This window comes from Saccopteryx bilineata, chromosome 5 (genome assembly GCF_036850765.1).
Source record: "Saccopteryx bilineata isolate mSacBil1 chromosome 5, mSacBil1_pri_phased_curated, whole genome shotgun sequence".
Classification (NCBI taxonomy): Eukaryota; Metazoa; Chordata; class Mammalia; order Chiroptera; family Emballonuridae; genus Saccopteryx; species Saccopteryx bilineata.
In genome coordinates this window covers 182,462,128-182,606,306 of record NC_089494.1, presented here as the reverse complement: position 1 = coordinate 182,606,306, position 144,179 = coordinate 182,462,128, and the positions used below count along the sequence as shown (strand labels likewise).

Below are 144,179 nucleotides of genomic sequence, written 5' to 3'. Positions count from 1 at the left end.
CTGCTGAATCAGGATGTGTTTGTGAGCATGTGGGGGACACCCACTGAGGATGCCTGAACACCTCAAGAAAGTAACATCTCAAAAGGAGACTGAAGTGATCCCATGAGTGGATGAGTACTGGTTTATTCCTCTTAATGTGACCTTATTTTTTTTTATCCACAAGGTAGTGGAAGCTGCACAAATAGATATACAAAATAATTTAGAGATCAAAAGCCATCATTAGAATTATTGGGAATATTTGAACTGGCATCATAATAATTTAGAGACAAATAGAAAGTGCAACATTTTGTAGTCATGGGCCACCACGTTGTACAAGGTCTTATTTAAGACTAAATAACCCAGACTTTGGGAAATGTGCCGATTTGGACTCTCGTCATTGCCTCATAAAGGTCATGGAGCCAAACCATGTCTGCATGAGTCAGTGTGGGATTTTATCCCCAAAGGGAAAAGATATATTTATATTCTGAGAGGAATAGTTGCCTTATTTACCCTTCCTTTAACAGCAATAATGAACAATTTAAGCCTCAGCATACCTGTCTGCCCACAGCCCTGCTAAGAGGTTCTTCCCTATAGGCCTCTCTAGAGTTTTACTTCTTCAAGGAGTCCTCTTATATAAAACAACCCTGTCATCTTAACCACACTTGATATAAAAAAGGCAGTCATCTGATCCAAGCAAAGCCAATAACCTATTTAGTCAATAAGCTATGAGTTACTCTACCGTGAAACTGTCAGATGGGAATAATTATAAGTAATTAGTCTGATGAATGTCATCTTTCTTTGGGAGTTAACTGGTAGTAAAGGCAAAAACCAAAAGGCAAAGATGGAGCAAAGGTAATTAGTAGAAGTCTATAAGCAGAAGGAAGAGCAAGGCGAAGCTAACACGAACTAAGATAAGCTTCTCTTTATGGTGACAGAAAGAAGAGGGCCAGTTTTATTGGTAGCATCTGACACAGAGCAGGACAATCAGATAAGAGAATAAATGAGTCTCCATTGTGAAGTACATAATGTTGGAGAGCATACAACAGAGCTCATTGGAAGCTACATAGTCACTAGCACTGCTGGACATCATGGAAGACCTTCCAGTTCTAAGCCATGTTCTGTCTCCTTGGGTCCTAATAGCTTGAGTATGTCTTTATTCCTGTAACTTAGTAGATCCTAGCTGCTACCTCTGTCACACCATAGCAATAAATTTTATCAGTTTAAAAAATTAATACCAATTTAAATATGCAGAAAAATATATTTGTTTATAAGGCATACCTAATGAAGTTAATTAAATGAGAATGACAATCAGAAACCAGAGTTTAAGAAAGATAAACTAGATCTGGCTGATGGTGGACAGAGTGTTGGCCTGAGATGATGAGGTCCCAGGTTTGAAACCCTGAGCTTGCTGGCTTGAGCATGGGCTCATCCAGGTAGAGCCCACGCTCACCAGCCTGAGCGCGCTGTCGCCAACTTGAGTGTAGGATCATCCACATGATCCCATGGTCACTGGCTTGAGCCTAAAGGTCACTGGCTTGAATCCAAGGTCTCTGGCTTGAGCAATGGGTCACTAGATGGGCTTGAGCCCCCTGGTCAAGGCACATATGAGAAAGCAATCAGTGCACAACTAAAGTGATAAAACTACAAGTTGATGTTTCTCATCTCTCTCTTTCTCTCTTCTCACACTCACACAAAAGAGTAAGCTAGTAAATACAGGGTGTGGCAAAATAGTTTTACAGTTGTTCATATGGAAAATAATACAATAATTAATAATAATAATATATGAATAAACTGTGTTCTATATACTCAAACTGTAGACTTACTTGCCCCACCCTGTATTCTAACTCCAAGGATCTATAATTACTATGAGTACTGACCATAAAATTTGAAGCTGAGCTTTCAAGTATTTAAGGCAAAAAGTAAATGAAATGTATGTGAATTATTTATCTCCCTTTATTTTTTCCTTTCCTTTCCTCTCATAGGCGGCCAGGTCTGTGCTTTCTTCAAGATGAAGTGTGTAGTAAGGCTGGGTCCTGAGATTGCTTGGAAAACTTTCTGGCTTTCATTTCAAAATGCTAATAAACCCAGTACAGGAGAGAAATTACAGGTAGAGACAAAATGACTTGGAGAAAGTTGAAGTAAAAGATTTTGCTCAGTTTAGAAAAAAAATTTACAGGCTTATTGGAGGCCAAACAACTTGGGAACCTGGATTGTACTTTCAGGAAATATTGTAAGGGAGGAAGCAAGATTGACTCTGGGAAGGAACTGCTGAAGGTTTCATAAGATCCAAGCCATGGGATTCTCAGCCTTGGTGAAAATATCCATGCTGAAAATCTGGTGCAGAAATAGTTGAGAACTGCTGGACCTGAACAGATGAGGCAAACAGAGCACGTTCAGGGCTGTGAAAAGATAATCAATGACCCAGGGGGCTTTTCTCCCACCTGCTTGATACCTTGTGCTGCAAGATTCTAGTGCCATCAACAACCCTGGGTAAATGGGAATCAAGCTCCAAGAATAAACCAAGTTACGTTTCTTCATACCTGTTGGATGATAGTAATGGGGCTCAGAATCCGAGAGTATCTTGATGTACAACAGTTTTTGTACATCTGTGTCTGTAACTAATAGTCACAGCCACCATACTCGCATTATCAGCAAAGAAAAAAGTACCAACATCACTTCTAAGTTTTAAATTAATCCCAGTGGTGTGATGACAGAGTCATTCAAGTCACAAGCAAAAATGACATGCTATGGAATCTAAGTAATGGGATTTTAAGGTATGGAAGACAAGAATCTATCTTACAGTTAGATCCTCTTCCTCACTGGAATGACTCTAGAAGGTCATGGCATTGTGTTTTCATGTGGTCATGGATCCCCACTGCTATTCTATACCATTCTGGGGACTCAGCAAATCTTTGTATCTGCTATTCCTACTATTCCATTCTCTCTATTGTCTTCCTTAGCTCTTGTCATTCATGGTTTATGACTACTCTTGGTTTTCATTGTTTCAGGGCCTCTGACCATTGCCTTTTCTCTAGGCATTTTGTTGGTTTTCTTTTTGTTTTTGAATTCTACCACCACAATAAACTGCTGACTATATGTTACACATTCAGCCTTTGCAATGTGAACTTTTGTAAATGAGAATATTGGTCCATTCATTCAGTTATGGCCACCTGTGCTGGGCAGAGTTCTCACACTTGAGTCTTGTCTGCTACAGCCAGGGCTATAGGTTCTTGAACCTTTCTGAGTCTACTTCACAAGAAATTGTGATAGGGATGGGCTCTGAGAATAATAAAAATAGCTAACATTTATGGAGGGCTAACTGTGGGCTAGACATTGTTCCAAATGCTTCACAGTTAATTTGTTCAAATCTCTGAATAAAATTCCCTTTTTACAGATGAGGTAACTAAGTTGGTTAGAATTGAGCAGTATTTCCAAGGTCACACATCCAGGAAGCAACAGAACCAGGATTCTAGCTGGGCAGTTTGGCTTTTAACCACTGTCTTGCCAATTCAATAGAATCTAAAGAAACCTACATTGGAGTTGCTGTGCATAGCAGAGGTGCTAGACTACCAAAGATTCAAATTCAGTGTTACAGTGAAGAATTGTTATTGGGAAGCAGCTGCCCAGCCAAGGACTATATTTTCTACTTCTTTTATCTAAGTAAGAGCATATGACTGGTTCTAGCCAATGTGAATTGAAGTGATGTATTTCATATTCATGTCAAGAGGTAAGGATCCAGTGTACCTTCCTCATGCTCTATTCCTTATCCACAGGAAACCTTGGAATTCATGTATTTATGATGGTAGTGCCATGTGAAGGGAGTGCCTGGTTTCTTCACTGACCAGCTATAGAAAAATTATCTAGGAGAGCTGGCCAATCAGAAGCACTTATCAGAAGCACTCTTTGGCATATAAAATTTTGAGGTTGTTTGTTATGGAAGTTAGCCTGTTTTGTCAAATATACCATGTAAGCACCTGTTTCTTGAAAACAACTTGTAAATTTGTTGATAAATATGTGGTTGAGATGTTCTAACCCTATAAATGTTTTGGACACTTATATTAAGTGAGATGACCTAAACAACTTTGACAACGGCTCTGGGAAGAAAATGTAAGTCTTTATTGATCTTTACTCAAGATCAGTACATTACAGTAGTAATTGACTCTTCTATTCTGCATGTGTCGCCTTATATGCAAATATTATTGTATGCTGAGGCATCTTTTTCTGAACCTCCTAGAATTACCATACAAATAGTCAAGATCATCCATTGGGAAATACTGTGAACTGCTTTCACATTTCCTGGATATAGATCCTAACAGTTCTAGAATATATTTTCCAGTGTTATGGGCTATAATATATCCTCCCAAATTCATATGGGGAAGTCCTAACTCCTATTATTTCCAAATGTAACTATATTTGGAGATAGGGTCTTTAAAGAGGTGATTAGGGTAGCATGAGATCATGTGGTATATGAGCCCTAATCCAATATGACCAATGTTTTTATAAGAGGTTAGAACACAAACATCACAGACCAAGAGTTTTGACCATATGTGGCCACAGCAAGAAGGTAGCGATCTGCCAACCAAGGAAAATGGCCTTAGATGAAACCAAAACTGCTGACACCTTGATCTGATACTTCTGGCTTCCCAAGTGAGAGGAAATAATTTTTGGCTATTTAACCCACCCAGTCTGTGGTATTTTGTAATGGCAGCCCAAGCAAATGAATATACCCCCCTGAATGACAAAGAAATCAACATTCTGCTTCCTCAAATCTCCTAAATCATCATAGGTATAATCTTTCAAAACAGAGGCAGGATTCTTTACATCTAAGACAATCCCTGTTGTGAACACAAATATTTTTTGTTTTACTAATTCCATGGGCAAGAGCTCTCTGCATCCTGTGAAATCCCTGTATATTAAAAGCTATTCCTTTCTTTTTATATATATATTTTAAATTTATTTTTACTGATTTTGGAGAGGGAAGGAAAGAGAGAAACATTGATTTGTTGTTCCACTTATTTAGGTGTTTACTGGTTGATTCTTGTATGTGCCCTGACTGGGGATCGAATCTGCAACCCTGCTATATCGGAATGATACTCTACCAACTGCGCTACCTGGCCAGGGCCTGTTTCTTTATTTTCTGAGTTGGCGCAGATAATTCAACTTTACAATTAAGTCAGGAATATCCCACTAAACTGCCGATTGAGTTTCAGTCTTGAATATCACTAACAGTGTTAATTAGAAAGATTCTTCTGATAACCTCACAAACTCATGAAATGCTATTTATTTATTTATTATCTCTATTTATTTATTTTCTTTTTCCAAGTGAAAGGAGGGAAGATAAACAGACTCCCACATGTGCCCTGACCAGGATCCACCCGGCAACCCCCGTCTGGGGTCGATGCTCTGCCTATCTGGGGCCATACTCACAACTGAGGTATTTTTAACACCTGAGATGGAGGCTCCATGGAGCCATCCCCAGCGTCCTGGGCCAATGTGCTTGAATCAACCAAGCCATAGCTGCCAGAGGAGAAGAGAGAGAGAGAGAGAGAGAAGAGGGAAGACGAAGAGTGGAAAAGTAGATGATGGTTTCTCCTGTGTGCCCTGACTGGGAATTGAACCCAGGACATCCACACACTAGGCCGACACTCTATCACTGAACCAACCGGCCAGGGCCGGCCAGGGCCTGAAATGCTTTCTTCCTAAGTGAAACAGTGGAGAGATATCTTATTACAGTAAATATTTTCCTTCAATATTCAAAGAAATATTGGGACTATCGGGAGTATAACATGGCTTTGTTGAAGTCCTCTATTTTTGTTTATTTTGAGAGAGGATTGAAGCCTTATAAAACAGGTTCACAAATATCAGAGTTTTCAGAGGGCCCTCCAAAAGTGTTTTATGGTCATGACCTAATCAGTTTTTATAAATTACAGAATCAAGTACTTATAGATAATACTAATGATTTAAATAAGATGAAACAACATGCAGAATTGGAAGCTTATCCTATTCATCTTTGTAAAGAATAACAGAATACATGGAGAAAGCAGTAATGAATATAAAGTTACCTAAGATTCCTCAGAAGTGCATTACTAATATTCTTGTTGTAAAACTATCAAGAAAAAAACTTGCCTAAATGCACTGTGTTTGAGAAGAAATACGGTTTAACTGTAAGATAAGGAAAGAGAACTGAATTGTATTATCAGTTGCATTATTCGTTTTGATGCTGATGAGACTAGAAAAGTGAAATAGGTTATACAATCCCAGGTTACACATTGACACATTTTGAATTATCAAGAGATACTAAACTAAGCATCACACAGTCATGCTTTCTGGTCATTCTCACAACAGCAGCTGTACTCACAGCTGGATGAAGTTGCGTTCCCACAAAGATATTTGGACCTTGGTAGCATGTCTGACCTCTCCCTTCAGCCTTGTCTGCTACTCCCTGCAGATCTCACCTCCTGCACTGCTTTCGGACATGCTCAGAGCAGAGCTGAAGTTCACTCCTGCCATAAATCAAGGTTCATGAATGAATAGTATAAAATTCCTAATCTATATGCCACATGGTTCTTTTGAGAGACAGAAAGCTATGAAAATTGAGTAACTAAAAGGACTGACAAAAAGAAAAGGATCATTTTGCTAAGAAAGGAAGCAACAGAAATCAGTCAACTTATTTCATGTGAGTGAGGGTACCAGCAAGCAGTGTGAAAGGGCAGCTAGCTGTAGAGGGCCTCCTGAGAAGTGTGTCTAAGAAAAGAAGCTGATACCTTATAAAACAAACAGGTGCTTGTCTTTCATTTCCAGACTGGTCTGGTGCAGTTGAGTTGTTTCTCCTGCCATCTACTTGGAAGGCATAACAAACCATTCCGTGCAATATGAGCCCAAACTGAAAGATACGAAAGAATTGTACTTTCCCTTGCTTCTCTCATAGGCCTTTCTCTTTGCTAAAAGGGTTGCGGTGAACATAAGCAGAATATAAGAGACTATTTCCTTTCATATAAAAGTTATGAAAGGAATCGGGAGTAATCAAGTCTCCATCTTTTAGATCCTGTTAGCCCATAGATGATGCATTACTTTCAAAGTTCAAATAAGAACCCACTTTGGTGTTAATGTAGATGTCAAACATTCCCCAATGTATGGGTATTATCTAACCCTTTTACTCAAAGATTTCATTTCTTTTAAATTTATCACAAGCACTTATTACAGAAAACCAGAATGGTGCTTTTTTTATTCCCCATCTCCAGACCCATTTAAAAAAATCACTCTCAATTCCATTTGTGTGTAATCAATTTTAGAGCAGTCTTGTAATACATTGTAGAATATGGCAGCAGAAATAAATTCAAGCAACTCTTCAGTGTTTTTTACTGTTTCAAAGGGTTAGTAGATGATGCCACTTGCCATTTTAATTTGTCAGACGATATTGAGGGAAACCAGACTGTAGCGTGGAACACATATTTCAAATTAAACTTTGTAGTGCTTGGTTGATATTTTTCTGAGGCATTGCATTTTTGAGTTGTATGAACAAGAAATTGGAGTCAATTAATTCAGAGGCTGAACTGAAAATGAAATGTGTGTTTTCTATGAAAAGTAGAGAAGACAGTCCCAGGAGTTTGTTAGGCTTGTGAGTTCAGAACTCTTAGATACTGTTTTTTAGAAACACATGTTGAAAAATACCCACCTTTATCATTGAACTAAAGTCCAGAACTTGTAAGGAATTCAAAAGAAATAGATAATTTGAAACAAATAATGTGGATTTCATATTATTATACATAACATATGTGAGTTAAAGAAATAATGCTTCTGGCCCTGGCCAGTTGGCTCAGTGGTAGAGCGTCTGCCTGGCGTGCAGAAGTCCTGGGTTTGATTCCCGGCCAGAGCACACAGGAGAAGCACCCATCTGCTTCTCCACCCCTCCCCCTCTCCTTCCTCTCTGTCTCTCTCTTCCCCTCCCGCAGCAACTAAGGCTCCATTGGAGCAAAGATGGCCCGGGCGCTGGGGATGGCTCTGTGGCCTCTGCCTCAGGTGCTAGAGTGGCTCTGGTCGCAACCTAGCGACGCCCAGGATGGGCAGAGCATTGCCCCCTGGTGGGCAGAGCTTTGCCCCTGGTGGGCGTGCCGGGTGGATCCAGGTCGGGTGCATGCGGGAGTCTGTCTGTCTCCCCGTTTCCAGCTTCAGAAAAATACAAAAAAAAAAAAAAGAAAGAAAGAAATAATGCTTCTTCATTTTTAAATCGCTTTCCCCCTTCATTTTAAGAAAGCGCACCTTCACTAGAGGTACTAGAAAATATAGAAAAGTATTTAGGAAAAAAATTTATTTGTCATTGTCCCACCATCCAAAGATAAGTATTATCCATATTTGAGTATGTTTCTTCTATACTTTTTAAAATGTTTTGTTTTAAGTTTGCTTTTATAAAATTTTTAAAATTTTGCCCTTTAGAATTAACAGTAAATGAGTAGCAGCATTTCTCTATGTTAATATATAACTTTACAATTTTAAAGAGTTGTACAATTAAATGTTTGCTCCATAGTTTATTTATCTAGTCTCAAATAATTAAATACTTAGGTTTATTTTAACTTTCGTAAAGTATACTGTGAATATGTTTATCCATAGAAAATATTCTTAATTTTAAATTATTATTCAAGCTTTCTTCTCAGAAAGGATATCATATGAAAAGACATTTTCTTCAGAAAACGACACCAACATCAGATACCCTGAGAAATCTGTAAGAGTGCTTTGTTTTTATGGCTCTCTGGCCAACATTGAATATTATCACAATGTTAAATATGCCAGAATGATCATATACATTTATTTTCTTTTCTACTCAATGCTTCATTAAAGAGACAGTAGAGAATACAAGATATAGTCAAACTCACAAGATCAAAGAAAATGGGAATGAAAAAAATGAGGATTAGCCCAGAGGCAGCTGTGACTCCAGAAGCTAACCAGGAGAATAGAGTGAAAATATGCAGACTTTTTGCTGAGCATTGAGGCAGTCAGATATATACAACTTCCTGGCTTACTTTCCAGAATAACAAGATCAGGAGAACAAACAACTTGGAAAAGAGAAAGAATAGAAAAAATATTTTTTTTTAAATAATTTTATTTTTTTAATGGGGTGACATCAATAAATCAGGATACATATATTCAAAAATAACAAGTCCAGGGTATCTTGTCGTTCAATCATGTTGCATACCCATCACCCAAAGTCAGATTGTCCTCCGTCACCCTCTATCTTGTTCTCTCTGTGCCCCTCCCCCTCCCCCTTTCCCTCTCCCATTCTCCCCTCCCCCCCCCCGTAACCACCACACTCTTATCAATGTCTCTTAGTTTCACTTTTATGTCCCACCTACGTATGGAATAATGCAGTTCCTGGTTTTTTCTGATTTACTTATTTCGCTTCGTATCATGTTATCAAGATCCCACCATTTTGCTGTAAATGTTCCGATGTCATCATTTCTTATGGCTGAGTAGTATTCCATAGTGTATATGTGCCACATCTTCTTTATCCAGTCATCTATTGACGGGCTTTTTGGTTGTTTCCATGTCCTGGCCACTGTGAACAATGCTGCAATAAACATGGGGCTGCATGTGTCTTTACGTATCAATGTTTCTGAGTTTTGGGGGTATATACCCAGTAGAGGGATTGCTGGGTCATAAGGTAGTTCTATTTGCAGTTTTTTGAGGAACCACCATACTTTCTTCCATAATGGTTGTACTACTTTACATTCCCACCAACAGTGTATAAGGGTTCCTTTTTCTCCACAGCCTCTCCAACATTTGCTATTACCTGTCTTGCTAATAATAGCTAATCGAACAGATGTGAGGTGGTATCTCATTGCCGTTTTGATTTGCATTTCTCTAATAGCTAAAGAAGATGAGCATCTTTTCATATATCTGTTGGCCATTTGTATTTCCTCCTGGGAGAAGTGTCTGTTCATATCCTCTTCCCATTTTTTTATGGGATTGTTTGTTTGTTTGTTGTTGAGTTTTATGAGTTCTTTGTAAATTTTGGATATTAGGCCCTTATCTGAGCTGTTGTTTGAAAATATCATTTCCCATTTAGTTGGCTTTCTGTTTATTTTGTTATCAGTTTCTCTTGCTGAGCAAAAACTTCTTAGTCTGATGTAGTCCCATTCATTAATTTTTGCCTTCACTTCTCTTGCCATTGGAGTCAAATTCATAAAATGCTCTTTAAAACCCAGGTCCATGAGTTGAGTACCTATGTCTTCTTCTATGTACTTAATTGTTTCAGGTCTTATGTTTAGATCTTTGATCCATTTTGAGTTAATTTTTGTACAGGGGGAGAGACTGTAGTCCAGTTTCATTCTTTTGCATGTGGCTTTCCAGTTTTCCCAGCACCATTTATTGAAGAGGTTTTCTTTTCTCCATTGTGTGTTGTTGGCCCCTTTATCAAAAATTATTTGACTATATATATGTGGTTTTATTTCTGGACTTTCTATTCTGTTCCATTGGTCTGAGTGTCTATTAGAAAAAATATTTTTAAAACAGCGTAAGAATCATATGAGACATGGAAAAGAAATTGGACATATGTTTAATTGGAGTTTATTTTTAACATATGTAGAATGAGAGATATTGACTAAAAATTAAAAAAAAAAATCCCACAAGAGGCATCAAGCCATAGAGCCAATAAGCCCTATAAGCAAGATAAATACAAAGAAAATCATGTCTAGGCACATCACAGAAAAACGACTGAAAACCAAAGACAAAAAAAGAAAAAAAGATGTCCTGAATCATTCAGAGGGGTAAAATCACTTTCAAAGGGACAGCAAGAAGACTATCATCTGGCTTCTAAATGGAAACCCTAAAACCCAAGAGACACTGGAATGACAACTTTAAAGTCCTTTTCAGTATTATCTCCATGCACCAATCTTTATACCTATTTTTTCTTTTCTTTTTTTGTTTCAGTGACTTTTAGAAAGTGAGATATAATTAATATACCACAAAACTCATCATTTCAAAGAATACAATTCAGTGGTTTTTAGTATATTTACAAGGTTGTATAACCATTGCTATTAGGTCTAGAACACATGTGTCACCTCTGTCATTACCTATTCTTTCCTCCCTGTGGCCTTTGGAAACCACTAATTTAATTCCTATTCTATGGATTTGCTTATTATGGACATTTCATATAAATGGAATCATATACCATGTGACCTTTTGTGTTAGGCTTCTTTTCACTTAACTACCCATCTTGTAGAATGTATTAGTACTTCATTCCTTTTTATGGATGAATAGCATTCTATTATGTAAATATAACACAAAAATGTACTCATCAACTGATAGATATTGTTTCCAGTTTGGGCGGGGTTTTTTTTTTGAAAATAAATGTATGGGATTATTTCTGGACTCTCAATTCTATTCCCTTGATATTTATGTCAGTATACAAGCCAGTATCACACAGTTCTTTATTTTCTTGAAAGCACTTATATCTCCCTGACATTTATTTATTAGATTCTTGTTGGAACGTTCAAGAATACAAACTATATGTTGTTTGCTGTTCTCTGATATGTCCTGAGAGTCTAGAGTAGTGCTTGGGAAATGGTAGGTGCTCAGTGGTACATAGTGTGGTTACATTTGGACTTATTCTTCTGTTTTTAATCATTTCTAACTGTAGAATTCTAGAAAATCTTTCAGAGGTTTTATAAATATCTCATTTTATTTCTCTCAGCTATTCTTTGGCTAATTTATAACCTTTAATATTTCACTTTTGCTGTTTGATTTATCATTTAAAATTTTTCCCCCAAATTGTTACCTAATTTTCCTAAGGTTATTTATTCAATCATTCTTTCCTCTTTGTAATACTTTTGTCATACATCATATGTGAGTAAATTCACATATAGTGGAGGGGGACAAAGAGTAACTAACTGAGTCAGGGATGAAGTAAAAATCAAGCTCAGACATCCCCATTTTCCCCACATCCATCATGACTCTGTTTCCTAGACTGTTTTGTCCCATGGGACTGTATTGTTATTATTAAATTTCTTCCCATTGATTTGAGAGACAGTGAGACAGAAGAAGGGAGGGGGTAGAGAGAGAGAGAGAAGCATCAGCTTGTTGTTCCACTTAGTTGTTCCATTTCTAGTTGTGTACTCACTGATTGCTTCTCCTACATGCACTGACTGGGGATGGAACCAGCAACCCCTGTGCTCTAGGACAATGCTTTATTCATTGGGTGACCCTGCCAGGCAGGACTGTATTATTATACTGATACCATATATTGTTTTATATATAGTATAACTAGGCTTCTCTTTTAATTTATTTTTTTCTGGTGGCTGCCTGTTTTTAAAAAATAAAATTCAAAAAAATTAAATAAAATTCAAAATCATTTCAATTACAATTAGCAAGACAAATTACAACATATCTCATTGGTATTTTAATTGTAATTATAACTAACCTATATATTAACTTAGGACAAACTGACTTTTTTTTTAAGTGACAGGAGGGTAAATAGAGAGACAGACTCCTGTATATGCCCTGACGAGGATTCACCTAGCAACCCCACTCTGGGGCTGATGTTCGAATCAACCAAACTATCCTCAATGCCTGAGGCTGAGTGTCAAACCAATTGAGTGACTGGCTGCAAGAAGGGAAGAAGGAGAGAAGGGGGTAAGGGAGGGGAAAAGAAGCAGATGGTCACTTCTCCTGTGTACCCTGACAGGGGATCAAACCTGGAATGTCTGCACGCCAGGTTGACACTCTATCCACTAAGCCAACTAGCCAGGGCCTAAACTGACTTTTTAAAAAAGTCTGTCTTTATATAAATATGTATGTCTTTCCATTTAAATCTCTTATTAAGATTTTAAAAAATTTTTTCTCTTTATACAACACAGTTATAAACAAGCTTCTTGTTGGTATTTTTAAAATTGGCATTATAAAAAATATTTTTTGTTATATTTTCTAGTTTTTTACATCTAGTAGATATCACTGCTAAAGTATGAAAAATCATCTTCTGAAAAGCACTAAGAGATATTTATCAACTAATATTTAGTGTGCAAATTTTTAATATGACTTTAAACGCAAGAGCATATTTTGACTACTTTAAAAGTCTATGTATTTAAGTGTAAGGCGGTGTGTGAGTCCTTCCCCACCCTGATGATCCACGTATACATTGGTGAATCAGACTGACAGAAATTTTGTTATTCATCCTCATAATTTAATCAAAGCATATATCATATTAAAATGTACTTTGTGCTTTATAATTTCATAAGAACAAAATGTTACTGCTTAGAATTGTAAACAGCTTGTTATACAATCTGGTTACTTAAAAAATGTTGAAGTATATTATAGAAAAGCCACTCTGTGGCAACACAGTAAAAGAAATGACTTCTCGATAGATTTTAGCAAAGCATCCTAATTCTATTGCATTTCTTGAATAAAAAATATTATTGGAAATACAACTTACCATATCCATTGTCTCGTGAACATGGTTATTATATATAAGTACAGGGGTATGTTTTATGTTCATGGCTGAAATGTGCATTTGTGTTAGCTCGTCATTCTGTCATTTTGTTACGTTGGTACATATACACATGAAAACATACACACCTATGTACATTGTTCATATTAACTATAAAAACCACTTTCTAGTAGAGGTTAAATATGTACATGCTAAAATAAAAGCATTTGAATCAAGTTCAGCCTACTGCCTGAAAGTAGGTCAGGCAATTTTCACAATACCTGTAGGTCAAGTACTAGCTCAGCTTATAACTTAAAAAAAATTTAAGTTTATTTTGTTTTGCATTAGAAAAATAAACAAGTATACATAAAATATTATTTTATAACTACCTTACGTGAAATGAGGCTACATTTCTTGAAACAATCTCAAACTTCTAAAAAAGTTGTAGGTATGTAAAAAATTATTTTTTCTTAAACCATTTGAGAGTAAATTGCCTACCTAATGGCCCCTCACTCCCTAGTACAGTATTTTACAGTGTATTTCGTAAAACCAGGGTATTCTCATACATAACCAGATACAGTGGTACCTTGAGATACGAGCACACCAACATATGAATTTTTTTTGGTTATTTTTCCAAAGCTGGAAATGGAGAGACAGTCAGACAGACTCCCGCATGCACCCGACCAGATCCACCTGGCATGCCCACCAGGGGGCAATGCTCTGCCCATCTGGGGCATTGCTCTGTAGCAACCAGAGCCATTCTAGCGCCTGAGGCAGAGGCCATGGAGCCATCCTCAGTGCCCGGGCCAACTTTGCTCCAATGGAGCCATGGCTGCGGGAGGGGAAGAGAGAGACAGAGAGGAAGGAGAGGGGGAGGGGTGGAGAAGCAGATTGGGCGCTTCTCCTGTGTGCCCTGGCTGGGAATCAAACTCAGCACTCCTGCACGCCAGGCCGATGCTCTACCACTGAACTAACCTGCCAGGGCCAACTAACCAGCCAGGGCCGAATTTTTTAAGATACGAGCTGCGACTCGGTCTATATTTTTGTTCAAGATCCAAGTGAAATTCCAAGATAGGAGTTGTGATTCGGGAAGCTGACACTAGTTGGCACGTTGGTGCATGGGTCCAGTATCAGCAACACAACACCAGCTTCTCGTTCTTTCTCATGTGTTACCCACAGAATCAAGTCGAATCTCGTGCGCTGTACTTGTTTTACTAACTTTTTTTGTGTGCTATCATGGGGCCGAAGAAAGTGAGTATAAAGGACACTCGTGCAAAGAAGAGAATGATGTCAATAGAAGTAAAGCAAGAAATAATAGAAAAACATGAGCGTGGTGTATAAGTGAACTGGCAAGGCTGTATGACTGCAATACATCTACAATTTGTACCATCCTTAAACAATAGGATGCCATCAAAAGTGCAAATCCAGTGAAAGGAACTACAATTCTGTCCCAATTAAGGACAAATATCCATGAAGAAATGGAGAAACTTCTGCTGGTGTGGGTGAAAGAGAAAGAGCTGGCAGGAGATACAGTGACAGAGACTGTAATATGTGAAAAGGTGCGTATTATTTACAGCGACTTGAAGAAGAAAGAACCATCAACCTCAAAAGAGGCAGCAGAAAATACGTTTAAGGCAAGTCACGGCTGGTTTGAAAATTTCAAGAGGAGATCTGGCATCCACTCGGTGGTGAGGCATGGTGAAGCTGTGAGTGCTGACATTAAGGCAGCTGAGGAGTACATTGCATGTTTTGCTGCACTTATCTCAAAGGAAGGCTACATCCCCCAAAAAGTGTTCAACTGTGATGAAACAGAATTGTTTTGGAAAAAAATGCCCCGAAGGACTTTCATCACAGCAGAGGAGAAGAAGCTGTCAGGCCATAAACCCATGAAGGACCGTCTGACCCTTGCATTGTGTGCAAATGCTAGTGGAGACTGTAAAGTAAAGCCACTGCTAGTGTATCGTTCCGAAAATCCTCGAGCCTTTAAGACTTACAAGATTTTTAGAGAAAAACTGCAGGTTATGTGGCGCACCAATGCTAGGGCATGGGTTACGCGGCAGTTTTTCATTGAATGGGTAAATCTCGTCTTTGGTCCTGCAGTGAAGAAATATCTTCAAGGAAATAAACTCCTGATGAAAACATCATTAATCCTTGAAAATGCTCCAGCCTACCCACCTGGTCTTGAAGATGACATTCTCAATGAGTTCAAATATGTGAAAGTGCTCTACCTCCCAACCAATGTGATTTAAATCTCGCAACCTATGGATCAGCAGGTCATTTACAACTTTTAAAAGCTTTACACAAAGCACTTGTTCCGCCTCTGCTTTGATGTGACTGAGAATACAAATCTAAACCTTTGAGAGTTTTGGAAAGATCACTACAACATCATGATATGTTTATGCATTATTGACTTGGCATGGCAAGAGGTTACAAGAAGAACCTTGAACTTGGCATGGAAAAAGTTATGGCCTGATGTTGTTGCAGGGACTTCGAAGGATTCGAACCAGAGACCAAGACCGAGGTAGAAGCGTTGGAGGAAATGGTGTCCCTCGGAAAGTCAATGGGTCTGGAGAAGCTTTAAAGTTTCATTGAAAAAAAACACCCAGAAAAAGTTTCAACTGGTCGTGCTTCAGCACTTAAAAAAAAAAAAAAAAAAAAAAAAAAAAATATATATATATATATATATATATATATATATATATATATATATATATATATTTTACAGAGACAGAGAGTAAGTCAGAGAGAGGGATAGACAGGGACAGACAGACAGGAATGGAGAGAGATGAGAAACATCAATCATTAGTTTTTTATTGCGTGTTGCAACACCTTAGTTGTTCATTGATTGCTTTCTCATATGTGCCTTGACTGTGGGCCTTTAGCAGACCGAGTACCCCTTGCTGGAGCCAGCAACCTTGGGTTCAAGCTGGTGAGCTTTGCTCAAACCAGATGAGCTCGTGCTCAAGCTGGTGACCTCGGGGTCTTGAACCTGGGTCCTCTGCATCCCAGTCTGATGCTCTATCCACTGCACCACCACCTGGTCAGGCACTTCAGCACTTTTTTTTTTTTTTATTCATTTTTAGAGAGGAGAGAGAGAGGGCAAGAGAGAGAGACAGAGAGAGAGAAGGGAGAGGAGCTGGAAGCATCAACTCCCATATGTGCCTTGACCAGGCAAGCCCAGGGTTTCGAACCAGCTATCTCAGCATTTCCAGGTTGACGCTTTATCCACTGAGCCAGCACAGGTCAGGCCTACTTCAGCATTTTTTTTTTTTTTTTTTTGTATTTTTCTGAAGCTGGAAACGGGGAGAGACAGACAGACTCCCGCATGCGCCGACCGGGATCCACCCGGCACGCCCACCAGGGGCGAAGCTCTGCCCACCAGGGGGCGACGCCCTGCCCCTCTGCTCTGTTGCGACCAGAGCCACTCTAGCGCCTGGGGCAGAGGCCAAGGAGGCATCCCCAGCACCTGGGCCATCTTTGTTCCAATGGAGCCTTGGCTGCGGGAGGGGAAGAGAGAGACAGAGAGGAAGGAGGGGAGGGGGGTGGAGAAGCAAATGGGCGCCTCTCCTACGTGCCCTGGCTGGGAATCGAACCCAGGTCCCCCCGCACGCCAGGCCGACGCTCCACCGCTGAGCCAACTGGCCAGGGCCACTTCAGCACTTTTTAATGACACTTATGACACACACACACACACACACACACACACACACACAAAATAGCCTGACCTGTGGTGGCGCAGTGGATAAAGCATCGATCTGGAAATGCTGAAGTTGCTGGTTCGAAACCCTGGGCTTGCCTGGTCAAGGCACATATGGGAGTTGATGCTTCCAGCTCCTCCCCCCTTCTCTCTCTCTGTCTCTCCTCTCTCTCTCTTTCTCTGTCTCTCCCTCTCCTCTCTAAAATAAATAAATTAAAAAAAATTAAAAAAACAAAACAAAACATTTTAAAAGGCAGGCAAAAGCAAACCTCTTTGGATAGATTTTTATTCAAAAGTCCTGCAAGTGGCCCTGGCCGATTGGCTCAGTGGTAGAGCGTCGGCCTGGCGTGCGGAGGACCCGGGTTCGATTCCCGGCCAGGGCACACAGGAGAAGCGCCCATTTGCTTCTCCACTCCCACCCCCCTTCCTCTCTGTCTCTCTCTTCCCCTCCCGCAGCCAAGGCTCCATTGGAGCAAAGATGGCCCGGGCGCTGGGGATGGCTCTGTGGCCTCTGCCTCAGGCACTAGAGTGGCTCTGGTCGCAACATGGCAACGCCCAGGATGGGCAGAGCATCGCCCCCTGGTGGGCAGAGCATCGCCCCTGGTGGGCGTGCCGGGTGGATCCCGGTCAGGCGCATGCGGGAGTCTGTCTGACTGTCTCTCCCTGTTTCCAGCTTCAGAAAAATGCAAAAAAAAAAAAAAAAAAAAAGTCCTGCAAATGAAAGTGCTGAATGTGTAGCCAAAAAGGCAAAAACAGGTGATGATTAAATTAAAAATATGTAATGTTAAGCTTAGGTTAAGTTTAAAGTTAAGAGTGTGCATTTTTTTTTACAAATAAGTTTTTGTGGTTTCATTTTAAGTAAAAAAAGTGCAGTTTTAGTTTTGTTTAAAGTAAAGAAAATGCAATTTTAGCTTACATTTAGTGTTAAGAAAGTGCAGTTTTAGTTTACTTGTCTACAGTGCCTGCATCCCTTCCTCCCTCCCTCCTCCTCCGCCATTCACCTCCGTTAGCTGCACTCACCTGTCTCCAAGGTAAGAATACAGTACTAAATAACACTTTTTTATTTTATTTCATATACTTTGTTATGCATTGGTAAGGTATACATGTGTGTTTCTTAATTAAAAACGTCTTTTTTCATAATTTAGGATGGTTTGGGGATATTTCACAGGGCTGGAACGGATTGAATCTATTTCAGCTATTTTATTTATTTTTTTTTTATTTTTTTATTTTTATTTTTTTACAGAGACCGAGAGAGAGTCAGAGAGAGGGATAGACAGGGACAGACAGACAGACAGGAACAGAGAGAGATGAGAAGCATCAATCATCAGTCCCTCATTGCGACACCTTAGTTGTTCATTGATTGCTTTCTCATATGTGCCTTGACCACGGGCTTTCAGCAGACCAAGCAGCCCCTTGCTCGAGCCTGCGACCCGGGGTCCAATCTGGTGAGTTTTTTTTGCTCAAACCAGATGAGTCTGCGCTCAAGCTGGCGACCTCAGGGTCTCAAACCTGGGTCCTCCGCATCCCAGTCAGATGCTTCATCCACTGCACCACCGCCTGGTCAGGCTATTTCAGCTATTTTAAATGGGAGAAATTTGTTTGATATATGAGTTTACTGACTTACGAGCTTGGTTACAGACGAATTAAACTCGTATCTCAAGGTACCACTGTACTGCTATGAAAATCGGGAAATTGCCTTTGATACATTACTACCATTGATACTCAGACTCTCTTCAAGTTTTGCCAGCTGTTCAAATAATGTCCTTGAGAGCAAAAAAATACACTTCAGCATCATAAATTGTTTTTATTGTGTGTCTTTAGCCTCCTCAGTCCAAAATAGTTACTTAGTCTTTCTTTTGTTTTCATGACCTTAACTCTTTCTATCATTATGAAGTTTATAATGTTCCTCAATTTTGGTTGTCTGATGTTTCCTCATAATTAGATTCAGTCCCTGCATCTTTGGAAGAGACATAAATTCTGTTGTTGGATTTTATCAGGTAGAGCACAATTTCAATGTGTCCCTCTGCTGATGGTGTTTACTTTGCTTACTTGATTAAGGTGGTGTCTGCTTGTCAACTCTGAAGTTAATTTTGTCCTTTGTAATAGATAAACATTTTGTTGGGAAGTATTTTGGAACCATGTAAGTATTCTATTCCTTATCAAACTGTCAATTTATTCATTTACCATTTTATAGCAGTATGATTAATTGTTTCCTACTGTATTCAATGGACTACAATCTATACTATCTTCATTATTATTGTGGTACCTTTCAGCAGAGACTGATATTTAGAAGCCAATATCTGGGTATTAGATAGGATCCTTGGTATTGGGATAATGCTGGTCTCAGTGTGCGTTTATGTCTATATTTATGTCTATACTAATCTTTAAGTAGTGAAGATGGTAGCTCACATTGATCCCTCCAATTCCAACTTAAGATAACAGTTTGTTTTAGTGCTCTACCTTTCCATATTTTAACTTCCTTCTCTGACAGAAAAACTGGTTTCAATTATCTTTATCATATTAATTTTTTTTTTTTTTTTGTATTTTTCTGAAGCTGGAAACGGGGAGAGACAGTCAGACAGACTCCCGCATGCGCCCGACCGGGATCCACCTGGCACGCCCACCAGGGGCGACGCTCTGTCCACCAGGGGGCGATGCTCTGCCCCTCCGGGGCGTCACTCTGTTGCAACCAGAGCCACTCCAGCGCCTGAGGCAGAGGCCACAGAGCCATCCCCAGCGCCCAGGCCATCTTTGCTCCAATGGAGCCTTAGTTGCGGGAGGGGAAGAGAGAGACAGAGAGGAAGGAGAGGGGGAGGGGTGGAGAAGCAGATGGGCGCCTCTCCTGTGTGCCCTGGCTGGAAATCGAACCCAGGACTTCTGCACGCCAGGCCTACGCTCTACCACTGAGCTAACAGGCCGGGCCTATCAGATTAATTTATTTAATGGACCCAGCATACACAGATAATCTCCATTGCCACTGTTGCCCTCCCCTGTGCACATATTCTTCCTACCACATGTAGACATCAACAGCCCACACATCAGCCTCTTCTTCCCAGCGGATCACTTCCTCTCTCGGCTCAGGCTCGGACACCTTGTGCCTGCCCCCTACCCCAGAGACTCCGCTTCACAGCTTTCAGGCTCACTCCCCATGTTGGACCATCCAACTGGGGCTCTCCTACCTTACCCCATCAGGCTCTGCCTTTCCATACAGTGCTGCACCCTCCCCCCCTAAGCTGACACCCTCTTCTCTACACTCAAGGGCTGATACCCTTTTCCAGGCCTTCCCTCTGTGAGGATGCCCTTTTCACCTTGCTCAGGTCATGACAACTGAGCCTGGACCAGAGTGACGGTCACTCTGCAGAGACGCTCTCATCACCATGCTGGGGCTCTGGCACCCTACTCCAGGTCATCCCCCTTGGGGAATACCATCTTCATGCTTAAACAAGATAAAAAGGGAGCCGCCAAAGAGAGGCAGCCCAGTGTGGCTGTCAGCCTGAGCCGGTGAGTGAGGTGTCAGGCTCCAATACCCAGTGTCACGCCACGCCTCCTTGTATGGACCCCCTCTGCACCCTGTTTAAGTATTGACACCCTACTCTGAGCTACCTGGATCCCCATGCACGGAACACTTCCTCACCATTCTTGAGCTCTGACACCCTGTTTCAGCTGGTACACCCTCCCATGGACACTTTCCTCACTCTGCTCAGGGCTAAGAACTGAACTTCTTGAAAAAAAGAACTAATGGAAGGACTTGCTTTTTTGGGTATCAGTAATCACTATAAAGCTATAGTAATGGAGGCACAGGATAGCCAAATAGACTAATATAATTTATTTGTGGTGACACAAATCCACTCACATATGGATACTTGATTTACGACAAAGATGGCATGCAGAGCAGAGGGGAAAGGGTAGACTTAAATAAATGAAACGTTTCTATCCTGTTTAAGAAATTGTTGCCTCTTATAATGTCATGAAGATACTTTCCAATGTTATTATCTAGAAGATGTATTGTTTCACTTTCCATATTTATACCTACAGTACACCAACACTGAATTATCCTGTGGCCATCCAGAGAAGAAGTAGTGACCCTCCATGAAAGGTTCAGGGTAGATTAGGTACTGAGAGGGAGTAAACCAGGAGGAGTTAAAAGTTGAAGCTGCAGCTCTCTGGAGGCCTGACCACAGATGTTTTAACATTCAGGTGCTCACCTATGAAGAAGATTGAGGTGGGGAAGATGCAAATCTGTAAGTGGAGCCTTTGTTGCTTCGGAATGAAATAGGAAAAGGTTAGTTTCTTGGCCAGCAGGTACACATTACAAGCCATCCATGTGAGATTGTAAAAGCAAGATTTCAGGAAAAAGGGCTTCTGGCTCTGTTTCCTAAGGAAGGTAGAGACTGCCTTGATGTCATTAGAGAATAAGTCTAGTAACGGGGAGCATCAGCATTTGAAAACCAGTCCATCCAAACCCCGCCTCTGGTAAACAGGATTCTTGAGAAACAACTAGATTCTCAATGGACCTTAACAACACACACAGTAAAAGTGCTTTAGACATGTTAACTGATGCAAGTTCAATGTTAAAGCATTGTTGAGATACTAAAAATAGTGGTCATTATATTGCATTCATTTATTCACTTATTAATTCTACGATTATTGAATGTCATAGCTAGATGCTGATCAAACTCATTTTCTCTTATTTCTAGCATAGGCCACAGCTAAACTACATTTCTAGCATCCCTTGGAGCAAGATGTGGCCAGTGATTGACTTCTGGCCAATGGAATTGTTACTGGAGAATTGATGAGATGTTAATTATTATTATTATTATTATTATTATTTAGAGAGAGAAAGGAAAGGAGAGATGAGAAGCATTAACTAGTAGTTGCCTCACTTTAGTTGTTCATTGACTGTTTTTCATATATGCCTAGATGGGGGTGGGGAGGGTGAGGGCAGCTGAGCTGAACCAGTGACCACTTGCTCATGCCAGCAACCTTGGGCTCAAGCCAGCAACCCTGCGCTCAAGCTGGCAAGCCTGTGCTCAAGCCAGCAAACTCGGGTTTTGAACCAGGAACCTCAGATTCTGGGTTGATGCTCTATCCACGGCACCACCACTGGTCAGACAATGAGACCTTGATTCTTTTCTTTTTGAGGGAAAGAATTCAATCAAGAGACAAAGTGCGGCAAGGAAGAATTTATACCATGCAGGAAGAAAATCAGAGAAAAGGGGACCTTGGAGACAGGTTCAAGGTGTTAGCCCAGGATGAGCCACCGTTGCTGCCCGTTGCTTCCTGGTTGCGAGTCTCATGGGGACCCTTAGAGCTTAGGAGAAAGACAAAGTGAGAAAAACATCTGGGGAGAAGAGAAGGAAGGGAAAGGTACTGGCTTATTCCTGGGAGAATGCACTGGGTCAACCTCCTAAGGTCCTTTAAAGATGGAGCTCTTAGGGGAGGTCCCAGGGGAGGGCTTAATAGAATATTCATCAGTTTTCAGTTGGCTCAGTGGTGGAGCATCGGCCCAGCATGTGGAAGTCCCAGGTTCGATTCCCGGCCAGGGCACACAGGAGAAACGCCCAATTGCTCTTCACCCTTCCCCCTCTCCTTCCTCTCTCTCTCTCTCTTCCCCTCCTGCAGCCAAGGCTCCATTGGAGCAAAGTTGACCCGGGCGCTGAGATGGCTCCATGGCCTCCGCATCAGGCGCTGGAATGGCTCCGGTTGCAATGAAGCAACGCCCCAGCTGGGCAGAGCATCGCCCCCTGGTGGGCATGCTGGGTGGATCCTGGTCCGGCGCATGCGGGAGTCTGTCCCTCTGCCTCCCGGCTTCTCACTTCAGAAAAAATACAAAAAAGAAAACCCCAAAAACCATGCTGGGTGGATCCCGGTCAGGCGCATGCGGGAGTCTGTTTGACTGACTCCCAGTTGCTAGCTTCAGAAAAACACACACACACACACACACACACACACACACACACAAAAAAAAAAAGAAAGAAAGAAAGAAAGAAAGAAAAAAGGAATATTCATCAGTTTTGCAGGTGTAGCCTTTTAGGGTTGTGTTCTCTGCTGACTGGTCAAGGCAGCTGGTCCTAATGTCAGCCATGGCTTCCCTTTGCTTTTTTTGCTGTTTTCTGGGCCTGGAGCTGAAACATAATAGAGGCCTGGATATAATCTCTAGGGCTTCATGCTTAAGGGAGCAGTTTTGCAAGAGCTTGTATGGGGGGGGGGGGGTGTTATATGAGGCTATTCCGTCCCTTGTTCCTCCTCTAAGTGGGTCTAAAACCACATGACTAGCAATAAGCCAGGGGAAGAAAGGTCAGGGGGTTTACACTGAATGACCAGCTAAGAAAGGAAAGGTCAACCTGGGGGTGAGGTCCTTGTTTTCCAAGTTTTGCCTGTTGCTAAGCACCTGGGACTTTCCACCCTGGTCACCATCTGTTTCCGGCCTAGAGTCCTTGCTCTGCTCATGTCTGTAGAACTGTCTACCACAGAATGGGCTAGAATGCAGTACAGCACTCCCAGGGTCAGCCTGTTACACCTCATCTATACAAATGCTCTGTGCCAGCCACTCCTCAAGTGAGGATTCCAAGGACCTATCAAGTGGTATTGATAAAAGATGTATCTGGAATCTCCAATTGATTGGGAAAGCAGGGCTTCTCTGGGTGACCGATATAGCTAGCTGCCTCTGACTTAAGGAAGCTATAAACGTTGATTTTCTTAAGCCACTGAGAGTTTTTGGATTGTTAGTCTTCCCTGATAATGAAATGCTTCTTCAGTGCCAGCCCTCATTCTGGGTGCTACAGACATGATAGCAAACAAACAAGAGAGACAGGTGCACACTCTCACAAGACATGATATAGAAAGTGTGTGTGGGGGGGGGTGACAATAAGCAGTGATCACTTACATTCATCTGGTGCTTTACAAAGTGCTTTCACAGGCACCAACTCATTTAATTGTCCTAACAATGTTTTACCGGTGAGGAAACAAACAGCTCAATGATTTTAAGTGCAAGACAGAGTTAGGGGCCAGACACATAGAGCAGTTTTCTGACTCCCAACCCATTGTTTATACTGTGATGTTTATTAAGTATGAGACTATTACAGAGCAAGGAAAGTGCTAGTCCTTGTCAGGAAATTCCATTATTCAAATTTATTTTTAAAATAACATTATGCAGAAGTATATGAATCCCATGGTGGCACCTACTGTAAGAGTAAAATATGAAAAACAAAGTAAATGTCCACCACCAGCAGGAGAATACATATATTGTTGTATATTCGGAGAATAGAACGCTATATGGTAGTTTGTTAGAACATAAACAAACTAGAGCTGTTAGTATCAACAAGAATGATGGAGGTAAGATGAAGAATACCCACAGGACAATGTCAGTAAAAAGTCTGAAGATATTTATGGAAACAGTAAATACCAACTTTATTTTTTTTTAATTTTTATTTTATTTTTATTTTTTTCTGAAGCTGGAAACAGGGAGAGACAGTCAGACAGACTCCCGCATGCGCCCAACCAGGATCCACCCGGCACGCCCACCAGGGGGCGATGCTCTGCCCATCCTGGGGGTCGCCATGTTGCGACCAGAGCCACTCTAGCGCCTGAGGCAGAGGCCACAGAGCCATCCCCAGCGCCCGGGCCATGTTTGCTCCAATGGAGCCTCGGCTGCGGGAGGGGAAGAGAGAGACAGAGAGGAAAGCGCGGCGGAGGGGTGGAGAAGCAAATGGGCGCTTCTCCTGTGTGCCCTGGCCGGGAATCGAACCCGGGTCCTCCGCACGCTAGGCCGACGCTCTACCGCTGAGCCAACCAGCCAGGGCGTAAATACCAACTTTAGGGTAATGGCTCTTCTGCAGGAGAGGAAGAAGGGGGATGTTATCAGGGAAGAGTACACTGAGGATTTCAATTATATTGGCTGTATTCCATTTCTTGAGGTAAGTGGTAGGTACAACATGCTGGATTAGCTTCAAATTGCCCCCCCCCCCCGGACCCATTTTCCACCTTTCTCCATTGGTCTTCTGCTCTAGAAGACTGTCTTGTTTGGTCTACTGTAGATCAATGTGGGCCTTTTCTTCCAACTTGTAGAAGATTGGAAGGAGGCAAGATTATGAGGTCCCAGATTCCTGATTTTAGGGTAGCCTTGGACTGGCTAGGTTTCTTAATCAAAAGTCACAACCCCTGTTAGGAAGCCGTCTCCACCCAGCTCACTTAGGGTTTTGGTCCTTTTATTCCATCAGTCCTAGAAATGAAAATGTTAACTCTCAGTTATTGATTACACTATTCCTGTTGGTTTTCCTTTAATAAACTCTTCATTCTTCTCGAATTACCCAGCTTGATCATGTTATCTGCTTCTTGCTGGGTTCTGACTGATAAGAATAGGTTCTTTCTCTCTCTCAACACACACACACACACACACACTTTTTATTTTTTGTATATTTGAGATAATTCATATTTACAAAAAAACTTAAGAAGGAAAAGCATTGCCTGACCTGTGGTGGCGCAGTGTATAAAGCGTCGACTTGGAAATGCTGAGGTCGCCGGTTCGAAACCCTGGGCTTGCCTGGTCAAGGCACATATGGGAGTTGATGCTTCTAGCTCCTCCCCCCTTCTCTCTCTCTGTCTCTCCCTCTCCTCTCTAAAATGAATAAATAAAAATAAAATAAAATAAAAAAAAAGAAGGAAAAGCATTGAGCACTTATTATATGTCAAGCATTGTGATAGGGTTAAAGGTTGGGAATATAGAGAAAAATGAGACATAAACCCTCCTGCCACAAGGAAGTCACAGTCTAGTAGGAGAGATGGGTGACAAATTGAATACAAGTATAGTTGTTTAAGATCATGGGTTTTGTAATCCCATTTTTTATCTCTCTAGACCAAGGTCATACAACTAGTAGGTGGGTGAGCTTGGATTTGAGCTCAAGTCTGTCTGACTACAAAATCCATGATCTCATTTTTCTTGATATTCCCAACCTTTAACCCTATCTCAATGCTTGACATATAATAAATGCTCAATAAATGTTTCTCCTAGTACCTCCCTTATATAGAGTCTTTGTAAAGATTAAAAGTAAACCCATTAGCATCTACATGTAGTTCAACATTAGCATATGGTTAAGTCCTTAATAAATATTACCTAAAATTATTAACTGCAACAATTGCGCTTTGTACCTGGTTTAGAGGTAGCACAGAGGAGACACCATTAGTTAGAGCTGAGGAGGTTAGCAAAAGTTTAATGGGTGAAGTGATGTCTGACCTGCAATTTGAAAAGACAGTGATTTCACCAAGACATCAAATAGAGACAGGCAGACCAGACAGAGGGAATGGCATGTATAAGAAATGCAAAAATTAATAGCATTGTGTTCAGGGAACCGTGAGCAGTTGGCTATTGCTGGAGGGTCAAGGCCAAGGTATGAAGAATAGTGAGAGGTAAGTCTAATGAGTTAAGCAAAGAATCCCTAGACCAACAGCTTGGTTTGGACTTGATCTCGCAGGTGATGAGCATCTAGGGAAAATTTTTTCTTTAATTAATTTTTTATATATAGAGAGAGCGGTTCCACTTATGCCGTCATTGGCTGATTCCTGTATGTGCCCTCACGTGGGATGGAACCTGCGACCTTGGCATGTTGGGCCTAGAAAAGGTTTTTACTTAGTTTTTTTTTTTTTTTTTTTTTTTTTTTTAATTCATTTTAGAAAGGAGAGAGAGATGGGGAGAGAGAAGGGGGGGAGGAGCAGGAAGCATCAACTCCCATATGTGCCTTGACCAGGCAAGCCCAGGGTTTTGAACCGGCAACCTCAGCATTTCCAGGTTGATGCTTTATCCACTGTGCCACCACAGGTCAGGCTAGAAAAGGTTTTTAAAAGCTTCTTTTGTTTAAAAAAATTTCTAACTTGAAGAAATGTTATAAGAATCATAAAAAGAGCTCTGTATGTCCAGGCCTCCTAATTGTTAACACTCTACTACACTTGTCTTACCAATTATTTTCTCACTCTGTATATTTTGTTTATTTATTTATTCATTTTAGAGAGGGGAGAGAGAGAGAGAGAGAGAGAGAGAGAGAGAGAGAGAGAGGGAGAGAGAAGGGGGAAGAGCAGGAAGCATCAACTCCCATATGTGCCTTGACCAGGCAAGCCCAGGGTTTTGAACCAGCAACCTCAGTGTTTCCAGGTTGACGCTTTATCCACTGCGCCACCACAGGTCAGGCTCACTCTGTATATTTTGAATCAATGATGTACAGTATAACTTGAAATCAGATAATTTATAAGGACACAATACAACTTAAGTTCCTTTAAAGCAAAAACACCTTTTAAAAATTTTGGTCCAAAGTCCAAACAGATCAAGTGTTGCTTTAGTTGTCATATCTCTTTAATCTCTTTCAATCTGGGACAGTTCCTCAATCTTTTCCTGTCTTTTGGGACACTGGAATTTTGACAGGGCAATTATATTGTAGATTATCTTTACTTTGGGTTTGCCTGATAATTCCTCATGATTAGAATCATAATGCATTTTTAGCAGAAGCACCACCGAAGATATACTGTGTTCTCAGTTCTCAGTGTTTTATATCAGCAGGTGCACAAAATTAATTTGTACCATTACTGATGATTTTAACTTTGATAACATGGTTAAGAGAGTACCCACAATGTTTTTCCGTTGTGAAGTTACTATTTTACCTTTTTTTTTTTTTTGGTATTTTTCTGAAGCTGGAAACGGGGAGAGACAGTCAGACAGACTCCCGCATGCGCCCGACCGGGATCCACCCGGCACGCCCACCATGGGGCGATGCTCTGCCCACCAGGGGGCGATGCTCTGCCCCTCCGGGGCATCGCTCTGCTGCGACCAGAGCCACTCCAGCGCCTGGGGCAGAGGCCAAGGAGCCATCCCCAGTGCCCAGGCCATCCTTGCTCCAATGGAGCCTCGCTGCAAGAGGGGAAGAGAGAGACAGAGAAGAAGGAGAGGGGGAGGGGTGGAGAAGCAGATGGGCGCTTCTCCTGTGTGCCCTGGCCGGGAATCAAACCTGGGACTTCTGCACGCCAGGCCGACGCTCTACCACTGAGCCAACCAGCCAGGGCCTATTTTACCTTTTAACTTTATTTTGTTTTTTAATTTTTCCATTGTTTTGAGAGAAACACAGGAAGGGGGAGTGGGGGGCATGGAGAGAGAGAGAGCGAGAGAGCGAGAGCGAGAGCGAGAGAGAGAGAGAGAAAGAGAGAGAAAAGCATCAACTCATTGTTCCACTTAGTTGTTTACTCATTGGTTGCTTCTCATGTATGCCATGACTGGGGATTGAACCTGTGACCTCAGCATTCTGGAACGACACTCTATCCACTGAACAACCTGGCCAGGGCCTATTTTGCCTTTTTAAATGATAAATATTTTACAGGGAGTGTTGAGGGAAAGTCCTAACAGTCTATAAATTCAGGATTGATTCTAAAGAAGTGACAAGCAGCCTTATTCAAATTCATAAGAGCTTTAATAGAAAAAACTTACACACTGGGGCAAAGCAGCTGTTCCCAGTGGTAGCAAGATGGGAAGAAACCATACCTCTCCTAGAACAGGGTCCCTTTTTAAAGGGATTAAGAGCAAAACTTTATGGTGAGTAGTCACTTATAGAATGCAGAAAGAACAATGCATTCCTAAGTGAAAAGATAACATCAGATGGGTATTACACTCTATACATTTATTAACCTCCCTTCTGGGGCATGATGTTTGTCTTTGGGTGGCATTCTGGCTTTCTTGGTAGTCAGCCAAGTGTGAAGTTGCAATCACAAAAGTTCAACAGTCACAGAGGGTTCAACATATCCCAGACACCTTTGCTGCTGGAGCCATGGTGCATCTCTAAAGTGAGTTACATTGAAACTATGTAAATATCCTGTTTGTGTGTGTGTGTGTGTGTGTGTGTGACAGAGACAGAGAGAGGGACAGATAGGGAAAGACAGATAGGAAGGAAGAAAGATGAGAAGCATCAATTCTTTGTTGTGCCATCTTGTTCATTGATTGCTTTCTCATATGTGCCTTGATCGGGGCCACAGCAGACCAAGTGACCCATTGTTCAAGCCAGCGAACTTGGGTGGTTCAAGCTGGTGAGCTTTGCTCAAACCAAATGAGCCCGTGCTCAAGCCGGCAACCTTGGGGTTTCAAACCTGGGTCCTCTGCATCCCAGGCCGACGCTTTATCCACTGAGTCACCGCCTGGTCAATATAACCTGTTTCTTAACAAACTTTCACCCAATTATTTTAGCATCCATTGATGATTCTTTTTTTTTTTTTTTTTTTTTTTCCATTTTTCTGAAGCTGGAAACAGGGAGAGACAGTCAGACAGACTCCCGCATGCGCCCGACCGGGATCCACCCGGCACGCCCACCAGGGGCGACGCTCTGCCCACCAGGGGGCGATGCTCTGCCCATCCTGGGCGTCGCCATATTGCGACCAGAGCCACTCTAGCGCCTGAGGCAGAGGCCACAGAGCCATCCCCAGCGCCCGGGCCATGTTTGCTCCAATGGAGCCTTGGCTGCGGGAGGGGAAGAGAGAGACAGAGAGGAAAGCGCGGCGGAGGGGTGGAGAAGCAAATGGGCGCTTCTCCTGTGTGCCCTGGCCGGGAATCGAACCTGGGTCCTCCGCACGCTAGGCCGACGCTCTACCGCTGAGCCAATCGGCCAGGGCCCATTGATGATTCTTGCCTGAATAAGTTACAACAAACGGTCAAATAATGATTTTCAAACTCCACCTGTCCTTCCACATTTATTAGTTGACATTCTATTGTAAAGAGCTTACTTTTGTCCCTCATTTATTTATGTATTTTTATTATAATGGGCTCATAAATTACTATATATTTCAATGGCTTATAATCTGATATTTTTTATTCTGATGTGCAAATCGTCTCCTTTTTGGCCAGTGGGAGTCCCTTCAAATCAGTGACTGTGTCCTTTTTTATGGTCTCCATCATTTTTGAGCTCTACTTAATGTTTTGGTACAGTGAGGTATCTTGTACTTTCCCTTCTGTGGCGCTGGAATAAGCCAATTCTCTAGAAGCCCTCATTCCTTTTAGTGGAGTATGGTATTTAGAAACCAAGATCTGGAGATTAGGGGTGCTCATTACCATTAGACCCTGTTAGTGGTCAGAGCATAGAGAGTGTGCGTGTGCATGCACTCGTGCACACACACACAATCATCTGTATTATCTATCTATCTATCTATCTACCTATCTATCAAAACCTTGAGTTCACATCAATGCTTCAGATTCTAGTACAACACCACATGATCATTCTAGCCTCCATTCTTTTCATACTTATAACTCCCTTCTCAGAAAAACTTGGCTTTCATTATCCTTAATATAGTCACTTATTTTCTCATTTTCCCTTCATGTACCCAGGCCTTGATCTTTTAAACTGCTTCCTTAGATTTGGCTGTGGTGGTATTACTGATCCTCTTAAACCTGACTAATAACCGTGTTTACTTGACTAAAACTCTGTAGGCTCTGGCCTCTTTGTCCCTGGCCCCAGCTCTGTAGGCTCCACACTAGTGAAGGGTTTTAAGCAGGGGACAGCCATCAACAGATTTCTCTCTTAGACAGAAAATCAGCATGATGTCAGGATAAAGTCAATGGATTAAAAGCAGTTAAGAGGCTACTGTAATAGTCCAAGCAAGGTTTTAGATGGCCTAAACTATAGATACAGCCATAAAAAAAGAGAGAGACACACAAAACATATTTAGAAAATAAGATCTATAGGAATGAGTGATTAATTTGATGGGGGGAAATAAGGAAGATGAAGGGGGCTAGTTTTTAACAGGAGAGAAGAGTAGACAGAGGGTGTCACTAAGATAGGAAATTGAGAAGAAAAAGCAGATTTAAAGGGGATGGCAAAAGTGAGTGAATATAATTGTTTCTTTTTGGTCATGTTAAATTTGAACAGTCCATGGACATTGGAAGTATAGTAGCTAGTTGGATAAATGGCTTTGGGCATGCGTTTAGAAAATATCTCAAAAGTGCTTTCCCCTATGCAGAAGTCCTGGGAAACAACTAACTGCCTTTAGGGCCAAAGGGCTTTTTAGAAATGCCATATTCTTACCTGAGAGGTCCATTCTTCCTCCTGGAAGTGGGTTGGCTGCTTTTTCCACAGGAATGAAAACAGTGACTAGATGTCCAATGGGGACTTTGAGTTAAAATCTCAGAAAGAAGAATAAAACATGGACTATCTATAAAAATCTCGTATGTTATGTCATTTTTTAATGCTTAAACAAAAAAGATCTGGGTGATTACCTTAACAGAAAGATGGTCTCACTCGCCAGTTTCTTGTGAGGGTGAAGAAAACCAAGGAAGAAGCTGATAGCAAGGCTAATTATCAGTATCACTAATTGGGCTCTTAAGCACTACATGGATTCTATCCAATTTAATTACAACAAAATGCTATGAAGTAGGTACTCTAATTTGCATTTTTCAGATACAGGGGTCTTTGGTTTAAGACAGTATTGACATACGATGTTTCGAGTTTCCGACACTCCCATAGAAACTAAAAAAAATTGCCATGTAAGTTTTCTGGCTTATGCCATTAGCGCCATAGTTACGGACTACATGAGTGAATGAGTTTGGTTGTGTACAGCAGAATACACAGTAACGTGGCGTAGGAGTGAGGGAGTTGGCGTCCCCCAGTACTCTGACCTATACCCGTCTGCACTGTTAAAAGTGCAAGTGCTCCGTTTGTGTTGCTTTGTTTGTTGACTTTTTAGCCCTTATCATGGCTCCTAAATGAAAGTCAGTCTTCACATGGTAGTGCTTCAAAGAAGAGGGAAGCCATCACAGTGGAAGTGAAATTAGACATTGTAAAGAGATCAGAAAAAGGAGCATCAGTGACGAACATCGGCCACGTGCTAGGCCTTAGCCGCTCTACGGTAGCAACAATGATCAAGGGTAAAGACTGTATCCTAGAGCATGTAGAGGGATCAGCCTTTATGAAATCGACTGTGATTACTAAACAGTGAGGTGGCATGATGATTGAGATGGAAAGAGTGCTGGCTTTGTGGCAGGAAGACCAGCAGTAGCGGCACATACCAGTTAGGATAGGTAAGTAAGTGACTTAGGCTAGGGTGTGTTTCGACTTACACCAAAATTTGGGTTACGTCACTGTGGTAGGAACTGACGTGTTGTGACCCAAGGACCCCCGTATATAAAATGAGGTTAAAATATTTGCCCATGGAAACACGACTGAGGGAAGGGGTTGAAGGCAGAGTGCTGCCTATTCTAATGCAACATCTGTGCTCTTACCTTTCCCACAGCACCTCTTTCCTAGACAGGGGAGGCAGCAGCCCCAGAGCAGATAGCCAGTAGGGGCCGGGGAGTTTCCAGTGTGTGTCCGTGTCCAAGATGAACCTTAAGGCTTAGGGTCTTGGACTAGAATTTTCAGAAATTCTCGTTCCTCCACTTTATTAGCTTAATCCTAAACACAACCTATCAGAGGTCAACAAATTGGAATTTCTTCAGATTAGATGGACATGAATTGTAAGGGATCTAAATTTGCTATACAAGGAGATGTTGTAAGAACTGAAAAACCATAAGATATGATAGTTAGTCTCAAATACATAAAGAACTACCATATAGAAAAGGAATAGAATCTTTTTTTCTAAAGCTAAGAGTAATCCCCATAGACAGAGTGTCATATGAATATGTAAAATAAAAAATTCTATCAGTAACTACAAATAGTATGTAACCATTGAATATGTTCATGGACAAGGACTAAAGGTTAACAAGGACAAATGAAACACTATTGCTATGGCTTTTTTTTTAGTGTTTTTCTACAAAAAAAGTTTTGGTTTTTTTTTAAATAAATTTTTATTAATGGTAATGGGATGACATTAATAAATCAGGGTACATATATTCAAAGAAAACATGTCTAGGTTATTTTGTCATCAAATTATGTTGCATACAAAAAAAGTTTTACAAATAAAAGCAAACATGAAGAAATACAAATACTAATGGTAAGAGAACAATGTTGTCTTGTAATTTAATAAAAAAAGATATCATTTTCATTTATCAAAATGACAAGTGTTAAAAATAGATAGTAACCAGCACTAATAAGGTCTCAGGAAATAAGATTTCTAGTGCTTTTCTTACCAGAGTGTTAATATGTACACTTTCTGAAGAAAATGTTGACAAACTATATAGAAAACAATAAACAGTGACAACCCTTTGATGCAGCAATTCCACTTTCAAGACTAATTCTAGCCTGACCTGTGGTGGCACAGTGGATAAAGCATCAACTTAGAATGCTGAGGTTGCTGGTTTGAAACTCTGGACTTGTCTGGTCAATGCACATATGGGAGTTGATGCTTTCTGCTCCTCACCTCTTTCTCCCTCTCTCTCTCCTCTCTACAATAAATAAAGTCTCACAATATTTTTTTAATTATAAAAAAGAATATATCCTAAGTAAATAAGGATGTATGCAAAGTTCTGGTTAGGAGTATTCACTGAAGATTTGTTTGTAATATATAACAATTAAAAATAACCTAAATATCTATTAATGAGTTTGGTTAAAGTAAATTATCCATATAAGAAGAATGTTAAGCAGACAGAACAATCATGTGGTAAAAGTATATTTAATGACAAGAAGAGAAGTTCACAACATAATTGAAGAAAGCAGTTAACTAAATACTCTGTGTGGTATGGTCCTGTTTTTGTTAAAAAAATATTTTATATGTACATATATACACACATATTTGGTTTTTTACATCTTTTTGCTTACATGTATATAACTTAAAATTTTATTATTTGTATTGCTTACATTGCAAAACAAAGTTTTAAAAATATGAGTAATGTGAGCTTTTGTCTATTAAATAAGCACTTTTTAAAAACATGGATTTGATAACACAAATTTCTCAGTACTTAGTTGATGACCAATAAATTTTAGTTCCTTTCTCTTCCTTAGTGACTGGAAGTACAGTATTCACAAGTCAGAATGGCAGATCTGGGATGCAGTTGAAGATTTAGGCAACAGGTTTGCATCAGGTGACCTCTAAAACTCCTTGCAACTCTTGATATTTTGTGATTAATACAATTCTCCCCTATTTACCTGGGATAATACAAAAATATTATATATATAATATAACCAAAGTTTGTACTGAATATTTAGTAGCTGCTGTCTTACTGCACTGTATATTGTGAATGGAGGGAGGTGCTATGGAAAAAGTATCGGGCAAGGAGAGTCCTTGGAAATCCTGGTCCGCCTCCAAATAGATAACTCTCTGGCTCCATTTTTTTTTTTTTTTTTGTGAATGAGCTATGGTCCTTTGGCCTCAGAGCAGAGTCTGTGAGAAACAGAACTTAAAAGAAGGAAATTCCTTTTCCAAGGAGCCGCCGGCTGGACTAACACAGAGTGGAGCGCCCTTTCCAACAGCCTGGGAGAATGGGGGACATTCAGGACACTGGGTTTCAGTCATTTAAGGGGTGACCGGGGATCTATGTAGGCAGAGATCGCGAAGCATGGTGGGGTCTCCCCTTACCGGCCTCACCTGGCCTTCACCGTCCGGCGCTGGGAGGTCGCGCTCCCAGAGGGCAGACGGCAGACGGCGCGGTGAGACGTCGCGCCACGAACTTCCCGGCCGGGTCCCTGGCGTCCCCCAAGTGTACGCCGCGGCCGGGAGGCGGGGCGCCAGATGCGCGCGCGGGGCGTGGCCTGGGCCGGTCTGGCGCTCGTCTTCCTTCCGCGCCAAGGCCCGCGGGCCGCGCTCCGCCCCTGGCCCGCCCCTCTCTCCTCCCGGCCCGCCCCTCCCTCCGCCCAGCCGTTCCTCCGGCCCCCTCCTCCTCTTCCTCGGTGAGGCGCTCCTCCAGCAGTCAGGCAGCATGGCGGCCGTGGAGACCCGGGTGTGCGAGACGGACGGCTGCAGCAGCGAGGCCAAGCTCCAGTGTCCCACCTGCATCAAGCTGGGCATCCAGGGCTCGTACTTTTGCTCGCAGGTAGATGCCCGCTCCCCCGTGGCGCCGCCAGCGGCGGGCCCCCTCCCCTCCCCTTCTCCGCCAGCCCTCGCGGCCGGTTAGGACGCGCTCCTCCTCTTCCCCGGGCGGGCGGTCGCGCCTGCTGCGCTTCCTCCTTCCCCCAATAGCTGCGCCCGCGACCCTTCCCGGCGCCGGCGATCCTGGGCCCTGCGGGCCTGGGGGCGCCTGCGGGGGCGGGGGCGCGGGCGCGGTCTGTCGCGGCCATGTGGGGTGTAAGCGGAAGCGGACTTGCCCGCGGTTGCCGGCCGCCGTGCGGCGCCGCGTGCAGGGGTCAGTTCCCGCCGCGCCTGTTCTCTTGGGGCTGGGGTCCCAGGGGTGCGGGCTCCCCTGGACAGGTGGGGGAGCGCGGGGAACGGGGCGGCCCTCGCCGCGTGAGTCATCGCTGCCGCAGTTCCCAGTAGAGCTCATGTCTTGGGTCTCGGGGGCTCCGGGGCCGGTAGTCACTATGGTCTCGGCGGGATTGGGGGTCTGAAGAGACCAGCTGGGCTTTGAGGAGTGGGTTGCCTGGGGACGGTGGGAGTCGCAGGGAGAAATGCTGGCTCCAGCCCCACCTTGTGTTTACCGCGCTTTGACACTTAGCAACTTTGAGGGTGAATATGGAGAGGGGTCTGAGCAATTCATTATTTTCCCTTGGCACTAATTTTGAAAACTATAAGTTAACGGTATGGGTCACCTTTTGCATTTACTAAATTTCCCACTGAGTGAAAAATACAGTTCCATTAAGGGTTATGTTTAATGCTGTAGTGTATTTTAATAAGTTTTGTGCAGTGGAGCAAACCCAGCATAGAATGGGGTCCTGACTGTAACGTGTGCTTGTGTTTATGTTTACTGAAAAGTGATAGTGTCCTGGCTGCATTTCGACGCTCAGAATGTTGGCAGAGCGGCAGTGATGTGGCTTTTAGTTCACAGTCCAGGTTTATTGAGACACATGAATATTCAGGTATTAAATTGGTAGTGTCGTGGATGGAGAAGAGCATGAACATGGAGTCTGAAGGCCAGGTCAGGATCCTGCCCTTGCTGATTATTGTGCCACCTTGAGCTAGTCAAGTTAACTTTTCTGAGCTCCCATTCTGGCACTAGACAGAGGAGAAGATGAAATTTTACTTACATGTTTCACAAAGTTGTTCTGAGCCACATATTATCCAGTGAATGTAAAATGCTGTGTAAAACCTAAGGCACTTCTTTTAAAGGCCACTATTATTTTATAACACTACCACATATAAAAATATCAATGATTAGAATGAAAACAAAAATAGAACAATAAATATAAATAATATACATATTTTAAATATGTAAATATAAAGATAAATGTGTAAGTATGTGTGCAGAGTAAACATAAATAAAATCCTTAAATCAAACCACTTGTAGGTAAGCCATTGTAAGAGCCCTCCTATGTTGTATGGGTCTCCTTTTTAGATAGGATACTATTCTTGACTTTGTTAGTATCATTTGGAAAAAGTTGCACATAGAGAAGTGTTGCTCATTCTAAAAATAGCAATGGAACTACTCAACGTACTAAACCTGGTATGAGTCCTTTCGTTTCTTTAAAATAATTTTCAAATTCTAATTTATTGAGGCCTATGTGGGATCTGGACTTACACACAAAAAAAAGTTTTCTTTTGGAAATTGTGTACCCTCTGAATAGAATAATGTGGTTTACATTGTGTTTAAGATTAGGTGGGAATTGTAATGCTAAGTGAATTAATATGTACAGACACTTATCTGTTGAGATTTAAAAGGATACTATGAAACCTTATTCATTAGGCATAGGTTGTATATTCTCTTAGGTGTGGTGTTATTCAGTAGAAAGAACATTGGCTCATTGGGGTTTGTGGAAAAATTCCACCGCATTTTATGAAAACGTGCGGGGTTTATTCAGCACTGTAGGGTTGGAGTTATGTTGGATTCTGCAGGTAATTTTTCTGGTACTCTGCTGTAACTAGTTGAACACATTCAGAGTTGCTCTCATATTGTCTCTCTTCATTCCTATTACTGCCTCCTAGAGTCAGTTTTTAAATAATTGACCAAGTCATTTGTAGTGGTGTCTTAATGTATTTCCCCCACCCTCCACAAGAAAACAAACAAAAGCTTTTTTACAGAAGTTATTTTCCGCTAGCATAGCAGCACACTCTGCTTATCCTCCACCCATAGCAGATAGAGTTACCATTGCTTGCAGGATGCTTACCCCATAATCAGGGCACCTCTTTTGAGTCCAGCTTCATTCTCTTGCTTTGTTTCCTTCACCCAAAATGTCACAAGTAACCTCTGCTTTTGTTACACCTTTTTAAAATGGGGCCATTAGTAGTACTTACCTCAGTTTTGGTGAAAACTGTACTAAGTATACATAAAACACCTAGCACATCAGTAAATTTAATCAGTGTTAGCTCTTTTTATTGTTATACTGATTTATGCTTAAGAAGGTGGAAATATTTTTATCTAAGATGCTTAATTTTAAGAAACATTTGGTCCTTTAAATGAGTAAAAACCAATTTTAACTTGAAAATTCAGCTTTTCAGGAGTTCCTGATGTTTATTTTTTTCTTTTTCTTTCTTTTTTTTTTTTTACAGAGACAGAGTCAGAGAGAGAGATAGACAGGGACAGACAGACAGGAACGGAGAGATGAGAATCATCAATCATCAGTTTTTTGTTGCGACACCTTAGTTGTTCATTGATTGCCCTCTCATATGTGCCTTGACCACGGGCCTTCAGCAGACTGAGTAACCCCTTGCTTGAGCCAGCAACCTTGGGCTCAAGCTGGTGAGCTTTTGCTCAAACCAGATGAGCCCTCACTCAAGCTGGCGACCTTGGGGTCTCGAACCTGGGTCCTCTGCATCCCACAGTCCAACGCTTTATCCACTGCGCCACCGCCCGGTCAGGCCTGATGTTTATTTTTTTATGGAAATGTTTATTATTTAATAGTAGTTTACTAGTTTTAATAGTAGTTTTGAAAACTACTATTAAATTTCTAGTAGGAGTTTTTGTTTGTTTTTTTGACAGAGACAGAGAGGGACAGATAGGGACAGACAGATTGGGAGAGAGTTGAGAAGCATCAGTTCTTCATTGCGGCACCTTAGTTTTTCATTGATTGCTTTCTCATATGTGCTTTGATGGTGGGGGAGGGCTACAGCAGAGCAAGTGATCCCTTGTTCAAGCCAGCAACCTTGGGCTTCAAGCCAGTGACCTTTTGGCTTCAAGCCAGCAACCTTGGGGTCATGTCTGAGATCCCACACTCAAGCCAGCAAACCTGCACTCAATCTGGTGAGCCTGCGCTCAGCTGGGTGACCTTGGGGTTTCAAACCTAGGTCTTCTGTGTCCCAGTCCTGCTTTCTGTCCATTACAACACCACCTGGTCAGGCCTAGTAGGAGTTTATAACAATTTTTTGAGTGTGGAGGCTTTGCTTTAGTCATTTTTGTATTTCTCTAGGTGCCTTGCACACAGTTGGGAAGGCACTAGTTCATTAAATGAAAGAAAAGAGGTCGATGGGGCTGTGAAGAAGAGCAAGAGAGCATTCAAGCCTTTAGGGCAGATGCTGTTCCGTCTTTAGTTAAAGGATCAGCTGAGAAGGACCTGAGTTATAAGGCATAAGAACATGAAAAGGAGTATAGTATATAAAAAAAGTAGGAGACTAGGTTTGGAGTCCGACCTGGGCTTAAATTTTTCCTTCCATGTCCATTGGTAATTTCTGTCCTAATTTTGTGAGAGAGCTAGTGGTGCACCCTTTTTATGGAGTTGAGAGGAAGATGAATAAGAGAGCTTGCAAAGTCCCTAGCAGTGTTCACTAAATGGTTTTTTAATACATATAGCCTCATGTCTAATACTATTAGAATCAGTTATAAGGAAGGTTTAAAAGTGTTTAAGGAGTTATTTGTTTGTAAACATTTTGAACAAATTCTTACAGTTGGCTCTTTCAAAGAAGCAGTGGCAAGGTAAGGTGATTAATTTGGTTGTTCAGGAAGAAAGTGAGTGGCTGGGTGGGCATCTGTAGGAGGAATTGCCTTCTATACTTAGCATCTTTTTTTTTTTTTTTTTGTATTTTTCTGAAGTTGGAAACAGGGAGGCAGTCAGACAGACTCCCGCATGCGCCCGACCGGGATCCACCCGGCATGCCCACTAGGGGGCAATGTTCCGCCCATCTGGGGCGTTGTTCTGTTACAACCAGAGCCACTCTAGCGCCTGAGGCAGAGGCCACAGAACCATCCTCAGCGCCCGGCCATCTTTGCTCCAGTGGAGCCTTGGCTGTGGGAGAGGAAGAGAGGCAGAGAGGAAGGAGAGGGGGAGGGGTGGAGAAGCAGATGGGCGCTTCTCCTGTGTGCCCCGGCCGGGAATTGAACCCGGGACTCCCGCACGCCAGGCTGACGCTCAACCACTGAGCTAACCGGCCAGGGCTAATACTCAGCATTTTTGAAATGTAACCCCGTTCTCTGAAACTCTTGTTAGTTTGTTTTTTAGTATCAAAGTTCCTGACAATGTGGAATGGTTCTGGAACTCATCTTCATCATTGATGGAGATATTAACCATATTATGCTTTTTTGTTATGGGGTTTTCTTTAAATTTCTCACGTTGCTGACCACCCCTAGATATTGCTTATAAGGTAAATGATTAGGTACAACTGTTGTAGTTTCTTGTAAACACAAGGTAGAATGAAGGTATAGAGAGGTTGTGACTTTTTTTGAGAGAGAGAGAGAGAAAGGGAGAAAGGGAGAAAGGGGGAGGAGACAGATGAGAAGCATCAATTTGTAGTTGCTTCACTTTAGTTTATTGATTGCTTATATGTGCCTTGACTGGGGTGCTCGAGCCAGCGACCCCCACTCGAGCCAGCGACCCCCCGCTCGAGCCCACAAGCCCTTGCTCTAGCTGGTGACCTTGGGGTTTCAAATCGGTCCCTTGGCCTCCCGGGCGATGCTCTGTCCATTGCACCACCTCTGGTCAGGCCGAGAGGTTATGATTATTAAAAATAACTTTACTGCCCTGGCTGGTTGGCTCAGTGGTAGAGCGTTGGCCTGGCGTGCAGAAGTCCCGGTTTCGATTCCCGGCCAGGGCACACAGGAGAGGTGCCCATCTGCTTCTCCACCCCTCCCCCTCTCCTTCCTCTCTGTCTCTCTCTTCCCCTCCCACAGCGAGGCTCTATTGGAGCAAAGATGGCCCGGGCACTGGGGATGGCTCCTTGGCCTCTGCCCCAGGCGCTGGAGTGGCTCTGGTCGCAACAGAGCGATGCCCCGGAGGGGCAGAGCATCGCCCCCTGGTGGGCGTGCCAGGTGGATCCCGGTCGGGCGCATGCGGGAGTCTGTCTGTCTCTCCCCGTTTCCAGCTTCAGAAAAATACAAAAAAAAAAAAACTTTACTAATATTTTATTATAGAAAAGTTAGAAAGTAAAGGTGAAAATTTACCCAGCGATATAATTTCTGTGACGTTTTGATGCAAATTTTTACAAACATTTATATATATATATAAACTTTTTTTAAAGGCCCAGAGTATGACTGATTTTATTATTTATTTATTTATTTATTTATTGTGACAGAGTCAGAGAGAGGGATAGGGACAGACAGACAGGAACGGAGAGATGAGAAGCATCAGTCATCAGTTTTTTGTTGCGACACCTTAGTTGTTCACTGATTGCTTTGTCATATGTGCCTTGACCGTGGGGCTACAGCAGACCAAGTAACCCCTTGCTTTGAGCCAGTGACCTTGGATCCAAGCTGGTGAGCTTTGCTCAAACCAGATGAGCCCACGCTCAAGCTGGCGACCTCGGGATCTCGAACTTGGGTCCTCTGCACCCCAGTCCAACACTCTATCCACTGCGCCACTGCCTGGTCAGGCAACATTTATATATTTTATATACATTAAGGTGCATATCCTCGTGTATATTTTTACAAAAGTGGGACCATAATGTATATAATCTTAGAGAATTTGGCCACTTATGTCTTTTTTTATTTTTAAGATTTTATTCATTTTTAGAGAGAAATAAGAGAGAGAGAGAAAAGGTTTGGGAGAGGAGCAGGAAGCATCACATGGTAGTTGCTTCTGGTATGTGTCTAGACCAGGCAAGCCCAGGGTTTTGAACCGACGACCTCAGCATTCCAGATCGACTCTTTATCCACTGCACCACCACAGGTCAGGCCTGTCTTACCCAGTATATTGAGAATGTCTGTCATAGCTACATTTACATTATCCTTTGTAATTGCTGAATAGTATACTATGTTATACATGTACTGTCCTTATATAATCACCTATGGTTGAATTTATTTTCTTTTCAGTGTTTTAGCTGCTTTTTAACTGCTCTTCAATAAATTTTCATATAAAATTTAAATCATTGTGATTTGCTCAGGGAGAAAATAATGGTAGGATTTGTACATGAACTCAGTTGAACCATCTCAAGCTGCTAGTAGTTCTCACAGTGTAGTCAATGGATCTTTGTTGGTTTGAGGACCTTCTGGGAGTCAATATAGATCTCCTTTTATTGACATACTTATAAATTCTTATATTGAAGTTTTGGAATGAACAATACTTATATTCCCCTGGAACTTAAAAAAAGCAGGAAGCTATTGGAAGTAGGTATGATCTTATGTGGTTGATATATACTGCTAACAAAATTTAGGGAATATTTTATTGCTTCATATTTATTTTGAAATATTCCCTAATTTTTGTGAGCAGTGTAGTTTGTAGATAGAAGTTTTTAGTCTTTTTTTTGGGAGGGGTGAGTCTCTTTCAGGTTTGGCATACTGGCAGAATTTTTAGTTTGGTCTTAGTAAATTTGGTGGCGATGACAGACACATGTAGATGTTACGAGGGAGAATCAGTAACCTGGTAACTCCTGTAATAATGAGAAATTGTCTTTGGTATTAATAGCAAACCTATTTAATAGCTGTATATTAACAGGAATGCTATACACAACCGCCATTGGTATTCTTTCCATATTGAAGTTTTGATGTAATGGAATAGAGATATAATTATTAGCATTTTTCCAGACCTCACAGTTTTAACATGAAGCATTTACTTATTCATGTTTGGGCAGGTAGTACTCCCAGCTCAACAATTATAAGTCTTTATTTTAATTATTTTGATTGGTATCAGTCTGGTGTCTGGCTCTGAGTGAAAAACAATTCAGCATACCCTGCAAAGGAGGCCTCCCTTATTGTACATGTGTTTGGCAGCTGTAGTTGAACCCAGGAGAAGGACCTTGGGAAACTTTCCCCAAATTATACATTGCAAATAAGTTCTCTCCTCACCTTACTGTTACAGTAGCTAAGTGTGGAAACAACCTGATTGTCCATGGATGGATGAATGGATAAATAAATGTGTTACATACAATGGAGTACTATTCAGTCTTATAAAAGAAGGAAACTGCAGTTGCCACAACATTGATGAAATGAGGAAATTAGGCTAAGTGAAATAAACCAGTCACGGAAAACAAGTGCTAAATGACTCCACTTACATGAGCTATCTAAAATAGTCAAATTTGCAGAATCATGGAGGGGAATCGATGTTGCCAGGGCCTGAGTGAGGGGACTGGGGAGTTACTGATCAACAGCATGACGTTTCAGTCACACAAGGTGAATAAACCCCAGATGCCTACTATTCACATTGTACCAACAGCAATGAAAATTGTATTGACACATTTGCTAAGAAGTTAGACCTGTGTTAAAGTGTTATTATTATTTTTTTAAAAAGTTCCCTTTTTGTCTCCAGTAACTTACTGTTTTATTGCCAAGTTCAGTAGGGACTTCTTCCTGATACACCAGACCTGTGCCATGTCTTTGGAAAGCATTCCCCAAAACCCTGTGGGCTGGGGTCTCTTAATGGCATTTATGTCTCTAAAGATTGGGTAAAGTATCATATAAATGATAAGTGAAATTATGACTTTAGCAATTTTTTTATCATCATAAAGTGGAGGCAGAAGAGACTTCTCTATATTGTGTATACCCATTACCCATTTGCTCTGTTTGCTTTATTTATGGGTACTTGTGTATATTGCATTTATATCTTTATTGAAACATTGGAGAGTAAGTCATAGATAACATGATAACCACACCTATGAAATATTCAGCGTGTACTTTCTAATGAAAAGTCCTTCCTAACTACAATATCATGATTAAATTTAAGAAAATTAATCTTGCCTTGCCTGTGGTGGCACAGTGGATAAAGCGTTGACCTGGAATGCTGAATTTGCTGGTGTGAAACCCTGGGCTTGCCTGGTCAAGGCACATATAGGAGTTGATGCTTCTTGCTCCTTCTTACCTTCTCTCTCTCTCTCTCTCCTCCCCCTTCTCTAAAATGAATTTTTAACAAATCTTTAAAAAAATGAGAAAATTAATCTTAAATTAGTCCTATTCAACTTTCTCACTTATCCACCAAGCATCTTTAATAGTTGTATTTTGGTTTTTGTTATTTTTTGAATCAAGATCTTATCAAAGCTCACAAATAGCATGTGATTATCATATCTTAGTCTCTTTTAAAAAATTATTTTATTTATTGTTTTTTTTTTCTTACAGAGACAGAGAGAGAGAGATAGGGATAGACAGGGACAGACAGACAGGAACGGAGAGATGAGAAGCATCAATCATCAGTTTTTTTGTTGTGACACCTTAGTTGTTCATTGATTGCTTTCTCATATGTTCCTTGACCGCGGGACTTCAGCAGACCGAGTAACCCCTTGTTCAAGCCAGCGACCTTGGGTCCAAGCTGGAGAGCTTTGCTCAAACCAGATGAGCCTATGCTCAAGCTGGCGACCTGGGGGTCTCGAACCATTGTAAATATATATTTTTCACTTTGCAATTAACATGTAATCTGTGGGATGATACTTTGGCATTATGAGAACTCACATTTCCCCAACAATGTTCCTCCTAGTGGTTTTAGCATTCATGATGATCCTTGCCTGATAATTATTTCAGTTTGGGTTACAAAAGGTGATTCCTGCCCTTCCCCAACTCCCATTGTTGTTATTATTTTTTTATTTACAGAGACAGAGTCAGAAAGAGGGATAGATAGGGACAGACATACAGGAACGGAGAGAGATGAGAAGCATCAATCATCAGTTTTTTGTGACATCTCAGTTGTTCCTTGATTGCTTTCTCATATGTGCCTTGACTGCGGGCCTTCAACAGACCGAGTAACCCCTTGCTTGAGCCAGCGACCTTGGGTCCAAACTGGTGAGATTTTGCTCAAACCAGATGCGCCCACGCTCAAGCTGGCGACTTCGGGGTGTCGAACCTGGGTCTTCCTCATCCCAGTCCAACACTCCATCCACTGCGCCACCGCCTAGTCAGGCCCATTGTTATTTAATAGCTGATTATTTTTACCTGTAAGGAAGAGTTTTTCCTCATCAATGGTTGAATAAACTATGTTTCATCTAAAAATGGCAGTATAATAGTATTTCTACTGAAAAGACATGTAATGGTAATATATTGGTCACTTCCAGTGGTCACAAATGTTTATTGTTGTAGTCTCATTTTTTTTTTTAAAGTTGATTTTAGAATGAGAGAAGAGAATGAGAAACATCAACTAGTAGTTGCTTCACTTTAGTTGTTCGTTGATTGCTTCTCATATGTGCCTTGACAGGGTGCTGAGCCCATGGCCCCTTGCTCAAGCCAGCGACCTTGAGCTTCAAGCTGGTAACCTTTGGGCTTAATCAAGAAAGCTTTGGATAATGTCAATGATTCCATGCTCAAACTGGCAAGCCGGCTAAAGCTGAGGACCTTGAGGTTTGAAACTGGGTACCTCAAGCTTTCCGGGTTGAGGCCCTATCCATTGAGCCAAGCCACCACTGGTCAGGCTGTTGTTTTCTCATTTTTCAATTTAGGGACCTGTTAGTCAAATAAGTTTGTAAATATGATATGTATGTTTGCTCTTATAGTTTGCATTGGGTGTGGGAGACAGGCTGTAAGCTGGCAAGGTTCTTATAGCCTAAGGCTTAGTTTTAAGACTAAGCCTTTCTCACCCTTTTATTTTTTATTTTTATTTATTTATTTATTTATTTTTGTATTTTTCTGAAGCTGGAAACGGGGAGAGACAGTCAGACAGACTCCTGCATGCACCCGACCGGGATCCACCCGGCATGCCCACCAGGGGGCGATGCTCTGCCCCTCCGGGCCGTCGCTCTGTTGCCACCAGAGCCACTCCAGTGCCTGGGGCAGAGGCAAGGAGCCATCCCCAGCGCCCGGGCCATCCTGCTCCAATGGAGCCTTGCTGCGGGAGGGGAAGAGAGAGACAGAGAGGAAGGAGAGGGGGAGGGGCCGAGAAGCAGATGGGCGCTTCTCCTGTGTGCCCTGGCCGGGAATCGAACCCAGGACTTCTGCACACCAGGCCGACGCTCTACCACTGAGCCAACCGGCCAGGGCCTCTCACCCTTTTAATACTAAGATCTTTTCAAAACTAAGCTTTTCCCCACACCCTTGATGTGAGGTGGTACACTGTTATGAGGAATCCCATTTATGCCTCAGATAAGTGGTTTTGTATCAGAGACTTTATTTGTATATTGGCTTAAAGCAGTGGTTCCCAAACTTTTTGAAGTCAGAGTGCATTTAAAATCCTACAAATAGCCTAACCTGTAGTGGCGCAGTGGATAAAGCGTCGACCTGGAAATGCTGAGGTCGCCGGTTCGAAACCCTGGGCTTGCCTGGTCAAGGCACATATGGGAGTTGATGCTTCCAGCTCCTCCCCCCTTCTCTCTCTCTGTCTCTCTCTCCCTCTCTCTCTCTCCTCTCTAAAAATGAATAAATAAAATGAAAATTTTAAATCCTACAAATAGCCCTGGCCGGTTGGCTCAGTGGTAGAGCGTCGGCCTGGCGTGCAGGAGTCCTGGGTTTGATTCCCAGCCAAGGCACACAGGAGAAGCACCCATCTGCTTCTCCACCCCTCCCCCTCTCCTTCCTCTCTGTCTGTCTCTTCCCCGCCCGCAGCCATGGCTCCATTGGAGCAAAGTTGGCCCGGGCACTGAAGATGGCTCTGTGGCCTCTGCCTCAGGCGCTAGAATGGCTCTGATTGCGGCAGAGCAACGCCTAGATGGGCAGAGCATCGCCCCCTGGTGGGCATGCCGGGTGGATCCCTGTCGGGCACATGCGGGAGTCTGTCTGACTGCCTCCCCATTTCCAACTTCAGAAAAATACAAAAAAAAAAATCCTACAAATAATTGTAGGTGTACTATATACAAATTTCTGAGAAATATGTTATAATAAGTCAAATATTAAAGAAAAAAAAATAAAGTCCAAGTGTGCTTTTATGGTAATTAAAATAAATACCACAAAAGTAAATTTCTTCTGACATTAAAAAACATTTGTATGTTACATTTTTTGAGTTATGCTTTTTAGAATTTGTAAAAAAGAGGGGCTAAAAAATAAAAAATGACAGAAAATTTATCTTTTTATAGATATAGGTACATTCTCAGTAAGATTTAGTAAATTCGGCAGGTCCCTGTCAAATGTGTGTATGAGAAACACGGGCCTGATGTGTCCTAACAATTTCTTCAATGTTTGGGCATATATTTGAAAGGCAAACTCTCATTTCCTCATCAATACATGTAAAGCCAGTATCCATGGCCACTATCAGAGCCGCCTTGGCCCATGCAGGTTCGCATTGGATTCGGACAGATGGTAATGAAACAACGGAGCCAAGAACTGTGGGCCATTACATTTAATCCTAGCTTGTACCTGGCGGGCAAGTAAAAACACACACTGGACTCCAAAACCCACTCATTCAGTGCTCACAAAGCTACTGACTTATCTGACTTTCCTAGAATCAAAGGTTTCTAGCTCACCAGACTTACTCACCTCTGTTCCCCATCTCTTTCCTTCTCCCTGCCCAAGCTGCACAAACTCTCTTTTCCTTCAATCCTCCTCCATCTTGGCTGCTTCTCCTGGCCTCCTCCACGTGGGCTTTCTCTGCTGTATTCTCTAATGTTAATCTCAGGAACCGAGAGAGCAAGCTCCTAGTCTGCCCCCATTTTATAGTGTAGAAATAAAAACCTTTAATCCGATATACAAAATAGGGAAGTCTCTAATACAAAGTCACTTATCTGAGGCATGATGGGATTGCACCACCCCACATCAAAAAGGGTGGGAAAGGCTTAGTCCTAAAACCAAGCCCCAGGCTACAAGGATCCTGCCTGCCCACAGCCCGCCCCCAACACACATTAATATTACCTGGGGGAAGGGCTTTCATATGGGCAGCACCCTCTTTAACAAAGTGAGCATAATATATTTTATCTGCCCAACAATACCTTGAATAATTCCTCTCTTTTTACTCTAATTGTGTTGAATGCATAAAACCCCCACCATACGTATTCAATATCATCTTAACTTTACACCAAACAAAGGATAGAAGAAACTTGCCTCCAGTCTTTCCAGGGAACATGGAGAGTACAATCCACAGCACCACAGCTTAACAGCCTTTTGTGACCTAATGAGGCAAGTGAGGTGGGGGGGGGGTTGGGCAGACTGTCAGCTTATAGCCAATTCCCCACACCTCTGTCCCTCCAAAATCTTAACTCCAAAAATCCTGTTGATTTTTTGGTCCCCAACAGGCACATATTTCTCTGGAATACCATAGGGCACATCTGGATATCTTGTAGGGCGCACCCTTTGAGAACCACTGGCTTCCTGGCGTGCAGGAGTCCTGGGTTCGATTCCTGGCCAGGGCACACAGGAGAAGCACCCATCTGCTTCTCCACTCCTCCCCCTCTCTTTCCTCTCTGTTTCTCTCTTCCCCTCCCATAGCCAAGGCTCCATTGAAGCAAAGTTGGCCCGGGCACTGAGGATGGCTCTGTGGCCTCTGCCTCAGGCGCTAGAATGGCTCTGGTTGCAACAGAGCAACTCCCCAGATGGGCAGAACATCGCCCCCTGGTGGGCGTGCTGGGTGGATCCCGGTCGGGCGCATGCGGGAGTCTGTCTGACTGCCTCCCCGTTTTCCAACTTCAGAAAAATACAAAAGAAAAAAAAAGAGAACCACTGGCTTAAAGGCTTTAATTTCTACTTTATAAAATAAGGCAGACCGGGGGCTCTCTCTCTCAGATCCTGCCATCAGCATTGCTGAGGAGAGGCAGCCAAGATGGTGGAGTGCTGAAGGAGAAGCCAGTTTCTGCAGAGAGAAGGAGATGGGGAACAGAGGTGAATAAGGCTGGTGAGCTAGAAGCCTTTGATTCTAGGAAACTTGGATAAATCAGTGGCTTTGGGAGCCCTGAATGGAAAGGGAAGTGTTTTCCCATTGTGTATATTTCTTGCCCTCCAGGTGCAAGCTAGGATTAACGCTAATAGCCCACCAGTTCTTGGCTCTGTTGTTTCATTACCGTTTGTCCAAATCAAATGCGAACCTGCATGGGCCAGGCGGCTGTGATGGTGGCCGTGGCTACTGGCTTTACATTTGACGGAGTCTGTGGCAGGATTCGGATCAGATCGGTATGGAGGGCTTTTGAACATTTTTTCTTAATTAAGTATTAAAATCAATTACAGTCCTGTTCTTTTTGATACTGGTCAGTGGTACCATCTTTTTTTTTTATTATTATTTATTTATTTATTTTTTATTTTATTTATTCATTTTAGAAAGGAGAGAGAGAGATAGAGAGAGAGAGGAGAGAGAGAGAGAAGGGGGGAGGAGCAGGAAGTATCAACTCCCATATGTGCCTTGACCAGGCAAGCCCAGGGTCTCGAACCGGCAACCTCAGCATTTCCAGGTCAACACCTTATCCACTGCACCACCACAGGTCAGGCCTCAGTGGTACCATCTTTAAAGTGCCTCTGTATCCTTTTGACCCTCCTCCATTAGTCTCATTGCTTCTGGCACAAGACAAATCAGATTTACTCTGTAATTTCCCTGTTTCCAATTTGGAATTAATCCTGTCTCCAAGAAGCACTTGTTTCTGGTAGGAATGTCTTTATACATCTAGATATAGGTGTTAAATATGCTCTATGCTAGTGGGAGTGTCCCTTGCCTCTGGGAAAAAGTAACATCTTCAAAGAATGTTGCTGATGGCTCTGTGGAGCACACAAAGCCACTAAAGCGCAGTTTTTCAAAGCAGCATACTATATAAATGAGTGAAAAGTGGTATAGGTAAAGACTGGTGCTCGGAGGCCTTCTAAAGTAGGTGAGTTAAGAACTGGGTTTTTGTTTTTTTTTTCTGAAGCTGGAAATGGGGAGGCAGTCAGACAGACTCCCGCATGCGCCTGACCAGGATCCACCGGCATGCCCACCAGGGGGCGATGCTCTGCCCATCTGGGGCGTCACTCTGTTGCGACCAGAGCCATTCTAGCGCCTGAGGCAGAGGCCATAGAGCCATCCTCAGCACCTGGGCCAACTTTGCTCCAGTGGAGCCTCGGCTATGGGAGGGGAAGAGAGAAACAGAGAGGAAGGAGAGGGGGAGGGGTGGAGAAGCAGATGGGTGCTTCTCCTGTGTGCCTTAGCCAGGAATCGAACTTGGGACTCCTGCACGCCAGGCTGATGCTCTACCACTGAGCCAACCAGCCAGGGCCAAGAACTGGATTTTGATAAATTAAAAAATGAATAAAAATTAAAAGCAAAAGGTGTGTTTTAGGGTGGAGGGGACATTCTCTCCAGGGAGTGGATGTGTTTGTGACAACCAGAAGGCATGTGTGTTATAACAGCTAGATTAGCTATACCTTAGTGAAGAATCTTAAGTGCAGAAATACAAGGAAATAAAATGATTGTAGGGATAGAGACCATTCTGTTCCACTGAGTATTTTCTTAAATGTAAATATCTCCTTTTGTTTTTCATTATAAAAAGCAGTTCATGATCTTTGTATAAATGTAAAACAGAAGTGTATAAAGTGAAAACTCCTAAGAGAATGTTAGCAGTTTGGTGTATTAGCTTTCCATACTTCTACATATGTATCATACAGAGTTTAAGAGCATGGATACTGTCTCAAGAAGGCTTGTATTTAAAACCTGGTATTGCCATTAATTAGCTATGTGTATTTTTGGCATATTAATTTGAGTCTCAGCTTTTTCAAATGAGGTATTAATAATACCTACCTCTTAAAGTGGTTGTGAGGAATAAGTGTTAATACATAGCAAGTGCCTAAATCATGTCCTTGCATGCTAGTAATACACATGTAGTAGTAGTTCATGCTCAAATGTTATCCGTTTTTATTGTTTCATAACAAAACTGGGATTGTTTTATATTTTATACAGCTCTTCAGTTTTTTAAAGATATATCTCAATAGTTTTTCAATTACAGTTTACATTCAATATTTTGTTTTAGTTTCAGGTGCAGCTATACAGTATTGTAACTTACCTGTTTTATTTTTTTAATGTGTCATGGCCCTGGCCAGTTGGCTCAGAGGTAGAGGGTCAGCCTGGCATGTGAATGTCCTAGGTTTGATTCCTGGTCAAGGCACATAGTAGAAGTGACCATCTGCTTCTCCATGCCTCTCACTCTCTTTTTTCCTCTCCTGCAACCGTAGCTTGATTGGTTTGAGCACATTGGCCCCGGGAGCTGACAATGGCTTTAGGGAGCCTCCCCCTTAGGCACTAAGAATAGCTTGGTTGTGAGCATGGCCCCCTTGGCCCCAGATGGGGGCTGCCGGGTGGATCCCAGTTGGGGCACATGTGGGAGTCTGTCTCTCTGTCTCCCCTCCTCTCACTTGGAAAAAGAGGGGAAAAAATGTACCCTGTTTTATTATTGTGTTAAAAAGCACTAATAAACTTTACTATCTTAACTATTTTTAAGTGTACACTTCATTAACGTTAAATATATGTACATTGTTGTAGAATAGCTCTCCAGGACTTTTTCATCTGCAGAACTGAAACTGTATTCACTAAATAATAATTCTCTTTTGCTCCCTCTTTCCAGACCTGATAGTCATCATTTTACTTTCTATATCTATGAATTTCACTATTTTAGATACACCATACAAGTGGAATCATACCATAATTGTCCATTTGTGACTGACTTATTTCACTTAACATAATGCCTTCAAGGTTCATCCATACTGTAGCATGTGACAAATTTCCTTTTTTAAGGCTGCAGAGTATTCCGCGCTGTGTATAATACCACAATTTATCTGTTCATTCTTTGATGGACATTGCTGCTACTTTCACCTCTTGGCTGTTGTGAGTAGTGCTGCTGTGAATGTGACAATGCAAATATCTCTTTGACTCTGCTTTCAATTTTGGGGGTACTTATCTAGAAGTGGAATTGCTGGATCATAAGTGGTTCCGTTTTTAATTTTTTGAGGAACCATTTTACCTGTTTTAATAGTATTGCACCATTCCAAAATGGTTTAAATCCTACTAACAATGCATTAGGGTTACAACTCCTCCACATCCTGACCTATAGTTGTTTTCAGTTTGTTTTTTTAAAATAATAGTGGGTGTGAGATGATCTTATTTTGGTTTTGATGATCAGCAATATTGAGTACCTTTCATATGCTTGTTGGCCATTTGTCTATTTTTTATGGATAAAAGTCTATTCAAGTCCTTTGCCATATTTTAACCAGGTGTGGAGAAGCAGATGGTCACTTCTACATGATTTCTTTCTCGTTGAGTTGTAAGAGTCTTTGTATAGTCTGGATATTAACTTTTTGTCAGATATTTGCATTTATTTTTTCATTCCATAGGTTGCCTCTTCCCTGTTGATTGTATTCTTTGATATCTAAGTTAGATGTAGTCACAGTAACCTACTTTTGCTCTTGTTTCTTTTTTTTGTTGTTGTTGTTTTTTGTTTTTTTTTGTATTTTTCTGAAGTTGGAAATGGGGAGGCAGTCAGACAGACTCCTGCATGCACCTGACTGGGATCCACCCGGCATGCCTACCAGGGGGCGAAGCTCTGCCGCAATCAGAGGCATTCTAGCGCCTGAGGCAGAGGCCACAGAGCCATCCTCAGTGCCTGGGCCAACTTTGCTCAAATGGAGCCTTGGCTGCGGGAGGGGAAGAGAGAGACAGAGAGAAGGAGAGGGGGAGGGGTGGAGAAGCAGATGGGCGCTTCTCCTGTGTGCCCTGGCCAGGAATCGAACCCGGGACTCCTGCACGCCAGGCCGACGCTCTACCACTGAGCCAACCGGCCAGGGCTGCTCTTGTTTCTTGTTCCTTTGGTGTCATATGCAAAAAATCATTGCCATATCCAATATTATAAAGCTCTTCTTGCTTTTAATTTTTTTATTCATTATTTTAGAGATGAATGGAGAGAAATCGATTTATTGTGCCACCCATTTATGCATTCATTGGTTTATTCTTTAGTTAAAAAAATGTTTTATTTATTGATTTTAGTGAGAGAGGAAGAGAAAGAGACAGGAACATTGAGCTGTTCCTGCATGTGCTGTGACCCGGAAATTAATTGGCAACCTCTGCACTTCGGGACAGTGTTCTAAGCAACTGAGCTGTCTGGCCAGGGCCATTGGTTGAGTCTTATATGTGCCCTGACTGGGGATACATTGAGTGGTCTTCACACCGTAGTCAAAGATCATTTAAATATATGTGAAGTTTTATTTCTCGACTCTATTCTATCCCATTAGTCTATATATATCTTTGTGACAGTGCCACAGTGTTCCAAATTACTATAGCTTTGTAATATGTTTTAAAACCAAAAAGTGTGTATTCCAACTTTATTTTTTGAAATTGTTGTGGTTCTTTGGAGTTCATTATGATTCCATATAAATTTTAGAATTTTTTTTTCAGTTTCTGCAAAAATGTCTTTGGATGCTCTACCACTATGCTCTATCCACTTTGCCACTGCCTGGTCAGGCTATTTGAACAGATGTTTAAACTTTAGAATCTTTTTTTTTTTTTTTTTTTTGTATTTTTCTGAAGTTGGAAACGGGAGGCAGTCAGACAGACTCCCGCATGCACCCGACCGGGATCCACCCGGCACGCCCACCAGGGAGCGATGCTATGCCCATCTGGGGCATTGCTCTGTTGCAACCAGGGCCATTCTAGCGCTTGAGGCAGAGGCCATGGAGCCTTTTTCAGTGCCCAGGCCAACTTTGCAGAATGGAGCCTTGGTTGTTGGAGGGGAAGAGAGAGACAGAGAGGAAGGAGAAGGGGAGGGGTGGAGAAGCAGATGGGCGTTTCTCCTGTGTGCCCTGGCCGGGAATTGAACCCGGTACTCCTGCACCCCAGGCCGACGCTCGACCACTGAGCCAACCAGCCAGGACTTAAACTTTAGAATCTTTACAAGTTTTCTACATAAAAGATCATATCATCTGTGAACCAATATAGTTTTACTTTTCCTATTTCTTTTTCTTGCCTAATTGCTCTGGGTAAGACTTCCAATACTTTGTTGAATAGAAGTGGTGAGATTGGGCATCCTTTCCTTGTCCCTGGTCTTTTTTTTTTTTCCCCTTCATCAGACATCTTTCTTTTCTTTCTTTTTTTATTGATTTTAATATATTGTGTTTACATAGATTCTAGTGTTGCCCCGAATGCATCCCCCTCCCCCATCTTCCCCTCAACATCTCCCATACCCCCCTCCCCACAGCACCCTCCCCCCTTCCTTTCAGGTTTATCTCATCCTATCATCCCCTTTCCCTCTGTCCTTTTTTCCTCTGGTCCCTTTGATCTCTCCTCTAACTCAATTCCGTTCTTCTGTTCACATTGTTCATTGGATTCCTCAAATGAGTGAGGTCATATGATATTTTTCTTTCTCTGCCTGGCTTATTTCACTTAACATAATAGTTTCCATGTTCATCCATGTTGTCACAAAAGGTAAGATTTCTTTCTTCTTTATGGCCCCATAGTATTCCATTGTATATATGTACCACTGCTTTTTGTTTTGTTTTGTTTTTGTAACAGAGAGAGAGAGAGAGTCAGAGAGAGGGATAGATAAGTACAGACAGGAACGGAGAGAGATGAGAAGCATCAATCATCAGTTTTTCGTGGCAACACCTTAGTTGTTCATTGATTGCTTTCTCATATGTGCCTTGACTGCGGACCTCAGCAGACGGAGGAACCCCTTGCTCGAGCCTGTGACCTTGGGTCCAGGCTAGTGAGCTTTTGCTCAAACCAGATTAGCCCGTGCTCAAGCTGGTGACCTCGGGTTTCTCGAATCTGGGTCTTTTCGCATCCCAGTCTGACGCTCTATCCACTGCGCCACCGCATGGTCAGGCTGTACCACTGCACTGCTTTTTAATCCACTGGTCCACTGATGGACACTTGGGCTGTTTCCAGATCTTCGCTATTGTGAACAATGCTGCCATAAACATGGGGGTGCATTTCTTCTTTTGAAACAGTGCTATGGTGTTCTTGGGATATATTCCTAAAAGTGGGATGGCTGGGTCAAAAGGCAGTTCGATTTTTAATTTTTTGAGGCATCTCCAGTGTTTTCCACAGTGGCTGCACCAGTCTGCATTCCCACCAGCAGTGCAGGAGGGTTCCCTTTTCTCCACACCCTTGCCAGCACTTGTTCTGTGTTGTTTTGTTAATGAGCGCCATTCTGACTGGTGTGAGGTGATATCTCATTGTGGTTTTAATTTGCATTTCTCTAATGATTAGTGATGTTGAGCATTTTTTCATATGCCTATTGGCCATCTGTATGTCCTCTTTGGAGAAGTATCTATTTTTTTCTTTTGCCCATTTTTTGATTGGATTGTTTATCTTCCTGATGTTGAGTTTTACAAGTTCTTCATAAATTTTGGTTATTAACCCCTTATCAGATGTATTGTCAAATATGTTCTCCCATTGTGTAGTTTGTCTTTTTATTCTGTTGTTATTGTCTTTAGCTGTGCAAAAGCTTTTTAGTTTGATATAGTCTCATTTGTTTATCCTGTCTTTTATTTCACTTGCCCGTGGAAATAAATCAGCAAATAAATTGCTGCGAGAGATGTCAGAGAGCTTACTGCCTATGTTTTCTTCTAAGATGCTTATGGTTTTACGGCTTACATTTAAGTCTTTTATCCATTTTGAGTTTATTTTTGTGAATGGTGTAAGTTGGTGGTCTAGTTTCATTTTTTGCGGGTAGCTGTCCAATTTTCCCAACACCATTTGTTGAAGAGGCTGTCTTTACTCCATTGTATGCTCCCCCTGGTCTTAAAATGTAAAGCTTTCTTTCTTTCACTGCTTAATGTGATTTTAGCTGTCTTTTCATACCTGGCTTTAATTATGTTGAGGTAGTTTCTTCTGTTTCTAGTTTGTTGAATTTTTTTTTTAATCAAGAAAGAGTGCTAGTTTTAGATTTTTTTTTTTTTTTATATTTCTTCAAGATGTAAAGTAAGGTTGTTAATTTGGGATCATTTTTAATGTATGTTTATAGCTGAAAGCTTTTCTCTAGCATTGCTTTTGTTTCCATTTGTCTCACTGTGTTTTCTAATTTGACCCCATTGGTTGTTTTTAGAGTGCATTGTTTAATTTCCATGTATTTGTGGATTTTCTATTTTTCCTTTTAATTTGCCTTTCTAAAACTTAAACCGTTGTAGATTGTTTTTTATATGCCTACATGTAAAGTTAATAATAGAATTAAAAGTAATAGAACTTTTAATGGCTATAGAATTTAACTATGTGGTTGAATCATAATTTATTTTACTCATTTTGTATTGATATCCTAAATTCACATTTGCATATATGCTCGCTCATTTGTCATGTTATTTCCTTTGGTTAAATTTCTGAAAGTGGTGTTACTAGGTCCAAAGTATGTTTTTTATCCGTGTGTGTGTGTGTGTGTGTGTGTGTGTGTGAGAGAGAGAGAGAGAGAGACAGAGACAGACAGAGACAGAGACAGAGACAGAGAGGGACAGATAGGGAAAGACAGACAGGAATGGAGAGAGATGAGAATCATCAATTCTTTGTTGTGGCACCTTAGTTGTTCATTGATTGTTTTCTCATTTGTGCTTTGACTTGGGGGCTACAGCAGACCAAGGGACCCCTTGCTTAAGCCAGTGACCTTGAGTTCAAGCTGGTGAGCTGTGCTCAAGCCAGATAAGCCTGCCCTCAAACTAGCAACCTCGAGGTTTTGAACCTGGGTCTTCTGCATCCCAGTCCAACGCTCTATCTACTGTGCCCACTGCCTGATCAGGCCAAAGTATGTTTTGTGTGTGGGTATACAGGGTGGGGCAAAAGTAGGTTTACAGTTGTATGTATGTGAAATAGTTTATTCTTGTATTATTATTGATTAACTATTGTATTTTCCAAGTGAACAACTATAAACCTACTTTTGCCTCACCCTGTATATGTTTTTATGTGTTAAGTATTTATATACATGCCATATTTTGACACATGTAGCCTTCCCAGTACAAATATTGATCAACTTATGACCATTCAACTTTACGACCACAGTCGCTAGCCACAACTGCTCTGCGTCTGGCAGCATAAGCGTTGCCCAGCTGGGCGTCCGACAATGCGACCAGCTTCCGGCAGCACTACCATCTCCACGTGCACCATTTCAACTGTTATCCCAGACTCGGTACAGCAGTTTGTGTTTTATGTCTTCAATATTTTTTTATGAAACCCCTCCGAAGATGTCTACCAAGAGGAAATTGTCTTTGCAAATATTAAACCAGGTGTACTGGTAATGCAGTGTTTTACTTAAACCTGACGAATGTAAAAATAAGAAACAAAATAATGTAGAGATGATACAAGTGGCATAAAACGAACAAAGAAAATTATGATATATAACAATAATGAAAGAAAATTATGATAAAATATGACTTAAAGATTTTTATAACATCATTTCACAGTACTGTACATATAGCCTACTCAACTTACGACCAAATTGTGTTTCGACCGACCAGTCTGTCGGAACCAGTCGTGGGCGTAAGTCGAGCACTAGCTGTACTACCAGCTGACTGCTCAGTGCTCGCACTGACATTGTGTGTTGTGCCCATTTGCTCATACCCTTATCAACATGAATTGATTTTAGTTTTGAGATAGTGGAAAAGAGAATACTGGTTATTAACGGGGTAGGAGAGAGTTGGTGGTTAAATTATGAAAACCATTTAATATTAATTCTACCAACTACTTGTAGGGTGGTTTGGAATAGTAAAAGACTAGAGAGAGAAGAAGGTCAAGGTAGGGAAAGCAGATGGGAAACTGTTTTGGTTGTTTGGCAACCAGTAAGGCCTAATCGAGAGTGGGAGATACTGGGGTTAATTAGATAAGAAGAATAAAATAGAAAATGACTTGTTTGGGAAGTGAAATGAAAATACAGATCTCTTAACTCTACTATTGATTCATAATCCTGAAAATAACTAAGAATCACCTGTGTAGCTTATCCACAGAGATTCTGACTTAATTTGAGGTAGAGGACATCGTGTATTTTTAAAGAAAAGCTCTCCGCTCTCTGGGTGATTCTAATATGTTGCCAGGACTGAGAACCACACTGCTTCATATCAGCTCCTAAAATTGGTAGATGCCTGTTGGTAATAAAGAAAAAGTGTATTCTCTTGCAATGAAAGTAAAAGCTTTATTTACTATTTATAAAAAGTAATCACTAGTGCTCTGGAAGTATTTAATAGGTAGAGAAAAAGGCAGTGAGACAAAGTGCTCTCAAGGAGTATGGGATAAATAATTACATGTGACCTGTCAGGCTTGGGGTAGGAGGGTGTGTGGTGTGGACACCTTATGGAGAAAGCCAGCTTTTGAAATATACCTGAAGGGGTAGGTAAAGCTTCTGAGAATACAGATGTAAAGGTGAGTGTCAGGAGCAGATAGTCCAGGTTGTTCCAAGGAAAGGAAAGTGTAATGTTTGTCTGGGGAACTCTAAATCTAATATATTTAGCTCACTGGTACATTTTTCAGAGATAAGGAGGGTAAGATTGCCTAGGTAAGGAGTCAAAGGTTGGAGTGGTTCTAGTCTGATACTGAATGGGAGAAGAAACGTGATTATGGTTCAGGGAAGAAACACTGTTCAGTCTTCGAGAGTTAGTTGTTAGGATATTTGGGAATGTTCTTGATGTCATCAGTCATTTTGAAGACATGAACTGGTTCTATCACAGCCTCAGAAAGGAAGAGGAAGGTGGGGTGGGTATCCTTATTATGCAGGTGAGAATTTAGGTTTCTTCACTTAGTGGAATCCTCATATACCTTGAAATACAAGCTGTTAGCTAATTAAGCTGTTTTGTGAGAGTTCCCCAGTTGATTTAATGAGAATAATCCCATTAGTCCTCTTATTAAGAAGCTGGAATTTGATGTAAGTTTCCTGAATCAAATATTCAAAGGTAAAAATCTCTAAGCAAAACAGAAGGCTATTCGGATAGTGTGGGGTTAGGTTTGCTTTTTGGTTTCCTCGCTGCAAGCACTTTGCATGGTTAGTGCGTGAGCATGTGGCAGAGCTCTGCCACGTGTGTATAGCCTATGTAAGGCTACGGGTGCTTGCACTCAGGGCAGATTGCTGACCTGCCACTGTGAGGGGCAGATTGCTTGCTCGCCACTATGAGGGGTCAAGGGGCTATTTGGTGGATTTCTTGCCTGCTGCTGTGAGAAGAGGTTTTCCCCTGCCTGTTTGCTCATCTGCCACTGGGAGAATTTAATACGTAAGAAGGAATGGCCCCACGCTTTTGGCTCTGCAGTTCCTCTACTGTCTGCCTGAATTCAAAGTGAACCTGCCTGGGTTTGGCCAACGGCATTACAGATAGTTTCCTTTTGTTTTGTTTCGTTCTGTTTCTTTTCTTTTTTCTTCTCTTTCTCTCATCTTTCTTTTGCGAGAGGAGGGGAGATAGTGAGACAAGACTCCAGCATGTGCCCCAACTGGGATGTACCCAACAACACCGATCTGGGTCTGATGCTCGAGTACTGAGCTATCTTCAGTGCCTGAGGCTGATGATTTGGACCAACTGAGCTATCCTTAGCACCTGGGGCCACACTTGAACTAATCGAGCCACTGACTGCAAGAGAAAAAGAGGGAGATAAGGGAGAGGGGGAGAGAAGCAGATGATCCCTTCTCCTGTGTGCCCTGGCTGGACTTTGAATCTAGGAGGTCCATACACCAGGCCAATGCTCTATCCCTGAGCCACCAGCCAGGGCCCAGAAAGTTACCCTCCAATGAATGTTTAGAATTTAAAATGATTAGCTTTCAAAAATGTTAGCTGATGGCCCTGGCTGGGTAGCTTAGTTGGTTAGAGTATCCTCCTGATATGCCAAGGTTGTGGGTTCAATTCCCGGCCAGGGTATATACAAGAATCAACCAATGAATGCATAAATAAGTGAAACAACAATTCACTGTTTCTCTCTAAATATCAATCAGTAAAGCCTGACCAGTGGTGGTGCAGTGGAGAGGGTGTCAAGTTGCTGGCTTGAGTCTGAAGGTCCTCTGGCTTGAAGCCCAAAGTCACTGTCTTGAGCAAGGGGACACTGGCTTGGCTTGTGCCCCTGGTAAAGGCAGTATGAGAAGCAATCAGTGAATAACCAAAGTGATGCAGCTATGAGTTGATGCTTCTTATCGTCTCTCTCCTTTCCTGTTTGTTTTTTGGTTTAAAAGAAAATCAATACATTTGAAAAAAGATTTCAAAATGTTAGTTGATGATGACTACATTGAAAATACGGTTTGGAGAAAAATTGATGTAGTGCAGAGTTGAATACCAAGTAGTCTGAAAAATGTAAAGCATATTATGGTTTTTCAGGAGTATGTTCTTAATCTTGTTGAAAGTATTTGCTGAAGTAGAATCAAGGATGAGTATTTTTGTTTGTTTGTTTTTGTTTTTTTGTATTTTTCTGAAGTTGGAAACGGGGAGGCAGTCAGACTCCCACATGCGCCCGACTGGGATCCACCCGGCACGCCCACCAGGGGGCGATGCTCTGCCCATCTGGGGTGTCGCTCTGTTGCAACCAGCCATTCTAGTGCCTGAGGCAGAGGCCACAGAGCCATCCTCAGCGCCCGGGCCAACTTTGCTCCAGTGGAGCCTTGGCTGCGGGAGGGGAAGAGAGAGACAGAGAGGAAGGAGAGGAGGAGGAGTGGAGAAGCAGATGGGTGCTTCTCCTGTGTGCCCTGGCCGGGAATCGAACCCTGGACTCCTGCACGCCAGGCGGACGCTCTACCACTGAGCCAACCGGCCAGGGCAAGGATGAGTATTTTTAAATCTTGGTAATTGATCCATAGCCTATGACTTTTCAGAATAGATATGAAAAGAAAATAATTTTCCATGAATGCTTAAGGTGTATCCTAAATGTTGATCTTAACATATAACCTGGGTTTTTACTCTGCCCACCGTGAAGTGAGAATAGAGGAGTCTTGAAACAGTGCTTTTAAAGAACTTCTACTGCTTTTTAGTTTGTTCAACATTTACCCGAAAAAATCAAATCAACAGTAGAGATTACAATGAAATAGAGTATTAACTAAATTGTAGAGGCAGCAATTGCTAAAGGGTTTAGAAATGTCATTATCCACTGGTGACAGGAGTTTACAGAGAAGATGGTATTTAAAATCTGTTATTGTCATCTTCTGTGTTCTTGAAGGAAGGTAAGTTTTGAGTGGAGGAGAGGTGGACATCTGCTTACCTAAGTATGATTGGTTTGAATTGCACAGGTGGAAATGGGTACAGGGAGAAGGCAACCAGTTCCCTGCTCCTGTCTCAGCACGGCTCTTTTCTTCAGTGTTAAATACTGAAGATTGCTTTAGATTTCTTTTCAGAAGAATTCTGTAAGAGTGGTAAAAAGAAAAACATTTGGAACCTACTCTGATATACTCCAGATGGCAAGCATTTGCAATAAGAAAAGTCTTTGTTCACTTAAAATTGAGGAACATTTGATGATTGGATTCTGGATGTTGTCATGTTTTAAATGACATTACCTTCTGAGTGGAGAAGCTAGGAACTATCAACAAATAGTGCCCACTGTAAGGGATGGGACACTGAAGCAGTAGTGTTGGGAGGTTATGAGATGGATGTGAAATAATGGAGTAGTTTGGTCGTTTCTCTCATTGCCAGTCTGTCAAGCCTAGTTCACTAGAAGGCTCGTGTTTCCCAGGAAAAAGGTTGAAAGAGGTGGGCCGTGTGTTTTGGCCATTGGGCGATAGTCAGTTGTGGGACAGACAGTAACTGTCCATAACACTGTGAGCAGGAGAGTGTAAACATGTTGCCTTAATGCTGTATAAATTAGTATAATATCTGCTTCAAGTGACAAGACGCCTTAATTCAGAATAAGAAAACAATTTATTTTTTAGATGGGTTCTTCATGCAGCTGGAAAATGGTGTTATACTTAAAATATTGGTTATAGGAAATGAACCTTAATATACATGCACTGTACATTTTAGAAATTCTACTCGTAATTTTGTAAATATAGTTTTGATTCTTGAAACGACATGCACATGACTCAGAGTCAAATACTCTGTAACCCTCACACTCCATACCAGGTATAAAGCCGGTGGCCCAGGCCAGGCAGCTTCCCACTGGATTCAGGCAGATGGTAGCGAAACTGGAGCAAGGAAGTGTTGGGCCATACCTGTTTATTGGAGGCTCGCAAAGACAGGTGAGCAATAAACAACAAAAGGGAAAGAGCTAATAAACAAAGGAAAATCTGCTATTCGCAGTAAGGGCAAGGGAGCAAGGAAAACCAACCTCACCTCAGGGTGAAGGGAGAGCGATCTGGGAGAATCATTGCCCAGGGGCAGCACCCATAGCCTTATATAGACTATGCACACGTGCCTATGCCACGTGCTCACACACCAATCAAAGTGCTTGCAGCTGGTAAACCCGCAAGCAAGCCTAACACAGCTGCCCCACACCAGGTAATGTCTTTTGACATATAATATTACACAAATTTAAGGTATACAGCATAATGATTTGATATATGTATGTATTGTGGAATGATTACCACAATAAGTTAGCATCTATCACGTCATATAGTTATAATTTTTTCCCTTGTGATGAGAGCTTTTTGAAGGCTCAGTCTATTAGCAATTTTTAAAATATAAGACACAGTATATTAACTATAGTCATCATGGTATACATTACATCTCTAGAACTTATCTTTAACATTTTTCTGTGTGACAGACAGAGACACAGATAGGGACAGACAGACAGGAAGGGAGAGAGATGAGAAGCATCAGTTCTTTATTGCGGCACCTTAGTTATTCATTGATTGCTATCTCATATGTGCCTTGACCCGGGGCTACAGCAGACTGAGTGACCCCTTGCTCAAGCCAGCGACCTTGGGCTCTAGCTGGTGAGCCTTGCTCAAACCAGATGAGCCCACGCTCAAGATGGCAACCTCGGGGTCTCGAACCTGGGTCTTCTGCATCCCAGTCCGACGCTCTATACACTGCACCACTGCCTGGTCAGGCTGTTTCTGTGTTTTTATTTATCTTGTCCCCTAATTCGCTTATTTGATCCTCTACTTCATCCAGCCTGCTGTTGATTCCTTCTAGTGTAGTCTTCATTTCTGGTATTGTAATTGTCATTTCTGATTGATTCTTTTTTATGATTTCAGTGTGTTTTTTGATGCTTGCAGTTTCTTTATTTAGGTGCTCATGAAGTCCATCTGAGATCCTTAAGCATCCTCACAATAATTATTTGAAACTCTGCATCTGATAATTTGGTTACTTCCATCTCATTCATTTCTTTTTCTAGGGATTTCTCTTGTTGATTCATATGGCTTACACTCCTCTGTCTTCCCATTTTTTCTGTGTGTGATTTGTAAGCTTGTTGGAGTTGTGCATCTGAGTTTGGTATATGGAATGCGGCCCCTCTTCCAGGGCTTTGTCCCTCAGCCTCTGCTGGTTGCTCGGATTTTAATTCTCCTTAACAAGTTGAGCCGCTTAAAAGTCTTAATTTCCCTGATGTTTGTTTGCTGAGCCCACTGGGGAACTTATATGTTTGAGGGGGGTAGTGGGCACATCTTACTCTTTTGCCCCAGTTGAAACTCTATCAAGGAATGTGGTGTGACTTCTGAGAATCAGAAGGTGTGGTCTGCCCAGTTACTCTTGGGGGGTGGGGCCTGTTCTTTGTATCAGAAGGGGGAGGTGTAGCTCAGGTCTCCCCAGAAACTTGAGTCAAAGCCCCTCCCCTTCACTTCCTCCTTTCCAAATGGGCTTTCATACTGATTGGAGCTGGAGAGCTTTTTGGAGGCGGGTTAGTTGGCCTTATGCTAGGCTTGTGCTGGATGGAGTGAGTGCCCCTCCCCCTAGCTATGGCTACCTTGCCACTGGACAATGACTCAGCTCAGGTATTCTTCTCCCCCGTCACCGTTTGTGTCCCGTTCCTTGATCTCCCCACTCTCCTCACACAAGACCAGTCCTCTTAGCTCTCCTTGCCCCTGGATTCCCAGGCAAATGGCTGTGAGCGATCTTTTCTGTGCTGGCTTTTTAAGGCTGCAACTTCTTCGCCAGCTGTTTTCCACAGACAGAAATCCTGCTCTTCTCCCCACTCAATGCTGTCAGGCTGTCTCCTCCAGTCTCTGGGTGTTGGGCAGATAAAATATATTATGCTCACTTTGTTAAAGATGGCGCTGCCCACGTGGAAGCCCGTCACCCAGGTGATATTAATGTGTGTTGGGGGTGGGCTGTGGGCAGGCAGGATCCTTGTAGCCTGGGGCTTGGTTTTAGGACTAAGCATTTCCCACCCTTTTGATGTGCTGGTTTACAAGCTGCAAGCACTTTGCTTGATTAGTTCCTGAGTACATGGCAGTGCCACGTGTGTATAGTCTATGTAAGGCTATGGGTGCTTGCCCTTCGAGTGGATTGTGGATTGCAGATGGAGGACTGCCTGCCTGCCACGTTGAGGGACCTGAGAAGCAGTTTTGCCCTGCCTGTTCGCTTGTCTGCCATCTGAGAATCCATTAAATGAGAATGGCCAATGCTTTTTGGCTCCAGTTTTTCTACCATTTGCCCGAATCCAATGTGGACTTTCCAGGCCTTGGCTGCCGGCATTACAGAGGAGGAGAGAGGGAGGGACAGGAAGTCAGGGTGAGGAGCATCAACTCATACTTGCTCTTACCTTAGTTGTGCATTGATAGCTTCTGAGAGAGGGCGAAAGTGAGAAGTATCAACTCGTAGGTGCTTTCGCTTTAGTTGTATATTGAGCTTCTGGTATGTGCTTTGACCAGGGCTGTGCCAGTGTCTCCTTGCTCAAGCTAGCAACCCTGAGCTTTTCATGCCAGCAACCTTTCGGGCTCAAGCTGACGAGCATTGGGTTTGTGTGGACGATCCCCTGCTCAAGCCAGTGCCCTGAGAGCTTCAGAATCATGCTTGACTCACTGTGCCACCATCAGCCGGGCATACAGTTATTTACTTATTTATATGTAACATATTATCCTTTTTTATTTAAAATAAAAAGGTAATACTTGTTCGTTACTGAGAATTGAAAGTGAGAGGCGCCTGCTTCTCCCCTTCCCTCGCGATTTATCTCTAAATCCTCAGGTGTGATCACTAGCCCCAGGAGTTTTTAAGATACATGGTAGGTCTCTTAATTGGGATATTATTCAGTGGAATTCAGTAAGAAACATTTTATTTTCCTGTCTACTTGATAACATGGGTTACTGTAGTGTCTAATATAAAGAAATAATTACTACTGGTAAGAGATTTAACATACTATTATATAAGCTCTGTGAATGAAAACATTTAATCTTTTGTGGAATGTTTAAGTGGTAAATGTGCTTCTGCTTGAGACCAGTCTTTTGTTTTTTCCTTTTTTCAATTCTTAATTATATGCTGAGAAATGTTTATATATTTTTCATATTTATAGTCTTAAAAATCTAAGTTAAATATTTTTTGTTTACTCTTTTCAGTGAGTGGAGGGGAGGCAGAGACAGACTCTTACATGTGCCCCGACTGCGATCCACCTGGAAAGCCCACTAGAGGGCAACACTCTGCCCATCTGGGGCATTGCTCTGCAACTGAGCTCTTCTTAGTGCCTGAGGCAGAGGCCCTGGAGCCATCCTCAGTGCCCAGGGCCAGACCCCTCCAATTGAACCATGGCTTCAGGAGAGGGAGAGAGAGAGAGAGATAGAAAGAATTGAGAGAGGAAGGGTGGAGAAGCAGATGGCCACTTCTCCTCTGAGCCCTGATGAGAATCAAACCTGAGACTTCCACACGCTGGGCCAGTGCTCTATCACGGAGCCAACCGGCCAGGGATAAGTTAAATATTTAATTTTTTTTCTCTTAAATATCTCCTTTTACCTTAATCTTACCTGCTTCTTCATCTGCTTCTTTCTGTCTCCCCTATCTGCTGCTAGATTGTTTTTATTTTTACTGGTTTATTATAAAGGATACAACTCAGACACAACCAAATGGAAGATCTGTGTAGGGCAAGGTATGGGGGTGCGGGGGGCAGTGCACACCTGTGTCTTATCCCCTTCACTGAGCCGTAGCTTCTTCAGAGCACAGTCCTGTGAACCCTGTGCTGTGTGGGAGGAGTGTGGACTTGAGCCAGAGAGCCCTACATTAAATTCCAGCTCTGCCACCACTCAGGTGTTTGTGCTGACAAATTATTTAACCCTCCCCTGCTTTAGTTTCCTTATCTGTAAAACAATCTTAATATCCAGTTCCTAGGATTTGTGTGAAGTCTAAGTGAAATAATACACACGTAAGGTGTCTGACACAGGAAAAGGATCTCAGCAAATGGTAGTTCCCACTCACAGATGTTGAATGCAAACATGACATCTATGATGGAACAGGACAATCCTGCTAACCCAGCCTGATGGGAACTTTTCTTTCTAGAAATTAACCACCTGGTCCTTGTTACTCATTAAGAAGATGAAAGAGGCCCTGTCGGTTGGCTCAACAGTAGAGCATCAGCCTGGCGTGTGGAAGTTCTGGGTTCGATTCCCAGCCAGGGCACACAAGAAAAGTGCCCATCTGCTTCTCCACCCCTCCCCCTCTCCTTCCTCTCTATCTCTCTCTTTTCCCCTTTTGCAGCCAGGGTGCCATTGGAGCAAAGTTGGCCCAGGCACGGAGGATGGCTCCGTGGCCTCCGCCTTAGGTGCTAGAATGGCTCCTGCTGCAACAAAGCAACGCCCCAGATGGGCAGAGCATTGCCCAGTGTTGGGCATGCCAGGTGGATCCTGGTCAGGCACATGTGGGAGTCTGTCAGACTACCTCCCTGCTTCTCACTTTGGAAAAATACAAAAAAAAAAAAAAAAAAGATGAAAGAGCTACTTTTATTTTTGAAAGAAAACTCTGAAGCAGAGGTAATGGCTCCTTCCCTGTTATGTCTTGGGAGGATTAGATAAAAAGGATTGGTAATAATAAGGGTTGATATGTAATAGTGAAATGGCAAGTGGAAAGGAAAGGGAAGAATAATCAGCAAGAAAACTCATTTAAAATATTCAGCAGTACCTATTGAGGGACAAAAGGACCGCAACTTTGTAAAACAAATACGACCATGTCCCATTATGCAGGATATAAAAGAATAATCAGCCATAGTCAGGTAGTTTATTTCAGGGAGGTAGAAATCATTAATAATAGGAAAAGCTATTAATATAATACATTAAGTGTAAAAAAATTGCTTTTGTGGATGATTAAAATATATTTGATAAAATTCAACACTGGTCCCTACTAGCATTATTTTAAGGGTAGAAATAGAAAAAAAATGTTTCCTTAATATAAGAAAAAATTCTAAGATTCCTCTATTTTCATTATTTTTCAAAATGTTTTAGCTATTCTAGTTTGTTTGCCTTCCATATAAATTTTAGAATTGTTCTTTTCAGTATTTAAAAAATATCCTATTAATGATTTAGATTGGGATTTCTTAAAATTTATAAATGAATTTGGGGAGAATTGATATTTTTCCTGTGTTTAGTCTCCCAAAGCATGAAGACGGGATATCTCTTTATTTCTTGTTTGATGTTTAGAAATCATTGTTTCTTTTCAACATGCAGCTCCTGTACATGTTTTGTTAAATTTAAACTATTTATTTAATTTTGGGAGGAGTGATTGTAAATGGCATTGTTTTGTGTAATTTTCCAATTACACATTCCCAGTATATAAAAATAAATTAGATTTTTGTATGTTGATTATGTATTTGTGACCTGCTAAACCGATATTTTAGATCTGGGAGTTTTTTCCCTTTGGTATTTATTATATAGACAACTGTTTCATCTTTGAATGGGGACAGTTCTATTTCTTTCTAGTTTATTTCTTTTTAATTTTTCTTGCTTTGTTGCATTGTAAGACTTACAATGCATCATGTTTCAATGATGTTGAAACAGGAATATTAAGAATGGAAATCCTTGTCTGGTTCCTTAGGCAGAAAGCATTGTGTTTTTCACATTAAATATGATGTAGTGTGTAGACTGTGTAGGAGTTCTTTATCAAGTTGAGGAAATTCTGTTCTAGTTCACACTGAGTTTAATCGTGAATGGATATAGGTTTTTGTTTCCAACTATATTGTGGAATTTTCTCATTCTCCTTTCACTTCTGTCATTTTTTGCTTCATGTATTTTGAAGCTCTTGTTAAATATATACAGTTTAGACTGTTATATCAGTTAATTGACCTTTTTTATATTATTACGTAGTTTTTCTCTTTACCCTTAGCCACTTATTGTTGTTATCACGAAAGTCCTTGAGGTGCTATGATCTTTAATAAATCTTTTCTGTGTTTGGGATAAATTTTTTTGTACTCTTAGTTCACCAAATCTTTCCTCTGTCATCTCTATTGTGCTGTTGAGTCTATACAGTTAGTTTCTAAATTTAGCTATTATATTTTTTAATTAAAATTTTTTTGCCTGACCAGGTGGTGGTGCGGTGGATAGAGCGTCGGACTAAGATGCAGAGGACCCAGGTTCAAGACCCTGAGGTCGCCAGCTTGAGCGCGGGCTCATCTGGTTTGAGCAAAAGCTCACCAGCTTGGACCCAGGGTCGCTGGCTCGAGCAAGGGGTTACTTGGTCTGCTGAAGGCCCGCGGTCAAGGCACATATGAGAAAGCAATCAATGAATAACGTGTCGCAACAAAAAACTGATGATTGATGCTTCTCATCTTTCTCTGTTCCTGTCTGTCTATCCCTCTCTCTGACTCTCTTTCTGTCCCTGTTAAAAAAAATAATAATTTCATTTGGCCCTGGCCAGATAGCCCACTTGGTTAAAGCTTCATCCTAATACACTAAGGTTGTAGGCTTGATCCCTGGTCAGGGCACATGCAAAAGTCAACCAGTGAATGCATAAATAAGTAGAATAACTAATTGATGTTACCTCTCTCTTGCTTTCTCTCTATATAATAAACAAATAATAAAAATATTTTATTTTTTAATACCTTTGCAGAGATTTTTGTTTTGTTTTTTTGTTGGTTTCAAGAATGTTCCTGATTGCTTCTTGGAGCATTTTAATAATAGCTGCTTTAAACTCTGTCAGTTGATGCCAACATTGTGCATGCCGGTATTGGTGTCTAATTGACTCACTTCCCTTGTGAGTTGAAATTTCCTTGGTTCTTTATATGCTGAGTAGTTTTAGACTATATCCTGGAGATTTTGAATATTATAAGATCTTGAGTTTTGTATAAGTCCTGTGCAGAATATTGATATTTTTATTTTAACAGGCTACTAATCTGGTTAGATTCAGGATGCAAGTTTTAACCTGCCTTCTTTGGGCTAGGGTTCCAATGTCAGTTCAGGTTTCAAAGCCTTTTGTGGTACTATTCAGATCTGTTCCAGAGCTTCCTTTGAGGACCTGGATGGTGGTTTGTATCTATTAGTTCTGTTCTCACAAGCCTCTGTATTTTGTACTATGAACAACTAACTCAGTGGGTTACTTTCTGGAGGTTCTCCCGTGGTACTTTATGATTCGTTTGGAATCCTCTGTTTTGGTCCTCTGGCAGAAAAGCTGGGGTTCAGTTGCTCTGATGCACACTTCCATGACTGCCTGTGTCTGGGGCCGAATGGCCCCGGGGTTGGCCCATCTTCTCTGGATCACAGCTCCAATGATAAAAGAGGAAAATGTCTCTTTCCAAAAATTTGACTCCTACAAGCTCATCAATTACTTGGGGTCTAGGGCATGAGGGGACAGAAAAGAGAAGAAAAGGTGGATATCTATACTTTTTTTTTTTTTTCTTAAGTGAGAAGCTGGGGACAGAGAGACAGATTCCCAAATAAGCCTCAACCGGGATCCACCCAGCAAGCCCCCTATGGGGCTGTTGCTCCATTGTTCAGCAACTGAGCTCTTTAGCTCCTGAGGTGAGGCCATGGAGCCATCATTAATACCTGGAGCCAACTTGCTCCAACGGAGCCATGGCTGCAGGAGGATAAGAAAGAGATAGAAAGGAGGGAGGAGGGGTGGAGAAGCAGGTGGTCACTTCTCCTCTGTGCCCTGACTGGGAATTGAACCCAGGATGTCTACATGCCAGGCTGATGCTCTACCAACTGAGCCAACTGGCCAAGACTGATATCTCGACTGAGCACTGGGAGTTCTTTTTCCTGTTCCATGAGCCAGGATTAGAGGGTTTCTCCAGGACTACTCTTGTGTTTATGCACGGTGGTCATTTCATATTGAACCTCAGATTGGGCTGTGGAAGATGGGGATGGTAAATTCATTACTAGTTCAGTGGAACCTCAAATTTTTGGTCTTCCCTAACTAACATGCCTGCTACTATTCACTTTTCAGAGTCTTCAGAGAGTTGCTCCCTGCATTATGTTCAGGTTTTGTAGTTTATAGCCTTCATAGACTAAATCTGTGAATTTATGACTTTTGTCTCTTTTGAGGTGTGACTACTGATGCCTGTGCTCATTTTATCTTTTATTTAAAATTTTTTTTTAGGAAAGCCTGGCTAAAATAATCTTGAGCTTCTTTGTTCTTTTTGATGGTCTCTGTGTTGGCTGGGGAGCTCATTTGAACTTCAGGCTCTGCTGGGCTCTTGCATTTTCCTCCCCAGTGTGCAGCTTCTGCGGCAGTGATGCTAGTAAGATACAGTTCCCACAGTAATCCCCAGCTGCCTACTTGTCATAAAAGTTTTCATTAGCCACGAATTTGGGCCAGGATTGACATATATGTGAAAGATAAGTATTTATAATTTAAAATAATAAAATTGATGATAATTAGAATTGAGCATTTATTACTGGCCACATACTTTGCGTAGTAGTGTTTTCTACATGACAGTTGAGGAAAGCAGAACTTAGAGATAGATTCCTTCCCCTCCCCCAAATGTCTTACATATTGTAAGTGACCAACCTAGGATACAAGTCTGACTTCAGAGTCCATGATTTTAGCCACTGCCCTAAATTTAGTTTTGAAATGGAATATTTTAGAAAACCATGTGGGTTTTTAGTTATTTCTCCGTATTAGCTCTTTATGAATTATGACTTATCCTTAGTAATAAGTGAGGAGTGCAGTTTTTATAGAATTACAAAATTAGGTGAAAATAGTCATTATAACATTTTAAATGCTTCTTTTACCTCTTCTCTCTAATGTTTTCTCTCCCCTCCCTTTCTTGAATAAAATTGGTATGTAAACTTATGTTTTCTCTAGGTGAATCAGTGTGATAGAAATGTTATTTTAGTTAAGAAAATATGTGTCAGCTTTTGTGAGGATAAAAAAGGATACTGGATGATGCAAGCAAAAGTATTTTGTTTACATAACCTATTTTAAAAAGTTTTGTAAATGAGTAGTCAGGTTGCCAGCTATATAAATGCAAGTCTCACTTTGCAGTTTTGATATACATAGATTTAGTTACTACAATTCCGTTAAACAAAACCAGTTGCTCAACAACATGGAGTAGTTATAGTTACATAAAGCACAAGCTTTACTGCTAGCTCTTCAGTCCTTGGACCACTGTGGAAAATCACAGGTGTGCATCTTGATTTGTGACCAACCAAAGCCTGTCAGTGATTGGTCACTCTGACCAGTCAGTCAGTTCTTGTGCAGACAGGAAAGCCGGACTTGCATTGCTTTCTTGTTGCCCAGTGATAAATGTATGTGACATTTTACAAAAATGGATAATGGGGAGAAGGAATTGACCAAAAGAGTTGACAGTGTAGCAGAGGAATGGTAAGTAATAATACTGGAAGTGAAATCTAAATGGAACGTAAATGGAGTTGTAGAAGAATTAGCTGACCGCGGGAACCTGACATTGCCCCCATGCTGGAGACTCGAGATGTGCAGCCAGAGGAACTCTGGGGAGCAAACTGACAAAACTGAGGAAAACGGTGGTGATGACAAGAGTGACAGTGAGTGACTAAGGGGAAGTGATACTAACAAAGTTTACATTGAAGGAACTCTCAGAGGTATTGAAAGTGTGAATGATAAAATTTGGAAGCTTTTCTAAACCTAGACAAAAGTATGACAGTCTGCTAAGCATAAAAAAGATGCTCACTCTGTTTTCTAAGTTGTATGTACAGTGGGAAGAAGGCAAACGTTGTTCGAACTAGTCGTTTTCTTTTTCTTTTTAAGCTAGAGGTTGGGGGGACAGACAGGGACAGATAGGAAGGGAGAGATGAGAAGCTTCAATTCTTTGTTGTGACACCTTATTTGTTCATTGATTGCTTTCTCATATGTACCTTGACCAGGGGATTCCAGCCAAGCCATTGACCCCTTGCTCAAGCCAGTGAGCTTGGGCTTCAAGCCAGCGATCCTGGGCAAGCCAGTGACCCCGTGCTCAAGCTGGTAAGCCCCCGCTCAAGCCAGCGACCTTGGGGTTTTGAACCTGGGTCCTCTGCGTGCCAGGCTAACACTCTTTCCACTGCTCTACCTCCTGGTCAGGCATTCAATCTAGTCTTAAGAAGTTTTTAAATAAAAAATAAAACACTCTTATTCTAGATATTTCTAATGTTTTAAATTACAATGTATGAGACAAATGTTAGTTTTTTTGTCAGTTTCCCATATATTAATAACTGACAATAAGAAAGTATTTAATGTTTTAACAAAAAATTTTAAAGGCATGTACCAATTATAATTAAAAAATATTTTTCAATTATAGTTGGCATTATTATTTTTTTATTGATTTTTTTTAAGAGGAAGGGGGGGGGAGAGAGAGAGAGAGAGACAGAAACACTGACTGGGACTTAAACTCGCAACCTCTGTGTATCAGGATGCTGCTCTAACCAAGTGAGCTATCTGGCTAGGGTCAATATTATTTTATATTTGTGATTTATTTTTATTGATTGTGAAGATTGCTTTTTATGGATACAGCTTGCTTGGTCATTTTTATAGTACTATACTACTGTGCACAGCAAGGACTGTCTGTATTAAAAACCAGTTTTAGGGTCTCTTCAAGATCATTCTGTATATTATGTAGAAAAAGGAGTTTTAATTTTGAGTTTGTTGTTGGAGATGAAGGGATGCCATGAATTCTAGTCTTTATCAGGTTGTTCTTTGGTTTAAAATCCTTTAATGGCTTCTTGTTGTTATTAGAATAGACTAGTATCCTTAACATGATCTGACGCCCGCCTGTATTTTTAGCTCTTGTCTTCAACCTCTTGTCATAGTACTGTGTATTTTTTTCTTTTTAGCCTTTATGACTTAAACTGTGTAGTTCACTGTGTAATTAGCTGTGATATTTGTCTAGAATGGGCCTATATTGTTCACTGCTGAAAACTCAAAGCACCTAGCACAGTGCTTTGGTCATAACGTGCACTTTGTGTGTTTGTGTGAATAAATGAATAAATTATATGCACATGTTTATTTGTGTATAGATATGTCTATTTTCTCTTTGGAAGGGCATGATTGCTTTCCCAAGATTCCTAAAGGATTAAGTGATCTATAGTTAAGTGTCACGTTATAGGAATTGATACAGTGAAATGGATGGTATCATTAAACATTAAAGATATTCACTTTCCAGTCTCAAATTGCATTTAAATATCTGGACATATACAGTACTATATATGGCCTTGAGCAAGGATTTAAAATTATTACACTGTAAATATATCATAAAATTTATTTTAAAAAACATCTGTGGTCTGTGTTTATATAATAGCATTTTAAAATATGTCTTACTGTAGAAGATACATGACAGCAGAATAGAGTTGCTATTGATTGACTGGGAAATTAGCTACTTCACCAGTTTTATCTTACCTAAAATATAGATTGTGTCTTATTTGTTTATTTATTTATCTGAAGTGAGAAGTGAGGAGGCAGAGAGACAGATCCCCGCATGCACCTGACTGGAATCCACCTGGCATGCCCACTAGGGGGCAAAGGTCTGTCTGTCTGGGCCATTGCTCCTTTGCAACTGGAGCCATTCTAGCGCCTGAGGCAGAGGCCATGAAGGCCATCCACAGTGCCTGGGCCAACTTTGCTCCAATGGACCCTTGGCTGCGGGAGGGGAAGAGAGAGATAGAAAGAGAGGGAGAAGGGTGGAGAAGCAGATGGATGCTTCTCCTGTGTGCCCTGGCCGGGAATTGAACCCAGGACTTCCATATGCTGTGCCGACGTTCTACTGCTGAGCCGACCAGCAAGGGCTTGTCTAGTTTTAAAATTGCTGATTGCCTGACCTGTGGTGGCACAGTGGATAAAGCGTCTACCTGGAATGCTGAGGTCGCCAGTTCAAAACCCTGGGCTTGCCAGTCAAAGCACATATGGGAGTTGAAGCTTCTTGCTCCTCCCTCTTCTCTCTCTCTCTCTCTCTCTCTCTCTCTTCTCTAAAATGAATAAATAAATAAAAATAATTTTTTAAAAATTGCTGATTAATCTACTTTAAAATGTTTATTTATTTATTTAGTGAGAGGGAGAGAGAGAGAGAGAGAGAGAGAGAGAAACAGGAACATCGATTTGTTCCTGTATGCCCCCCAACCAGGGATCAAATCAGCAACCTCCACGCTTCTAGATGATGCTCTAACCAACTGAGCTATCAGGCCAGGGCTAAAAGTACTGATTTTTTTAGATGGTAATTCATGTATACTATAAACCTTAAAGGAGTTTCTTTAGCAGTGGGCTAAACATGTTATTTTGTTGTTCTTGTTGTTTTTAACTCATTTTTAGAGAGGAGAGGGAGAGACAGAGAGGAGAGAGAGAGAGAGAGAGAGAGAGAGAGAGAGAGAAGGGGGGAGGAGCTGGAAGCATCAACTCCCATATGTGCTTTGACCAGGCAAGCCCACGGTTTTGAACCGGCGACCTCAGCATTTCCAGGTCAACACTTTATCCACTGCGCCACCACAGGTCAGGCCAAAACATGTTATTTTTTTCCCTGTGTCTCGAGTCAGTAGACCTGCGGCTTTGTTCCTAAGATTATTTGATGTCAACCAGAACCAGTGGTAGGATTCAAATAATTTACCAACTGATTCTCTGCCCTACTGACTGTTTTATGTATGAAAAAATGGTATACCAAAAGATAGTTTATTATTTCATGCATTTAATACTTAAATAAGAACACTAAAAGAGGTACACAAAATTATTTTCTTAAATTATAAGAAAAAGTTTAAAAATATTAATATTAACATGTGACGAAAAACTAAAACTTTTATATATTTCTATATTGCCTCTTGATTGGTGTCCTCATTTGCAGTTTTTTTCACTTTTATCTGAGCATCATCGGCTGTGTGATTTATCCTTAACCATCTTTTCACTGTGGGAGTAGGATCCCATTCCTCTAGGGTAGGCCGATTAGACGAACAGTCATTGTGTTTGATATATTAGAAACAGGCAACTTTTCTTTTCTGAACATACTGTGTTCATCTCTTAAAAACCCCTTTCCGCTTCTGCTGAACTTACAGTAATTGTTATGACAATATTTTTAGCTCTCTGAACACTTTCAGGAATTGCATAGTTTTGGGAATTTTTTTAACCATTTTCCATGAAATCCCAATAATATCATTAATATCAATTTAGTAATTAAATATGTCATTAAATCGAGCAATTGTTCTTCGGCTGCTTTTCATGGAACTAGTACTTCTGCAATATTCCAGTAATCTGGCTTCAAAAAATTGAGAAATTGTAATTTATCCCCTTCTTGAAATTGGCTACAACTTGCTTTTAAATGTTTACAATCCACTGGTCTTTTTTTCCAATTTGTCGTAATGTTTTCTAGAATTTTTTCCTGAGGAAGCTTGACAAATCAAAGATTTTCTACAAATTTTATAGCTTTGAAGGTTTCTGAAGTAATTAATTCATCAACTGTTTTTTGTACAGAACCTTTTCCAAGCATAGTTCTTGTCAAATTGTTTTCATCTGAACAGAATGAATGTTACTACAGGTGCTTAGAATATGCTGTTTCACAGATGAATGTTAAAAAAGAGTAAGCAATGTAAATTTGTGATTTCCACATTGGGCAGCTGCCCTGGCGCCCACTTTAGAGAGAACCCTGATTACAAGTGTTATTTTAACAACCAGTTGGCTGAACTCAACAAAAAATTAGGTAAGGTACTGCTGAACTGGTGTGAACTGGCTGAATCCTACCACTGACTGGAACCTCATTGTTTTGAGAGCTTACTGATTAAGAGAGTGGTCTGCAAGGGAGAGGGAGGCCAGCAAGTCAGGGTGGTGGATAAGGCCAGTTTGAATCAAACAGAAAATGGTCTGACTTTGATGGGCATAGAATACAATATACAGAGATACAGACCGTGTTTCATAGAAATGTACACTTGAAATCTATGTGATTCTATTAACCAGTGTCACCCCTTTCCTGTCCAGGGGTGGTGCAGTGGATAGAGTGTCAACCTGGGACGCTGAGGCCCTGGTTCAAATCCCCCGAGGTTGCTGGCTAGAGTGCTAGAGTGTGTGCTTGCCAGTTTGAGTATGGGTCGCCAGCTTGAGTGTGGTATCCTTGTCATGGTCCCAAGGTTGCTGGCTTGAGCAAAGGGTCACTGGCTTAGCTTGAGCCCCTGGTCAAGGCATGAATGAGCAGCAATCAGTGAACAACTAAAGTAAAGCAACTCTTTTTTTTTCAGAGACAGAGAGAGTCAGAGAGAGGGACAGATAAGGACAGACAGACAGGAAGGGAGAGATGAGAAGCATCAGTTCTTCATTGCGGCTCCTTAGTCTCCTTGGTTGTTCATTGATTGCTTTCTCATATGTGCCTTGACTGCAGGCCTTCAGCAGACCGAGTAACCCCTTGCTCAAGCTAGCAACCTTGAGTCCAAGCTGGTGAGCTTTGCTCAAACCAGATGAGCCCACGCTCAAGCTGGCAACCTCGGAGTCTCGAACCTGGGTCCTCCGCATCCCAGTCCAACGCTCTATCCACTGTGCCGCCGCCTGGTCAGACAGAAAAGCAACTCTGAATTGATGCTTTTTGTTTTTCTACTCTCTCTCAAAAAGAAAAAGAATATATTATACTAAAGAAGTTTTTATCAATTATAGTTGATATATAATATTTTATTAGTTTCAGATGTACCATGCTGGTGATTAGACATTATATAACCTTCTAAGTGATTCTACTGATAAATCTCATACTCATCTGACACCATACATAATTATTAGAATATTATTGACTATATTTTCTATGCTGTGCTATATTCCTATGATTATTCTGTAACAACCAATTTGAACTTTGTCTTTGCTTCACCTTTTCACCATTCCCCCCCCCCTCCCTCCACCATCTGGCAACCATCAAAATGTTTTTGGTAGCTGACTGTGTTTCTGTTCTGCTTGTTTATTTTGGTTTTTTCAATTGTTGATACATATGTATTTATTACCATTTTATTGTTCACAGTTTTTATCTTTTTTTTCTTTTTCTTAAGGAAGACACTTTTAACATTTTATATAATACAGGTACTGGTTTGGTGATGATGAATTCCTCCTTTAGCTTTTTGTCTGAGAATCTCTTCATCTGTCCTTTGATTCTTTTCTTTTTTAAAAAAAGATTATATTCATTTTAAGGAGGAGAGAAGGGAGAGAGAGAGAGAGAAGAGAGAGAGGAGGGGGGACAGGAACAGGAAGCATCAACTCCCACATGTGCCTTGACCAGGCAAGCCCAAGGTTTTAAACCAGTGACCTTAGAGTTCCAGGTTGATGCTTTATCCACCATGCTACCAAAGGCCAGGTTCTCCCTCACTCTTATTTATTTATTTATTTATTTATTTATTTATTTTTTCTTTTTTCTGAAGCTGGAAACAGGGAGAGACAGTCAGACAGACTCCCGCATGCGCCCGACCGGGATCCACCCGGCACGCCCACCAGGGGCAGTGCTCTGCCCCCCAGGGGGCGATGCTCTGCCCATCCTGGGCGTCGCCATATTGCGACCAGAGCCACTCTAGCGCCTGAGGCAGAGGCCACAGAGCCATCCCCAGCGCCCGGGCCATCTTTGCTCCAATGGAGCCTTGGCTGCGGGAGGGGAAGAGAGAGACAGAGAGGAAAGCGCGGCGGAGGGGTGGAGAAGCAAACGGGCGCTTCTCCTATGTGCCCTGGCCGGGAATCGAACCCGGGTCCTCCGCACGCTAGGCCGACGCTCTACCGCTGAGCCAACCGGCCAGGGCCTCACTCTTATTTATTAAGTTAAGATTTTATTTATTGATTTTACAGGGGTGGGGGGAAGGATCAGCTCATAGTTGCTTCACTTTAGTTGTTCATTGATTGCTTCTTGTGTATGCCTTGAATGGGCAAGCCTTGTGTTTTGAACTAGTGACCTCAACATTCCAGGTTGATACTTTATCCATTGCGCCATCACTGGCCTGTCCTTGGATTCTAAATGACAGCTTTGCTGGGTATAGTAATCTTGGTTGTAGGCCCTTGCTTTTCATCACTAAGTTTTTTTTTTGTTTGTTTTTTTTTTACAGAGACAGAGAGTGAGTCAGAGAGAGGGACAGACAGGAACGGAGAGAGATGAGAAGCATCAATCATTAGTTTTTCACTGTGCGTTGCAACACCTTAGTTGTTCATTGATTGCCCTCTCATATGTGCCCTGACTGCGGGCCTTCAGCAGACCAAGCAACCCCTTGCTGGAACCAGCGACCCTGGGTTCAAGCTGGTGGGCTTTTTTTGCTCGAACCAGATGAGCCTGCACTCAAGCTGGCAACCTCGAGGTCTCGAACCTGGGTACTCTGCATCCCAGTCCGACGCTCTATCCACCGCCTGGTCAGGCTCATCACTAAATATTTCATGCCAGTTTCTTCGGCCCACAAATTTCTGTTGAGAAATCAGCTGACAGTATTATGGGACCTTCTTTGTAGGTAACTAACTGCTTTTCTCTTATTGCTTTTAAGATTCTTTGTCCTTTTTTTTTTTTTTTTTTGTATTTTTCTGAAGCTGGAAATGGGGAGGCAGCCAGACAGACTCCCGCATGCGCCTGACTGGGATCCACCCGGCATGCCCACTAGGGGGCGATGCTCTGCCCATCCGGGGCGTCACTCCACCACAACCAGAGCCATTCTAGCACCTGAGGCAGAGGCCATGGAGCCATCCTCAGCGCCCAGGCCATCCTTGCTCCAGTGGAGCCTCAGCTGCGGGAGGGGAAGAGAGAGACAGAGAGGAAGGAGAGAGGGAGGGGTGGAGAAGCAGATGGGCGCTTCTCCTGTGTGCCCTGGCTGGGAATCGAACCCAGGACTCCCACACGCCAGACCGACGCTCTACCACTGAGCCAACCGGCCAGGGCCAAGATTCTTTATCTTTAACCTTTAGCTTTTTTTTTTTTTGGACAAAGAGAGAGAGGGATAGGTAGGGACAAACAGGAAGAGAGAGAGATGAGACGCATTAATTCTTTGTTGTAGCACCTTAGTTGTTCATTGATTGCTTTCTCATATGTGCCTTGACGGGGGGGGGGGGGGGCTACAGCAGAGCAAGTGACCCCTTGCTTAAGCCAGCGACCTTGGGCTGAAGCCAGCAACCATGGGGTTTTGAACATGGGTCCTCCGCATCCAGTTTGATGCTCTATTTCCTGTACCACCACCTGGTAAGGAAACCTTTGGCATTTTAATTATGAAATGTCTTGGTGTGGTTCATCTTTTTGTGACTCTGTACTTCCTGGACTTGTATATATATATATATATATATTTCCTTCACCAGGTTAGGGAAGTTTTCTGTCATTATTTTTTCAAATAGGTTTTCAGTTTCTTGCTCTCGTCTCCTTCTGGCACCATGATAATGCAAATGTTGGTATGATTAAAGTTGTTCCAGAGACTTTTTTACTATCCTCTTTTTTTTTTTTTTGATTTATCTTTTTGTCACTCTGATTTGAGTGTTTTTTGCTTCCTTATATTCCAAATTGATGATTTGATTCTTGGCTTCATCTATTCTGTTCATTCCTTATAATTTATTCTTCATTTCAGTTAGTACCATATTTTTTGCTCCTTAAGATGAACTTTTTTCCCCCCAAAAGTGGAGGGGAAAATGCCTGTGTGTCTTATGGAGTGAAAAATATGGTATTTTATTAATATTTTAACACACCATTTGGTTCAGAATATTTTCTTATTTTTCTCCTTAAAAATCCATAAGTGTATCTTATGGTCCGGTGTGTTTTATGGAGTGAAAAATACGGTAGTTTTCTTTCTGGAGATTTCTTCTTTTGTTTGGGACCTGTTTCTTTGTCTCCTCATTTTGTCTGCCTTTCTGTGTTTGTTTTTATGTATTAGGTAGAGTCTCTCAGTCTCCCAGTTTTAATAGAGTGTCTTTATGTAGTAAGTGTCCTGTAGGGCAGTGTTTTTCAACCCCTGGTCTGTGGAATAATCTTCATACAATATCTGGGTTGTTAACTCTTTCATGGACCAGCACAAGATTTCTGGCAGACTAGCGATTTAAAAACACTGGTGTAGGGCTCAGTGGCTCAAGCTCCTCAGTCACCCAGGCGGGTGTTCCAGACGCACCTTGTGTGGGCTACGTTCACTGCTCTGTTGTAGTTGAGCCTTGATTGCTGTTGGTGTGACTGGGAGAGATTGAGCCCCTGCCGATTGGCTGCAAGGACCCCTTGGAGACTACAGAGAAGGAGCTGCTGTGCAGGAGCCAGCCCCTACAGAGCAGTATTTACTTCTTTGGCGGCTGCCAAGTTTGCCCCTGGAGTGTGTTGCTCATAGAGGTGGTTGGGTTGTAATCCTGCTTGCTCTGAATCTGTAGACCATGTGCACTGGCTCTGGGGCTCCCAGGAGGTCAGCCACCACCTGTGCCCTGCCTGGGGCTACCTGGCGCAAGCTACAAAGTGCTCTGTAGATGGCTACTACTTGTGCTGGTATCCAGAAGAGGCCAAACTGTGAACCAAGGCCGGTTTTGCTATTGCCAGGCCTGAAGCCACTTAGCAAGAAGAACGGGGCATGCTGAGCCTAGGTGCTGCTTGTTTGAGAGATTTTAGAAAAGTCTAAAGCATGAGACAAGAGAGGCCATTTGTATGGAAGAGCCACTGTAAATGGCATGGGTGGACTGTAAGTTGGGTGGGATGGAGTTTCAAGGAGTCACCAGGGCTGGGCAAACTATTTGAACCATTTTGGTGGAGAATCAGAAATGGTGCCCACCTGCCATCTGTGTGTGTGTGTGTGCCAGGGACAGTCTCATAGAAAGGAATAATGGTCTCTGCTAGCATTTTTGTCTGGCAGAAAGCTGCCTGCTAGCTTCTGCTTTGATTCTAGACAATTCAGTTCCTTCCTTTATGTCCCTGGTTGTTTTAAGCTGCTGTCCCAGCACTGGAGCTCAACTGGGGTGAGTGTAAGATCGTGTGTGACTCCTTTAACAGGGATTGCCTGGGACTCCAGCAGCCTTCTGGTTCACTCAGCCACAATCCCCACTTTTTTTTGTTTTGTTTTTTGTTTGTTGTTTTTGTTGGAGGGGATGGAGAGAAATGAGAAGCATCAACCCGTAGTTATGGCACTTTAGTTGTTCATTGATTGCTTTTTGAATGTACCTTGACCATGTGGCTCCAGCTGAGCCAGTGACCCATTGTTCAAGTCAACGACCTTGGGCTTTAAGCCGGTGACCTTTGGGATCAAATGGGTGATCTTGGGGTTTCGAACCTGAGTCCTCAGTGTCCCAGGTCGACACTCTCCACTGCGCCAATCAGGCAATCTCCACTGTTTTTTTTTTTTTTTAAGATTTTATTTATTCATTATAGAGAGGGGAGAGAGAGAGAGAGAGAGAGAGAGAAGCAGGAAGCATCAACTCCCATATGTGCCTTGACCAGGCAAGCCCAGGGTTTTGAACCGGCAACCTCACTGTTTCCAGGTTGACGCTTTATCCACTGCGCCACCAGGTCAGGCTCCACTGGTTTTTACAGCCAGAAGTTATAGGGACTTCTGGCACTGGAACCCTGGGCTGGGAGGCATTGTGTTGGGCTGGGACCCCTCGCTCCTCATGGGGGAACCTTTGCAGGTGAGATCTCCCACCTGATTTTTTTTTTAAGTGAGAGAAGAGGAGATAGATGGATTCCCGTATGCACTCGACTGGGATCCACCTTGCAACCTCCTTCTAGGGCTGATGCTCCATCAACGGAGCTATCCTCAGTGCCCAGGGCTGATGCTTGAACCAGTCAAGCCACTGGCTGTGGAAGGGGAAGAGGAAGCAGGGGGAGAGGGAGAGGAAGAGGAAGAGAAGATAGTTGCTTCTCATGTGTGCTCTGACCGATATTGAACCTGGGATGTCCGCACACCAGACTGACACTCTGTCCACTGCGCCAGCTGGCCAGGGCTATTTAGTGTTTCAACATCATAGAGACAAAGTGTCCATAATTAATTAAAATTATTTTTGTAACTTTTTAGTTGGTTATTCAAATTATTTCACATACCTAGTTAAGTGCTTCTAACTTAGAAATCTGGTCCCAGTTTCTTATTTTCCATTCTTTTTAGGTTTTTTTGGTCATTTACTGATTCATCCCCAAATTCTTCCAACAGTTGTGTTGGGCAAATAAATTTTTAAAATTTGTGTTATTTGCTTTTGCTCACTTTTATTGTTAAAAATGGCTGCCCAGGTATGTGATCTCTGATTACCTGCCTGCTTGGGAAGGGCCATTGTTATGCTAATGTTGCTGGAGGAGGGGTTTTCTCACCAAGAAAAGTTTGTGAAGATGCAGAAGGTAGGAGAAGGAGGTCATATTTTTGCAGAGTGAGATCAGGGAGGAAGAGTGCTGGAGAGAAGGCAGCCAAGATGGCAGGGTGCTGAAGGAGAAGCCAGTTTGTGCCAAGATGAGAAGGGAGAAGGTGTGCAGATGGGGAATAGAGGTGAGGGCTCTTGTGAGCTCCACTGAGACTGGTGGGGGCCTTTGATTCTAGGAAAACCCGGGAAGGATTCTCCTGGTTGTGGAACCAGAGAATGTGTGAGTGGGTTTTGGTGCCCTGTGTGCTTTTACTTGCCTGCTGGCTGCAAGGCTAGAATAAAGGAATGGACCGTCATTTTTCGGCTCTGTTGTTTCATTACTGTCTGTTCGAATCTAACGTGAACCTGCATGTGCCTGGCTGTGATGGCTGCTGCTGCTGGCCCTACAAATTGTAAAGAACTCTCAATACTTTTAAATAACATTTGACATTTAATCAATTTAATTTGAAAATGTCTCTTTGGACCATGCAGCCTCCCTCAGCCAGAGCTGCCCCCTGCCCCTTGCTTCCCAGCCAGCCTCTGTCTCTTCAAGGCACTGTCCTGGAGATACTCTTACTTCTCTGCTGGCTTGTCTGTATCTCGTTGTCCTCTTTTGGGTTTATTCTCACGTTTTATGCAATATCTCCTCCAGTAGGTTCCTGAGAAAGATTGTTTGGGAGGTAACATTTTTGAAATTCTGCATATCTGAAAATTTATTGCAGTGCCCTGACACTTAATTTTCATTTTGGCTGGATATATATAGAATTCCAGTTTGGAAATGGTTTACTCAGAATTTTTATGTTATGATTCCATTTTCTTTTAACTTTCAGTGCTGTTGAAAGTCTGATGTAACTGAGATTCACAATCTTTTGCATAACACTCCCTCCCTTTTCTCTATAAGTTTATTGGATCTTCTCTTGTTCCTGGTATTATGAAATTTCACATGTACACCTTGAGTAAGTTGATTTTTATCTTTAGGTGTCTTTTTCTGTCTGGAAATTCCTGTCTTTCAGTTACGAAAATCTTTGTTATTTCTTTGATCTCTCCATTTTCTTTCTGAAACTTGGTTATTCAGATGTTAGAGTTATTGGTTTAATCCTCTGTTTCCGAAATACCATTCTTTATTTTTAACTTGTAATTTTGCTCACCTTCTGGGGTAGATTTTCCTACTGTTCTGTTTGTTTTGAGATATTCATTTCTACTGTCATTTTAAAATTTCTAAGAACTCATATTTTCCTATTTGTGAAAATGGAAGTATAGGCTTGTGGAGCTGAAGATTATCTAAAAGGTCATCAGTGTTAACTGTTCTGTCCAGAAGTCACGTTATATTGCTCTTGACATATTTTTTCTCATTTTCATGTCTTGTCCTTTATATTCTAACTAGAAAGCCCGGCGGTCATATGAAATGACTGCTGTTCTAGATATTATAAATTGTAATTAAAATGATTTATACAAAGGTGTCTGCTAATTCAAACTGAATTACCCAGGGCAGGCAGCGAGGACGCCCCTTTGCTTAGTGCCCCACGGGGTTTCCCCCTTCTACTTGCTTAATTGCTTAAAGTAAAGTGCAGTGAAGGAAACCACTGGCAGTACATTTCTTAAGAGCCACCGCTAGCTCAATAAATAAAGGTGATTTAAATAATAAAATGTTAATTCACATGTCAAAGATCTCTTTGTACACAACATTTCTTGTGTAGATCTTTCCATCATTTTTAAGCTAGCCTTGCAGAGGACCATCAATTATTTTTAATTTTACGTCCCTTCTCTCAGGAACTCTTTTATTCCATTCTAAACATGCTGAACTGGCTTCTGAGGGATCAAGTATATATAATTGAGCAAACTTTCTTTTCCCATCAGAAGGATGCAAAGTTCCAGTTTGATGGTAAACTTGACCATGAAGTTGAAAGCAATAAAGTCCTGGTCCAGGCAAATCAATTGGTTTGTTTCCCATGGACACAAAAGCAGATGAACTATTAATGGATCGAATGCTATCCATGTACTGTTTGCTATTTGGATGCTGATTAGTCAATAATTTATTCAAGAGTGGTGGATAATTCTCAATTAGTGGAACTACAATGTTTCCATACTTGCAACATTGAGAAAATCCTTTCTTGCCATGGTCAAATCGATCAGTTTCTAACTTGAAGTTTAAGGACTGACAGCGTTCACATTTAATATTCATGTCACCAGAGGAATGCTCAAAAATGAAAGTTTCTCCGTTTGAAACTGTTTTAATCCTTTTTGCGTTTCGGTCAGCATTACTCTGTCGTTTTTTTGCATTTCTCTTCTGCCTTTGTTCAAGGGACTCATTTTGTCGAGACAGGCTTTTTTGTCTTGCATCTGAGGCAAGCCTTGTTTCTCTATGCTCATCAGTCTCATTTTGCCGAGAAAGACGCATTTGCTCTGCGACTGAAACAAGCCTTGTCTTTCTCTGCTCAGTGGTTTCTTTTTGTCGAGAAAGCTGTTTTTGTGCAGCGTTAGCTCCTTTTCTCTCCTCTTCAGTGCTGTATTTTCTAGGAGGCATTCTTAAAAGAAATTACGTTAAGACGTAGTTTTTATGTAAAACAGATGATTGCCAATGCAAACAAATGTTCACCTTCCCCCAACACGCTCAATTTGCGTTCAGCCTTAAATTGTTTCAAAAGCAGATGATTGCCAATGCAAACAAATGTTCACCTTCCCCCTGACCCGCTCAATTTGCGTTCAGCCATGGCAACTTCACCCCATTGGCTAGTACAGTTACGCAAGCAACCAATAAGCTATTGGCGACAAACAGACACTTAAGCCGCATATAATAAAGATTTCAGTGATGGCCGGAAAAGGGAAAGCGGGGTGGGGGTGGGGGTGGCTCCCACTGTGCCAGTGCAGACCTAACATTTGGAATAGCTTAAGAGTTTTGGATAAGGGGCTTTGTGCACCAGGCCCAGACTCTGTCCTTAATTTTTCCAGGGAAGAGTATTAATGGTGCTGCTGCAATATTGGCTCTAGTCGAACCCAGGAGGTGTGTAAATTGCCTTAGCCCTATATCGTTCTCATTGGGCAGACATTCAGTTGGTTAGGTCTAAACTGGCATAATGAGGATGAATTGGAACTTGTACCAAGTGTGGTTGGTGTGCAGAGTTTGTCTGGAGTTAAGGAAATGATAGAGTGAAGGCCCTGAAGTGGAGGGAAGCAGTGGAGCACCGAACATTCTGGTGTGGGTGGGGTGTTGCTTCTGTCCTGACAGACCAGCTGGGCTTCTGGGACCTCCTTTTCACTTTTTCCTTTCACTTCTTTTCCCCACCGCTGGTCTTTTCCTTGCTAACAGTCTTACTACCACAAACATCTTTGCCCTAGGCAAGCCTGGAACAAGGAAAAAGAGGTGAAACTGACGTGCAGTGTTCCTTCTGCCAATCCTATCTGTGATGAGGAGGAATGGCTTCGAAAGGGGAGGAAGAGAGGTTGAAGTTGCTGCGTTAGGTTTCTTAAAATAAGTCATGTGCCTTTGCTTGCCCCATTTATAAATTACCATGAGTAATTGGGACTTGACTCCATAAATAAGTACATGGAAGTGGAAAAAGCTTCAGAAAAACTGTTATTAGTCCTTCACTCTGTTTCAGTGTAGTTGGTGACTAGATTAATTCTTCTGGTATGCCCGATGTCTGGTCAGTTACTGTATTAGTTTCCTGTGGCTGCTGTAATGAATCACCACAAACTGAGTGGCTTACCACAAGAAATTTTGTCTTACCCTCTCGGTTCTGGGGGCCGGAAGCCCAAAATCAGTTTCACTGGATGTAAATCAAGGTGGCAGGAGGGCTGTACTCCCTCCAGAGGCTCAGCCGTGTCACTCCAGTCTCTGTCCAAAGTCATTAGGAACCCAGGCTTCTTGGGTTGTGCTTGTTGATTTGTGGTTTCAAAACTGCTGCTTCGCCACAGGCAGCATCCGTCTCCCTGTGTGAAGCCAGGGAAGGGCAAAGAGTGGGAAATATGTGCCTGTTTTCTAAGAAGCTTTCCAGAAGCCCTACCCAGCAACTAGGCTTACATTTTGTTGGCCTAACGACATCACATGGCCACCCATATTGTCAAGGAGGCTGGGAATGTTTCTAGCAGGGCACATTACAACTCCACTAGCAGAGTTCTGTTGATTTTAAGGAAAAGGGAGAATGCCTATGGAGTAGGTAACTTGCCATCTGTCCTGAAAACAGTTTACATTTCCACCTACACCTAGAAGGCATTTGTGTATATGATCACATTAATCTTCGTTCATTCTCCAGCATATATTGAGAAGAGCTGTTCTCTTCTAGGCATAGTGATAAGCACTGGGATGTCAAGGGCACCCATACATTGACACTTGCCAGGTGCTAGACACTTTACTTTCCTGTTGGTCATTTACACCATCTCTTGTAATCTGCTATATTATCTTCTCTTGGAGATATCACCCCCACTTTATATGTGACAGACAACCATTAGAATGGTTAATATTATTTTCTAGATTTAAAGGTAAAATTTTAGACCTTTCAAAGGTGTAGCTAATACGTAGTAGAGCTTAATCACACCCATGTTTTCTGGTTCTAAGTTCAGTGTTAAATTGATGCTTTGGATTGCGTACACCCCACACCCCATACCCCATACCCACCCATCCACACTTTATAAAGTAGCGAGAAAGCACCACATTTAGTGAGGTAATGCGAGGTTTGAGTCTTAGTTCTGCCAGGTATGACTCTCTTATGTGACAAATTACTAAGCTTGTTTGTGCTTCAGTGTTGTCGTTTGTAAAATAGGGATGTCGTCTGCCTTGCAGGGTTTTTGTAAGGATGAAATGAGATATAGGCATACAGTACACTGATTCAGTATACAGTAACTTACAGTTTTTATTATGGGTTGTTTTTATAATAAGATTGATACTGACTTTTTCTTTCTTATGTACTAGCTGTACCCGGCCACACATAGCTGTGGCTCAGTCTGGTTAAATGGAAAAGAAAGAAAAGAGAAAGCGCACGTTTCTAATATGTTGAATTTCACAATGCTTGTGGGTATACAATATTTTTTGTTGTTCCATTGTGTAGATATAGAGATTGTCTGGTTTGCCGACTCTAGAACACGCAACATGTAATTGTCCGTGTGAGAAGCAATCTGTGTCTAGATCTAAACCGCACAATTCTAAAGATTGGCCCTGAGCTTTGTTGATGGGGATTGCAAACGCCAATCAAATTGGGAATTGCAATCTCTTAAATTGAAATGGCATATCCGTTGGACTCATAAGAATGAGGACATTTTTACCTTTTGAAAGGTCCTGTCAAGATTGTTGCTTCTACGATGTTGCTCATTAATTTTTTTACTGCAAGCCGCGTGCCGTTGCAAAGCTTTGGCTGGTTGATACTTCGCAGCATGATAACTGGCACGCAGATTTTCAATTGCAGTACGTGCGGTGGCATCCTTGGCAGATCGAGTGAATTAAAAAATTCTGTTGGATAATTAACTGCTTCATCTGCTTCCACAACAGTGTTGACGGACGTGTATGTGACTGCCTCGCTTTGAATGTTAGACTGAATAATATTGTTAAGTTCATAGACGTCTTTGTTCTTGACCGCAAGAATAGCTCGTTCACTCAGCCAATCGTGATTCTTATAATTGGTTTGAATATTGGGAAATACTTTTTCAACCAATTCTTCTTTTGACGTCACTAAATTGCAGAAGTAATGAGGCAATGAAATTCGTCTTCAGGTCAGATCAACCGGCACCTTTCTGTTCCCAATTTCCAGCAATTAATGTGAGAATATCTCAGCTGATCTATCGTTTTGCAGCTGGACACGCATATTTGTAGTTAATTTTAATGTCTTTACGTGTCGTCACAAAGTAGAGTATTTCAGGCAAGCATTTATTTCATCCACTGGTGTCGATTGAGGAATTACAGGTAATGTTTGCCTGAAATCTTCTGCAAGCAATATTAATGCCTTCCCAAATGGTCTGATGATTCCACGCAAATCTTGCAATGATCGATCAAGAGCCTCAAACAATTTTTTGTGCGCCATGTGCATTCATCCCAAACAATGTTTGCATTTCTGCAAGACTTTTCCCATGTCATATGCTTTGGAAATGTTGCATGTGGGAGTTTCAATGAATTGCATGTCAGTGGCAATTTCAAAGCGGAATGAGCAGTTCTTCCACTTGGTAGCAATGTCGCAGCTATTCCGGACAACGCAAGAGCTAAGACTGTGTCATTTTGGGATCGAATTGCTGCCAGAATCAATCTATTGTAATTAGGAATGTTTTACCAGTTCCTCCTGGCGCATCTAAGAAGAAGATTTCTCCAACCCCGTTATTGACGGTTTGCATTATTTGATCGTAAATGCCTTTTGCTCAAGCATTAGCTTAGGAATATTTGATTGCACATATGACAGAAGATCACCCATGTTGTAATTGTGTTCATGACTCAATTCTACATCGAATGAAGCAGCAGCAGATCGATTTGGTGATGGCATTCCCAATTGATTGAGAACTTTGTTAGTGATTTCTAAAAATAAATCTTCAATCATTATCAACGCTTCATTGTAGATTTCTGCTGTGAAATTCATGTTCATAATTGAATTTTCCTTGCGTATTCGACGGAAAATATCTTCAGCCATGTGCAATTTATATTTCTCCCATAACATTGAAATGAAATTGCAAAATATTTAGTATAGCACGTGTTGCTTTTACGTCCAACAGATGGCACTGTTTTTAAAAACATGTTTTTACCTGTCACAGGTGTGACATCTATATTATAAATAGTAGGTATATAAAAACATAAAAACGCGCGTATTCGAATGCAACGTGTCAAAATTTCAAAGCAGTCGGTGAAGAACTTTTGGAGACTTAAGATTTTGAATAAACGGTCATTTACATTTTTATTTATATAGATTAGGTGTGGTAATACTGAAAAAAATCACTTTAGTTTTTGGGACTCTTCAATTAGTCATAATATTCCTCTCGTTGCATTAATATTTGTTTTTATACCAATTTCCTATAACTCTGGGGTAGGGAGGAACTGCTCTTTTACCAATTGTTAGTTGTTTTTGCAGTTTGACAACAGATGGGAATAACTTTTTCCTCCTGTAGCTGTTATAACAAGTGACCACACACTTGATGGCTGAAAGCAGTGATTGTCAGCTGGTGTGCTGCAAGAATTTTTAAAACGTGCAATACCTGACTATTTAACCAGGGGCACTGACTTCTTAGATTGTCAAATAAAAAAATGACAACAGCCAACACAACAATAGCCATCTGGTGTGAATGAATCACAGTTACACTTTTTTTTGGTCAGATCAGCAAGAGAGATATTTTTTGGTATACTGCAGAATTTTAGTAATTAGTTTATGAGTGCCATGAGATGAGAAAGGTTGAAAATTGCTGGGTTAAAGCAACAGACTTCTTATCATACAGTTCTATAGGTCAGAAGTCTGACATGGGTCTCGGGGCTAAAATCAGGTGTTGGCTGGTCGGCATTTCTTTCTGGAGTTTCTCGGGAGACTGTTATTTGCCTTTTCAGGTTCCAGAGTCTGTCTGTCTATTCCTTGGCTCATGGTCTCTTTCCTCCATCTTCAAAGCCAGTAATGTAATTGTCCCTCTGGCCCAGCTTCCAGCGTCACATCTTTCTCTGACTCCTACCTCCACCTTATACCTTTTTAAGAACACTTGTGATTACATTGGGCTCATTCAGATAAAACAAGATAATCTCCCCATTTCGAGGTCAGCTGATAAGCAACTTGATATCCCCTTATTGTAGTTGTAACTAACAGTCCACAGGCTTTGTGGATTAGGACTTGGACACCATTTTCTGCCGCCTACATCTCCCATCCTTCCCAAAAGACTGAACTCAGTTTTAGCTTCAAAAAACAAAACAAAAAAACCTTAATGTTGTAGGTACCTTTTTATACACTTGAAGTCCCTTGGTGTTGTAGTAGGAGGAGATACGACCTGGGTTTTCTTGACTTAATTGCAGGCTGTGATTGTAGTAGGAGGAGATACGACCTGGGTTTTCTTGACTTAACTACAGGCTGTGAGGACACAAGGAGAGTAAAGGAGAAATAGTGAAGATCCTGGCCCTGAAGGGAGAAACTGGCCTCCCAGAGGCCCTTGGGTAAACCTTTACAGAGAGTAGCCTTAGCATCACTGGTGTAATGTGGTGTGATTACTACATAGTTCTAGGGAGGTTTTATGCTCTATTTCTTTTTAGCTTTTCTCTTATTCATGACTTAATCTACTATGTTTGCAAAGTGAAAACATTTGTAGGACTTGGTGAATTTCTTAGTATTTGTAATGATTTACAGTAGTCCTTCTTTACCCACAGGGGTTATGTTCCAAGATCTCTAGTTGATGGCTGAAGCCATGAGTAGTACCGAACCCTACATATACTCTGTTCTTTCCTATACATACATAATACATACATACCCGTGGCACAGTTTCTGGATTCTCTTTGGCATCTCCAAATTGCCAGCATCACTCTTGCCCTTTGAGACCATTATTAAGTAAAATACGGGTTGCTTGACACAAGTACTGTGATACTGCTGTAGTCATCCTGGTAACTGAGACAGCTGCGAAGTCATTAACAGGCGGACAGTGGATATGCTGAACAAAGGGATAATTCAGTTCTGGGTGAGACTGTACAAGATTTCATCATGCTACTCATAACAACATAATTTAAAACATAAATTGTTTATATCTGGAATTTTTCATTTAATATATTTGGGCTGCAACTGACCACTGGTAACAAACTAAAAAGTGAAACTAATCAGGGGGACTACTGTATTTGAGCAATTTTGAATTCTTTGAAGGAGAGATCTAAAAATCAACACATAAATAATTTATATGGTTGAGTCATTTTTCTAATTTATTGCTTGAGTTCATTATTTTAATTCAATTTATTACTTGAACTTATTTTTCCAGTTCAGTACTTCTTTTTTTTTTTTTTCTTTTTTACAGAGGCAGAGATAGGGACAGACAGACAGGAACGGAGAGAGATGAGAAGCATCAATCATCAGTTTCTTGTTGCGCCTTGTGACTTCTCAGTTGTTCATTGATTGCTTTCTCACATGTGCCTTGACCGCGGGCCTTCAGCAGACCGAGTAATCCCCTGCTGGAGCCAGCGACCTTGAGTCTAAGCTGGTGAGCTCTTTGCTCAAGCCAGATGAGCCCGCGCCCAAGCTGGCGACCTCGGGGTCTCGAACCTGGGTCCTTCCGCATCCCAGTCTGACGCTCTATCCACTGCGCCACCACCTGGTCAGGCAGTTCAGTACTTCTTGCTGGTGTCTGAAATATGTTATGTGAACGTATTTTCCTAGGTGAAAACCTTAAGTCTTTTTCACCATTCCTCCATTTGACCAGTCAGCAAGTACTCACGAAGCATTACTGTGTGCCAGGCTCTCTGCATGGCTCTGGGAACATGCTCATGAACTTGACACGGTCCCTTCCTCCGTGGAGTTTTAGTCTAATGGAGCTGTCAACACATAGTGAACAAAGTGGGTATGACTGAAAACTAAACTACTATTAATAATGAAAGAGTCTGCAGTATTTTTCTTGTCCTTTTTATGATTAGTTGGCTCATGATTTTTTTTTTTTTTTTTTTAGCACGCACGTGCGAGAGAGGGACAGACAGGAAGGGAGAGTGATGAGAAGCATCAGCTTTGTGGTTGTGACACTTTAGTTGTTGATTGATTGCTTCCTCATATGGGCCTTGATGAGGGGGGGCTCTAGCTGAGCCAGTGACCCCTTGCTCAAGCCAGCAACCCAAGGGGTCAGATCTGTGATCCCACACTCAAGTCAGTGACTGTGCGCTCAAGCCAGATGAGCCTGCGCTCAAGGCAGCCAGCAACATTGGGGTTTCGAACCTGGGTCCTCAGTGTCCCCAGTCAATGCTCTATCCTGTATGTCACCGCCTGGTCAGGCTGGCTCGTGAGTTTTAAATAAGACTTCAAAATATTTGGAGACTAAAATTGAAATTTTAACTACAACTACTGTTTACATTATAGGTTAATGTTTCTTGCTTATTTGAAGTCATCTAAAGTTTAGGTTGCTTTCTGAAATGAATTTTAAGCAGATGTCATTTCTGAGCTTTTCTTAATATTTAATAAAGTCAAAGATTTGATTTTTGCAAATGAAATTTCCAATAACTGTTTTCTATATACATTTTTCAAGATGTTTCTAATTAAGGAAGGTTTAACACTAATTTTCATCTTTGTTCTTTTAGGAATGTTTTAAAGGAAGTTGGGCTACTCACAAGTTACTACATAAGAAAGCAAGTAAGTGAAATCACACATCTCTATACCATTATGCTTAAGAAATAGCTTTTGTGTGAAAAACAAGAACTCTTATAGTTCTGAAAGTGTGTGTTGGAATATTCAGAAAGTACATACTTGAATATTGTGAAAGTGTAATCCAAAAGCTAGAATTTGGACATATTTTTTATTCTTTGTGGTATGTAATCATGTAAAATGTGGCTGATGCCTGACCTGTGGTGGCGCAGTGGATAAAGAGTCGACCTGGAAATGCTGAGGTCGCCGGTTTGAAACCCTGGGCTTGCCTGGTCAAGGCACATATGGGAGTTGATGCTTCCAGCTCCAGCTCCTCCCCCCCCCCCCCCCCCCCCCCGTCTTTCCCTCTCCTCTCTAAAATGAATTAAATAAATAAATAAATAAATAAAATGTGGCTGAGAAATTTCTGTGTTGATCTTGTATGACACGTGACATGAACACCTGAAGTGGTTGCTGGGCTAGGTGGGTCTCGCTTGAACAATGCCTGAGAGTGTCTGATCTCTAAGTACTCTTTCCTGTTCTAGAAGTGTTTGCATAGAGTAGGCCTTGTTTTTGTTTAGAGTGAAGTTTGATGGATTTTTCTACTCAAAAGTATATTGCTTTGGGTTTTTTTGGTCATTTAATGTTATTAGTTGCAGTCTAATATTTAATTTGCTCTTTTTAAGTTACTTTATGAGATACCACAGAGTGAAACTATTGGCTGATTCTTAGCCCTTGCTGTCACCCACAGGGACGTAGCACTGAAATGGCCTTTCTTGCTCTGGCTAATTCATCTTGTAAATGCATGTCATTAGTGTCGCTGGCTTAAGACAGACGTATCACAGTTACCTGAAAATTGATGGGGGTTTCTGTTCTTGGTGCATTGCTGTCCTGGTGGGTGAAGGTGGGCAGGCAGCACGTGGTCTTTGGTATAAGGGTTGTGTTTCAGTTTACTGATCTTGGTATTTTTTTTTATTATTCATCTACTTGTATTTTGTTTTTTTAGGAATTTGCTGATTTAGTAAAGTTTGGTAGATTGTTTTATATCAACCGTTTAAAAAGATATTCTCTGTGGTTTTGTAAAGTGAAGTTTATATTTAATGGAAATGCTAGGCTATTATGGGAGGAAATGTGATTAGAGCTGAGGAATGATGATTGTGAGTAAATGAGTTTATCAAAGTATATGACAGAATTGTTACCTCATATCAAATATAGAGATTGTTTTATGTAATGCCATTTAATTTTATTCACTCATACATTAAATACTGCCTTATAGTGTATTTGGCATTTTTAGAGCTCTTTGAACCAATTATTAACATTTTATAATCAAGGAAGTTAAAACAAAGGTAAGTAAAGGGTTGGAGTGAAACAGTATGTTGGTAAAAGAGCTTAGAATGGGTTTCTACCCCAGGCATTGCTTACTCACTGAACTATGCCTGTTTCTTCAATGCTGGATTTCTGAGGGTAGAGTTAGTTCATTAAGACCTGTACTACAAGACAATTAAACTGCTGATGTGCCCTAAGTAAAAAGAACATAATTACTATATTTTTCGCTCCATAAGACACACCTGACCATAAGACACACCTAGGGATTTAAGGAGGAAAGTAAGAAAAAAAATATTCTGAACCAAATGGTGTGTTAAAATATTTAATAAAATACAATTTTTTTCACTCCATAAGATGCACGGGCATTTTCCCCTCCACTTCTGGGGGGGAAAAGGTGCGTCTTATGGAGCAAAAAATATGGTATTACTGTATTAAGCTGAGGCTATTTGGGATTTACTTACACTGTAGTAGTGCCCTCTTGGATCTTTGGGGGTGGTTTTCTTCAGTGGGTGAGCCTAATACTCTTTTTAAACATTGTTGTATTGATTTGAAGGAGAGGGAGATAGAGCGAAAGGGAAAGCATCAACTTGTTGTTTCACTTAGTTCCATCTAGCTGTGTACTCATCGTTCGCCTTCCTCACATGCCCCAACCAAGGATTGAACCCTTGACCCCTGGTGCACCTTGTTGGCTCTTGATCCACTGAGCCTGCAGGCCAGTGCTCAACCCAACATTCTTCATCCCTTTGGGCTACGTTGGATAGAGACAGCCCTCAGTTGGCTAGCCATATATTTTTCCACCCTAAAATCTTGATCCCAACTACACCATTAAGGATGACAATCCTGGAGAAGAGAATGTCTGCAGGAGGGTGATCTCCGAAGCTACGGCCACTATTGGGAAAGAATGTTGGGATAGGGAGGGACAGGGCATCATAGCAGACAACACTTTACTCCTAGAAACACTAGTGAGTTCATGTCATGAAGATGATATGCTTAGGCTTTTTCTGTACTTTTTTTAATGTGCAGTGTGTACTGATCTCTAATTAAGGATGCCTGGTTTTGTTTTGTTCGTGTGGGATATTGGCCTGTAATTTGTTTTTAATATCTTTGGTTTTGACATTAGAGTAATTTTATTTCCAGTAAAATGGGAAATGTTTCTTCCTCTTCTGTTTTCTGGAATAGGTTATATAGAATTGGTGTTATTTCTTCCTTAAATGTTTGATAGAATTCACCAGTGAAACTATATGGACTTAGAGTTTTCTTGATTGCAGAAACTAATCAGTCTTTAGGAAAATTTCAAGTGTGAGTTAAGTAAATGACTCAATGGCAGGATTTATTTTTTGTGTGTCTTAGTAAAGACCATTTAGATTACAAAGCCTTCAAAGGCACATAATGTTGATGCGTGGGTGCATATTTCCTATACTGTCTTTCTGCCAGAGTGTACATAGCAGTGCTTGCTTTTCATGTGATCTGAAAAAGCTGTAGCACTTTACATCTTTTATTCTTTTTAAGTGGGGGGAGGGAGTTGGGGGTTGATGCTCTGCCCATCTGGGGCCGATGCTCACAATTGAGCTATTTTTAGCACCTGAGGCCAAGGCTCGACAAAGCCATTTTTAGCACCTAAAGCCGACACATTGAAATGAACTGAGCCACAGCTGTTGGGGGGAGGGAGGGAAGGTGCAGGGGTGGAGAAGAAGCAGATGGTTGCTTCTTCTGTGTGCCCTGACCAGCAATCAAACCCAGTACATCCATGTGCTGGGCTTATGCTCTACCACTGAACCAACTGGCCAGGCCTAAACGAACTGACTTTTGAAGTACAGATTTTCATAAGTATGTTCTTCAGAAAGAACTTGCCATATTTCAGTCTCATCTAGGTTGCTTTTTGGTTATGTTTTTTTGTTTGACGTCTGCTTTTAATTCTTATTTGAAAATACAGTGTGGAAAGCTTGGAAGGCAGATAAGCAGGAAGCTCTGAGAGATTTTACATCTTTGCTTCACCTTGCTCCCTCCCCAGGAGTATGTTAAAGCAAAAAGCCTTCATCTGGATTGTTCTGTCCTGGTTTCAGAGGTTCATATTTCAGACAAAAGCACTTGATGCAATTCATAGCTGAAGCAGGCATCAGTGGGCCTGCATGTTGAACTATGTTCTGTAATGTTTGACCCTGTTGCAGTGAATGTAGTCCATTTTTGTCCAGGGGTGAGAAACAGTTTCCAACCACATTAACATTCACAGTGGCTTTCTTGATCTTCGTAGAGGAGAGAGATAATTTAAAATTCAGTAGCGCAGTAGAACTTTTCTTTTTTTCCTGTTTTTATTCTTTTCTATTTCTCTACTTTATTGATGGATACATGAATTTACCCAAACTTCCAAACTGCCCTTTTTCTGTTCCACTTGTCTATCTGATCCCACCCTTACTTACTGGACTATCGCCCCTGAAACAGAAAAGTTCTAGGAAGCTGGTCAGCTGCCCGAGGAGAAGCGTTCCAGGAAGCCGAAATCATAGGACTGCAGAAGGGAGCACACCAGAATTGCTGACTCAACGCACACTTGCTCAAAGCACACTTGCTCAAAGCTCTCCCCACCTTAATAAATGTTTGCCTCAGAGTCTGTTTCGGTGCACTTCTCCCGGAGGAGTGCCCTGGCAGGTCTTTCTCCTCTAATAAAGCCTGCACACCTGGTGTTCCAGTGCCGTCTCATTCTTACATTTATGAGTAATATTATAATTGTATTCTCTTCTAAAGTAATGTGAATGGATTGGCTGTATTTTTGCATTCCTGCATCTTTCTGCCCATATGAACTCCCTACCTTGGCTTCCTCATCTGAAAAATGAGGAATTTGACTATATTGTCTTTTTGTTGACTTGAGTCACTGTGCTGTATATTGTATCTCCAGAACTTATTTCTTATAACTGGAATTTTGTACCTTTGGACTACCTTCACCTATTTCACCGTTCCTCACTAGCTTAATATGGTACAATTTCATCTCTTCTGCCCTATTTTGTATTTGAAATAGATTTTTTTTTAAAAGGGGGTGTTTTATTTTTCTCAAACACTTGTAAAATTATTTGAAGCCTGGCATTTTTTTTTTAGGTTGAGAGGAGGGGAGATAGTGAGGCAGACTTCCACATGTGCCCCAACTGGGATCTACCTGGCAACCCCGTGTGGGGCCGATACTCAAGTACCAGGCTATTTTTAGCTTCTGAGGCAGATGCGCTCCAATGGAGCTATCCTCAGTGCCTGGGGCCATATTTGAACCAATGAAGCCACTAGCTACAGGAGGGGAAGAGGGAGAGAGGAGGGAAAGTAATGGGGGAGAAACAGATGATCGCCTTGCTTCTGTGTGTCCTGACTGGGAATCAATCCCAGGATGTCCATATGCCAGGCTGACACTGTCCACTGAGCCACTGGCCAGGGCTGAAGCCTGACTTTCAAAACTTATGATAGCATGACAGTAATCAAGAAAAGGTGGTTGTGCCTTGGGACATATATAGAGCAATTTTGGCAGAGGATGGATTTGAATTTCTTTATTTAAGATCTGTTTAGTTGTTTTATTTTACATTGTTGATAGAGGTGCAGTTTGCTGGTGTCATACCATGGAGGGTCTGTTCTGTGTGAAAAGGATTCTTAGGTGCATTTCAGTGAATTCAGCATTATGTGTTAATAACTAACCTGGTAAAGTGCTGTGGGTCTGTGGTTCTTAAATTTTTCTACTGAGTTTTCAGTAACTTTCTATTGTGTTCTCTCCCCTTATCTTTACCTTTTCCTACCTCCTTCTGTTGTCACTGTCCTGGAAAAGGGGAAATACTGCTTCTGAAACTTTTAAAGCAAAACATTTTTAATACATTTTTTAGATTTTATTTATTCATTTTTAGAGAGAGAGAGAGAGGAGAGAGAGTAACAAAGAGAAGGAGAGAGAGAGAGCGGGAGGAAGGGAGGAGGAGCAGGAAGCATCAACTCCCATATGTGCCTTGACCAGGCAAGCCCAGGGTTTCGAACCGGCGACCTCAGTGTTCCGGGTTGATGCTTTATCCACTGCACCACCACAGGCCAGGCCGTAAATTCTTTTTTAGAAATTAAGTTTAATAGGGTAACATTGATCAATAAGAGTACATAGGTTTTGGGTGAACATCTCATCATTTGAACTGTTGAGTATGTTGTGTGCCCATCACCCCATGTCAAATCATTTCTTTCACTGTATATTTGTCAAAGCAATTTGAAATATTAACTGGAAATATTCATCAGCTAAGTGGGAAATTATTTATATTTTTTACTTTAAATTTGCTTTGGGGTTATTTAGAATCTGTTCTTTTAGTAAGAGCACAGAATTCATTTTTAAGACCTGCTCTCAGAAGTTTTGCCTTAGCTCAGATTTTATATTTCAAAATGGGCTTCCTAAAAAATAATATTGTAGAGAGGATATGGTTAGCATTTACTTTGGAAAGGAGTTCTGCTAGGAGCCGTGGTATGAAACTTACCACGCGGTTAGCTAGGGCTTTTTCTCCCGGACACGTGGACCTTTGAGTTACCACAGGGTTGGGAACAAAGCAGGAAAGCTTGGTGATGAAGGGTAAGGTGGAGTTTGCTGGGTTTTGTGCTTGGGCTCTTTGGTGTAGAGTTCAAACAAGTGATCAAGTAATTTGCTGCTCAGTAGCTTCACCACAGGAACATTTTTTTCTCTCTCCTTTTCTTTCATCCATCCGTCACGCAGAAGATGAAAAGGCAAAGCGAGAAGTGTCTTCCTGGACTCTAGAAAATGATATTAACACTGACCCGTGGGCAGGTTATCGATATACTGGTAAACTCCGACCACATTATCCACTGGTGAGTAAATAAGGTAATAAAACTTTAACTTTCTTTTAAACCAGTTTTTAGAATTTTCAGTTTGCATTCTTTTTTCTTTTTTCTTTTTTTTTCTTTTTTTTTTTTTTTTTTGCATTTTTCTGAAGCTGGAAACAGGGAGAGACAGTCAGACAGACTCCCGCATGCGCCCGACCGGGATCCACCCGGCACGCCCACCAGGGGGCGACGCTCTGCCCACCAGGGGGCGATGCTCTGCCCATCCTGGACGTCGCCATGTTGCGACCCTCCTGGGTGTCGCCATGTTGCGACCAGAGCCACTCTAGCACCTGGGGCAGAGGCCACAGAGCCATCCCCAGCGCCCGGGCCATCTTTGCTCCAATGGAGCCTTGGCTGCGGGAGGGGAAGAGAGAGACAGAGAGGAAGGCGCGGCAGAGGGGTGGAGAAGCAAATGGGCGCTTCTCCTATGTGCCCTGGCCGGGAATCGAACCCGGGTCCTCCGCACGCTAGGCCGACGCTCTACCGCTGAGCCAACCGGCCAGGGCCTCTTTTTTCTTTTTTTAAGTGAGAGGAAGGGAGATAGAGAAACAGACTCCTGACTGTGATCCACCCGGCCTTGAATCAACTGATCCATCCTTAGCACCTGGGCTAATGCTCAGACCAGTCACTTGGACCAGTTAACCACTGGCTGCAGGAGGAGGAGAGGAAGGGGGAGAGAAGCAGATGTTCGCTTTTCTTGTGTGCTCTGACCAAGACTTGGACCTGGGAGTTCATATGCCAGGCCGATGCTCTGTCCACTGAGCCAACTGGCCCGGGCCAAGTTTGCATACTAACTCTTCAATTTTTATGCTGTGTCATTTGAAAGTTAATAGGGATAATTGGCAATCATGGAAGAAGTAGAAATAATTTTAGATGAAAGGATTAAAACTTCTTTAATCTTAGAATGTGGTAGAGTGGATATTTCTGGCTGGCATGCTAGTAGTGTATGTTATTAACTTTCCTAAAATTTTTAAATGTGATGTATTTCTACCTTAATTTTTATATAGCTTCCCTGTCACTCCCACCCTTTTGTATATATAAGGTCTACCGGAAAGTTCTGTCCCATTTCTATCACAAGTTTCGACATGTAAGCACATGTTTATTTGGCGCATGTGTGCCTCTCTATTTTTATCACTTAATGTATACATACTGACATATCAAATTAACTAAAACAAAGTTGATTCACGTTAGTCTTATGTGTGAAGCGATAGTGTATCCATGGCTACTGATAGTTCACTTACGCCACTGTAATTTTTATGAATTTCAACAAGGAAGAAATGCTACAGAAGCATGTAGAAATTTATTGAAAGTGTTTGGTGAAGGTTCAGTTTCTGATAGGACATGCAGAAGATGGTTCGAAAAATTCGAAACAGGTGATTTCGACCTTTCTGATAAGCCACATTCTGGGCGACCATCTTTGATCGATGACGATGTTTTTAAGACCATGTTGGAGCAAGATCCTTTTCTGACAACATCGGAGATCGCAGAAAGGCTTAATTCAGCTCAGCAAACCATTTTGGACCATATTCAGAAGATAGGATTGGTGTGGAAATATTCAAGATGGGTGCCACACGAATTAAGTCAGAAGAATTTGGATGATTGAGTCATCATATGCACATCTCTGCTTGCTCAGAACAAAGTCGAGCCCTTCTTGAACTGGATGATAACTGGGGATGAAAAGTGGATTACCTATGAAAACATCATAAGGAAAAGGGCATATTGTGAACCTGGAAAACCTAGCCCTTCCACCTCTAAACCAAATTTGACTCTGAATAAGAGAATGTTGTGTATATGGTGGGACATTCGAGGACCAATACATTATGAGCTTTTAAAACCAAACACAAAGCTCAATTTGGAGAAGTACTATCAGCAACTGGATAATTTAAAGACAGCAGTCCAAGAAAAGAGGCCGGCGATGTTCAATAGGAAGAACATCATACTGCATCATGATAATGCCAGGCCACATGCTGCTTTGGGGACTCATCAAAAAATTGCAGAACTAGGTTGGGAAATTCTGTCGCATCCACCATATTCCCCGGACTTAGCACCCTCCGACTATCACTTGTTTTTGTCCTTACAAAATTTTTTGAATGGCAAAAAATTCAAAAACGAAGAAGATATCAAACAAGCACTGGTTCCACTTTTCGCATCAAAAGATAAAACATTTTTCAAAAATGGAATATACAAATTGCTCTCACGCTGGCAAGAAATCATTAATAATAATGGCAATTGTATTATTTAATAAAGTTTATTGACGGTAAGAAAAATTTGTGTTTTATTCCAAAAACGGACAGAACTTTCTGGTAGACCATATACTTGTCAGATGGGCTCCAGAATGCTAACATAGGAATCCATTTAAGTTGAAAAGGAGTACATTTTTAATTTTAAAAATTTGTACAAGCCCTGGCCAGCTAGCTCAGTGGTATAGCATCAGCCCTGTGTGTAGAAGTCCTGGGTTCGATTCCGGTTAGGGCACACAGGAGAAATGCCCATCTGCTTCTCCATCCCTCCCTCTCTCCTTTCTCTCTCTCTCTCTCTTCCCCTCCCACAGCCAAGGTTCCATTGGAGCAAAGTAGGCCCAGGCACTGAGGATGGCTCCATGGCCTCCACCTCAGGTGCTAGAATGTCTCCGATTGCAATGGAGCAACATCCCAGAGGGGCAGAGCATCGCCCCCTGGTGGGCATGCCGAGTGGATCCTGGTCCAGCACATGTGGGAGTCTGTCTTCTCTGCCTCCCTACATCTCACTTCAGAAAAATTCAAAAAAAAAAAAAAAAATTGTACAGATATCAACAATATAAGAAAGTCTTTGAAATCCTGTCTCCCAGAGGTAATAATTAGGACCATAGTGGTGCATATTTATTTTATTGTTGTTGATTTGCCAGTTTGTTTAGAACAACATGGGCACCTTGTTGTCTGAGTGTAATGTTAAATCCAAGGCTTTGGCCACTTTCCCTCTTATGAGCGTTAACAGTCATTAGCACTAGGAAAATGAAGCTTACATGAAATAGATGCATTATGATAATTAAGATGTCATTTAAAACTTTTTTCATTTAAATGAACTTTTTAGTGTTTTTTACCCCCACTTATTTCTGTCATTAGTAAATTTTAATAATGAGCATTGCTTTCATATTTGAGTTGGCTTTAACTAACTTACATCTTTGATGTTTTTAGATGCCAACGAGGCCAGTGCCAAGTTACATTCAAAGACCAGATTATGCTGATCACCCCTTAGGTAAATTCTGTTATGCTGACTTCCTCACTGTTCAATCTGTGAGCCTGATGACTACTGCAGAAGAGAGTAGTTTTTTTTCTGGAGAAATTCTTCTGTACTGGATTTCTAAAAATGTAAACATGGTTTTTTAAGACCTACTAGGACATTTGAGAGAATTAAAGTCTTTTCTTATAAGAAATCGTCCCAATTCTGAAAACATTGTTTAAATGTTAAAGACTATATTCAACACAATATTGTATTTTGTGTTGTTACTGTATATCAAATTCTAGTTTAGAGAAAATTTTGATTTTAACATGTCCTCCTACTTTAATAAATTATATGTATTTAGATAAAAACAGATGGTGGAGGCCTCAGATGAGAGCCTAACTAAAGACTGGACTGTATGTAGCAGTGATAGAGCTAGTGGTAATGCTGATGATTATAGTAGAAATATGATGAGTCTGTAACTGAGACTTTTTGTAGCTGTGTCAGGCCCTGTGCCACAGTCTCACGTGTAACCACTGTAGTGGGTTCTGTGGTCTTCTCCATCTTGTAGATAATGGTGGTGAGACATCGGGGAGAAGATAGGTGATTTGCAGCACAGTGGAACAGTCTTTGACCTCAGGGTCTGTAAACATAATTTAAATTGGGTTATGTAAAATTGCTGATTTTACATGTCAGAAATGGTTGAGTGTTAGTATTTTCACGTGGTTTAGTCTACTAAGCTAATTGCTTTGTTCTCTAAAAAATGGGAGACCATATTACATTTTTATGAATATAATTTAAAAATATAGTTAAACTTTACTATTTCAGATACATTGAAGGTAAAGATAGTCTGAATGATAGCTCTTGAGGATATATAATTTCATTAGTCCATATTTAATATTTTGAATGTAGTTTCTGATAGGATAAAATGTTTCAGAGTGAAAAGTAAGCCCTACTTCCCAGAGGTATAATCATAATTACTATTAACCGTTTCTTGTAGAACTTTCCAGAGATATTTTTATGTGTGTATATACATCAGCCCCTCACCCCAATTATACGGAATAGGAACAAACTATATATACCTTTTCACCTTGTTATATTCTCTTTTAATAGATCTTATAAGTATTTTATATAATCCCATACAACTACTTACTTCTTTTAATGACTGAAGTATTTCATTGTGTGGATGTATCATAATTTATTATGCCAGGTTCCTCCTGCTAATGTATATTTAGATTATTTCCAGGTTTTTACTTCTTTGGCTGCAGTAACTGTTCCTGCAATTACGTGTGTGTGTGCAGATGAGAGTATTTCTCTAGGTTATTGCCTTAGTAAAAAAGCTGGATCAAAGAATACATGTGTTTTTTATTTTGAGAGATATAACAAATTTTAGAGATTTTGCCAGTTGTTACTTCTATTAAAAACCATATAGGAGTCTCTTTTTTCTCTTTCTTCCCCAATATAGTGTGTTATCAAACTATATGGTCTGTGCTAATCTGAAAGATGAAAGATGGTATTCTGTTGTTACTTTAATTTATATTTTTTAATTATGAATAAGATTAAACATCTTTTTATATGTTAAGAGTCACTTGTATTTTTTTTCCTTTTGAACTGTCTAGTCATCCTTAGCCCTTATTTTTTCTAATTAAGTTACTATATTTTTTCATACTGATTCATAAGTGCTAAGTCTATATACTAAGGAAAATAATCCTTTGATGTATGTGCTGTATAAATTATTTTTCCCAATTGAACATATATATTTTGTCTTTGTCTTTAGCATTACATTTATGGTGTACTTTCAACATTTTTCTGTAATAAAATTTATCAGTGTTTTCTTTTAAGGTGGCTGTGGCTTAATGACCTAGGAAGACCTTTTTGATTCAGTGATACAAAAATATTTTCCCATTTTTTTCTTCTACTATTTTTATGGTTTTACTCTTTTCATGTGTGGTAAACATTTTATTTAGTATTAAAAATTAAATATGGATGCAATGCTAAAAAACTTTTTTCTGAAGGTTACCTGGTTGTCATATCACTATCAGTTATTTTCCTACTGATTTAAAATGTAACCTATGTCATTATATTAAATTCTCACTTGTCTTTGAGTCTGTTTTTGGATTCTTTTTCTGTTTCATTAACCTTTTGTCTAATTGTGTGCCAGTGCCAAACTTCTTTTTTTTTAAAGCTTTTTATAAAAATTTTTATTTATTTTAGAGAGGAGAGAGAGAGGGAGAGAGAGAGAGGAGAGAGAAAGGGAGAGAGACAGAGAGGGAGAGAGAGAGGAGAGAAAGACACAGAGAGAAGGTGGGGAGGAGCTGGAAGCATCAACTCCCATATGTGCCTTGACCAGGCAGGCCCAGGGTTTCGAACTGGCGACCTCAGCATTTCCAGGTCAACACTTAATCCACTGCGCCACCACAGGTCAGGCCAAACTTCTTATATCTATGTGGTGTTTTCAGTTTGGTAGGCCTTGTGGCCCCCACATTTCCTCTTTAGCAGAATTTTCCTGGCTATTCTTGCATGTTTGTTTTTCCATGTGAAATTTGGAATCAGCTTGTTTGGTTCCCCAAAATATCCTGTTGCCATTTTGGGGGGATAGTTTTAAATTTATAGACTAATTTTAGAAGAATTGACAAGTCTTCCTATCCAAGAACAGGGCTTTTCTATTTTAATTTGTTTCCTCTTATGTCTTTCATTGAGTGGTATTTTAAAATTTTCTTCATTAGGTCTTTTTTTTTTAAGTGAGAGGAGGGGAGATAGACTCCCACATGTGCCCCGACCAGAATCAACCCCCATCTGGGGCTGATGCTCGAATCAGTGAGCTATCCTCAGCGCCCGGGGCTGATGTTCAGGCCAGTCAAGCCACTGGCTGCAAGAGGGGAAGAGGAGGAAAAGGGGGAGAGGAGGGAAAGGGAAGCAGATGGTCACTTCTCGTGTGTGCCTTGACCAGGGATGGAAGCCAGGACATCTGCACACCAGGTTGTCGCTCTGTCCAACCAGGGCCTTCATTAGGTCTTTTATTAAGTTTATGGTATTACTGAATACTTACCTTTTTTAGACATTCTTGCAAATAGTATCATCTATATTTTCTAGCCCATTGTCTGTATATGGGAAAATTATTTATTTTGACATTTATTTTATAATTGCCAACTTGCTAAATTCTTATTTCTTATCATTTGCTGGATATCCCCTTATTCTAGGGATGTATAATCATATCTGAAATTGATAAGGATTTTGTCCTTTTCTTTCTGATTTTATATGTCTCATTTCTTTCTCTGGTTAATATACCAACTAGAACTGTGAGAACCATGTTTATAGTAGTACTGATAGTGGGCACTTCATGATGTGGGTTCTTGGATTGAGATATATATTTATCATGCTGGCCATATTATCAGACTTACCTTTTAGATGATCATTTATTTATTTTTTCTTCTTTAATTTTTGGCTGTGATGAATTATATTAATAGATTTGTTCATATTGAGCTATCCTTGTCTTTCCAAAATGGACCTAACTTAAGTCATGGTGTATTATATGTACTGTATTTTGGATTCTGTTTAATTTAATAATATTCTAGTTGAACTTTTATATCAGCATTTACTTAAAAATATTAGTTTCTGGTTTGTTATAGTCTTTTTGTCAGATTTTGAAATAATTATTTTACTGGCTCTTAATGTTTTTAAATATATAAATAATTTGAATTAATGTAATTTTACTAATGAAGATTCTTAGGTCAGTATTTTTCAATATTTTTTACTGTAACCCAAAATGAGACATCTATTTTATAATATGATCTGTATATATGTATATGTGTAAGTTAACAATTAGGCATTTCACAACAGCACTTTCCCCTATCCTCTGTGTGATATAATCTAATAATTTCTATTTTATTGATTTCCTTTAAAACATGTTAGTCATAGCTCACTAACAGGTCAGAAACAGCAGTTTGAAAAACATTGACTTAGGTTCCTATTTAAAAAAATGAATGTGTGGAATTGATTCATTAGTTGTTGGCATATACGGTAGTTTCATTATGACATGATGGTCATGAAAGCATTGTGTAAATTGTGTGGTATTATGTAAATGTGAATCACTTGCTGACCTTATTAGCACACTGCCTGTCGTATAATAAGAACTCCATACTGACTGAATTCTAACAAATCTGTAAATTTGTTCTTTAGAATTCTTTCTTCAGTTTGCTTAGCAAATTTCCTTGTTGTGTTGACAATAATATATTCAAAAAATCTGACCTGGACCTTCCTAAATTATGAAATACCATTGTGTGAAATAGTGAAACTTGATTATTATGTCATGAGGGAGGTAATTATACTTAATATTCCATTCATTCGGTTTTACTTACTGATTTTTCCTTTCCAGGAATGTCTGAATCTGAACAGGCTCTTAAAGGTACTTCTCAAATTAAATTACTCTCATCTGAAGATATAGAAGGGATGCGACTTGTGTGTAGGGTAAGAATTTTTTTTCCCTCAGGGGGAAGGACACATTTAAACAGTTATTAGACATAAAATCAATGACTTGTTGATTTACAGACATGTTATGTTGTAAGGCTGTGATTAGGCATACATACTTTTAATTTAACTTCTGATAGTATATATAATTCTGTGAAACATTTGTTTTCACTTAAATAGCCTATTTGAATATTAATATGGCAAGAAATGTATATTTAGTTGAGAGTATTTCTATTTTCTCCATTTTATTTTAAAGAACCAGGTTTTTATGACATTTTGTCATTTTATTTTTACTAGTCATTAAAATGTAGGGCAGAGTTTAAAGCTTATATAAAGTTAAGCTAAAGCTTCTGTTGTGAAATACCTATGCAATATGGTATTAGTGGCTCATACTTATTAAGTGAAGTCATATATTTATATTTTTCTAAGGAAAAAGAAGAATTGGTAGTATTTATTTAGAAATGATCCTTAAAGTTTTTATTCAGTGTTTAAAAGTGATTTGATACTCATTTTTTTGATAATCTGGAGAAATTTATATTTTTATCACTTGTGTGCTGTGATTCTTTGAGGAAAATCATTCATCTATTCTTTTCATTTCCCTGCCTTCCCTTCCCCATTATAGAAATATGACAGGACTCAGCCTCCATCAGTTGATCATTGTTTAGACTATTTAAGATGTACATTTTTGCATAGAAATCAGTCAGACTTAGCCATTTTCTAGTTAGCCCAATTTTATTTATATATTCACACATTTATTGATGAGCATTACAAATACAAATGGTTTTATGATGGAGATTCAGGATTATAATATTCAAGGTGAGGTGGACTTTATTACTCTCTCACAAACTCCTTGATAGTTCAGAGGGTACAGATTTCTATATTTATTTCCTTCTTTCCTGAATGTATTAAGAGCTTCTCTTTTACAGCTTGCCAGAGAAGTACTGGATGTTGCCGCTGGGATGATTAAACCAGGTGTGACTACTGAAGAAATAGATCACACTGTACACTTAGTAAGGACTTGACTTTTCTGCTTTGAAAAATTTTTTACATTATTAAATGTTTTAGACTTCTAAAAAGCAAGCTTAAGTTCTGAATGTATAAAGTAACTTGGCTAAGCTAATTGAAAGTAAATTTTTACTTTGTTTCAAATATAGAAATTATTCAGTAGTCAGTATTCCCATCTTAAAGCTTATTTCTGAAACCTCACATTTCATAAGTTTAGCTTTTATAAAATGATTATTAGTGCTTGAAATAAATCATGCTACTACATACATCAAATATTCTGAAATAAAAAGAATACAACTTCTGAAACTAGATTAGTGAAAAAATTTTTCCCTTTCATGTCCACAGTAACAAGCAGTAAATAGAGCAGAATACAGGGTGAGGCAAAAGTAGGTTTACAGTTAAGAGTATGCAAAACACAGTTCATTCTCACTATTTATTGTTGTTGTATTTTCTAGATGAGCAACTGGAAACCTACTTTTGCCCCACCCTGGATTTGTAGTAAATACGACATAGAGATATATTTTTTTATAAAGATTGCCTTTTCATGAAAGAGTTACCTTAAAACCATATAGTCGATAAGGGCACGCATTATATGAGTAAATTGTTCACAAAAGAAGAACAATAAGTAATCACATGGAAAATTAATTAAACTTGTTCTGGTCAGCAAATGCAAATCGTTAAGATCTACAAAATTATTAAGTATTTTAAAAAATGTTTTATATCTACTGCCTATGATGAAATGTGGTGATGGTATAAATTGGAATATTCCTTTTGAAAGGGAATTTGACGATGTTCTTGAGCATAAAAATATTTTTAAAGACTTTATATTCAAACCTTTATAAACCCTGAATTTTGGTTATTGTTCATATGTCATAAAATACGTAGTGCGCAGGAAGAGCACTTTGAGCACTCCCTGAGGGCCAGGCGCTCTTTTGCGTGCTTCTTTTACTAACTCACTTAATACCCTCAACAACTCCATGAAAGAGAGAGTGCTAGCATCTCCGTTTTGTAGATGAGGAAACAGAGGTTAACTTGCCTAAGGTTTCACAACTTGTGATGGCGTTGGCGTTTTTAATCAAGACAGTCTGCTGTAAGATATGTAGAAGTATATTGTTAAGCAATGGAAAAGTGAGGGCATCTAGTTATTGGCAAAGAATAATATTTTTTATAATTGAGGAAACAAATTTAAATTTTCAGTAACCGTGGAATTGTCAGTAAAAGTGTATATTCCATAAATTGTATTATATGTGCAACTATTTAAAACTTATTAGTGTGAAGACGGTGTGGTAGTATGGAAAGAAAAATTATACATGCTGTGCGACTACCACTTTATAAAAATATCTTAGCAAAACAGAACTTGTTATGGAAAACCAGACCATTTTCTTAGTTGTTGCACATGAATGTAGTGATTAAAATGTCTCTGGAAGTATTTTACCATTTCTTAATTATATTAGTATTCATTTTTTGGTCCTAGGGATATAGGCTTATTTATATAAGAAATTGTATTTACAATATAAATGCATGTTAATATTTACTTTAAATATCTGTGATATGTAAATTTGATTTTTCGTTGATGTTATCAGTAACTGGTTTGCCTAATTGTTTGGCAGAAACTCTGTTGTATACTGTTTAAGGTAACAACTGCTGCTATTTGTAAAATGAAATATTAAACATTTTTTATTAGAGTATCTATCTGTACAACAAATACTTTCAATTTAAAATTTTTTAAATTGGTTAATTGCATATAGATTAATTTTTTTCTTTTATACATTCCAAATAATTTTCTCTGTATTTTAATTTATTATAGGCATGCATTGCAAGAAATTGCTATCCTTCTCCCTTGAATTATTATAATTTCCCCAAGTCTTGTTGTACTTCAGTGAATGAAGTGATCTGCCATGGAATTCCAGACAGACGACCATTGCAAGAAGGTGATATTGTTAACGGTAAGAAATACTTGTGACTTTTGTCGCCATGAGCTAAGAAACAAGGTTCAGGGAGTCTGATAGTGACTTGTGTTTTGTTCACTTGCTTCCTGCCTTTAACATCCTTTTTCATATTTAAAATCTTAAATCTGTTGAAAACTTGTTTATGGTTTTAAGATACTTCTCATATGATGCGTTTAATATAGCTGTATTTCTTTAATATTCTCATGTGATTGGTAAACAGTTGAAAAATGTCAGTATAATGTGGGAGTACTGTTGATTTTTTTCCCCTCTTTTTAGTTCACTAATGGTTTTGAAGAGCTTAAGTCAGGCTTTCTTATAGATAAAGAGAAATCCTTGAAGGATATATGAAGGCCTTAAGAAAAAAGCTAAAATCCTGCAGAAATGCCTTCCTAGATGAAAGGAGTTCATAAAGTGACTCTAAGGACCACTGTGCTAAGCCGTCTTGGGAAGCTCCAAGTGCAGAGGAAGCCGCTGCCCAGACATTTTCTTCTGTGATTAAAAGAATGATGAAAGCTCCCCTAGATTGTGTTTATTGTTTGTTTAAGTGAGAGAGAGAGGGACAGACAGACAGGAAGGGAGAGAGATGAGAAGCATCAGTTCTTCATTGTGGCTCCTTGGTTGTTCATTGGCTGCTTTCTCATACGTGCTTTGACCAGGGTGCTCTAGCTTAGCCAGTGACCCCATGCACAAGCCAGTGACCTTTGGGCTCAATCCAGCGACCTTGGTCCCAAGCCAGCTACCATGGGATCATGTTTATGATCTCACACTCAAGCCAGCAACCCCATGCTCAAGTTGGTGAGCCCACACTCAAGCCTAGTGAACCTGCACTCAAGCTGGTGACCTCGGGGCTTGGAGCTTGGGTCCTCAGCATCCCAGGCTGACGTCCCGCCCACTGCACCGCTGGTGCAGTGTTTTTCATGTTGATGAACTTGGTCTCTTTAGTAATCCAGCATCTTCCAGAAGTTACATATCAAATGAGGAAGCGTGAACCCAAGTGTTAAAGGCTGCGGAGACAGCACCAATTGCGATCCTGGCTGTGAATGATAGTGGACAGTTTTTATTTGGGTTGTTGCTGCTTTACTTAGGGTATTTGTTCATAAAGTTCCATAGGTTTTAAAGGGTCTGCCCAACCTTGCTTTTCATACAAACCCTGTTATTACATCCATAATGTGAGTTTTTCTAGAAATGTGTGGATTGTGCTAGAGTAAATACTCTGATATTATAGATTGACTGAAAATTCATGGTTTAAAAATACTGATTTAACATGCTCTCTAGCATACATTTAGTGTATTGTAATGGTGTAGTAAAAATCTGTATTTTTAAACTTGGGGACAAAGAGAAGGATGGATATTCACAAGTAAGTGAAAGGCAAAGGAGCTTTTGAAAAACCAAGATAAGTTAAAGCAGTATTTTCTGTTTAATATCAAATGTAGCAAAGTTTTCCATTTAATGTTACTAACTCGGGTTATTGATCTTGTGTGAATATATACTGGATGCATTTTTCTTCTGCCATGACTGATCTCTTTAATACTATAAGAGTATATAAGTTACTACTATAATCTCCCTGTTCTCCATAGTAGTTTCATGCAGGCAGTAACTACTTATCCATGGGGAGTTACCGTTCTCGTTAAACTGCTTGATGCTGTCGTGTTGGAGAAACTTGATTTCAATTTTGAAGTAAAAGCAAATGTGGTCTTTATATTTGTACCCTCTTTTGCAGTGGACATCACGCTTTATCGCAATGGTTATCATGGGGACCTGAACGAGACATTTTTTGTTGGAGATGTGGATGAGGGAGCACGGAAACTGGTTCAGACCACGTATGAGTGCTTGATGCAAGCCATCGATGCAGGTCAGCCCAGTGCAGGGCACCCGCTGGGCTGCTGTGCTGTGTGTTGATGGGTCTTGAGTGACCTGTCACTGCCCAGGCGTTCCTGTCTCTGCCGTCTCTGCCAGCTCTGCCTCTCCCCTATCTGAGTTAACTTTGGATTTTTACAGCAATAGTTTAAGGATTATTTGGAATCCCTTGATGAGGGTTTACCAAATGATTGCTTATCATATTTTGTCTCTTCTGTGATTTATCTTTCTTTGGCTGATGATAAAGGAGGAGGAATGTGTGGGTAGTTCTTGAGTGGATTTTTTTCCGTTTTTATTCTTTCATACATAAATGATTCTCCTTTACACTTGCCTCTCCACTTTCCTTTTTTTTTTTTTTCTTAGTAAGAGAGACAGACTCAGGAAGGGAGAGAGATGAGAAGCATCAATGCATAATTGTGGCACTTTAGTTGTTCATTGATTGCTTCTCATACTCACCCTGGGTGGGGGGGCTCCAGCTGAGCCAGTGACCTTGGGCTCAAGCCAGAGACCATGGGGTCATGTCTATGATTCCATGCTCAAGCCAACAACTCTGTACTCAAGCCAGATGAGCCCACACTCAGCCGGTGACCTTGGGGTTTTGAACCTGGGTCCTCAGCATCCCAGATTGACACCCTGTCCATTGTGCCACTGCCTGGTCAGGCTCCACTTTCCTTTTTATCTCTCTTTTCTCCAGTTTTTTTTTTCTTCTGTACATTAACACACACACACATATGCACACATACCTATGTGTATGTGTTCAGTTAGGATAAATGGAATCATTATTTGTAGTATTCTGTAATTTGGTAATTTTTAACTTAATAATGTCTTAGGGATCTTTCCAAGTTAGCATATGCACCTGCATGCATAGTTCTATTGCATTTTTTTAATGGCTATATGTTCCACAGTATAAAAATTTCTACAATGCTTCCCCTATTGGATTTTGGTGTTTTCTAGATGTCTTGCTGTTGTAGTGAATAGTATCTTTAGGAAGAGGTGTATTTCTGTAGTATTTTTTCTAGCTGCCTCTGTCCATACAAAGAATTCATCCAGGTTTTGTTTTGTTTTGTTTTGTTTATGCCATAGCTGTGGGGAGAGAGAAGGAAAGGTTTATTGCAAATGTTAACATTCTATTACCAAACAGGACAGTTTGAGGGCAAATAACTTTTCATTGAAATTCATAGCATTTCATCTTTATTGTTCAATGTTTTATCTGCATTCCTCCACACCCACTCCACCAACAAAAGATTTAAATTAACCCTGACCTATCATCAATAAAGTATTGGTGAAGACAGGACTCTTTGGCAAAGATATAGTTATATCTAATAACAGAGAGCTGTTGTCTTTATTGTTTTTAGTTCATTTAACATGCATGGAGATAATGAAATTTTTTCTAATTTAATGAAATTGGAGGAAAGAAAAATGAAAGCATGCGTATCACATCAGTATGTGTGAGAGTTCTTTTTGCATATTCACTGCTGATTATTAAAAATCTTTAATATTCTTGGTGGTATTGTGACAGACACGTTATCATTTAGTTACTTATTTGTGAAAGCTTTAGTTTTAAATAATTGTTAGGATTACTGTTAGGTAATGTATTCAATACTTATATCCTTTTTGCTTGTCTCTGAGTTGATTGAAATAGCCAGACAGCTGAAATGTTTTACAAAGACACGGGAATAAAACTTGCCAAGAAACTACCAGAAATCAAAGAACAAAAGTTGCTTAATCTCTGGAAGGTGCTAAACACCTTTGTATCTTTTCTGCTAATTTGACTGCCCAGCATAGTTCAGAGCACTGGAGAACTTGACCAGTTACTGAAATTAGCTTTCTGGAACAGCATTTCTCAGCCTATACATTAATGGCATTTTGAATCTAATAATTCTTTGTTTTAGGGACCTGACCTATGCGTTGTAGGATGCTTAGTAGCATCCCTGGGCTCTGCCCAACTAGATGCTAAGTGCACCACCACTCGTAGTTGTGGTAACCAAAAATATCTCCAGATAGTACCCTTGGAACTAGAATTGCCTCCACTTTGAGAATTAGGGAGGAATCTTCCCTTCTGTTTTCCTTCATTATTGATAAGCAGGGATTTTCTTTATTTTATACTGTGCAACATGAGTTAAAATTTTGCTTTTTCTTACACTGACTAGAGTGGATAGGGAGGCTTGAATGGAAATACAGAAAATTATTATGAAAGCATGATTTCTCAAAATCATTAACCTCTCACTCCCCAAAAATGTCAAGCTGGAACATGCGGTTAAGAACAAATAAATGTTAATTAAAATGATTCATTGATGTGTTTGCCCAGAAATTTGATTGGCCGGAGCAGGTATGTTGTACCTGAAGATCAGGCTGGAATTCAGGGGAGTAGGAGGAGAGGAGGGAGTTGGAGGAACCCAGACCAGGGCAGATTCCCCAGGAGTCTGGCAGACCCGGTGCTAGGAGACAAGCAACAGCATGAAAACCACTTCTTTTGATTTGGTTTTTATTGAAACAGAAGTGAAAGTCATAAAAATTAAAGTAGGAAGTACATACTAGTGAGAAGTACCTTTCTATACCTACCCTCCAGAGGCAACTATGAATAACTTGAGAACCACTTATTTGGGGATAAAGAAGCCCAAAAGTGTAGTTCTTTGAGAAATTGACGAGACTGAAATCCAAGACAAGTCAGGTTACCTTTTGGACATTCCTTTTTCTCCCAAGGCTCTTTCCTCTCTCACCTTTTCTGCTCATTGTAATAGAATAGCATACTTGACCTTGGGAAAGGAGAGGCAGAGGTGTGTTTTCCATTCTCTTGTGAATTCAGAAAACAAAAGGTGGCCCCTCACCCCACTATATGCCTGTGGTCTTTTTCCATATCAAAGGAGGAAGTACAGGTGCTACTGGTTTTAACTGAGCCTTTGCCATTTACTGCCAGAATAGTCTCTCCATGCCTCAGTTTCCTCATCTGAAAGTTTCAGCATGTAGGCCTATAAAACATTCAGAAAGTTTTCTGACACATAGATAATAATTAGCTAGGAAACGTTAGTTATTACTACTGTTTCATAAGCCCTCTCTTTCCCTTTTAGTGAAACCTGGTGTTCGATACAGAGAATTGGGAAACATTATTCAGAAGCATGCCCAAGCAAATGGCTTTTCTGTTGTTCGAAGCTACTGTGGGCATGGAATCCATAAACTCTTTCATACAGCCCCCAATGTGCCCCACTATGCCAGTAAGTACTGTCCAGAGTTTTGGTATTTGCTAAGTATTTATTCAAACTGTTAACAGGGCCTACTATTTTGTGTTTATTAGAGTAATCTATTAGCTGTTATAAATAGACCCCCAAAATGTATATTTGCTCAAACATAATACATACTTATATGTTCATCTTGCTTATATAACAGTCCAAAGCATGTGTGCTTGGTCCCTCTGGGGGTGGGGCAATTATTTTGTAACCTAGGCTCTGTCTTTTTAACCTATAGCTTTCAAGATCACTTTGGGTTGCCCTCCTAATCTGTAGATATTGGGGAGGTGGGGGGAAGCATGGAGCGGTGGGCTTGGGAGGTTTGAATGAGCCAGTCTGGAATGGGATAGTCACTTACATGGACTTTTTATTGGCAGGAACTTAGTCACATGGCTACACTAATGCACGGAAGGGTAGGAAGGCTTCAGAAGAAGAGTAAACTAATTTTGGTGAATAGCCAATAGTCTCTGTTACATGTCTAGCCATCACCATTCTGATTTTTTAAATGAAATCGGTTCAGGTTGGCTAGACTTGAGTTCTTAGTGTCTGTCAGATACTGTACTATTCGTTGGTATAATTAGAGGGGTTAGACAAAGCACCTTTCCTCAAGTGGAATGCTGTCTGATAGGGTAACAGAGGAAATGTAGGACAAGTAATGTTTCCCAGAAACTGTTTTTCTTGGGCATAAAGACACATAGAAATAAGTCTTGGTATTAAGTAACCTAAAAAGGAATTTAACAATTGTATATATGAGCCACTGCTATGTAGACACTTCTGTGCATATCCTTGTGCTTAAGTTTTCTCATCTGTAGAGAGTAGTAGGGAATGGTGCACTTACCCTAGAACTGTCATTAGGATTAAGTGAGATGTTATTACAAGGAAAGCACTTCATGTTAACTTTTAGAATGGTGATAATGATAATATACATTGTATGTCAGCAATTTTAGCTGGTGTGCCACAAGAATTTTTAAAACATGCAAGACCTGACTATTGAGTCAGGGGCAGTGACCTCTTTTCCCTTAGATCAGCAGTTCTCAACCTGTGGGTCGCAACCCCGGCGGGGGTCGAACAACCAAAACACAGGGGTCACGACCCACAGGTTGAGAACCGCTGTTGTCATATATAAAAAAATGACAGCAGCCAACACAACAATAGCCATCTCTTGTGAATGTCCTGTCTTGTACCATAAGTATGTCCATCATGTAAAAGAGTTGCAACGTACTGGTCATGTCACATAATAAGGTACATCTGATTAATTCTTGGTACCAGAAATCTTTATATACAAGTATAGGCACCTGATATTTTTAAAAGTTACTTTGGAGCAAAAGAGATGGGTAATTATTATTATTATATATAGTATATATTTTTTGTAAATCAGAGTCTGTACCTATTTTTTTTGTCATATTGGCAAAAAATGTAATACATTGCTTGGTGTGCTATAGAATTTTATTCAACGTGTGCCATGAGATGAAAAAACCTGAAAATCACTGCATTATCTCATTTGATTATCACAACTCTGTGCATAATTTCTTCTCTCTATTTTAGAAAGCAGATTCTGTACTTAGAAAAGTAATTTTATTTAATCAACTCCACACAAACTAGTAAATAAATGCCAGTGCTAGGATTTTTACCGGGTTCTGACTGGCTTTCTAGTCAGTCTTCTGTGCTTCGTGCTGCCTCGTGAAGATGGAAGCTGTTTGGTGCTGCGTCTTGTGGGAGAAATACAGATGGACTGGGGTTCGGCTTGGCAGAGGACAGGAGGAAGCACATTGCAGGTGGAGGGGAGCCTGAAGAGGTGCTCACATTGAGCCTGAGCAGAGACAGTGTAAGCCTGGCTTAGTGTTATGTGGTCAGAACTACACTGCTCACAAGAACTAGGGGATCAGGGACCGTGCAGATACTCCAGTACTTTCATTTCAGCCTTTTGTATAGCGCACTTTAACCAATGAAATAAAAGTTGGTTTTATATTTATTTGCATAATCGAATAACTTTCTCTGACTTGGCGTTTGCTTTTCTGATGTTCTTGTTTATCGTTTCATATTCATTTTGAAATATCCCCTAATTTTTGTGAGCAGTATAGTACTAAGCAGTGCCAGCCCGAGGATATTTGACTTTATTTGTAGGGATTTGCAGAGACATTTTTGGGCAGAGGAATGGCAAGGTTAAGTTGCTGTTTTGGGAAGACAGATTTGGCCACAGTATGTGGAACGTGTTGGAAGTGTGAACTGGTTTGCTTGTCAGCCTAGTGCACAGTGTGGTGGTCCAGGGGTGAGGTGGTTCAACCCTAGATGTTAGTTGCGAAGAGGAAGGGAAATGAGTGAGAAATCACTTAACAGGAGGAACTGAAGAAGAAGGCATTTAGAACTCAGTATTTGACTTAGATCAGTGTAAGGCCAGTGGCCACAGCCGTGGCCGTGAAGGTTCCCATTGGGTTCTGGCAGACGGTAGAGGAACTGTAGACCTGGAGAATGGTGGGCTGTATGGCCAGTAGTCACCACAGTCATGGCCATGGACATGCAGGTTCCCATTGAATTTGGACAGACAGTAAAGAGACAGTGGAGCCAAAAATAGTGGGCCATTCCTTTATTCAAGTCTCGTACAGGCCAACGAGCAAATATACAGGGAAAACACTTTTCAGAGCTCACAAAGCTACTGACACATTTTCTGGTTCTACAACCTGGAGAATCTTCTCTGGTTTTTCCTAGAATCTGGTTTTTCCTAGGCTCCACTAGTCTCTGCAGAACTTGCAAAAACTTTTCACCTCTGGGTCCCCATCAGCCAACACCACTTCTTTCTCTGCAAAACTGACTTCTCTCTTTCCCTGCCATCTTGGCTTCTCCCTCAGCACTCTGCATCCTCTCTGCTCTCACTCTCCAAGAATGGCTTCCTTCTCCTTCTCTCCTTTTAAAACTTTTCTGGTGTGAAAACCCCTTCTCCAGCAACATTAGCATTGGCCCTTCCCAAGCAGGAAAGTAATTAGCAATTTCACAGAAATCATACCTGGCACTGCCCAGCACCATTTTTAACAGTAAAAGTGAGCAAACTCAAACACAAATTTTACAAACTCATTTGCCCAACATGGGCCGTTTTGTTTATTATAGGCTCATAATGGCGGATGAGCAAACAGGCAGGGAAGATCGCTTCCCTTTCTCACTCCCAACTCTCCTAGACTCATAAGCTCCCCACCAGCCTCAGCACCCCCAGCCAAACAGTCCAGGTAGAAATATTGGGGCTCCTAAGCCCCTCAGCACTCTTTTCTCTGCACTGTCTAGCCAAAACAAGCTGGGGTAAAAAAAACCTCCAGCAAACAGGGGCCCCTCCCAAGCAAGAAGGCAATCCACAATTGTCAGTCTGCCACCCAGGTCAAGGACCCCCTGCCTTCCACAGACGACACACATGGCGCTACCCCCATACAATGCAAAATACACACTGAGCAAACCTAAAAAACATTTGTTTACCCAACAATTAACGTTTATTAGCAGATCACATAGTTTTTTCTTTTTAAGCTGTGAATTGTGCTTGAAATAAAAGCTAAGTAACAGAAAATTAGTAGCCAACTTCATTCCTTCTTGTTAATCCCTGTAATCAGCTGATGTGCGTTCTCTTAGAATGGAAGTAGCTCCTCTGACTACAGGGGCTTGAGTGCAAGGAGTGTGTGCAGGAGGAAATGAAAGAAGTGCTCTTGCAGAGGTGACAGACTCAGCTTTAGGTATGGATTCATGTAAAGAGAGACTGAAGAAGACAGAATTTGTGGGAGAAGGAGACATGCATCAGTGATGTTGGGGTCTGCAAAATATGGCGCCACTGATATGCAAGAGATTCCAGCTGAGGTTTTAAAATACCATTTAATTAGAAATTTTAAAAAATTTCTGAAAAAAGAAGCAAGGGTGAATTAGGTATGCTTCATTTCATATACTTGTAAAGTGCTGTGTAAAAAATGGTTTCTATAAATCAGAGTGTGTTGTGAGCACTTTAGGGAAGTGTTAGAGGAAACTGCTGAGAATCTTTGAGGAGCAGAGCCTTTTGAAATGTAAATGATCTCTGCGTTGGTTTGTAACTCCATACTCCTAACCAGTTGAGGGTGGAACCAGGAAGATTGTAGTGTTAACTTTCCTCCACCCCCTTCTGTGTAAGAGAAGTCCTTATTAGGTAAGAATTTGTTTGCTCCTTTAAGTTATTAATGGTTGGGAAGTAATGACAATAATACCCTACACGTAGGATGTATATTACAATAATATTGTGAAGTAGATGATAGAGCAGGTACAAATGTTTTTTAAAAAGTGCTTAGCACAGTGTCTGCAGTAGTGTAGTTACTCAGATAACATGTATTGGTTGAGTGAGGTATTGAGAAACTGAAACCATGAGTCAAGATGAGTGGGAGTTGTAACTTTTCTAGAATAATGAATCAGTGGCAGAAACAGGAGTGGAACTGCTTCTCTGTCAGTGCCGTCCAGAAGAGATGATGTGCATAAGTAATTTAAAACTTTCTAGTGGTCACATGTAAAGAGGGAAAGGAAATAGGTGAAATTAATTTTAATAGTGTATTTTAGTGAATCTGTAACATTCAGGATATTAGCATTTTGACATTTAATGACTGTAAAAGTTATTGAGATGTTATGTGCTTTTTGTCTTTGAAATCGGCCGAGTTTTACACTGACGGCCCGTCTCGTTCTGACCATTTTCACGTGCTCCGCAGCTACACACAGCCGGCTCGCTGCTGTATCGGACAGCACAGCTCTAGATTCCTTGATCTTTTTTCTTTTCGTGACACCACACTGACCCTCTTGATGTTTTCTTTTTGATATCTTTAAGGGAATAGGACCAATTCTGTATATGTAGTAATTGTGTGTCATTTGGAGAGGAAGTTCATGAGATTAGGATAAAAAGTCAAAATTACATTTGGTCTTCAGATTTTGACAATACCTAAGGTAGTGGAAAGCAGCATGATAGCTGTTCACAAGGAATGATGTGGGTGAGACCGTACCTAGAAAGTGTAGTGTTCAGTTCAGCCTCTGTGGACACATCATTCATTACCTAAGTAGCCATCATGAAGACCAGCAACCTTACCAGAAAACCCCAAAAGCTGTGCTTTCACCATCTGCTGGTCAGGCCAAGCAAGTGCAGGCATCCATTGATTGGGGCTCTTACCAGTTGTTTTTAATTTTTTTTCTTTCTTTTTTTCTTTTCCAAGTTGAGAGGAGGGGAGATAGAGAGGCAGACTCTCACATGCGCCCTGACTGGAACCTACCAAGTAACCCATCTGGGGCCAACGCTCTGTCCATCTGGGGCCATGCTCGCAACTGAGCTATTTTTAGCCCCTGAGGCATAGGCTCCATGGAACCATCCTCAGCACCAGAGCCAGTGCGCTCAAACCAATCAAGCCATGACTGTAGGAGAAGGAGGAGAGAGAGAGAAGAGGGGAGGGGTGGAGAAGCAGACGGTCACTTCTTTGTGTGCCCTGGCCAGGAATCAAACCCAGGACTTCCGCATGCTGGGCCAGCGCTCTACCACTGCGCCACCGTCCAGGGCCTGTTTTTAATTTTAAACTTAAACTAGTTCTCCATTTTTGTCTAAGATGGTCTGAAAAGGCCTATCCCTATTTTAAAATTTGGCCTTTTGTTGTCTGTGGGGAGGGGCAGGTCTAGACACTTCAACTCATAGTTGTGTTTATCATGATGGTCCTGAAAAATACTCTTATTTAGTGAGGTTGGACAGAAAGCTAAAACGGTATTTGGAGGGAGAAATGGAATTTATTTCAAATAAAAAAGAATAGTCTTGCTAGCATTAAAATAAAATAGGTCAATGTGCAGAGGCTTTTATTCCTCTGATGATAAGAAAAAGAAGATAACTTATAAAACTGAAAATTGTGGAATTACTTCTGTGGGCTGTGCTCTAGCTCCCACCCCACATCCACACAGGCCCCTAAACTTACACCTGGGTGAGTAATGGAACTTCGCTTGGTTCTGTGATTGCAATTCTAATCCTGCTGTAACATGAATGGTAGCACTTTTCCTTCTGTAAAAGTGACAAGCACATCTGGAATTCAGCCTGTGGATAATCTGTGTTTTCATAGAGAATCATGAGCAGAACAAACTACACCTGGGACAGTGTCAGCTCTACAGTAGGTGGTTTTCATTTGCTGAATGGTCTACTCAGGAGAGAGAAGAAAGTAATTCAGAGTGACTGATGAGAATATAGTGTACCCTTTGCAGTGAGCTTTTCAATAATTCACTCTTGGTTTTTTTCTTTGCTTTGAGATTTTTTTTTTCTCTTGAATTTCAGAAAATAAAGCAGTTGGAGTGATGAAGGCGGGCCATGTATTTACAATTGAGCCAATGATCTGTGAAGGTGAGAAGAGAGGATGCTGTGTGCTCTTCAGCTGGGTTTCATTTGCTGCCGATTACTGATGTGTATAGATCAGTCGTCCGTTCTGCTTCCTGTTTGCTTCATTCCCATGCCCTGTCCCATCTTGAACTTGACTTAGTGTCATGTAGAAAACTAAAAATTGTAAGGGTTGGCAAGAAAGCAGTACTTTCTCCTGCTTGTCAGTAGACGCTGAAGCACTTGAATTCCGGGCCCTTTTCATAACTGTTCTGTCAGCAGGTACAGTGTAATGATTAGAAGCCTCCATCGAGCCTGTGAAGAGATTCTTGATGTGGGGGTGGGTTGCGGAGGTGAAGCAGAGACAAGAAGTAGAGCCACTCACTGAAGTAGGCCCAGTAAAATGACATAATTCTCCACAACTCAGGAGGTAGGTGCTGTCCCCGTGTTACAGAAAGGCACACTGATCCTGGAAGGTTAGGTAACTTGCGCAAAGTCATTTAGCTAGTTACATGGCAGATTTGTCAAGACTCCAGTGTCCTGATCGGTTCTGCCTCTTCAGGGTCATCTCTTGTCATTGGGTGGTGTCACGCGACTGTCAGGGAGAAAGCAGAGCACATGTGCTCTTAGCACTGGCAGGTGTATGTCACACTGTTGTCACTCTGTGATATGCCTGTGGTAATGGTGATGCACTGGTGTCAGGCTTAGAGCTGCTCTCGGAGATGTAAGAGCAATGAGTAGGGTCTGCCTCGTGAAGCCCTCGCCCTTCTTTTCTGCCAGTTCTCTGTTGGGGGTAGGGGATGCAGGCTGAGGCAGTAGTGGCAGGTGGTATAACCTGGGTTCTGTGTGAGAGGCTTTACCCCTCTGTGGATCTTTCCAGTCTGTTTTTATAACCTGACCTTGGGAGAGACATCGTGTCACTTCTCCCAACTTCTCTTCCTTAGAAGTGAGTCTTTAAATGCAGCCTACACTCAGGTGGAGGAGGGGAGCATTGGAGGTCGTTTGAGAGTCTGCCTTCTTAACCTGCGCTTTGTTGCCTTCTCTGTAAAATGGAAATTAACAGTTTGTATCCTGCCAACTACCTAGGACTGCTGTAAGAATTGAGATGATCTACAGTAACACTGGGTATAGTTTATTCAGTTGCCAGAATTATACCAGGAAAGATCTAAATTCATTCAATTTTTTTTTTCTTTTCCTCTTTTTAGTGAGATAGAGAGAGAGGAGGGAGAGATGAGAAGCATCAACTTGTGGCACTTAAGTTTTTCATTGATTGCTTCTCCAATGTGCCTTGACTGGGGCGGGTGAGGTGGGGTGCTTTGGGGGGCTCCAGCTGAGCCAGGGACCATGGGATCATGTGGATTATCCCACACTCAAGCTGGTGACCCAGCGCTCAAGCCTACAACCTTGGGGTTTTGAACTCGGGACCTCAGCATCCCAGGTCAATATTCTATCCACTGTGCCACCATCAGTCAGGCTCATTTCGATTTTTTTTCTTGTAGTTCTGTGAAAAGTTGTATCAACATATTGTCTAAAGTGAAACCCAGTGCCTTTATTTTGAAAATACCATCTTGATTTGATACCTGGGAAGTATAAGACATGTCGTTACACCACCTATACTAAATTTAAATATCATCGTTACTTCATTTAATAAAGACCAAAATGAAGTTGGAAAGGCTTTAGCTGAAACTTAGTTGAAGTGTAAGTAGGAATTTTAATAGCGAATCTTCTAATTGGTTTTCTGTGCTATCTAGGGCTATAGGACACACAGATACACCTACCCAGAGCTTGTTCAGAACGCTGAATGGTGAGGGTAAGAACTGTTTCTGTTTGTTAAGGTGGCTGGCAGGATGAGACCTGGCCCGATGGCTGGACCGCGGTGACGAGAGACGGGAAGCGGTCCGCTCAGTTCGAGCACACCCTGCTCGTCACGGACACTGGCTGTGAGATCCTAACCCGGAGACTGGACAGCGAGCGGCCTCACTTTATGTCCCAGTTTTGACTTCTCCGAGACGGCATATCTCAGTGACACCTGGTTGTACTGTGCTTTTTACTGAGTACAGAGTGGAAGAGGAAATTTTTTATTAATTGTTTTGTTTTGACTATAGATAAGGAAGGACTAGAGCATTTGGCGTGGGTCCTCAAGAACTTGTCTTGGGTCTGGAAAAGCTGAGAAGAGTCAAGGAAACATGTTCCAGCTTCTTTCCGTCTTCCCCTTCCCCAAATCTCTGCACCCCTGTTTTCTCATTTGCCCTTTGAGCACTTTTACTAAACTTGTTCTAGTTGCTTTTATCACTGCCACACCTGGGCCGTCAAGAGCAGCTGCTTTTCAGATAGATGAATGTGGAAGAGGAGAATCCTTGAAACTTTAGCAACATATGTTGCTTCCGATTTTTTTTTACTAGATATGTATGGAAATATATATGTATACGTTTTAAATTCCATATATGTAATTACTGAACACTAGGTGACCTGGGGTTTGTGTTGATTCTGCTCTGACAGGGTTATATGCTGTCATAATGGACCCCTAGTTTGCAGTGATTTAATTCCCAGTTGGGAGTTGACCTCCTTCCCCACCATGCTGATTATTTGCCCCTGTAGCTGTGTGTAAGGAAGCACTTGGTCAGACTCTTTCAGTGAATAGATGTGACAGAATTCACTTTGGGCAAAGGTTATTAGGTTTTTAAAAAATCTAGTTTATGGCAAAAATAGCCGTGCTCCAAGTGGTTGGTAGCTGATGCAGAGCATGAGGATTTTGTAATACTTTGCTATTTCAGACCTCTGTTTGGTCAGACTGGGAGGGGGAAAGTTCCCTTTCACTTTCGATTTTATTTTAAGGGCACACCTTGTGGAGGTGGCACTGTGGCATTTGATGGGGAAAGCCAGTTCTGAAATCTCTCCAGCAGTGAGCAGCGTAAGTCAGGGGAGATGTTAGATCCTAACATTTAGTAAACCTGGTCGTGATGAGCAAGGCGCCTCTTTGAGGACTGGACTGCCCCCTTGCAGGAAGAATACAGCTGTCCTTGGAGTGCTGAAAGCACACTTCACCTGACATCGCTGGAAGCCTCATTAGAAATTACCTCAGCTGCCCAATATCTGTGTTCCTTTCAGTAGTTTGGTCCAGAAGCGATTGTACCCAGGGAAGGCATATCAGGTCAAAGTCATTGTCATTAGCACGTACTTGATTACTGGGTTTCAAGTGACTTCCTTATAAAATGATTTGATACCACTGACGCATAATACTTATACAAGAACATCTCTCCCGGAGTGCCTCAGACCTTGTTGCTTTAAAAGAATGATGATAATGTTTTCATTTTATTATTTTAATGATTTAGTCAAGTGACCGAATCTGGTATAGATTTTTTGGGGGGTATGTGTGTGAAGTTTTTTTATCAAACTGTAATATTTGTGAATGGAATGCCTTGCAATATGAATGTTAATATAATGTGTAAAGGGAGATTAAAACGTTTGTGTGATTACCCGCCATGTAGTCATTAACGTTGCAGCCTTTGTTTGGGATTTCAGAGGGAAATGGTGGGAATGGGTTGGCTGGTTTCATAATTCAAAATAAACACAACCATTTGACTCAAAGTACTTTTTCAGGTTTAATGACCATGTAAAAAATCCAGAACTTTGTTTAGTTAAGTGTTCTACCAGCAACATTTGAGATGCAACCATGTTTTTGAGAGCTATTAAGACAGAGAATGCTGAATATTTAGGGGAGTTTTTTTTTTAAAGGGGATGGAGAGTTAGAGATAGAGACAAGACAGGAAGGGAGAGAGATGAGAAGCATCAATTCTTTGTTGAGGCACCTTAGTTCATTGATTGTGTTCTCATATGTGCCTTGACCTGAGGGGCTACAGCAGAGCAAGTGACCCCTTGCTCAAGCCAATGACTTTGGGCTCAAGCCAGCAACCATAGGGTCATGTCTAGGATCCCATGCTCAAGCCAGTGACCCCGTGCTCAAGCCGGCGACCTTGGGGTCTCGAACCTGGGTCCTCCATGCCCCACTCTGATGCTCTGTCCACTGCGCCACTGCCTGGTCAGACCGGGGGAGCATGTTATGTACTGATAATAGAATTAGCTGTGGGCTGATTCAGTGTCTGTCATCACAAAATGAGCTCCAGGAAAATGTCCTGGGGGTAGTTTTTTTGTTGTTGTTAAAAAAGATAAAACACCACACTGGTGATGATGCTTTTCTCAGTTTGAGAGATTTAAAAATAATATGGGCTCTTTTCTAATTTTATATGTCTAATTATAGATGTTTATTAGATTTAGATAAGAAAACTAGATCTAGTTTTATCATTCTGCCAACTTCTCGAAATGGGCTAATGTGTTAACTTATTTTATTTTTCTTTTTTAAAGTATTAATATAAATGACTTTAATGGTTGGGAAAAATCAGTAGGTATATAAGAAATAATAGAGGCCTGACCTGTGGTGGCGCAGTGGATAAAGCGTTGACCTGGAACGCTGGGGTCGCTGGTTCAAAGCCCAGGCTTGCCTGGTCAAGGCACATATGGGAATTGATGCTTCCTGTTCCTCCCTCACTTCTCCCCCCCACCCTTTCTCTTTCTAAAAATGAATAAATAAAATCTAAAAAAATATATAATAGAATCTGAACTCAGATGGGCTTCAGAGGTCCATTTCCAGAGAAGAGCTTTGGAAGGAAAAGTTACCCTTGTGAAGATGTTCAGTTTCTAGCGCTTCCCAAGATCCATCTTAGGAGAAATCAGCTTGTACACAGGAGGTGTAGTTTCCAACACTGTCCACTGTGAACCTCTGAGAGATGTGGATTGAATTGAGGGCACCAAAGTAGTAGAAGTTCTCAAACAGCTTTAAAATGTTTCTGTCATCAAATGATTCTCTTTCCTTGTAGCTGTATTTGTCGTTTGCTCTGTAGGGATTGTACCTGCCTTCCGCATTGGGGTCTTTCTTGGACAGAGTATTCATGATGGTAGCATGGAGTTCCACACTATTCCACTCTTTCACTAGGAGTCCGGATGCCTGCAAATGTGTCAGCACTCAATCAACTAATTCCTGCAGCCTTTCGGAGCCATCTTTCATATGAACTTTGGCATAAAAAACATCCACCCTGCCAGGACCATCGTTCATGTATTCTGTTCCTTCCAGCTCTACTTCCAGGGGTTTGCCCCAGAAATGTCAGCAGTAAATTCCTCTTCACGCTGCTTTAACATCTCATATGTCTGCTGGATCTCTTACTTGAGAGCACAAACATCCGAATAATTGAGTGAAGTTTTTTGGGATTCTGGAAAACGGTGCTGTCAACTCCATGATCCATGGAGCACCTCTCCATACTTCCTCCTGGAACCTCAGGAATCATTCCTGAACGGCAGCTTCATTGAGGAAAAAGTCAAGGAAGTGAGTGAGGGGCTGCTTTCTTCTAAAAGTGATTAAAAGAACATCCGTCCGAGTTCAGGTTAAAATTACACCACTTCATCGCTGGCCAGTGGTTATAATTTCTCCTCCTTGTCCAGGTTTAGGAATATCAATAGAAATTTTGGTCTGCACTTGAGGTTGCTTGCTGGTGTCCTCTCTCTTTCCAACCGGTTGCTTGTAGAGCAGGCTGGGGCCTGAAACGGTCCACTGGAACTGTGTTGGGTCTGCACCACCTCGTAACCATCAGTGTGCATCCTCTGCACACTCCATTGCGCCTCGATAGAAGTCCTCATCCTCTTCATGTTGCCAAGTCTGTTCTTGGATGGGAGTCTTCCATAAATCCATCCACCAATCCTTATAAGCTTGGGCTCAGGACTTCCATGATACTTCCCCAAACAATGTTTTAGTGAAATGGCCAAAGCAACTGAAGACGGCTCCGCTGCTGCAGGTGTCCACGGTAGGGAGAGCAGCAAAGGACCTGGAAGTCCTTTTTATTTTTTGTATTTATTTTTTAATATTTTTTATTTTTTTCCTGCTATTTCTTCATGCCCCTTTGGAATTATAATTTAGAAGAAGGGAAACATGTTAGCCTTTTAATTTCATGTCTTTTGCTGATAAAATGAATTAAGCTATGTTGGAACTCACTTACCAACACCATTATACCACTTGCCATCCACATGTCTTAATGGGAAGAGGAGGGTTAGGAATTTGCCATCTTAGCTTGATTCCTCAATTTGTTCTGTAATCATTTCTGTTTTTTTATTGGGTTTGGTTAAAATTGAGAGCAGGATGCTCCTTGTTAAGGTTAAATCCCCTAAATGCACTCTCATGGTATCAGTAAGCTATTTTTTTTTTTTTTTTTTTTTTGCATTTTTCTGAAGCTGGAAATGGGGAGGCAGTCAGACTCCCGCATGTGCCCGACCGGGATCCACCCAGCATGCCCACCAAGGGGCGATGCTCTGCCCCTCTGGGGCATCGCTCTGCTGCATCCAGAGCCGTCCTAGCGCCTGAGGCAGAGGCCACAGAGCCATCCTCAGCGCCCGAGCCAACTCTGCTGCAATGGCTGTGGGAGGGGAAGAGAGAGACAGAGAGGAAGGAGGGGGGGAGGGGGGGAGAAGCAGATGGGCGCTTCTCCTGTGTGCCCTGGCCGGGAATCGAACCCGGGACTCCTGCACGCCAGGCCGACGCTCTACCACTGAGCCAACTGGCCAGGGCCTAAGCTATTTTTTTTGTCTTATTTTTTTCCTTCCAATTTTTTTATTTTGAAAATTGTAAGTTTATAGAAAAGTTGAAAGTAGAGTACCATGAAATAATCATATATCCTTTTCTTATATTCAAAATTGTTATTTTTAATCTCTATATAAGTACACTTTTCACTTGGAAGAACTGGCATCAGACTCCATCTATTCAGATTACAAGAGTCTCAATGTATGCTTTTTGGGTTTACGATGCTCACTCCTATAAAAACAAAAAAATTGAGATGTGGGTGTTTCAGCTGTGCCGTTAGTGTCATACTTACTACATGGGCAAACTAGTTAGGTTGCATGTGGTGGAACAACACGCAGTAATGCGGAATATGAGCGAGGGTGTTGGCATCCCCAGTACACTTACCTACGCCACTTTGGACTGCTGAAAGCCAAAGTGTCCCGTTTGTGTTAGGCTAGGATGTGCTTTGACTTTCACCAAAATTTGGGTTACATCATTGTCATAGGAATGGGACTGAGTCGTAACCCGAGGACCCCGTACTATTACAGCATGTCTTTTAAAACCTAAGGACATTTCCTATATGATCATAATACATGCCCCTTTGGAATTTAACATTGATACAGAATTGAAATTCAGTGATTTTCAGCCTTTTCCATGTCATGGCACACATAAACATTACTAAAATTCTGCAGCACACCAAAAAATATTTTTTGCCTATCTGCCAAAAAAAAAAAAAAAAAGATAAAATTTTGATTCATTCACACTGGATGGCTATTGTGTTGTCATTTTTTTATTTGACAGTCAGTACCCCTGACTAAATAGGTATTGTATGTATTTAAAATCTTTTGTGACATACCAGTTGAAAATTTCTGGTCTAATGTATCATACATGTTCAAGCTTGAGTCTCAATTTCTCCCAAGATGTTCTTTAAAGCTGTTTTTTTTTAATTCAGGATCCAAACCTATGGCATTCAGTTGTCATGTATCTGTAATCGAGCAATTCTCCCACTTTTTTTAAAAATGAAATTGACACTTGAAAAAACAGGTCAGTTAGCTGATAGAATTCTGTATTTCTCTGATTGTTTCTCACAAGTAGGTTTAGTTTAAACAATTTGACAGAAGACACCCGTAAATGGCATGTGACTGGTACCATTCATTGTGTAACGTCTCATCAGAAGGCACATAATGTTATCACATTATTGCTAATATAAATTTGTCAGTTGGTTTCTGTCAGATCTTTCTATTTTAAGAATATCTTTATTCTTAAGCAAATAACCTGGGAGGAGATGCTTGGAGACCATTTGGATATCCTATTGACTCAGTGGTTTTAGCGTTTATTGATAATCCTTGTGAGAATCCATTATTTTATTACATTAGAGGCTGCAAATTGGGACTTTCAAAATCTAGCATTTAATCTACATTATCAGCTGGCACTCATTTACAAAGAATCACTTTTTTCTTTCCTCTGTTTTTTTTGAGTGTCAATGTAGGCTCTTTTTTTTTTTAGGGAGAGGGAGAGAGATGAATAGCATCATAGTTGCCTCACTTTAGTTGTTCTTTGATTGCTTCTCAGATGTGCCCTGATCTGGGGCAGGGGGGTCCTCAAGCCGAGGTATTGACTCCTCCTTCAAGCCAGTGACCTTGGGCTCAAGCCAGCAACTGTGGGATCATTTTGATGATCCCACACTCCAGCCGGTGACCTTGGGGTTTCAAACCTTAGACCTCAATGTCCCAGGTCGACACTGTCCACTGAGCCACCACTGGTCAGGCTGATCGATTCTTTTTAAACATTCTGTTTAAATTAATTGTTCCTAATTTGGTCAGTAAGAAGACCTTTAAGCTTATTTATGGATCAGACTTGGAGCACTTTATATAGCAAGACGTTCTAGGTTTACCTTTGCCTGCCATAGACTGGTAATTGGCTATTTCTTCAAGAAAAGAGCCTACTTTCTTTTCCTGGGAAATGGCATCTGGAAATCAAGGTCTGGGTGCGTTCTGGGGTGTCATTGCTTCTAGGCTCTTTCAGGGAACAGCCAGAAAATGCATTGTTTATACATCATGAGTTTCTTCAGATACTTTTATTTTAAATTTAACACATCAATCTTTCTTGCTCCACTTTGTTCCCTATGTGTATCTTCCTTCTCTGCTGGTGAGAACTTTGGTTTTTAACAACATCAATATTTCCTATTTGGTTGATTCTATAAAATGTAGAATTATTTCAGGATTACTACATGAAAATCACTACCAACAATAAATTAATAAATACTGGTAAATAAATAAAGTTATTAAGTGCAAAAATGTGTGTGTGGTTTTTTTTTTATTCTGGGAACATATATCACTAAGGGTGTACAGAGTATTGGTTTAAAAATGATTTGAAGTTGTGGTGTTAGGCGTGATGTGGTGTGTAGAAGGTGTTATATTGAGTTGTACACTCGAAATCTGTATGGTCTGGTGAACCGTGTCAACCTAATAAGTTAAAAAAAAAGTTTTAGTTGGTCCCAAAGTCCCAGGTTCAATTCCCAATCAGGGCATACCCAAGAGGTGACCACCTGCTTCTCCACCCCGCCCCCTCCCTCTTCTCTATCTCTTTCTCTTCCTCTCCCACAGCCATGGCTCAATTGATTCAAGCATGGGCCCCTGACACTGAGGATGGCTCTGTGGAGCTTCTGCCTCAGGTGCTGAAGATTGGGTGGATCCCAGTCAGGGTGCATGAAGGACTCTTTCTCCCCTCCTCTCACTTAAAAAATAAAATAATTAAAAATGTAAACTATCATTTAAAGTAATTTATTTTGATCCTACTATGCTAAATTTCCTAAACTAGCTATTTTTAAACAATGAATACAGTGGATCTTGGCAAGACACAGTAGTGAGTGGGGAGGATATCTTAGCATTCTGGAAATGAGAAATATTGGATCCCTTTGAAATACTGTGATAAGATTTTGTCTGCATTTGATGGTGTTTGACTTTTACTAAGCTCTCTAGCTACAAGAGAAGCAAATTATACCATTTGTGAATGTGTGTGGTTCATTTTCCAATATAGTAGGGAAAAAATCATCTGGACATTGTTTTAGGAACAAATTGTTTCACAATGTAGGCTGCATTATGCTAATATTCTATAAGCCACATGTGTTTTGCTTCAGTTTAATAACGAGCATCAAAGGAAAGGTCAGCTTAGCACATGCTCTGTGCGTGGAAATTCTCCTTTACCTCTCCTTTTTGGTGCCAGGTATGATGATGAAAAATAGTGGTTTGCATTTGATTATTTTGCAAAAGAGCAGGAATAAGATGGCATTGGTTACCTGTATCTGCTGCTTTTCATTTTGGGTGAGCAACAACTATCTGTATATGGCAATATTGTGGTTATATTTAATATGTCAACACTGGTATATTTTACTAAAATGTGCCTAAAAGTTGGTATGTGAGCACTCAAGAGGACTTCTTGGAAAGATTTTCACTTATCAGTAATATGTTTGTTATAGGTCAAAGTATTTTAATAATTTTTCTACAGATGTCCGGGCTTTGTAGTATTGTAAAGCTTTTAGTAGAGTAATGGCTCCCATCTCCTGAGTGATTAGCCCTTTTATTACTCCGCCTTTCTCACCCCACTCCCAACAACAAACACATGCCAGCACTGTCCAACGTGTGGGCCCACTCGCGTGGTGGTGTCACAAGAGCACAAGACCAACAACCAGGAGCAACGCTCTGAGTTTTCACAGCTGTGTGACTAGGAGGACATATCACCGTACTTGATCTTTTTGTGGGATGAGATCACAACCTTGTGACTTTTAGTCTATATATAGTGTGGCTTTAAAGCAAATTTGCATTACTTTAGTAGTTGCGTCAGAGATCAACAGAATTCTTGCTAGAATCTTTAAAACTTTATCAATAAATATGAGCTCTAAGTGATTCCAAGAAACAAAGTAGTCAAAGATAGCATTAAAATATAGATCCGAGAGATTAACAGGTATTTTTAATCCAAATTTCCACTGTTTCACTTAACGTGGCTTGGTTACTTTTGATGTTGGAGTCCGTGCCTTACTGGAGGTAGTTCTGTGGGGCATTAGCACTCCTTTCTTGATGGGAGCGTGTGCATGCACATTTACCTTATCTCAAGGAGCTGCTGCAGTGTCCTGCTTAGTAAAAATCAACCTGCTTCAAAGCCCATCTCATCTGCTTTCTGTAAAGTTCCACCAAAGGAAGTTGGTATAGCGGAGAACTTTATATTCCTGTTCACTTTGTAGTTGTTTCTCTAAAGACAGTATTTCCTTGTTTATAGTTCTATGCATTTGTTATCTAAATAATTTTAAATATATGTAATAAAATATTTTCTAAATGCGTTTGTTGTATATTTCGCTGACAGAGAATCTTGCACATTAATTGAAACAAAATTGCCTCAGTCCAAAGTTGGTCTTTTTTCCTGAGTCAGCAAAATGTCCCTAGGCCCAGAGTTACCTTTGGACTTTGATCATCAGCTTACTTGCAGATTACTAGCCATGCAAAAAATGTTCTGAGGCATTTTGTGCATGTAAAATGTTTCCTTTCCCCAGATCAACAAAACATTTTGAGAATTATGTATAATTTGCATCTAAAATGGAAGAAGCATTACATGTGTGTTTGGAGCCATTTGTTTAGTGTTTTTATTATTTATTTTTAATGGAGAGATGAGAAGCATAATCATTAGTTTTTCTTTGCGCATTGCAACACCTTAGTTGCTCATTGATTGCTTTCTCATATGTGCCTTGACTGTGGGCCTTCAGCAGACTGAGTAACCCCTTGCTTGAGCCAGAGACCTTGGGCTCAAGCTGGTGAGTTTTTTTTGCTCAAACCAGATGAGCCCTTGCTCAAACCAGATGAGCCCTTGCTCAAGCCAGCGACCTCGGGGTCTCGAACCTGGGTCTTTTGCATCCCAGTCCAATGCTCTATCCACTGCGCCACCGCCCGGTCAGGCTGTTTAGTGTTTTACACACATTTAACCTGCTCCGCTTAACAGTTTTGGACATAATGCAGCTTTTCCCTTACCTCCATTCGAAAGAAACTCCATCACTGTACATCTTCTGCTTTATATGCTGTTAGTTCCCTGTGCGTGGACTAAAGAACTTGCTCCAAGTCAGATACACCTGTATACGGAGGGACTATCTCCAGGGAACATCATTAAGTGGGTTAAATAGCAGAATAGTCCAACAGGTTGAGAATTAAAATTCATAGATTTGAAAAATGTTAGGTATGTGAACATTTTTCAATAAAAAATAAAAATGAAGCTGCTTAAGGTTCTTAATATTGTAAAATTTTAAGCCCTGGCTGGGTAGGTCTTTGTTAGAGCATTGTCCTGATATGCCAAGGTTGTGGGTTCCATCCCAGGTGAGGGCACACACAAGAATCAACCAGTGAATGCATAAGTGGAACAACAAATCAATGTTTCTCTCTCTCCCAAATAATAAAAAATATACTGCTCAAAAAAATTAGGGGGTATCTTATAGCTTTATATTCACTTTGAAATATCCCCCAATTTTTGTGAGCAGTATATTGTAAAATCTTAGATTAAAAAAATACATTTTACTAGTTTTCAATAAACATTGGAAATAATAGCCATATGTGTTAAAATTATAAACCTTTTGTCCAAGATAGCAGTTTAAAGATCTTTTCAAAACCTTTCCAACAATACTTCTCAGATGGTAGAATCCCAATTTTGGACCACCAGGATAGATTTGCTGGCACGTATGTAGAGAATGGTTTTTAGTCCTGTGCTGTTCCTCTTCCTTCCTCTAAAAACTGGTTCAGCATATACCATACCGTTCTAGATGCCACTCAAGAGGATATATTAAAAGGATCTTAAGGAATAGTTTTTACCTATAGTCCCAGGATCTAAAAATCCTTATATGTAGTAGGAAAAAAAGGGGAAAAAACACTTTAAAGAATGATTAGGAGGCCCTGGCCGGTTGGCTTAGCGGTAGAGCATCGGCCTGGCGTGCGGGGGACCCGGGTTCGATTCCCGGCCAGGGCACATAGGAGAAGCGCCCATTTGCTTCTCCACACCCCCCTCCTTCCTCTCTGTCTCTCTCTTCCCCTCCCGCAGCCAAGGCTCTATTGGAGCAAAGATGGCCCGGGCGCTGGGGATGGCTCCTCGGCCTCGGCCCCAGGCGCTAGAGTGGCTCTGGTCGCGGCAGAGCGACGCCCTGGAGGGGCAGAGCATCGCCCCCTTGGTGGGCAGAGCTTCGCCCCTGGTGGGCGTGCCAGGTGGATCCCGGTCGGGCGCATGCGGGAGTCTGTCTGACTGTCTCTCCCCGTTTCCAGCTTCAGAAAAATACAAAAAAAAAAAAAAAAAAAGAATGATTAGGAATGACCAGGCAGTGGCGCAGTGGATAGAGCGTTGGACTGGGATGCAGAGGACTCAGGTGTGAAACTCCAAAGTTGCCGGCTTGAGCGCAGGCTCATCTGGTTTGGGTACAGCTCACCAGCTTGAACCCAAGGTCACCAGCTTGAGCAAGGGGGTCACTCAGTCTGCTGTAGCCCCATGGTCAAGGCACATATGAGAAAGTAATTAATGAACATATAAGGTGCCGCAACAAAGAATTGAAACTTCTCATCTCTCTCCCTTCTTGTCTGTTCCTATCTGTATCTTTCTCCGTCACCAAAAAAAAAAAAAAAAAAAAAAAAGATGAGCTTTCCTCCTTTATTACTCTACATACCCATTTTGTTACTGTAATCACCCACAGCAGTAATGTACTTTGTTCCTGGAAGGCTGGACTGACTAATCAAACTAGATTGATTTGCACATTTCTCGATGCTGGGGTAGAAGCTAGTTTTAATTTCCTCTTCCAGTTCACCTAGGGTAATAGTTCAGGGCCACGTGGGCTCCTACTGTGTCTCCAACCTTCTAGGTAAAAAAAGAGAAGGTAAGTTACTGCCTGGCTCTTCAAATGCACCAAAAAATCTAAAAAGGAGAAACTTGATCATTCTTCCATTTTTCAACCAACTGGATATGGCTCTCTCAGAAACACAATCTTTTTTTTCTTTTTTCTTCCAATTGTCACTGATGCGGTATGAGTGTTGTGCCTCCCAAGGCCAGTGGTTTTTTTTTCTCTACTTTATTTTATTTATTCATTTTTAGAGAGGAGAGGGAGAGAGAGGAGAGACAGAGAGAGAGAAGGGGGGAAGGAGCTGGAAGCATCAACTCCCGTATGTGCCTTGACCAGGCAAGCCCAGGGTTTCAAACCGGCGACCTCAACATTTCCAGGTCGATGCTTTATCCACTGTGCCACCACAGGTCAGGAAACACAATCTTTTGGGAGCAGTTAAAGCACATCAATCGGAAGTATTAAAATAACAATAAAGAAAAGCACATGGTTTCAGTCTAACCAAGGGATATTTCTGTGCATGGCGTAACTGATGTGCTGATACAAAAACAGTCTGCAATACTCTCGTGGAAAAACAAAAGGACACAGAATAGTGTTAATAGTATTCCTTTGTGTAGTTTCAAAGGACGTGCATATATATGCTTATTATATACATAGAAATTTTTGGGAATATAGACTTAACAGTGATCACCTGGTTTTGAGGGGTGGGGGCATGTAGCTTTTCTTTCTTATATGATTTTCTGTTTTTTAACTCTTGAATATACTATCATGTGTTTATTTTTATGACATTGGATTACCTGGATAGTAAGACTACTGGGCATTTTTGTTTGCTTCTTTATATTGCTCAGGATTAAAAAAAACAAAACCCTAAGTGTTACTTAAAAGCACCAGGAAAAAACTGATAATTTGACTATATTAAAAATAATATAAAAAATATAAAAATAGAATATAAAACAGACAAAAGGTTGGCATCTAAAGTAATACCTCCTGGCTGGCCTGTGGTGGCGCAGTGGATAAAGCAACGACCTGGAACCGGCTGAGGTCGCTGGTTCGAAACCCTGGGCTTGCCTGGTCAAGGCACCTATGGGAGGTTCTTACTGGTCCTTCTCCCTTCTGTCTCTCAAAATGAATAAATAAAATTAAAAAATAAAACCTCCAGCCTGACCAGGTGGTGGCACAGTGGATAGAGCGTCGGACTGGGATGTAGAGGACCCAGGTTTGAAACCTGAGGTCACCAGCTTGAGCTCGGGCTCATCTGGTTTGAGCAAAGCTCACCAACTTGAGCCCAAGATCACTGGCTTGAGCAAGGGGTCATTTCGTTTGCTGTAGCCTTCCCCCTGCACCACCCCCAATTAAGGCACACATAAGGAAGCAATCAATGAACTAAGGTGCCACAACAAAGAATTGATGCTTCTCATCTCTCCCTTCCTGTCTGCCCCTTTGTCTCTGTCTAAATAAATAAATAAAACCTCCTATAAATTACTCACAAAAAGAGACTCCAATAGAAAAATGGGCAAAGGATGTGACCAGATACTTCACATAAAAGGAAGTACAAATGGCGAATACAATGAAAGTCTACTATTTAGTAATTGAGAGAAATGCAAACTAAAGTCACAATGAAATACCATTTGCAAATATTTCCAACCACTTTAAAGAGCAATTTTGCAATTTCTAGTAATGTGCTTATCCTAAGAGCTTTGGAAACAACTTTATGCCATCAACTGGAGAACAGATAAATTATGGCAGCTCATATAACTGAATATCACTGCATGGTATTAAAGTGAGTGAGAGCTTCACATACAACATAGATTAAGCGCAAAATAACAAATTAAGCATACAACGAGTGAAAAATGAAAGCTGCAGAATGAGCAATACTGAACACTAGAGGATTTATGGATATGTCCAGGCCTACCTCAGATATTGCAGTTTCTGTTTCAGACCAATGCAGTAAAGCAAGTCAAACAAATTGTTTCCAAGTGCATATAAAGGTTTTGTTTACACTATACTGTAATTTATTAAGTGCAATAGGTTTATGTTTGAAAAAATAATCTACATATCTTAATTAAAAATACTTTATTGCTAAACAATGCTAACCATCATCTGAGCCTTCAGCAAGTTGCAGTCATTTTGCTGGTCTTGTACTGGTCTTGCCTAGATGTTGATGGTCACTGACTGATGGGGTGGTGAGTGCTGAAAGTTGGGGTGGCTGTGGCAATCCCATAAATAAGACAATGGAGTTTGCCACATCAATAGACTCTTTTTTTTCATAAACTTTCTTTTTTAAAAAAAGTTATTTTATTGATTTTTTTTTTTTTTAAGAGAGTAAGGGGAAAAGAGAAAGAAGAGAGGAACACGGATCTGTTCCTGTATGTGCCCTGACTGGGGACTGAACCAGGAACGACTGTGCTTCAGGACGATGCTCTAACTAACCGAGCTATCCAGCAGTTCACCATTTCTGTGTAGTACTTTTTGTTTGATAGCATTTTGCCCACAGAGCTTCTTTCAGAATTGGAGCCAGTCCTCTCAAATGCTGCTGCACTAACTAGGTTTAGGTAATATTATAATCCTTTGTGGACATTTCAATAATCTTCACAGCTTCTTCACCAGCTGATTCCATCTTGAGACCACTTTCTTTGCTCATCCCTAAAGATCTCATCCTTTAAAGTTTTATCTAGAGATTACAAAAATTGTCCCATCTTCAGGCTGCTCCTACAATTCTAGTTTGCTTGCTATTTCCACCACATTTGCCATTACTTCCTCCACTGATGTCTTGAGGGCTGGAACCAACATTTTCCAAACTCTTCCTTATGTTGATATTTGGACCTCTTCAAACGAGTCACAAATGAGCCTAATGGCATCTAGAATGGTGAATCCTCGCTAGGTTTTCAATTTACTTTGCTCATATCCAGTACAGGACTGTAGAAATGTTATGAGAATTACCAGAATGTAGCACGAAGTGAACAAATGCTGCTGGACAGCGGCGCCGACAGACTTGCTGGACACGAGGGCCGTACACCTTTAATTGTAACAAACCCGTATTGGAGCAGCACAATGAAGTGGAGTGCAATTAAAATGAGATATAGAAGGTCCTTGAATAACCTGGTTTTCCTCAACTTCATCTCATTGTAACATTGATGAGAAAAAAAAAATTCAGTCCCAGCGGGGGCCCCAGTCTGTGTAGTTGGCACGTTCTCCCATGTCTGCTCGAGTTCCTCTGGGACTCTGGTTTCCTCCCCCACCCCAGAGATGTGCATGTGAAGTGGAGGGCGTCCTGTCCAGCGTGGGTCCCTCTGTGTGCCTGAGCCGTAGGCAGTTCTGGCCACTCACAACCCTGAACTGCAATCACTGGGTTGGAAAATTATCTGACTTGTGTTTATTAATCTTTCTTAAATGTATGTATAGCTCATATTTAATGTCTAAGCTTAGAAGTGTTTTGAGTCTTGAATTTTGGTGATGTTTTTGTGGCTAGAAATATGCTATAAGGAACTTAACTGTTGTTTTTATCATTTAGCCTTATAGGAAAATTGATTTCATTATGTGTGCTTTCGCTTAAAAGTTGGTTTCTAAGAACCTAGCAACATTAAGTGAGGACTTACTGTATGCCTGTGTAGGAAAAGCATAGCAACAGGCATGAGAGTGATAAATACTGAACTCTGGGTAGTGACTGCCTCTGGAAAGGCAATGTGATAAAATGTTAAGATTTGGTAAAAGTGCTGGGAACTTGGACATTCAGTACAAAAATAACTATAATATTTATAATCTTGAAATAATTCTTAGAGCTAACAACACACATACACTTGAGTACAGAAGGTAGTTTCAATGATGAATTTTAATGCTCACTTTGGGCCAGATACCACAGTAGGAACTGGAGGTATTTAAGTTTGAACAAGGTATAAGTACCTGCCCTCAAGATGAGCTCACAGAAGCTGACCTAAGCTCTGACTGACTTTGCCACTGATGGCTAAGGAAATCTGTTCTTTAGTAAATGGGCCTGAGACTCTTAAAAATTAAGCCACAGTTACTGACAGCAGCAGACAAGGTTCATAAAATCACCATTGCCCTGCTTCCTCAATCTTTCCTTTGAAGAATAAAGATAATAGGGAAAGAACTGTGAGAATAACGTCAGCACAAAACAAGGACTTCCACACATAGGCAGAAATTACTTTTATTATGTTAAAAAATTCCTTAATGAGCTAGCAATTATTCCTGTGCAGAGTCCAGAAAAGATTTACGACAGAGCAGTCTTATCCCTGATTGGAGGTATACTAATACATAAAACATTATTCACTAGAGGAAGTTACTGAACGTCTAAGGCTGTGAACTTGGAAGAATTTCTCTTTGCTTGTCTAACTGCTCCAACCAGATCACATGACTTCACTGTAAGGATGGATGTATATTTTTGCTTTGGCTTTAAAACTTTACAACGGTTCGGATGCTGTAAGAGAAGGAAACAATAAACATAGGTTTGAATGGTATCTTTTCTTTTAAGACCATTATAGCAGTTATTTTTTACTTCATAAACCTCCAATCATTACTATAGTCCATAATATATGTAGCTAAAGAGGAAGCTTACCTCTTTCCTTCATGCAACAGTTCAAAGGCTTTGTTAATTTGGTCAAAAGAGAGATTGTAAGTCACAAACTCATCAACTTTTATCTTTTTGGACATATATTCAGATACCAACTTTGGGACGCTTTCTACACTCTTCCATCCTAAAAGAAATCGTACAATTATTCATTAATACTTTTCAACAAATCCTTACAGTATGCTTATTACTTTGTGGGTTACACAAAGACATGAGAATAAATTTTTTCATTATATGGGAATGAAAAACTTCAAAATTAGCATCGAGATGAGAACTTAATGCACAATATTAGTTAAGAAAAAAGTAAATGCCTTTTTAGTATTTTCCTTTTCTGTATTGATTTACTATATCATTAAGTCTCAATTGAGACTTTTAGATTACCCCAGGATAGAACTCTATTATTCTTAGAATAAGCTTATATATTAGGTCCACACAGCAAAGAATTCTATAATAATGAAATCCATGGGAGAAAAATATTGATGTGATACGTGGCTATTTCTTTGGTTTTAAATTCAACAATGAATAGGGACAGTATCTTAGAATAGTAAACTGTGAAACTGAAAGCAAAGTAGGAAATCAGATGCCTCAATATTTCACTTGTATTGAAAGAAGAAATAAATCAACAAAGCAGTCTTCCTTCTTTTTAAAGCAGGGATGTTTCGGACCATATTTCAAACCTCTTTTGGGCTTTTTTCCAAATCCCTCTCTTTATATCCTCTACCAATTATTTTTTCCATAAAAATTGAGGGCTTTTTCTTTCCTTTTTTTTCCCCCCGGTATTTTCCTAAGTGAGAAGTGAGGGGGCAGAGAGATGGACTCCCACATGCGCCTGACCAGGATCCACCTGGCAAGCCCACCGGAGCCATTTTAGTGCCTGACCCAAGGCCATGGAGCCATCCTCAGCACCCAGGCCAACTTGCTCCAGTGCAGCCTTGGCTGCGGGAAAGGAAGAAGGAGATAAAAAGAAAGGAATGGGGGAAGGGTGGAGAAGCAGATGGGCACTTGTCCTGTGTGCCCTGGCTGGGAATCGAACCCAGGACAACCACACCCTTGGCCATAGCTCTACCAGAGCCAACTGGCCAGGGTCTTTTCTTTCTTCTTTAAAATTCCTGTTAACTGAGACAACTACAACCCTAGACCAAAACTTCTATTCACAGCTGTGGGTCATATTTTAGCAACACCCATGGGGCCCCAATGCTCCAGCTTATTTCCCGAACAGCACTGTGCTAGGATGAGCCTTCAGTCAGAGGTTCCTCCCAACACCTCTGGCTCGGTCACCCAGGCACAGAGCCCTTTCAAATCCAGCTGTGGATCCTAAGATATCTCTCTGAAGACATTCAAGTTCACCATGCATCGAGGGCTTTGGAAAGGGGAGTTTTGTCAGCTTGACATTTCTATAGAAAATTCTAAAGTTTAAAGAAGGAAAACTTTGGCCAAACTCTTCTTTTTGCATACTTTCACAATTGTTTCCTCTGATTTTCAAAAAAGCTGCCATAATATAAGGTAGGGGTGTTAACAGATACTTGTTCAACACAGATCATTCAAAACTCATGGTACATGAACTTTTTCCTAAGAGGTTAGTGAGAACACATTTTTACTTTTTTAAAGAACCCATCAAAACATAGACAATCCCCCCCAAAACATGTACTTTTTAGGATCACACCAGGGAAAGATAATCATTCTGGCAACTTTCCAATTTTGCTATGTGGCTTTGTCTAATTTAACATTTTCAGTTTAAGATTTAGTATTGGTTACTGCTGAAATCAGTACTATTCAGACAGAAGTATGTTTACATCCAGAGGTCACTATACTCTCTGGAAAAATGAGTAAAAAATGCCTATAACTTATTTAACTCCACAACATGACTCAGTATGAATGAAAATGTTTGATTACCCTGCAACCAACTTCTCATGCCTGCCCTCCCCCCACCACAGGCTAATTAACAGAATACTGATTTGTTTCTCTTTTAAAGTGTGTAAAATGTGGGCTTGAGCTTCAGAAGAAGGTGAGCACCTCCCCACCCTCAGAGGAGAATACTGACCAAGTGTGAAACCCTTCTATTAAAATAACATCAGGCCCTGGCCGGTGGGCTCAGTGGTAGAGTGTCAGCCTGGCGTGCGGGAGTCCAGGGTTTGATTCCCGGCCAGGGCACACAGGAGAAGCGCCCATCTGCTTCTCCACCCCTCCCCCTCTCCTTCCTCTTTGTCTCTCTCTTCCCCTCCCGCAGCCAAGGCTCCATTGGAGCAAAGTTGGCCTGGGATCTGAGGATGGCTCCATGGCCTCTGCCCCAGGCAATAGAGTGGCTCTGGTTGCAACAGAGCCAACGCCCCAGGTGGGCAGAGCATCGCCCCTGGTGGGCATGTCGGGTGGATCTGGTCGGGCGGATCTGCTCGGGCGCATGCGGGAGTCTGTCTGACTGCCTCCCCGTTTCCAACTTCAGGAAAAAAAAAAAAAGGTAATAACATCATATGCAACCACTCAGGATGAGAAGGTAGCCCGTGAAAAGTATTGTTAAAACAAGAAAACCTGCCTGAAATGAAAACTCAGCTAATGGAAATAAGAGAGAAAGTGTATTCCTCCCGTCCAACAAATTACCTCCAAAGGCGGTGCCTTTCCACGTGCGGCCTGTGACCAGCTGGAACGGCCGAGTAGCGATTTCTTCTCCGGAAGCAGCTACTCCCACCACCACGCTGACGCCCCAGCCTTTGTGGCAGGCCTCCAGCGCTGCTCTCTGCGGGCAGACAGGACAAAGCGCAGAAGTCAGTGCGTCTGCTGGGGATATCTGCTTCCCCAGCAGCTCCTCCGGGGAGAGGGTTTCACAAAGCCATCTAAACATAAATGGCAACAAAATGCTCAAATGGAATGTTTAGTAAATTTAACTTTACTGAATGATTTTAACAGTTCTTTAAAAAATTAACTTCCTTGGCTAAAAATTAACACAATTTGAAAGAATTTAAAGCTTTTACTTGCTGTCCATTTTTAAAAGTAAATACTAGTTCAAAATTCTAAAGACTTTAATAAAAGAAGCAGGCAGAGAAGTAACTAATACCTTTGCTGAATGTCTGTTTCATGTCAAGTAAGTGCTGCTACTGTGTGTATTTTACATGAGCAAACTGAGTGCTTGAGGTCACTGATATATTGTAGTATGTGGGGTATATTTAATTTTAAATCTCATGCTTTCTACAACTGCCATCATTCTGCCTTTTTATTTAAGTGGACTTCTCAAAGATTCAGGATACACTGGAAGGCAAAGAAACATTTTTCTTCCTCCTTCCCTGAGCCATTCTAGTATCATTTCCCACTTGTAGTTCAAATAGTTATTTTTACCTTCTTCTATTAGAATAATTCTTATCAAGGGACTTTTCCTTTCCAGAAACAAAACAATTTTAAATCTTAAGAACATTCTATTAATAAAAAGCAGTTACACGTACACACAGTGAAAGAGGGAAAGGAATAAAAGCCAAGCACACTCACCATGACCTTCACATTACCAATACACTCAAAGGAATAGTCCACTCCCCCATCAGTCATCTCAACGAGCACTTCCTGGATGGGCTTACTGAAGTCCTGGGGGTTGATACATTCAGAGGCTCCAAACTCCTTGGCCCTTGGAAATTTATCTTTATTGATATCCACACCAATGATCCGGGACGCACCAGCCACCTTACAGCCCATGATCACTGCCAATCCAACTCCTCCGAGGCCGAAGACAGCACAAGTAGAGCCAGGCTCCACCTAACAGTGAGGCAGTCTATGAGGTACTCCTTCCACAAGAGTCAAGAAAATTACTAGGTTTCCTACAGATCGGGCCAACCTCGTTATTCCAGCAAAGCTCTGCTGTATCAAATTAGAAGGCAGAAACTAAAAGCCAGGCCAACACTTACCTTGGCAGTGTTCACAACAGCACCATAACCAGTTGAAATGCCACAACCCAGGAGGCAGACTTTATCCAAAGGTGCTAAAGGATCAATTTTAGCAACAGAGATATCAGCCACAACCGTATATTCAGAGAACGTGCTGGTTCCCATGTAATGTAAAATTGTCTTTCCTTTGCAAGTAAATCTGCTAGTGCCATCTGGCATTAAGCCTTTCCCTTGAGTGACTCTAAAGAAAATAAAAAAGGGAAAAAGGGTAGAATTAGGTCTCCTAAAATCCATAATAAAAATAAACTAGTTTTAAAACTAATGTGTAATAAATAGGAAAGTGAGCTAAAATTGAAAGTCCAATTTCTAATGCATGCATTAATAACTTACCATCTTTCAGGAATGCTATATTAGGGAAAATTATAAGAGATTTATAATCTTATGTATCTTTTCCAACATTCAGTAACCTTCTGGATCTTATTGTACTGAAGTAATTTTTTTTGTGTGTGTGTGTGTGAGAGACAAAGAAAGGGACAGATAGGGACAGATAGACAGGAAGGGAGAGAGAAGAGAAGCATCAATTCTTCGTTGCGGCTCCTAAGTTGTTCATTGATTGCTTTTCTCATATGTTCCTTGACCAAGGGGCTACAGCGGACCAAGTGACCCCTTGCTCAAGCCAGCGACCTTTGGGCTCAAGCCAGTGACCACAGGGTCATGTCTATGATCCCTCGCTCAAAGCCAGTGACCCTGTGCTTAAGCCGGATGATCCCATGCTCAAGCCGGCGACCTTGGGCTTTCGAACCTGGGTTCTCTGCATCCCAATCCAACACTCTATTCACTGTGCTACCACATAGTCAGGCCTGAAGTAATTTTTAACAACTTATGGATCAGATGAAATTATTTTAAAATTCCATCATAAAACTCAGTGAGCAAAGGTAACTTTAGAAAGCATATAGCCAAATCCAGCATCTATACCAGCAGAGGCTTCATGCAACGAGCCACTTAGCAGAGGACAGCTAATGGTCAAACTGGTTGATACAGGTCTTTCAGGAGGCCTTTTTCAAAAAGTGTAACAGTCCTCAAGGATTCAAGTCATTTTTTCTCCGAGTTTTCTTCCTTGTATAGTTGGTTATAGCAGGGGGACAGGAGAACAAACTCACAAAAGCAACCAATATGAAACACGGCAACAAAAATTATTTTTGATGATAAATCTTTAGCTTATACAATGTCTTGTTTAGGAGGAGGAGCCCTAAAGTCAGACACACTGGAGTTCAACGCCTGTGTGATCTTGGGTGTTAACTAACCTTAGTGCCTTAATTTCCTCACTAGAAAATGCACAGGACAATTGTATCTTGCTCACAGACTTCTAAAACAATCAAATGAGATGCTGTGTAAAGCATGAGCATTTTGCCTGGTACAGAGTGATTGATAAATATTTGTTATCTTTAATAAAAATAAACACTATAATTTGATGTATATCCTTAGATACAAATCCTCTGGAATAGTATCTGATTAAACAAATACACAGATGAAGAGAAATGGATTGCCTCTGGATGCATTAGTAAATACATGTCCTTTGAGAGAAAAACAAAAATATGACCAGAAACAAAGAGCAAACAGGTGACAAACTCTACCAAATAGAACTGTTGCCTGACCAGGTGGTGGCACAGTGGAGAGAGCGTCAGACTGGGACGCAGAGGACCCAGATTCAAAACCCCGAGGTTGCCGGCTTGAGCGCGGGCTCATCTGGTTTGAGCAAAGCTCACCAGCTTGGACCCAAGGTTGCTGGCTTGAGCAAGGGGTCACTTGGTCTGCTGTAGCCCCCCTCCCCATCAAGGCACATATGAGAAAGCAATCAATGAACAACTAAGGAGCCACAACGAAGAATTGATGCTTCTCATCTCTCTCCCTTCCTGTCTGTCCCTATTTGTCCCTCTGTTTCTGTCACAAAAAAACAACAAAAAAAACTGTTGTATCTTTATAAGAGCATCTTGTTTGATTAGCCCTCCTTAATGAGCAATCACTTCTTCTCAGAGGAGTTCACAAAAAATAGGTGATTAAGAAACTTCTTAAGCTCTGAAAGGACTTGACCCTCTCTAAAAGGTTACAGATAGCCACAGAAGCCCATTACCATTTCTATATTAGATGTGTTGCAAAAATTG

The 144,179-nt window shown here is 41.0% G+C and overlaps 2 protein-coding genes and 1 pseudogene across 2 annotated transcripts in view; 1 reads left to right on the top strand and 2 right to left on the bottom strand.

The window, feature by feature from the left end:
* The first annotated feature begins 34,849 nt into the window (after positions 1-34,849).
* METAP1 (methionyl aminopeptidase 1) lies at positions 34,850-124,162 on the top strand. Its single transcript, XM_066280837.1, has 11 exons — positions 34,850-35,010; positions 91,892-91,943; positions 97,966-98,078; positions 101,267-101,327; positions 105,667-105,758; positions 106,685-106,768; positions 108,571-108,709; positions 110,433-110,564; positions 113,638-113,781; positions 120,077-120,142; positions 121,951-124,162. Exons 1-11 carry the CDS (start codon positions 34,897-34,899, stop codon positions 122,112-122,114), a joined length of 1,161 nt encoding a protein of 386 aa, XP_066136934.1. The 5' UTR covers positions 34,850-34,896; the 3' UTR covers positions 122,115-124,162.
* A 402-nt stretch (positions 124,163-124,564) lies between these two features.
* LOC136338156 (activating signal cointegrator 1 complex subunit 1 pseudogene) lies at positions 124,565-126,355 on the bottom strand (annotated as a pseudogene).
* Positions 126,356-137,718: 11,363 nt separating this feature from the next.
* The window catches only part of ADH5 (alcohol dehydrogenase 5 (class III), chi polypeptide), a 17,816-nt gene continuing 11,355 nt past the window's right edge, over positions 137,719-144,179 (bottom strand). The window contains exons 5-9 of the mRNA XM_066280588.1: positions 142,039-142,258; positions 141,629-141,889; positions 140,750-140,885; positions 138,143-138,281; positions 137,719-138,004 (exon numbers count right to left, since the gene is read on the bottom strand). Of these exons, the coding sequence (XP_066136685.1) occupies positions 137,980-138,004; positions 138,143-138,281; positions 140,750-140,885; positions 141,629-141,889; positions 142,039-142,258 (781 nt within the window). The 3' untranslated portion in view covers positions 137,719-137,979. The remainder of the gene's footprint in view (positions 138,005-138,142; positions 138,282-140,749; positions 140,886-141,628; positions 141,890-142,038; positions 142,259-144,179) is intronic.

Excerpts from the sequence above, each read along its gene's own strand:
- METAP1 (XM_066280837.1), top strand. The coding sequence starts at position 34,897 with ATGGCGGCCGTGGAGACCCGGGTGTGCGAGACGGACGGCTGCAGCAGC. Across the intron at positions 35,011-91,891 it reads GCTCGTACTTTTGCTCGCAG|GAATGTTTTAAAGGAAGTTG; the intron begins GTAGATGCCCGC and ends TTGTTCTTTTAG. Across the intron at positions 110,565-113,637 it reads GATGCAAGCCATCGATGCAG|TGAAACCTGGTGTTCGATAC; the intron begins GTCAGCCCAGTG and ends TTTCCCTTTTAG.